The sequence below is a fragment of the Staurois parvus genome, unplaced genomic scaffold, assembly GCF_062004578.1.
Source record: "Staurois parvus isolate SC_StPar_1 unplaced genomic scaffold, SC_StPar_1.0 ptg002041l, whole genome shotgun sequence".
NCBI lineage: Eukaryota > Metazoa > Chordata > Amphibia > Anura > Ranidae > Staurois > Staurois parvus.
In genome coordinates, this window is record NW_028319837.1 from 1 (window position 1) to 105,171 (window position 105,171).

Genomic DNA, 105,171 nt, shown 5'->3' on the forward strand with positions numbered 1-105,171 from the left:
AAAAGTCTAATTGTTCTACCCTTTCACAGGATGTCAGACAGGTAGGGTTCCCCTTTAATTGGGGAGGTAGGTGGTTCTCCATGGTGTGAGTGAACGGTTTGCAGCAATCAGATGTCAGGGTTCCTCCTGCAATGACTGGCACTGTAAGTGTACCGTCGGCCCTCGTGTTGTACAATGCGGCACAAACTGTTGGCACGATATAAATCCTGACTGATAAGAATGTCTCGGTGACGGTGACAGCCGGTTACATCATTCGGTTGGTCGGATTAGCATGACAGGACAATCTACACTGACAGGATGGCACAATCTACACTGACAGGACGGCACAATCTACACTGACAGGACGGCACAATCTACACTGACAGGATGGCACAATCTACACTGACAGGTGCAGAGAAACCCGAATCAGGTTATAGGAGGACGTATAGAGCAGACAAGTCCCAAACATCTACCAGAGATCCAGCACCGTCACTTACCTGCACCGAGAGCGACTCAGGACACCTACAGCAGAGCTCCAGTGGTGGGCGGATTGGAGGAAAGCAGCGGGTGGGAGAAGAGCCGTCACCGCAGGACTCACAGGAACTGCCCTGCCCAAGAGGTCAGCATTGTTTTACAGACAACGGGCGGCTGTCACTGGCAGCCATTTCACAGCAGCATTTCCTGCGTCTGTCTGTGTCGGCTCACTTCCCGTCACACACACTGACAGGACAGAGGCTGCACAGAGACGATACACAGTAAACACGCCAACAGGCCAGGCTGGAGGCTGCACAGAGAAGACCAACACAGTAAGCACACCAACAGGCCAAGCTGGGGACGCACAGACAGGACAGACACAGGAAAAGACTGAACCAGAGGCTTCACAAAGAAAAACACAGTAAACACAATGAAAGGGCAGGATGGAGGCTGCACAGAGAAGAAAAATCAACGGACAGGACAGAAGCTGCACAGAGAAGACTGACACAGTAACACACTGATAGACTGGGCTGGAGGCTGCACAGAGAAGACAAACCAAATAAACACATCAACAGACTGGAGCATGGAGGATGCACATAGAAGACACACAGAAAATACACCAACAGGCCAGGACAGAAGCTGTACACAGAAAATACACCAACAGGTCAGGACAGAAGCTGCACAGAGAAGATACACAGAAAATACACCAACAGGCCAGGACAGAAGCTGTACACAGAAAATACACCAACAGTCAGGACAGAAGCTGCACAGAGAAGATACACAGAAAATACACCAACAGGCCAGGACAGAAGCTGCACATAGAAGATACACAGAAAATACACCAACAGGCCAGGACAGAAGCTGCACAGAGAAGATACACAGAAAACACACCAACAGGCCAGGACAGAAGCTGCACAGAGAAGATACACAGAAAACACACCAACAGGCCAGGACAGAAGTTGCACACAGAAAATACACCAACAGGCCAGGACAGAAGCTGCACACAGAAAATACACCAACAGGCCAGGACAGAAGCTGCACATAGAAGATACACAGAAAATACACCAACAGGCCAGGACAGAAGCTGCACACAGGAAATACACCAACAGGCCAGGACAGAAGCTGCACATAGAAGATACACAGAAAATACACCAACAGGCCAGGACAGTAGCTGCACACAGAAAATACACCAACAGGTCAGGACAGAAGCTGCACAGAGAAGATACACAGAAAATACACCAACAGGCCAGGACAGAAGCTGCACACAGAAGATACACAGAAAATACACCAACAGGCCAGGACAGAAGCTGCACACAGAAGATACACAGAAAATACACCAACAAGCCAGGACAGAAGCTGCACAGAGAAGATACACAGAAAATACACCAACAGGCCAGGACAGAAGCTGTACACAGAAGATACACATAAAATACACCAACAGGCCAGGACAGAAGCTGCACACAGAAGATACACAGAAAACACACCAACAGGCCAGGACAGAAGCTGCACAGAGAAGATACACAGAAAATACACCAACAGGCCAGGACAGAAGCTGCACACAGAAGATACACAGAAAACACACCAACAGGCCAGGACAGAAGCTGCACACAGAAGATACACAGAAAACACACTGACAAGCCAGAGGCTGCACAGAACAGACACACAAGGCCGGTCATGCTGATAGCACCTCTGTGGTGCCAGACCAAAGGACAGGCACAGGAAAAGACTTAACCAGAGGCTTCACAAAGAAAAACACAGTAAACACAATGAAAGGGCAGGATGGAGGCTGCACAGAGAAGAAAAATCAACGGACAGGACAGAAGCTGCACAGAGAAGACTGACACAGTAACACACTGATAGACTGGGCTGGAGGCTGCACAGAGAAGACAAACCAAATAAACACATCAACAGACTGGAGCATGGAGGATGCACATAGAAGACACACAGAAAATACACCAACAGGCCAGGACAGAAGCTGTACACAGAAAATACACCAACAGGTCAGGACAGAAGCTGCACAGAGAAGATACACAGAAAATACACCAACAGGCCAGGACAGAAGCTGTACACAGAAAATACACCAACAGGTCAGGACAGAAGCTGCACAGAGAAGATACACAGAAAATACACCAACAGGCCAGGACAGAAGCTGCACAGAGAAGATACACAGAAAATACACCAACAGGCCAGGACAGAAGCTGCACAGAGAAGATACACAGAAAACACACCAACAGGCCAGGACAGAAGCTGCACAGAGAAGATACACAGAAAACACACCAACAGGCCAGGACAGAAGTTGCACACAGAAAATACACCAACAGGCCAGGACAGAAGCTGCACACAGAAAATACACCAACAGGCCAGGACAGAAGCTGCACATAGAAGATACACAGAAAATACACCAACAGGCCAGGACAGAAGCTGCACATAGAAGATACACAGAAAATACACCAACAGGCCAGGACAGTAGCTGCACACAGAAAATACACCAACAGGTCAGGACAGAAGCTGCACAGAGAAGATACACAGAAAATACACCAACAGGCCAGGACAGAAGCTGCACACAGAAGATACACAGAAAATACACCAACAGGCCAGGACAGAAGCTGCACACAGAAGATACACAGAAAATACACCAACAGGCCAGGACAGAAGCTGCACACAGAAGATACACAGAAAATACACCAACAAGCCAGGACAGAAGCTGCACAGAGAAGATACACAGAAAATACACCAACAGGCCAGGACAGAAGCTGTACACAGAAGATACACATAAAATACACCAACAGGCCAGGACAGAAGCTGCACACAGAAGATACACAGAAAACACACCAACAGGCCAGGACAGAAGCTGCACAGAGAAGATACACAGAAAATACACCAACAGGCCAGGACAGAAGCTGCACACAGAAGATACACAGAAAACACACCAACAGGCCAGGACAGAAGCTGCACACAGAAGATACACAGAAAACACACTGACAAGCCAGAGGCTGCACAGAACAGACACACAAGGCCGGTCATGCTGATAGCACCTCTGTGGTGCCAGACCAAAGGCCTGCAATATGTAATAGGTAAATATTGGCAAAGAGAACAAAGAGGACATGCTGCACCCAAAGCTTCAACCAGACAACACTCCAATATCTGCCGATTATATTCCGGAGCTGGGACCAGCGAAGACACAAGGTTGGAGGTTTACAGACATAAAACATGTCAGCCAGGATGACAGATTCAGCCAATCAGCAGGCCGATCTCTGATCCGGGACATATAAACACGATGCCTTCATGTCTGACCAGAGATGACCGCGAGGAATCCAACATGAGGACTTTGTAGATTTAATAACCATCAGCTCCCCCCCCCCCCCCCGGACTGATCGCTTCACAAAGCTCTACAGAGACAAAAATACAAAAAAAAAAACCCCACCGACCCTCAATGTCGATCTTTCTGTGAGGCGAGAGGCCGGGTCACATGGCAGCTCAATATTCCAGATCTGAATACAAAGAAAAGTTTTCTTTTGCTGGTTTGAAGTGAAAGGAAATGAGTCAGTCGGAGTTCGCTAACCTTTTCCTGGCTGAGAAACTTCCCATCGAAGTTAGACCGGACGTTCCTCCATAGAGAAGAGGATCAAACTCCATGTTCTGTACACCAAGCGATCCACAGAGCCGCATGGTGCCCCCATGTCAGTCAGGTGCCCGTCCCCTAATAACGAGGGGGGGCCAGAGCAGACCAGCAACCAATACTGGGGGGGGGGGGTGGTCAGGGCTGACCAGTCACCAATATTGAGGGGGCCAGAGCTGACTGGCCACCAATATCTAATATAGACTGCCTGGGTGTCCAGCCCCCCCATTATATCCAGCATCACAGATTCATTCCTAGCTGCCATGATGTAGGTGTGGACACATCTGTTGTACCCTTCCACAGACGGGGAGCGCAGCGGCCCCATCCACAGACGGGGCGCGCAGGGGCCCCATCCACAGACGGGGCGCGCAGGGGCCCCATCCACAGACGGGGAGCGCAGCGGCCCCATCCACAGACGGGGAGCGCAGCGGCCCCATCCACAGACGGGGAGCGCAGCGGCCCCATCCACAGACGAGGAGCGCAGCGGCCCCATCCACAGACGAGGAGCGCAGCGGCCCCTTCCACAGACGAGGAGCGCAGCGGGCCCTTCCACAGACGAGGAGCGCAGCGGGCCCATTTCCACAGACGAGGAGCGCAGCGGCCCCTTCCACAGGCGGAGGAGCGCAGCGGCCCCTTCCACAGGCGGAGGAGCGCAGCGGCCCCATCCACAGGAGGAGGAGCGCAGCGGCCCCATCCACAGGAGCGCAGCGGCCCCATCCACAGGAGCGCAGCGGCCCCATCCACAGGAGGAGGAGCGCAGCGGCCCCATCCACAGGAGGAGGAGCGCAGCGGCCCCATCCACAGGAGGAGGAGCGCAGCGGCCCCATCCACAGGAGGAGGAGCGCAGCGGCCCCATCCACAGGAGGAGGAGCGCAGCGGCCCCATCCACAGGAGGAGGAGCGCAGCGGCCCCATCCACAGGAGGAGGAGCGCAGCGGCCCCATCCACAGGAGGAGGAGCGCAGCGGCCCCATCCACAGGAGGAGGAGCGCAGCGGCCCCATCCACAGGAGGAGGAGCGCAGCGGCCCCTTCCACAGGAAGAGGAGCGCAGCGGCCCCATCCACAGGAAGAGGAGCGCAGCGGCCCCATCCACAGGAGGAGGAGGAGCGCAGCGGCCCCATCCACAGGAGGAGGAGGAGCGCAGCGGCCCCATCCACAGGAGGAGGAGGAGCGCAGCGGCCCCATCCACAGGAGGAGGAGGAGCGCAGCGGCCCCATCCACAGGAGGAGGAGGAGCGCAGCGGCCCCATCCACAGGAGGAGGAGGAGCGCAGCGGCCCCATCCACAGGAGGAGGAGGAGCGCAGCGGCCCCATCCACAGGAAGAGGAGGAGCGCAGCGGCCCCATCCACAGGAGGAGGAGGAGCGCAGCGGCCCCATCCACAGGAGGAGGAGGAGCGCAGCGGCCCCATCCACAGGAGGAGGAGGAGCGCAGCGGCCCCATCCACAGGAGGAGGAGGAGCGCAGCGGCCCCATCCACAGGAGGAGGAGGAGCGCAGCGGCCCCATCCACAGGAGGAGGAGGAGCGCAGCGGCCCCATCCACAGGAGGAGGAGGAGCGCAGCGGCCCCATCCACAGGAGCGCAGCGGCCCCATCCACAGGAGCGCAGCGGCCCCATCCACAGGAGCGCAGCGGCCCCATCCACAGGAGCGCAGCGGCCCCATCCACAGGAGGAGGAGGAGCGCAGCGGCCCCATCCACAGGAGGAGGAGGAGCGCAGCGGCCCCATCCACAGGAGGAGGAGGAGCGCAGCGGCCCCATCCACAGGAGGAGGAGGAGCGCAGCGGCCCCATCCACAGGAGGAGGAGGAGCGCAGCGGCCCCATCCACAGGAGGAGGAGGAGCGCAGCGGCCCCATCCACAGGAGGAGGAGGAGCGCAGCGGCCCCATCCACAGGAGGAGGAGGAGCGCAGCGGCCCCATCCACAGGAGGAGGAGGAGCGCAGCGGCCCCATCCACAGGAGGAGGAGGAGCGCAGCGGCCCCATCCACAGGAGGAGGAGGAGCGCAGCGGCCCCATCCACAGGAGGAGGAGGAGCGCAGCGGCCCCATCCACAGGAGGAGGAGGAGCGCAGCGGTCTCTCAGAATTTCTGGAGGTGGACTTTAACCTAATATTTTATTGCACAACCTGTAGAGGAGATCACTGCAAACGAGAGATTTGTGAGGCTCTCCATGAACAGGTAGTTTGGCTGACTCTCCTGCAGCAAACTCCTCCAGAACACACGCTTCAGCTCCTCCCGTGGAGGTTCCATAGGATTCCGATTGTGCGGTGGAGTCAGTTCAGCATTCACTGCGACGGGATGAGTGAGTCACCTCCTCACAGACATGAACAGAACTGACAATATTTTGTAAGATAACCAAGTAACACATCGCTCTCCTATATCTCTGCAGCTGAAGTTCCGCTGTAATGTAACCCCGGCTGTCACAGTCACAAACTGCCGTTCCGGCTCCACCCGAAACCACACAGATCCATAGTATACCTGACACTGTACCCGGAGGGGATCTACAAAGGGGGATCTGAGATCTACAGGACCTGCAGCACACATTGCTGGACAACATTCACATCCTAGGTCTGGACTACAACAGCACGCCCGATGATGATGGATGATGATGATGATGATTGATGATGATGGATGATGATGATCATCATCAGTACACGGGGTCAAATACAGCCAAGACCGGACAAGACACAAACCCAGCAATGCAATACTCCCCCCATCCCTGCACCGCCCCCCCAACCACCACTCCCCCATCCCCGCACTGCTCCCACTGCCCCTCCAACCACCACTCCCCAATCCCTGCACTGCCCCCCCCCCAACCACCACTCCCCAATCCTTGCACTGCCCCCCCCTCAACCACCACTCCCCAATCCCTGCACTGCCCCCCCCCAACCACCACTCCCCCATTCTGGCACTGCCCCCCCCAACCACCACTCCCCCATCCCTGCACTGCTCCCCACTGCCCCCCCAACCATCACTCCCCAATCCCCGCACTGCCCCCCCAAACACCACTCCCCAATCCCCGCACTGCCCCCCCAACCACCACTCCCCAATCCCTACACTGCTCCCCACTGCCCTCCCCCAACCACTGTTCTCTCCCTGAAACCATTACTTACTCCCCCAATCACTGCTCTCACCCCCCCCCCCCCTGCAACCACTACTCCCCCATCTCTGCACTTCCTTCTCCGCCACAATCATAATTCTTCCCCCATCACTGCTCCCCCCACCTCCGCCCCCGCCCCATCACTGCTCTCCCGTCCCCCTGCAAGCACTACTCCCATCTCTACATTGCTTCATGCAGGATTCACAAATCTCCTCCATCCCCACACTGTCCCCCACCTCAGCACTCACTATCCCCCCCCCCCCTTCCGTCCCCACACTGTCCCCCATATCACGCCCCCATCCCTGCACTGCTCCCCCCCTGCCCCATATCACGCCCCCATCCCTGCACTGGTCCCCCCTGCCCCATATCGCTCCCCCATCCCTGCAGTGCTCCCCCCCTGCCCCATATCGCTCCCCCATCCCTGCAGTGCTCCCCCCCTGCCCCATATCGCTCCCCCATCCCTGCACTGCTCCTCCCCTGCCCCATATCGCTCCCCCATCCCTGCAGTGCTCCCCCCCTGCCCCATATCGCTCCCCCATCCCTGCAGTGCTCCCCCCCTGCCCCATATCGCTCCCCCATCCCTGCATTGCTCCCCCCCTGCCCCATATCGCTCCCCCATCCCTGCCCTGCTCCCCCCTGCCCCATATCATATCACGCCCCATCCCTGCACTGGTCCCCCCATCGCTCTCCCATCCCAGGATGCTGCCCCCCCCCCATCCCTCCATCATGCTTCCTGCCAGTTACACTCTCCCACAACTTCCTTGTATCTGTGTGGGTGATGTCAGCGGCATGCTGGGAGCTCCTCTGTGTAGGCTGCAGAATGAGGAACGGCATTCACACACTCGTCTGCAGTAACCCCCCCCCCCCCCGAGGTCCCATGTAATCCGGCAAAGCGTTTGTTCCTATGCAGAGCACAGAACATGCGATTGTCTGGTTGCTATGGGCAACACCATCCATTCTACTTCAGAGAAGACGACACTCCATGTATGAATCGTCCCGGAAATAAAAACCAGCAAAGCAGAGAAGCTGCGAAAATAGAAATCCCTGGACTGTGGGGTCAATTCACGAAGAGATCGATTGAGACCGCCGGTGCGCCCCCCTATAGGAAGTGATGGCAGGGGACCCCAGAAGAGGATCTTTGGGGCCAATCTGTGCAACTCCATCACACAGCGATCCGCTGAGAGCCTGAGCCTGAGCCAGCTGCTTCCACTCCTTTCCCATCCCAAAATGCTGAAGCCTGAAAAATGCTACTAAAACATTGCGCACACAAGGCAGGACACACAGGGCAGGACACACAGGGCAGGACACACAGGGCACGACACACAGGGCACGACACACAGGGCACGACACACAGGGCACGACACACAGGGCACGACACACAGGGCACGACACACAGGGCACGACACACAGGGCACGACACACAGGGCACGACACACAGGGCACGACACACAGGGCACGACACACAGGGCACGACACACAGGGCACGACACACAGGGCACAGGGCAGGACACACAGGGCAGGACACACAGGGCAGGACACACAGGGCACAGGGCAGGACACACAGGGCACTATACGGCTTCTAAAAACAGAAAAAAATGCTGAAAACAGCTTCTAGGAGCTTAAAAAAATGCTAGTGTGCATGGAGCCTCACTGACAGAAGGATCTCCCTCCAGTACAATGTAACTATTTATTTTACACGGGCTCAGCACAGAACACCCCCACACCGATACATTGTATACTGTCACCTGACCAGTGCAGAGTCCCCCCCCCCCCCATTGTTACATTCCTAACATACTGACTGCGAGATCCGCGAGATCAATAACCAACCAATGTGTCTTCCTTTCAGGGATCTGATTTTAAGTATTGATCTCATTTTTGAGCCGTATTTATCTCACACATTCACTGAATCTGCTGTATTGATTGATCTCAGACGTGATATCGGTCAGAGCGCCAAACCCATCGCAGCTACTGAGCCGGATCCTGCAGGAACATCACTCACTGACCCCAGAGAACCGAACAAAACGGAAATCCTACAGAGAGATAGGACCCCTCCTGCGATGTCTCCTCTAGGGACTCCGATAAGACCCCCCTGGAGTGACCAATCCAGGGACTCCGATAACCCCCCCCCCCCCCAGAGTGACTAATCCAGGGACTCTGATAAACCCCCCCCCCTCTCCGGAGTGACTAATCCAGGGACTCCGATAAACCCCCCCCCCAGAGTGTCTAATCCAGGGACTCCGATAACCCCCCCCCCCCAGAGTGACTAATCCAGGGACTCTGATAAACCCCCCCCCTCCCCGGAGTGACTAATCCAGGGACTCCGATAAACCCCCCCCCGGAGTGTCTAATCCAGGGACTCCGATAAGAGCCCCCCCCCAGAGTGTCTAATCCAGGGACTCCCATAAGAGCCCCCCCAGAGTGTCTAATCCAGGGACTCCCATAAGAGCCCCCCCAGAGTGTCTAATCCAGGGACTCCCATAAGAGCCCCCCCAGAGTGTCTAATCCAGGGACTCCCATAAGAGCCCCCCCAGAGTGTCTAATCCAGGGACTCCCATAAGAGCCCCCCCAGAGTGTCTAATCCAGGGACTCCCATAAGAGCCCCCCCTCCCCCCAGAGTGTCTAACCCAGGGACTCTGATAAGACCCCCCCCCCCGAAGTGTCTCCTCCAGGGACTCAGATAAGACCCCTCCCGGAATGTCTAATCCTGGGACTCCGATAAAACTCCCCCCCAACCCCCCCCCCGGAGTGTCTCCTCCAGGGACTCAGATATGACCCCCCGCCCCCGGGAGTGTCTCCTCCAGGGACTCCGATAAGACCCCCCCCCGGGAGTGTCTCCTCCAGGGACTCCGATAAGACCCCCCCCCCTCTGGAGTGTCTCCTCCAGGGACTCCGATAAGACCCCCCCCCGAACTGTCTCCTCCAGGGACTCCGATAAGACCCCCCCCCCCCGGACTGTCTCCTCCGGGGACTCCGATAAGACCTCTCCTGGAGTGTCTCCGATCATTTCCCAGCATCCTTCACTTCAGACACCATCAGCGAGCAAAGAACAGATATCAATGCTCACAGCACACAGACTGCAGGAACCGGCTCCGGGGATCACATGCAGGTCACACTTCACAAATCCCTTTACAAGTTGAAGCTGTGACTAATAAAAGTGAATGTGCAAATGCCTGGAGGTCTGGAAAACCTGACCTGTCATCCTTCCTGCACACAGCCCTCCTGCAATTATTTTACGTAAAACCGTATGCCAGAAACCACAGAACACCCCACACCATTGGGGCCCCACTGCAGACGTAGCTTTTCTGCGATTCCTGGAGCCCCTTAACTGTAGGGATGAGGATTGAGGTGCAAATCCCTACTGCTTGCTCTGCCGCTCTCCTCCACTCTGCCTTGTGGGCAGTCCTGCTCCTCGCTGTCCTCGTAGGACCACAATACTTGGTGACATCGCTGTGCAACCTCAGGGGATCAGGAGGACCGCCACAGCACAGCGCCCGAGGGGCCCGCCACAGCACGCCGCCCGAGGGGCCCGCCACAGCACAGCGCCCGAGGGGCCCGCCACAGCACAGCGCCCGAGGGGCCCGCCACAGCACTGAAGGGGCCCGCCACAGCACACCGCCCAAGGGGCCCGCCACAGCACACCGCCCAAGGGGCCCGCCACAGCACACCGCCCAAGGGGCCCGCCACAGCACACCGCCCAAGGGGCCCGCCACAGCACACCGCCCAAGGGGCCCGCCACAGCACACCGCCCGACACAGCACAGCGCCCGAGGGGCCCGCCACAGCACTGAAGGGGCCCGCCACAGCACACCGCCCAAGGGGCCCGCCACAGCACACCGCCCAAGGGGCCCGCCACAGCACACCGCCCAAGGGGCCCGCCACAGCACACCGCCCAAGGGGCCCGCCACAGCACACCGCCCAAGGGGCCCGCCACAGCACACCGCCCAAGGGGCCCGCCACAGCACAGCACTGAGGGGAGTAGTCCAAGAACCGGAGACACAATATCTGATCGGCATCTCTTTCATCTGTGAAGGATCGAGCAGAAAGTATATCCTATGAAAACAAGCTGATCGAGGCTGGTGTTTCACGGGTCGCATGTGGCCCTCTTGCTCCCTCAGAAAATAATGCGTCGCCATTGGTTCTCCAGAAGATAGTTGACACTTTCTGATATCATCTTGCAGCTATACTTCCCGGAAATGTTCTCTGGCCGTTCTCTCTGGGATCGAGGACCAATAGCAGCACGCGCCCATTCACTCCCGACACCCCCGGGGTTATTTAACCCTTTCCCGTCAGGCCCATGTAGATAAACGGCCGGCCAGGAGTGCTGCCGAAGCGGGTGGACGTTTCTAAACGTCCCCCCACATCCACTGACTGAGCACACGGCACTGTGATCGGTGCCCACTGTGTGCGGAGGACACAGCAGAACACCAATCGTTGTACAGGACCTCTATGCTCACAGTGTGCAGGGACATCAGAGGAAGCAGATTCAGTCCAGGGGAGGAGCCGGTCCACCCGCGCCAGGCGGGAGGGGAGGAGCCGGTCCACCCGCGCCAGGCGGGAGGGGAGGAGCCGGTCCACCCGCGCCAGGCGGGAGGGGAGGAGCCGGTCCACCCGCGCCAGGCGGGAGGGGAGGAGCCGGTCCACCCGCGCCAGGCGGGAGGGGAGGAGCCGGTCCACCCGCGCCAGGCGGGAGGGGAGGAGCCGGTCCACCCGCGCCAGGCGGGAGGGGAGGAGCCGGTCCACCCGCGCCAGGCGGGAGGGGAGGAGCCGGTCCACCCGCGCCAGGCGGGAGGGGAGGAGCCGGTCCACCCGCGCCAGGCGGGAGGGGAGGAGCCGGTCCACCCGCGCCAGGCGGGAGGGGAGGAGCCGGTCCACCCGCGCCAGGCGGGAGGGGAGGAGCCGGTCCACCCGCGCCAGGCGGGAGGGGAGGAGCCGGTCCACCCGCGCCAGGCGGGAGGGGAGGAGCCGGTCCACCCGCGCCAGGCGGGAGGGGAGGAGCCGGTCCACCCGCGCCAGGCGGGAGGGGAGGAGCCGGTCCACCCGCGCCAGGCGGGAGGGGAGGAGCCGGTCCACCCGCGCCAGGCGGGAGGGGAGGAGCCGGTCCACCCGCGCCAGGCGGGAGGGGAGGAGCCGGTCCACCCGCGCCAGGCGGGAGGGGAGGAGCCGGTCCACCCGCGCCAGGCGGGAGGGGAGGAGCCGGTCCACCTGTGCAGGACGGAGGCCGGAGGGATGATTGAAGTTGCAGACTGCAGCATGAGGAGTGAGAATTCAGGTACAATCTCAAAGCAAAGTGAAATTCCAGCAGCAGGGAACTCCAATGAGCACCTCTTCTCTGATGCCGGGAGGCCGTCTCCCCCCCCCCTCCCACCGCCTCGAGGCCCCCTCCCCCCTCCCACCGCCTCGAGGCCCCCTCCCCCCTCCCACCGCCTCGAGGCCCCCTCCCACCGCCTCGAGGCCCCCTCCCCCCTCCCACCGCCTGCTGGCCGTCTCCCCCTCCCACCGCCTGCTGGCCGTCTCCCCCTCCCACCGCCTGCTGGCCGTCTCCCCCTCCCACCGCCTGCTGGCCGTCTCCCCCCTCCCACCGCCTGCTGGCCGTCTCCCCCTCCCACCGCCTGCTGGCCGTCTCCCCCTCCCACCGCCTGCTGGCCGTCTCCCCCTCCCACCGCCTGCAGACCATCTCCCCTCCCACCGCCTGCAGACCATCTCCCCTCCCACCGCCTGCAGACCATCGCCTGGAGTACAGCAGGCTTCACCTATACCCATTCCTGCAGACTCTGGCCCTTTATGATGCACATGCTGCAATAAAGATGGCTCGGTCTTCCTGGTAAACGGAGTTCGGAGTCTTCCTTGTTACCTCTTTAGGATTTCTCCATTCTCACACCTCCTCTGAGGAGGAGAACAAACCTTCCGGCTCTGCAGGTCGTCAATAAAAACAGAAACTACCTCCAGCGCTGCACTTCATCCGGGACAGGCGAGCCGTGAAACACTTCCTCATACCTTACAGGAAACCGGTCACTGCTGACTGATCCGCCCGAAAATGCCAGTTGCCTGGCTGTTGTGCTGATCTTATGCCTTCAGTTCTCTGAGTCATTAACCCTGGAACAAGGATGCACTTCGCTCTGAGCTCTCCACCCCCTCCGATCCTCAGATAGCACCTCGCCGCCATTACAGTGTGATACTTCATATATATATTAAAGTGCTTGTCAATCATTCTATGCATGAAGGTTAAAAAAAACACAAACACAACAAAAAACAGAAAAAAAAAAACACAACAAAAAAAAAAACAAAACAAAAACACAAAAAAAACAAAACACAACAAAAACACAACAAAAAAAAACAAAACAGAAATAAAACACAACAAAAAAACAACTACAAGAAAAAAAAAAAAACACAAAAAAAAAAAAAAAAAATGTGTGAAGCAGCCCCCCCCCCCCCCCAAATAACTACCTGAGCCCCATCGTGACCCAGTGATTTACACAAGATTCTTCCTCCTCATTGGGCGAGATGGCACTGGGAGCCACTGTCTCCAGCTACTGTCAATAACAGCCAGTGAGCCAATGGGGAAAGGCGGCGGGGCGGTGTGTGACTGGACAGGGAGTGAGCCTGCTTGGGTGCCCCCATAGCAAGCTGCTTGCTGTGGGGGCACTTGGCAAGGGGGGGGGGGGAGCCAGGAGTGCTGGCAGGGGACCCGAGAAGAGAAGGATCAGGATTGCTCTGTGCAAAACCATCACACAGAGCAGGTAATTATGTTTTCTTAAATATTGCCTTTCATATCACATGAACAGAGGACCGCCGCTGACATACAACCCATAATACCACCACAACCTGCAGGATACACAGTACAGGCGCACAAACTGCAGGAATCACAACCAGCACCATGATGTGATGGCGTCTCGGTTTCCAAAAGACAAACAGAATCCTCGCTCTTCCCGATACAAGTCCAGTGTAGACCGACGACAACCTCATCAGCTGTGAGAGCCATCCGGCTATACGGTGCCTGACACTGCCCAAAAACATGTGGGGGGGGGGGGGGTTCACCAAGACTGGATGGTGCAATATCCGGTACAGCCAAAAAAAAAAGCTGGAAGCGGATTGGTTACAAGGCAGAGCCAAACCAGATTTTACACTCTCCTGTTTTGGTAAATCAACCCCCGATGAGTGCAGATCAGTACAAACGGATATCACAGCCCACTGCCTACTGTACTGCCTGCGACGGATGTCATTCATTTACAGAACACAGACATATTCCCCAGTGTTGTACAGGGAACCAGAGGAGCTTACACTCTAATAGTGTGCGACTGTGGGGGACATTAGAGTGTAAGCTCCTCTGGTGCAGAGACTGATGTGACTGTGGGGGGAGGGGACATTAGAGTGTAAGCTCCTCTGTACAGAGACTGATGTGACTGTGGGGGAGGGGACATTAGAGTGTAAGCTCCTCTGGTACAGAGACTGATGTGACTGTGGGGGAGGGGACATTAGAGTGTAAGCTCCTCCGGCGCAGAGACTGATGTGACCGTGGGGGAGGGGACATTAGAGTGTAAGCTCCTCTGGTACAAAGACTGATGTGACTGTGGGGGAGGGGACATTAGAGTGTAAGCTCCTCTGGTACAGAGACTGATGGGACTGTGGGGGAGGGGACATTAGAGTGTAAGCTCCTCTGGTACAGAGACTGATGTGACTGTGGGGGAGGGGACATTAGAGTGTAAGCTCCTCTGTACAGAGACTGATGTGACTGGCTCAGTGATCTCTGTACAGCACTGTGGTATGTCAGAGCTATAGAAATGTATAATGCCCCCCCCCCATCACAGTCACACGCTATTATTATTATACATTTCTATAGCTCTGACATATACCGCAGTGCTGTACAGAGATTATTGAGCCGGTCACACAGGTCTCTGTACAGAGGAGCTTACACTCTAATGTCCCCTCCCCCACAGTCACATCAGTCTCTGTACAGAGGAGCGACAGGGCACGCGCATCCCGGCGGCCGGGAACACCCAATGTCATGTATGTAGATTTACAATGAAGCGTCATACAAGCAGCGGTGCATTATGGGGGATACATACGGGGCTGCCACTACTGTTGCCTCTTCTGACCCTTCAGCTTGAATACTTCCAACCTGAAGCCAGGAGGTCAGTACGGCAGCCAGGTAAGTAGCATTCTATAAGGCAGCCCCTGACAAGTTCCTATAAGGTAAGGGTCCCCAGTGGATGGGGGGGCTGCTGGTGGTCTGAGACCTGGGGGGTGGGGGGGATCCCAGAGATCTCTCTTCTAACCGATATCTCGGTGATCTCGAGCGGCCTGGGACAGGAAGTGAGGGGAAGTCTCAGCGGGGACACAGGAAGAGATCTGACGGATTTTCTGAACCCTGCGGGAGAAGTGGAGGGTTATCTGGGGCCAGGAAATGATGGAAGAGCCGCCTGAGCATCTTCAGGGACTAGTGGACGTGGAGGAACCCCAAGAAGCGGCATTGTGTGTCACAGCTAGACAGAGGACACATCGACATGGAGTTCTACAGACCCCCTATATACAGGCGAAGATCCCTACTCCTTCTATAAAGTATATAGGTGACAATCTAGGATCCCGCCAATACACCGTCTGTGATCGGTCCCATACAGTATCCATAGGTGACAACAGACTATGACCCGCCTCCTCCTATCTAGATAAGGATGGCAGCATTTCACCCACCTCTTATATAGTCTATGACCCCTCCCCCTGTGATATACAATATATAGGTGACAAATCATGACCCCTCCCCCTCTGATACCTAATCTATAGGAGACATATAATGACCCAACTCCCTGTCTGATATACAATCTATAGGAGACATATTATGACCCCCCCCTCTGATATACAATCTATAGGAGACATATTATGACCCCCCTCTGATATACAATCTATAGGTGACAAATCATGACTCCTCCCCCTCTGATATACAATCTATTGGTGACAAATTAGGACCCCCTCTGATATACAATCTATAGGTGACCAATTAGGACCCCCTCTGATATACAATCTATAGGAGACAAATTATGACCCCTCCCCCTCTGATATACTTTCCTTTGACTATAGGAGAGTCTATGATCCTCATCCTCCTGTTTAGTCTATAGGTAACTGCATATGATCCCTCCCATAGACAGTCTATGGTTGAAAGTCTGCCCCCCCCCCCCCCCCCTATACACAAGTGAAAGTCTATGATCCTTCTCCTATATACAGTCTATGTGTGACAGGCCATGATTCTCATATATACCACCCATAGGTGACCATCTATGATCCTCCTCCTATATACAGTCAATAGGTGACAGCCCATGACCCCCTCTTATACAGTCTGTAGGCGAGTCTATGATCTCCCCTCTCCCTCCTATATACAGTCGATGTGTCTACAGTGTATCAGCGAAAAGCTATGATCCCTGCCCCTATGTAGTCTGTAAGTGACAGGCCATGATCCCTCCCCTTCAATATGTAGGTGACAGTCTATGTCCATCCACCTCTTCCTAATATACAGTCTATGCCCCTTTTCGCTCCCCCTATATCCAGCCTATAGGTGACAGTGTATGATTTCCCCACTCTATGTACAGCCTATAGGTGACAGTCTATGACCCCTCCTCCTATATACACAGCCTATAGGTGACAGTCTATGACCCCTCCTCCTATATACACAGCCTACAGGTGACAGTCTATGACCCCTCCTCCTATATACACAGCCTATAGGTGACAGTCTATGACCCCTCCTCCTATATACACAGCCTACAGGTGACAGTCTATGACCCCTCCCTCTATATACACAGCCTATAGGTGACAGTCTATGACCCCTCCTCCTATATACACAGCCTACAGGTGACAGTCTATGACCCCTCCTCCTATATACACAGCCTACAGGTGACAGTCTATGACCCCTCCCTCTATATACACAGCCTATAGGTGACAGTCTATGACCCCTCCCTCTATATACACAGCCTATAGGTGACAGTCTATGACCCCTCCCTCTATATACACAGCCTATAGGTGACAGTCTATGACCTCTCCTCCTATATACACAGCCTATAGGTGACAGTCTATGACCCCTCCCTCTATATACACAGCCTATAGGTGACAGTCTATGACCCCTCCCTCTATATACACAGCCTATAGGTGACAGTCTATGACCCCTCCCTCTATATACACAGCCTATAGGTGACAGTCTATGACCCCTCCTCCTATATACACAGCCTACAGGTGACAGTCTATGACCTCTCCTCCTATATACACAGCCTACAGGTGACAGTCTATGACCCCTCCCTCTATATACACAGCCTATAGGTGACAGTCTATGACCTCTCCTCCTATATACACAGCCTACAGGTGACAGTCTATGACCTCTCCTCCTATATACACAGCCTATAGGTGACAGTCTATGGCCCCTCCTCCTATATACACAGCCTACAGGTGACAGTCTATGACCCCTCCCTCTATATACACAGCCTACAGGTGACAGTCTATGGCCCCTCCCTCTATATACAGGCTATACAAGTATGACCTCTCCCCTCTATAGATAATCTATAGGCTACAGTCCTTACCCCTCCCCCTATATATGCAATCTATAGGTATCATTCTACAACCCCCTTGCCCTATATGTACAGGATATACAAGGTGACAGTCTATGACCTTCTACCTATATAAATAAATTACAGGTGACAGTCTATGATCTCCTATATACAACCTATAAGTGACAGTCTATGCCCCCTCCCCCATATGTGGGTGACAGTCTATGATCTCCTATATACAACCTATAAGTGACAGTCTATGCCCCCTCCCCCATATGTGGGTGACAGTCTATGATCTCCTATATACAACCTATAAGTGACAGTCTATGCCCCCTCCCCCATATGTGGGTGACAGTCTATGATCTCCTCGATATAGAAATTATAGGTGACCGTCTATGAACATTGTGTACATGATGTATAGGTGACAGTCTAAGACCCCCCTCCCCCATCTATAGGTGACAGTTATGTCCTTTCCCCTTCTAAAGGAAATCTATAGCCCCCCCCCCCCCCCATGTACAAGGTGAGAGGCCTATGATCCCTCCCACTCTGTATTGGTGACAGTCTATGACCCCTTCCCTATACACAATTTATAGGTGACAGACTGTCACCTATAGATGAGGAAGGGATCATATACTATGATCCCCCCATGTATAGGTGACAGTCTATGATCCCCCCCCCCCCATGTATAGGTAACAGTCTAGGATCCCCTCCCACTCTATGCACAATCTATAAGCGACGGTCCATGACATCCACCCTCGAATCTATAGGTGACAGTCCAACAGCCTCCCCTTCATGTGTAAGTGACAGTCTATGATCCCTCCCACTCTATACACAATCTATGGGTGACAGTCAATGATCCCTTCTCCCCCCCCCCCCATTTATAGGTGACAGTCTATGACCCCTCCCCCCCATATCCATGACCTCCCACCCATCTATGGGTGACAGTCAATGATTCCCCCCCCCCCCATCTATGGGTGACAATCCATGATCCTCCCCCCCCCCCATCTATGGGTGACAGGCCATGATCCCTCCCCCCCATCTATGGGTGACAGGCCATGATCCCTCCCCCCCCATCTATGGGTGACAGGCCATGATCCCTCCCCCCCCATCTATGGGTGACAGGCCATGATCCCTCCCCCCCATCTATGGGTGACAGGCCATGATCCCTCCCCCCCCATCTATGGGTGACAGGCCATGATCCCTCCCCCCCCCCCCATCTATGGGTGACAGGCCATGATCCCCCCCCATCTATGGGTGACAGGCCATGATCCCTCCCCCCCATCTATGGGTGACAGGCCATGATCCCTCCCCCCCATCTATGGGTGACAGGCCATGATCCCTCCCCCCCATCTATGGGTGACAGGCCATGATCCCTCCCCCCCATCTATGGGTGACAGGCCATGATCCCTCCCCCCCATCTTTGGGTGACAGGCCATGATCCCTCCCCCCCATCTATGGGTGACAGGCCATGATCCCTCCCCCCCATCTATGGGTGACAGGCCATGATCCCTCCCCCCCATCTATGGGTGACAGGCCATGATCCCTCCCCCCCATCTATGGGTGACAGGCCATGATCCCTCCCCCCCATCTATGGGTGACAGGCCATGATCCCTCCCCCCCATCTATGGGTGACAGGCCATGATCCCTCCCCCCCATCTATGGGTGACAGGCCATGATCCCTCCCCCCCATCTATGGGTGACAGGCCATGATCCCTCCCCCCCCCCCATCTATGGGTGACAGGCCATGATCCCTCCCCCCCCCCATCTATGGGTGACAGGCCATGATCCCTCCCCCCCCCCATCTATGGGTGACAGGCCATGATCCCTCCCCCCCCCCATCTATGGGTGACAGGCCATGATCCCTCCCCCCCCCCCATCTATGGGTGACAGGCCATGATCCCTCCCCCCCCATCTATGGGTGACAGGCCATGATCCCTCCCCCCCCCCCATCTATGGGTGACAGGCCATGATCCCTCCCCCCCCCCATCTATGGGTGACAGGCCATGATCCCTCCCCCCCCCATCTATGGGTGACAGGCCATGATCCCTCCCCCCCCCCATCTATGGGTGACAGGCCATGATCCCTCCCCCCCCCCCATCTATGGGTGACAGGCCATGATCCCTCCCCCCCCCCCATCTATTGGTGACAGGCCATGATCCCTCCCCCCCCCCCATCTATTGGTGACAGGCCATGATCCCTCCCCCCCCCCCCATCTATTGGTGACAGGCCATGATCCCTCCTCCCCCCCCCCCCCCATCTATGGGTGACAGGCCATGATCCCTCCCCCCCCCCCATCTATGGGTGACAGGCCATGATCCCTCCCCCCCCCATCTATGGGTGACAGGCCATGATCCCTCCCCCCCCCCATCTATGGGTGACAGGCCATGATCCCTCCCCCCCCCCCATCTATGGGTGACAGGCCATGATCCCTCCCCCCCCCATCTATGGGTGACAGGCCATGATCCCTCCCCCCCATCTATGGGTGACAGGCCATGATCCCTCCCCCCCCCATCTATGGGTGACAGGCCATGATCCCTCCCCCCCCCCCCCCCATCTATGGGTGACAGGCCATGATCCCTCCCCCCCCCCCATCTATGGGTGACAGGCCATGATCCCTCCCCCCCCCCATCTATGGGTGACAGGCCATGATCCCTCCCCCCCCCATCTATGGGTGACAGGCCATGATCCCCTCCCTTCATGTATAAGTTACTGTCTATGATCCCTCCCCCCCATCTATAGGTGACAGTCCATGATCCCCCCCCCACATATGTATAGGTGACAGGCTATGACCCCTCCCCCTTCTACAGGTGATAGGCTACGCCCCCCACAAATGTATAGGTGACAATCACGATCCCCTCCATACACAAGCTATGGGTGACAGTCTATGAACCGTGTGTACATAATGTATAGGTGACAGTCTAAGGACCCCTCCCCCATCTATAGGTGACAGTCCATCACCCCTCCCCCACAGACACACAGGGAGTGGGAGGGGGGTCCAGGCCGCACCGTACCCCTCCCTCTCCTCTCACTCATACACCCCGGGCCCGAGGCCCTCCCGTTGCCCCCCCTCCTCCCTCTCACCTCGGTGCCCGGGCTCGGCGGTCTCGGTGTCTCCGGTCGGCCTCTCTTCCTCTCAGCACAACTCCGGCTACAGCTCCCACAGAGAACCGCCCGGCTCAGGCGCGCTCGCGTATCGTACGTGCGCGCTCGCGCTGCAGAGTGCGGGGTCGCGCGCCGCCGCAATTTGGATGAATGGGGCCTGGGCGTGATGGCGTCACCGCGCGCGAGCACGGGGGAATGTCACCAGGAAAGACCAGACGCGCATGCGCCGTAGGGCGCCGCGCTTGGGCGGGGTCGGAACGAGTTGGCGCTAGGCTGGCTGGGTCACGAGTCCGCGGACTGTACCAATTGGCTGTCTATGGTGGGGGGAGAGCCAGCTAGACTAGACGAGCATTCTTCGTCCCGCTCATGACTCCACTAAATCGTCCCCCCTTCCCTTATATAGGTATTTAGTTATGGAGAGAGGAGCAATGGGTGGGCGGGGTTGAGGGGTAAGTGACCAATAATCTGAGGCTAGGGCGGGGTTATGCAGAATACAGGGCTGAGCGGGGTATAAATAGTACTGATGCTATTTGTGCTCCTCATATTGATCGAGAGAGGAGGGATGTGTGTGATTGTTATTGTGTGTCATCACTGAACAACTACTACAGTGTGCCAGCAGAGGGCCCAGCATAACAAACACTGATACTGGGGGGGGGGGGGGGACACTGATCGCACTGACATTGGGGGGATGGGGGACCCTGATCACAATGACACTGGGGGAGGGGGGGACACTGATCACAATGACACTGGGGGGATGGGGGACACTGATCACACTGACACTGGGGGGATGGGGGACACTGATCACAATGACACTGGGGGAGGGGGGGGACACTGATCGCACTGACATGGGGGGGTGGGGGACACTGATCACACTGGGGGAGGGTGGGAACCTGATCACACTGGGGGAGGGGGGGACACCGATCACACTGGGGGAGGGGGGGAACCTGATCACACTGGGGGAGGGGGGGACACCGATCACACTGACACGGGGGAGGGGGGACACTGATCGCAATGACACGGGGGGGGAGGGGGGGCACTGATTACACTGACACTGGGGGGATGGGGGACACTGATCACAATGACACTGGGGGAGGGGGGGGACACTGATTGCACTGACACTGGGGGGATGGGGACACTGATCACAATGACACTGGGGGGAGGGGTGATGCTGATCACATTGATGCTAAGAGGGGAAACTGATGATGCTGGGGGGGAGGGGGACACTGATAACACTGACACTGCAGAGGGGGGACACTGAAAACATTCACCCCCTCTGCTGTGAAAATCCTAAGTAGGTTTTGGCAAGTCCCCCTTCCCCCATGTATGAAGCCATGTCTGTAGCTGAATGGAGGTCACTAGAGGGAAATTAAAGTGCCCCCCCCCCCCCCCCTGATCTCACAATAAAGACTCCAGCGTTTCATACACATCTAGACAATACACATCGTGACTTGCGGGATTTATCAGAACATTGAAGTTTGACGATCCATCTGAGCTCCGCCCATTATTAAAGAAGAACTAAAGGCAAAGATTTTTGGGTAGAGTAATGGAGGGTTATAACCCCTGTCGGTTTTATTGCCATCTGTGTCCCATTAGAGGGATTTCCCGTCACTTCCTGTCCCATAGCCAAAACAGAAAGTGAGAGGAAATCCCTCCACAATGGGAGAATCCCCGGTTGTCACCCTAACTAGTGTCCCCATTGGAAGATTTCCCCTCTGGTGACAACCTATTCTGCTGACAACCCACAATTTGGGATTTTCTTTCACTTTCGGAGATAACGGTGAACAGGACAACTAGAGAGGGTGAATCTCCCTAATGGGGCACAGAACAAAATCTGACGGGTTCTAATCCTTCGTCATTCTATATTCTGCCTTTAGTTACACTTTAAGCTCTTCACGCCGGCCGAACGCAAATGTGCGGCCACCCATTTGCGTTCTATTAAAAAAGAACATGTGCTAAGAATGCGCCCTGCGTGCTCCCAGCACACATGTCCGGTACCTATGGAAAGGTCCTTTGCCGATCATGTGACAATGTGTCACGGCGGTCACATGATCCTAAGCCCCGCCTCCCGGCTTCACCCTTAAAGGGCCGGGAGGCGCCGGCGTGAAGGGGTTAAAGAAAGACTAGAACACAACTGTGACTCCACCCAGAAGGCCATCCAACATAGCTCAGAGATGGGTGGGTAGGGTGCCAATGAACCAACTAGGAGGCCGATGGTGGACCTAATAGAGCTATAGAGACCGCGAAAGGAGACCAGAGGAACCATCCATGAAGCACCTAAAACTCAGACTCTGCAGAGAGCCGGGAATTATGGGAGATGGAGGAGAAGGAAGCAATTGGTATAAAACGCCCAAATTCCAGAGGAAAGATGGAGAAGGGTTCTCTAATCTGAAGATGACATTTTTAGCCTTGGTGCAGACTGTGTGGAAGCGACAACGCCGATCATCACTTTGAGAACACCATCCCAACTGTGAAGCATGACAGTGGCAGACTTATAGTGTGGGGATGGTTTTTATTGTCAGGATTGAGGTTGAAGAAAGATCAAGCCATATACAGGGATGGTTCAGAATGTGGTGAAGAGACAGTGCTGCTCATCACTTTGAGAACACCATCCCAACTGTGACACTTGGTGGTGGGAGATTCATGGTGTGGGGATAGTTTTCATTGTTAGGATTGAGGGAAAGAAGGGTGGAGGTATATACAAATATGAAAAAAGAGGCGAAACAGTGCAACGCACAGGGATGCCATGCAAAGGAAGTATTCTAATGTTTCGGTCACTATCTCACCAAAACATAGGGTGCGGATCACAGTGCCCAAAATGCACAAAAAATGGGGCTCTCCTCCATATACAGGGCTGGTTCAGTCTTCCATCACCTTCCAGCAGACCAGAGACCCTGAACATAGCCAGAGTACCCTGGAGAACTGGAAAACTAAGAGCCAGAAGGTTTTTGGTGCAGAATTTGGTGGAGAAACGGTGCTTTTCATCAATTTGAGAACACTATCCCTACTGTGAAGCCTGGTGGTGGAAGACTCAGAGTGGGGATGAATTTCACTGTCAAGATTGAGGGGAAGAAAGATGAAGATACAGGCCTGATTCAGTCATTGAGTCACCTTCCATCAGGTCAGAGACCCTGAACACAGCCAGAAATGCCATGGAAGGCTATAAAACCCAAAACTGGCAGTTTTTTTTATTGGAGTGAAGGGATCAAGTCTCTCCAAGGTTGATATTGGTTCCTGTATCCTGGTGAGGAGAATTCCTCAGTTTCAGTCCCCATGATGGGTGTCACCAAGACAGGATGCCCCAAGAAGAGTCAGAGAGGGTGATAAAGGCCTCCAAGGGGTTTTATAGTGACCTCTTCATGGAGGATATCCCGGAATGGACCATCCTGTTTATGGAGGATATCCCACCATCGACTGTTCTGTTTATGGTGGATATTCCTTCGTGGACTGTCCTGTTTATGATGAATAGCAACCCAGGGCTGTCCTGTTTATGATAGCCCCCCATGGGCCGTCCTGTTTATGATAGATAGCCCCCCATGGGCCGTCCTGTTTATGATGGGTATCTCGCCTTGGATCGTCCTGTTTAGGGTGGATAACCCACCATGAACCATCCTGTTTAGGGAGGAGATCTTGCCATGGGCCATATTGTTTATGGTAGATATCTGGCCATGGGTCGTCCTGATTATGTGGATATCCCTCCATAGACTGTCCTTTTTATGATGGATATCCCACCGTGGGCCGTCCTGTTTAGGGTGGATATCCCAGCGTTGACTGTCCTGTTTATGTTGGACATCCCGCCATGGGCCGTCCTGTTTAGGATGGATATCCAGCCGTGGGCCGTCCCGTTTAGGGTGGATATCCCGCCATGGGCCGTCCCGTTTACGGTGGATATCCAGCCGCAAACCGTCCCCTTTATGGTGGATATCCTTCTGTGGGCCGTCCCATTTAGGGTGGATATCCCACCACGGGCTGTCCTGTTTATGATGGGTATCCCACCGCAGGCCGTCTCGTTTATGGTGGATATCCCACCGCAGGCCGTCTCGTTTATGGTGGATATCCCGACGCGGGCCGTCTCGTTTAGGGTGGATATCCCGCCGCGGGCCGTCCCGTTTAGGGTGGATATCCCGCCGCGGGCCGTCCCGTTTAGGGTGGATATCCCGCCGCGGGCCGTCCCGTTTATGGTGGATATCCTTCTGTGGGCCGTCCCATTTAGGGTGGATATCCCGCCGCGGGCCATCCCATTTAGGGTGGATATCCTTCTGTGGGCCATCCTGTTTGGGGTGGATATCCCGCCGCGGGCCGTCCCGTTTATGGTGGATATCCTTCTGTGGGCCGTCCCATTTGGGGTGGATATCCCGCCGCGGGCTGTCCCGTTTAGGGTGGATATCCTTCTGTGGGCCATCCCATTTGGGGTGGATATCCCGCAGCGGGCCGTCCCGTTTAGGGTGGATATCCTTCTGTGGGTCAACCTGTTTAGGGTGGATATCCCACTGCGGGCCGTCCCGTTTAGGGTGGATATCCCACTGCGGGCCGTCCCGTTTAGGGTGGGTAAGTTAGTATTGTGTAGGGTTTGCCATGATGGTAAATGTACGGTGCAGAGCTCAGGGCAGGTAGGAACAGGGGGAGGAGAGAACACCATGATTGGTTTATTGTACTCAGATTCAGGGCAGAAGCCTGAGGATCACCATGACAGCCAAACACACATCATTTTCAACAGTAATACCCCCCTACAGTCAGTCATTCTATAGTGATGGTGGGACCCCCACCTCGTCTATCAACCCCTCACAGAGCTGGACTGACAGGTTCTCCTCACACAGGTCTTGGCCCAGAGGTCTCTACTCCTGGTGAGCAACCCCAGCAGCCAATCAGCTTCACCCTGTCATCCCTTTAGACATGGGAGCTGGACAATGTTTGGTTGCTATGGGAACCAGGTAACAAGCACTGGGCGTTCCCAACTGTATTTCGGCCCCACCCAGCGGGCTCTGTTAGTGGGCGGACTGGAGTAAGAGCCTATGACTAACAGGCGAGGGGCGGGGCTGCTTGGTGCAAGCAAAATACAGGGGAGCGATAGGCTGATAGGCGAGGCTCAGCGTGATGACTGACAAGCATGGAGGGCGGGGCTTTTCGGTGACTGACAGGAAGGATTTGGCAGAGCGAGAGGACTATGGGCGGGTCTCAGCGGTGCGGGGGGCAGGGCTGTGGGCGGGTCTCGCCGTAAGATGGCGGGGTGAGGGGAGAAGATGGCGGTGTGGGGGTCGGAGTTGCTCTCTGAGCTCTGGGCTCAGGTCCTGTCTCTGGGTTCGGAGTTCGGTGACGAATGGGACAGGAATGACCTGAGAGCCGCCATCTTCCGCCTGCTGCTGGCCTGGCTGATCCTCAGTGTCACCGCCATCCACCTGGCCTGGAGAGGCTACGGACCCACCGTGACCGCCTTCTACTACCGGCAGGGTGAGCGGAGACCCCGGGAGATAATGAGAGAGGGTTTCCTGAGATCACATGACACGGGGCGGGGCTTGGTAAAAAGGGGCGTCACCGTCCAGGGGTGCCTTGGCAGTGTGGTGTGTAGATGAGGCCCTGTGTACCCCAAATATATACTCCCTGTACCCCCAAATACTTCCAGGTGTAACTTCCTGTACCCCCAAATGCTTCCAGGTGTAACTTCCTGTACCCCCAAATGCTTCCAGGTGTAACTCCCTGTACCCCCAAATGCTTCCAGGTGTAACTCCCTGTACCCCCAAATGCTTCCAGGTGTAACTCCCTGTACCCCCAAATGCTTCCAGCTGTACACTCCCTGTACCCCCAAATACTTGGGTGTGTCTATACTCTCTGTACCCCCAAATACTATTTTTTTTATATACTCCTTGTACCCCAAATACCCCCTGTACACACAATACTTCCATATATACTCCCTGTACCCCCAAATACTTCTATTTATACTCAAATACTTGCATATATACTCCCTGTACCCCTATATATACACCCATATGTACCCCCAAATAATCCTATATATATACCCCCCCGTGACCCAAAATACCGCCATATAGCCCCCTTTACCCAAAGATATACCCCTGTACTCTGATACCACCATATATATATATATATACCCCAATTCCATATATATCTCCCTGTACCATATATATATCTCCCTGTACTCTCACCCCCATATATACCCCGTGTACCCCTAAATAATTTTATTTATATATATACACACACACCTGTGACCCAAAATACCACCATATAGCCCCTTGTACCCCTAAATATACCTGTACCCCCCAATTTCCATATATTCCCCCATATATACACCCCCCTGTACCCCAAATACTTTGCTATGCCTCAGTATATTGTCCCTTTACCACTGATATACCGTGTACCCCAAAATATCCTGATATACCCCAGTGTACTGTCCTTGTACTCCTGATAAACCCTTATGTATACCCCCCGCACCTCGATATACTTCCAAATACTCCGACCCCAATATACTGTCCCCGTACCACGTATATACATCACTCTATCCCAGTATACCACCCCTGCCCCCCGACATACCCTCTGGTCTCCAATATACCATGATATATACCAATATACCATCCCTGCACCCCTGAGAACCCCCCCCAATACCCTGATATATACCATCCCTGCACCCCTGAGAACCCCCCCCAATACCCTGATATATACCATCCCTGCACCCCTGAGAACCCCCCCAATACCCTGATATATACCATCCCTGCACCCCTGAGAACCCCCCCAATACCCTGATATATACCATCCCTGCACCCCTGAGAACCCCCCCCCCCAATACCCTGATATATTCCAATATACCTTCATTCCAACACTGCACCCTGATACCCTGGGAGATCTCCCCAAACCCCTGAATGTAATAATGCTCCCCAGTAGGCCAGGAGACTCCCAGCCCCCCATGCTGCACTGCACCCTGATAGTCTGGGAGACCCCACCCCCAATTCAACAGTGCACTCTGATAGGTTGGGATACCCCCTCTTCCTCAATCTACCAGTGCACCCCATCAGTCACAGAGACCCCCCCCATCATAACTATCACTTTTTCTCTGGTTTCAGGTCCAGGGGGACAGAATGGCGGTACTCCGGAATACCCCTCCCACGTCAATATCTGGTGAGTAGCTATGCATGATGGGAAAGCTCCAGATACAAGTTTCCACCCACAGCTCTTCTCATCCATTGGGGTGGGGTCATGGGAGGGGCTGCAGTGAGGGTGGGGCCCTGAACACCTTAGGGTCTGTAGGATAGGCAGTGTGGTGCATCTGGAGGGGGGCAGGCCCTGGCAGAAAGACCCCTCCCACTCTTCCATGGCAGTCTGTTCCCATTGGGGCCATACCGGGTGTACAGCGCTCTAGTGGCGCCACCAGAAGTCTCAGTGTGGTGAGGAGGTTCCTCAGGGGACGCCATGAGTGCCAGAGTCGGGGGGATGGGATTACCAGAATAAAGCCCCGCCCTTCCCTTACAGGTCAGCCATGAGAGAAGACTCGGGAGGGTATGACCCCCAGACCTACTCCACCCCAGACTAGTCCATTATGGGTGGAGCCAATAGTGGGAACACTGGGTCTTGCTTGGCACCATGTGAGGTTCCTCAAGGGTGTGCCTTCATGGCAATGTGTGCAGAAGAGGGGAAGGGACTTGCTAGATAAAACCGTTTTTTCAGCTTATCCTGCACAGGCAGACTAAGGACAACTGACAAAGGTGTGGCCCATTCAGTGGGTGTCTCTGGGGCCCCTTATTTGGCATTAGGAGGGGGGAATAGATATTCACAGCACTGTCCCTAGAAACTATAGCGAGTTCTCAGTCCTTTCTGCTTTGCCCCACCCCTTAAGCAGAATTGAAAGTCATATGGGGGCGGGGCTAATCCTGTGTTGCGCACAGTCCCGGCGCTCACCTGCATTTGTGGCACGTCATCGCGCTGACAAACATCGGTGTTTTGTTTCCAGTACTGGCCAATCACAAAATGACTGCGAGGTGTTTCTTCCGCAGGGAAAGCTCCAGCACGGAATCCCTGAAGAGCCACCAGGAGTGACATGAGGTCGAGTGTTGGGCACCCCCTCCGCTGGGTGTGACCCTCAGCAACGGATATGGCTGACGCTGAGCCGCGTCCTTTTCCCGGTTTTCTTCCATCCTAATTGCTGCACGGGAAGACGGGACTGAACACGGCGCCATAATGGCTTCCTGGCTGCGTCTTGTGAGATATATCGCCTTAGCTATAGATGCGTATGGAGCTCCATGTTGACATTGCTTTATGGACAGTCATCTTCATCCTGCAGAATGTATACAGAGATGGGTGCTCCTGAGTGGGGGCGTGACCGCGTGTATTTTCCTTGGCGTGATGGATTAGTCTTTGATCTGCAGGTTGGCTCATTATACCGTGGTTGGTGTGTGCGCTCCAAGGGAGCGATGTGACTAGGGAACCACCATGGCTCCCGCCTTTGAGAGTGGCCACCATGGCTCTTGCCTTTCGGAGGTGGGGCGCCATGGCTCTTGCCTTTCGGAGGTGGGGCGCCATGGCTCTTGCCTTTCGGAGGTGGGGCGCCATGGCTCTTGCCTTTCGGAGGTGGGGCGCCATGGCTCTTGCCTTCAAGGGAAGGAGGGGCCAACATGACTTCCGTCCTCAAGGGGGACTACCATGACTCTCGCCTTCATGTTGAGGAGGGGGCCACCATGACTTCTGGCCTCAAGGGGGACTACTATGACTCTCGCCTTCACGTTGAGGAGGGGGCTACCATGACTTCTGCCTTCAAGGGGGACCACTATGACTCCTCCCTGGTGCTGCGCGGGAGGAGGAGCTCGGCCTCGATTATCTCACGATGGACTCTGCTACAGCGGAATGATTGCTAGACAGACATGGAATGTATATCACCGACTGACCGCATATGATGACCCCGTCATCTCCTCTCTGCCTTATCGCCTGGCTCCTCCAGGAACATCATGGATTGTATGAGATTGGTGACCACTTAGAGTTCTGCAGACTGGCCAGGTCTATTCTGTCACTTCTAGCAACCCTGAGAAGGAAGGAATTCTGGGTACGGGAGGTGCAATCTGTGCCCCCAGCCTAGCAGAGTAAAGATATGGGAGCTGCTTGTTCTTGGTGCGTACTTCAGGGTTGTCATCTTCATCCTTCACTGATGGGTGGGTGGACAACTGATGGGTCCATATGGATCCCGGGTCAATAAATTACTAACTAGCAAAGCAGAATCGTACAGCTAACCCCTTGTGCTAGAACACGGGTGTCAAACTGGCGGCCCTCCAGCTGTTGCCAAACTACAAGTCCCATGAGGCATTGCAAGATGGACAGTTCCAAGCATGACTCCCAAAGGCAGAGGCATGATGGGACTTGTAGTTTCCACCAGTTTGACACCCCTGTGCTAGGGGAACATTGGTCTCCCATCGGACAGATAGCAGCCAATGCTGTGCACAACCACTATATATCAGTCTGGGTCCATCAGTAAGGCTCAGGAGCCAATCGGAACTGTTCTCAATCATGTGATCACTACGTCCTGCGTGAAATGCTGGTCACACTCAGGCTGAAGCTTCAGTCTTTAACCCCTCACCCTCCAGAGGATTCCCCCCCCCCCCCTCCTTCCTGACCAGGCCATTTGTTGCAATACGGCGCCGCGTTACTTTTACTGACAATTGCACGGTCATGCAACGCTGTACATAAATGAATGTCCCTTTCCCCCCCCCCCCCCCCCCCTCAAAAAAATAGAGCTTTCTTTTGGTGGTATTTGATCACCTGTGCAAATTTTTTTTTTTTTTTTTTTTGCTATAAACAAAGACCGACAACTTTGAAAATAAAAAATTTTTTTTTTGACTATTTGCTATAAAACCTATTCAGTAAAAAATCTAATTTCTTCATCCGCTTTGGCCAAAATGTATTCTGCGACACGTCTCTGCTAATAAAATCCCAATACGTGTAAATTCAATTATTTTGTATGAAAATTATAGCGTTTACAAATGGCGGTATAGATACTGGAATTTTTAATTTAATTTTTTTTTTTTATTAATATTGTTGTTATTTTTTAATTTATTTTTCTTTTTAGTAATGGTGGCGATCAGTGACTTGCGGCGGGCATTCTGACACTGGGTGGGAACTTACTAACTGCCACTGACACCCCAGTGACACCAATACAGTAATCATTAAACATGTCCAGTGAAAAAAATCAAACTTCATCAGAAAGTTCGGCCACAATGTATTCTGCTCCGTGTCTTTGCTAAAAAAAATAAAAAAAAAAAATCCCAATACGTGTAAATTAATCGGTTTACGTGAAAATTATAGCGTCTACTAATGGTGGTATAGATACTGGAATTTTTAATTAAAAATTTTTTTTTTTTTTTAAGTAATGGCGGTGATCAGCTACTTACAGCGGCAGTGCAGCGGGCATTCTGACACTGGGTGGGAACTTACTAACTGCCACTGACACCCCAGTGACACCAATACAGTGATCATTAAACCTGTCCAGTAAAAAATTTTTTTCAAAAATCACATTTCATCATAAATTTAGGCCAAAATGTGTTCTGCTCCGTGTCTTCGCTTCTAAGAAAAGAAAAAAAAAAATCCCAGTACGTGTAAATTGATTTACATGAAAGTTATAGTGTCTACAAATGGCGGGATTTTTATTTTTTTCTAGTAATGGCGGCGATCAGCGATTTTTAGCGGGACTGCGGCGGACATTCTGACACTGGGCGGGAACTGACTAACTGCCACTGACATCCCCAGTGACACCAATACAGTGATCATTAAACAAGTCCAGTAAACAAAAGACCGACAATTTAAAAAAATATATATATTTTTGACTTTTTGCTATAAAACATATTCAATAAAAAAAATGTAAAAAATAAAATTTCTTCAATTTTGGCCAAAATGTATTCTGCTCGGTGTCTCCTCTAATAAATAAAATCCCAATACGTGTAAATTAATTGTTTTATGCGAAAGTTATAGCGTCTACAAATGGCGGTATAGATACTGGAATTTTATTTATTTATTTTTTTTCTTTTGTAGTGGCGGCGATCGGTGACTTACTGTGGCGGGCATTCTGACACTGTGTGGGAACTGACTGACACCCCAGTGACACCAATACAGTGATCATTAAACAAGTCCAGTAAACAAAAGACCGACAATTTTAAAAAAAATATATATTTTTGACTTTTTGCTATAAAACATATTCAATAAAAAAAAAATGTAAAAAATAAAATTTCTTCAATTTTGGCCAAAATGTATTCTGCTCGGTGTCTCCTCTAATAAATAAAATCCCAATACGTGTAAATTAATTGTTTTATGCGAAAGTTATAGCGTCTACAAATGGCGGTATAGATACTGGAATTTTATTTTTTTATTTTTTTTTTTCTTTTGTAGTGGCGGCGATCGGTGACTTACTGTGGCGGGCATTCTGACACTGTGTGGGAACTGACTGACACCCCAGTGACACCAATACATTGATCATTTAAACATGTCCAGTAAAAAAAATCAAATTTCATCATAAATTTTGGTCAAAATGTATTCTGCTCCGTGTCTTTGCTAAAAAAAAAAAAAAAAATCCTAATACGTGTAAATTAATCGGTTTACGTAAAAATTATAGCATCTACAAATGGCGGTATAGATACTGGGATTTTTTTTTTTTCTTCTAGTAATGGCGGCGATCAGTGACTTTCAGCGGGACTGCGGCGGACATTCTGACACTGGGAGGGGACTGACTGTCACTGTCATCCCCAGTGACACCAATAAAGTGATCAATAAACATGTCCAGTAAACAAAAAGACTTGACAATTTTGAAAAAAAAAAAATATATTTTTGACTTTTTGCTATAAAACATATTCGGTAAAAAAAATGTAAAAAATAAAATTTCTTGATCAGTTTAGCCCAAAATGTATTCTGCTCCGTGTCTCTGCTAATCAATAAAATCCCAATATGTGTAAATTAATTGTTTTATGCGAAAGTTATGGCGGTATAGATACAAAAATTTTTAATGTAAATTTTTTTTTTTTTTTTTAGTAATGGCGGCGATCAGCGACTTACAGCAGCGGACATTCTGACACTGGGTGGGAACTGACTAACTGCCACTGACACCCCAGTGACACCAATACAGTGATCATTAAACATGTCCAGTAAAAAAAAATTATTAAATTTCATCATAAATTTAGGGCAAAATGTGGTGTTCTCCGCGTCGTTGCTAAAAAAAAAAAAAAAATTCCCAATACATGTAAATTAATCGGTTTACGTGAAAATTATAGCGTCTACAAATGGCGGTATAGATACTGGAATTTTTTTTTTTTTCTTCTAGTAATGGCGGCGATCAGCGGCTTACAGCGGGACCGCGGCGGACATTCTGACACTGGGAGGAACTAATTTGGTGTCACTGACATCCCCAGTACTTTTAGCGGGACTGCGGCGGACATTCTGACACTGGACGGGAACTGACTTGGTGTCACTGACTTCCCCAGTACTTAGGGGGACTGCGGCGGACATTCTGACACCAATGCAGCAATCATTGCTGATAAAAAGCACTGACACTGTACTAATGGCACTGGGCAGGAAGGGGTTAACATGAAAACCGATTAAAGGGTTAACTACAGGAAGTATTTTACTAGGGGGCGGGGTCTGTGTGCTTCACTGTAAGCACACTGATCAGGATGGCTGTGCTGTGCAGCGTGTCCCAGCTGACAGGGAGGAAGGCGGTTCTCCTCCCCCTCGGAGATTCACTAGGCGGGGCCCAGCGATTGATGGCCACACAGGGCGGCGTGGGTTGGGTATGCGCGGCTCGTGCGCCCCCTACCCAGGAAACGCAGAGTTGCGTATATATACAAGTGATTTTGCGCACCCGTGCCACCTTGTAGCAGTATTTCTGCTATAGGTCGGTTAACGGGTAATTGCGCGGTCATGCAACGCCGCACCCAAATTAAATTTGTATACTTTTTTCACACAAATAGAGATTTTTTTTGGGGGGGGGGTGTATTAGATCAGTGGAGATCCATCTAATGGGGGGGGGGGATGGGATGAGTTCTCAGCAGATTATTTAGAATTGCGCCATTGGTCCTGGGAATGGCTGTGCTGCGGTCAGACGAGGTCAGACAAGTCAGCTCCCTTATTTCTATTCTGATGGGTTCACTTCTAGAAAAATGACGTTATAAATAAAAGGACAACATCAACCGATTTGCCATTTTCCTGGTTCCAAATATTTGATTTTTTTTTTTTTTCTGTAAATGTCAGATTTCTGGTCATGGGGTGCGATTGACTCGCTGCGCTCTTCTCTGCAGCCTGCGCAGAGCTTGAGATCACGTTCCAAGCAGCCTGTCACATGGCTTGTGGCATCCCCTGCAGTGTGCTTAGGTGGACTGTACTGGTGCTTCGAGGGCTGAATGACACCGGGCTGTATAACTCTTTGTGCGCAGTGACCCCCTTCAGTAAAGCTGAGGGAGGGGATACCCAGCTGAGGGAGGGGACACCCAGCTGAGGGAGGGGTTTAGAGTTCAGATGTCTGAGAGAAAAAGAAAACAAACTAATTTTGCACTTCTGCCAAGGTGGATTATTTCTCATTACAAGGCTGGCACTGATCCATGCGATTGTAATAAAGGCGGGGCTTCCAAACGGCCACTCCCACTGATCGCTTTCAACAGGTTCATTGAGTGTCTACAGAGCTGAAGCAGGTGATAAATTATTACTTTGGTATTATATATATATCCAGCATCATGGGTGTTGTCAGACCTAAAGTAAGTAATAGGTCTGTAAACATCCTTCTGATATGTAGAAGGTGGGCAGGGGATCTACAGAACAGAAGCAGGTAATAAAGTTTGTATCAACCTCCCTGTTCATACAAGATGTCCAGGGTATCTACAGGCCTGAAGCTGGTGAGAACTGTAGCATCTGTCCTATATACTGTATAGGGGGTATCTACAGGCCTGAAGCTGGTGAGAACTGTAGCATCTGTCCTATATACTGTATAGGGGGTATCTACAGGCCTGAAGCTGGTGAGAACTGTAGCATCTGTCCTATATACTGTATAGGGGGTATCTACAGGCCTGAAGCAGGTGAGAACTGTAACATCTGACCTATATACTGTATAGGGGGTATCTACAGGCCTGAAGCAGGTGAGAACTGTAGCATCTGTCCTATATACTGTATAGGGGGAATCTACAGGCCTGAAGCAGGTGAGAACTGTAACATCTGACCTATATAGTGTATAGGGGGAATCTACAGGCCTGAAGCAGGTAATAACTGTGACATCTGACCTGTATAGGGGGAATCTACAGGCCTGAAGCAGGTAATAACTGTGACATCTGACCTGTATAGGGGGAATCTACAGGCCTGAAGCAGGTAATAACTGTGACATCCTTACTATATCTAGAAGGTGTGCAGGGGATCTACAGAACAGAAGCAGGTAATAAAGTGTGTAACAACCTCCCTGTTCATACAAGATGTCCAGGGTATCTACAGGCCTGAAGCAGGTAATATCTGTCCTATATCATATAAACAAACTATCACCTGCTTCAGGCCTGGAGATACATTGTATACACTATACAGGAAAGATATCATAGTTAGCACCTGCTTCAGGCCTGTAGATACCCTGGACATCTTGTATGAACACGGAGGTTGTTACACACTTTATTACCTGCTTCTGTTCTGTAGATACCTTCTATACACTATATAGGATGGATGTCACTGTTCTCTCCTGCTTCAGACTTGTAGATAACTATGAAATCTATCCTATATAGTATAAACAAGCTGTCATAGTTATCTACAAGTCTAAAGCAGGTGAGAACGTTGACATCTTTCCTATACGAGGTATCTCCAGGCCTGAAGCGGGTGAGAACTGTGCCCTCTTCCCTATACGAGGTATCTCCAGGCCTGAAGCGGGTGAGAACTGTGCCCTCTTCCCTATACGAGGTTTCGCCAGGCCTGAAGCGGGTGAGAACTGTGCCCTCTTCCCTATACGAGGTATCGCCAGGCCTGAAGCGGGTGAGAACTGTGCCCTTTTCCCTATACGAGGTATCCCCAGGCCTGAAGCGGGTGAGAACTGTGCCCTCTTCCCGATACGAGGTATCGCCAGGCCTGAAGCGGGTGAGAACTGTGCCCTCTTCCCGATACGAGGTATCGCCAGGCCTGAAGCGGGTGAGAACTGTGCCCTCTTCCCGATACGAGGTATCGCCAGGCCTGAAGCGGGTGAGAACTGTGCCCTCTTCCCGATACGAGGTATCGCCAGGCCTGAAGCGGGTGAGAACTGTGCCCTCTTCCCGATACGTGGTATCGCCAGGCCTGGAGCGGGTGAGAACTGTGCCCTCTTCCCTATACGAGGTATCGCCAGGCCTGAAGCGGGTGAGAACTGTGCCCTCTTCCCGATACGAGGTATCGCCAGGCCTGAAGCGGGTGAGAACTGTGCCCTCTTCCCTATACGAGGTATCGCCAGGCCTGAAGCGGGTGAGAACTGTGCCCTCTTCCCTATACGAGGTATCGCCAGGCCTGAAGCGGGTGAGAACTGTGCCCTCTTCCCTATACGAGGTATCGCCAGGCCTGAAGCGGGTGAGAACTGTGCCCTCTTCCCTATACGAGGTATCGCCAGGCCTGAAGCGGGTGAGAACTGTGCCCTCTTCCCTATACGAGGTATCCCCAGGCCTGAAGCGGGTGAGAACTGTGCCCTCTTCCCTATACGAGGTATCTCCAGGCCTGAAGCGGGTGAGAACTGTGCCCTCTTCCCTATACGAGGTTTCGCCAGGCCTGAAGCGGGTGAGAACTGTGCCCTCTTCCCTATACGAGGTATCGCCAGGCCTGAAGCGGGTGAGAACTGTGCCCTTTTCCCTATACGAGGTATCCCCAGGCCTGAAGCGGGTGAGAACTGTGCCCTCTTCCCGATACGAGGTATCGCCAGGCCTGAAGCGGGTGAGAACTGTGCCCTCTTCCCGATACGAGGTATCGCCAGGCCTGAAGCGGGTGAGAACTGTGCCCTCTTCCCGATACGAGGTATCGCCAGGCCTGAAGCGGGTGAGAACTGTGCCCTCTTCCCGATACGAGGTATCGCCAGGCCTGAAGCGGGTGAGAACTGTGCCCTCTTCCCGATACGAGGTATCGCCAGGCCTGAAGCGGGTGAGAACTGTGCCCTCTTCCCGATACGAGGTATCGCCAGGCCTGAAGCGGGTGAGAACTGTGCCCTCTTCCCGATACGAGGTATCGCCAGGCCTGAAGCGGGTGAGAACTGTGCCCTCTTCCCTATACGAGGTATCGCCAGGCCTGAAGCGGGTGAGAACTGTGCCCTCTTCCCTATACGAGGTATCGCCAGGCCTGAAGCGGGTGAGAACTGTGCCCTCTTCCCGATACGAGGTATTGCCAGGCCTGAAGCGGGTGACAAGTCTGCACCGTCCTCCCTAGACATAGCCCCGCCCTGGAGGGGATTGTAGATTCTGCTGCCATGATGTGATTACTGCTGAGAAATAAAGGAATGTACAGGATGGAGTTTGTTTCATTTTTGAATAATCACATCAGCACTGTATTGGGGTAATCATGGAGGATGACATCGATGGCACTCTGGGGAAATGCCAGTCGCCTGGCTCCATGTATAGAATATGAACTGTCAGGTTTGTTAGTTTTGGGTCAGCGATTGAAGCCTGAGGATCAGCTTGAGAGCCGGGAATTTCCTGATTCAGCCGCCGGGTGGGAGATTCCCTAATAGTAAACAAAGGGGCGGGGACGCTGGTGACATCATTGTCCAAATATGGTCATTATACAGAAGGATGACAGGCACAATCCCTGCAGCTGTCCATCACAAGGAAGGCGGGCCCTGTGATTGACAGGAGGCTGGCAACCAATGAAGTAAACGCATTCATAAAAATAACCCCTCCCTGCCTGCCACGCCCCATTTACTTAAGGCTGACAGGATGGATTTCTTGATCACATGACCACTGTGGTTGTCGCATTGTTTTTTTGTGGGGGCGGGGCTAGGGTAGAGCTTGTCTCGGTCATGTCGCTGACAGCTTGGTCACTACGCTTCTAAGGGTGTGTTGGCGTTAAAATGTACTTTTCATCGCCAGACTGCGTGACAACCAATCAGCTTCTGTCTTTCATCTTTAAAGCTTAGTTGAACTAGTGAAAGCTAAAAGCTGATTGGTTGCCACGCGGAGCTGCTCAGTTTTGCCAATGGCTTTTGTGAATTTGGCGCAGGATATTTTGGAGGAACCATATCGCCAGAAAGAGGTCACAAATCCTTGACTGAAAATTCAACGGTTATCCAACCCAGCACTTTGCTGAGTCCACCTATGCAGATTGTTCTACAGGGTCTCAGATTAGTCCAAAGAAATCAAAAAAGTTTGACCAAAAAAAAATGTATATTTTTCTTTGACCAAAAAATATTTATATATTTTTTATTTGACCAAAAAATATATATATATTTTTTATTTGACCAAAAAATATATTTTTTTTATTGACCAAAAAATATATATATATTTTTTTATTGACCAAAAAATATATATATTTTTTTTTATTGACCAAAAAATATATATATATTTTTTATTTGACCAAAAAATATATATATATTTTTTTTATTTGACCAAAAAATATATATATATATTTTTTATTTGACCAAAAAATATATATTTTTTTTTTTATTTGACCAAAAAATATATATATTTTTTTTTATTTGACCAAAAAAATATATATATTTTTTATTTGACCAAAAAAATATATATATTTTTTATTTGACCAAAAAAAAAAATATATTTTTTATTTGACCAAAAAAAAAAATATATTTTTTATTTGACCAAAAAAAAAAATATATTTTTTATTTGACCAAAAAAAAAATATATTTTTTATTTGACCAAAAAAAAAAATATATTTTTTATTTGACCAAAAAAATATATATATTTTTTATTTGACCAAAAAAATATATATATTTTTTATTTGACCAAAAAAATATATTTTTTTTTTTATTTGACCAAAAAATATATTTATATTTTTTTTTTATTTGACCAAAAAATATATTTTTTTTTTATTTGACCAAAAAATATATTTTTTTTTTATTTGACCAAAAAATATTTTTTTTTTTTTATTTGACCAAAAAATATATATATTTTTTATTTGACCAAAAAATATATATATTTTTTATTTGACCAAAAAATATATATATTTTTTATTTGTCCAAAAAATATACATATGTTTTTTTCTTGACCAAAAAAAAATTTAATGCTGAAAATCGCAAACGTGAACACAAAAACGCTAAACAAAAAAACAAAACACGTTTTTAACGTGACTTTACAAAGCTAACATTACCACCATTATTAACCCCCCCCCCCCCAGTGTCCATGGAGCCTTACAACATGAAGTCTCCCTCCCAAGGATACAGGCAATGAATGAACCAATCAGATCATCCAATCCTTTCCATCAGGATTGGTAGTAAACCCCTGTAGCTCCTCATCCTGTGTGGTTGGGATATAAACATCAAGGAGATCAGACGACATTCTCATCTTTATTCGGCTACAAAATAACATCTACAATTAGAAAAGAGCAGCAATTAGTCTGTAATCAGTAAGAGATTCCCAGATCCCAGGACAGAGAACGCAGGAAGTGAGGACACCCTGTGTGACCAGGAAATCCTTCCCTCCAGATCTGGTCCCCCAGGGGATGCTGGTGATGCCGTGCCCATAGTGTGAGGTAGTTGTGACCAATCATCTGGCGGCGGGTTCATTGGGGTAGGTTATTAAAGGGCGGTAAACAGAAACACCATCCGCATCATAAAATGGTCATTTTGCCTCCAATGGCAGCTCAGACTACAGAGCTCCACCATTGTTGGACATCCTATTTTCTGGGTAGTTGCGGATGGAAATCCATCACCTAATGTCAGGTTTGTTTCACATTTTAGGTGGTTCAAAAGCCTTAAAGAGTCACTAAACCCCCAACCAGGGGCAGACTGACAACTCATGGGGCCCCTGGGCAATAGGGGATCATTGGGCCCCTGTGTCCTTGCCCAAGCTCAAAAAAGCCTATGAAAAAGGTACCAGTGGCATCCCATGGGGCCCCCCTACTGACCCCGGGCCGTCAGGCAGTGCCCAAGTTTCCAAATGGTCAGTCCGCCCCTGCCCCCAACAGTACAATCAGTCTGTAGATGCAGTAAAGCTTGCTTGTTCTACTCACTGTGGGACCTAAGGGGTTAATCCCCTGCATTGTGTAAAAATGCGGTTTGATCCTGACTTCTCTGATCCTCCCCTTCTTCCCCTGTCCCCAACTTATCTCCTGATAAGACATATTGTGTGGAGTCCCTCTGCACATGCGCAGTTTGGTGTGTGTTGCTAGAGTGTTTTTTTTTTCTTGGGAGAGTACATGTGATCAGCACAGGGCCAATCAGCGCTGTTCAGACAGCGGGCAGGGGTCCTGCATCCTCCTAGAGCACGGGTGTCAAACTGGCGGCCCTCCAGCTGTTGCCAAACTAAAAGTCCCATGAGGCATTGCAAGCTTGACAGACACAAGCATGACTCCCAAAGGCAGAGGCGTGATGGGACTTGTAGTTTCGCAGCAGGTGGAGGGCCACCAGTTTGACACCCCTGTCCTAGAGCAAAATGAAAACTCCTACATGCTGTAACCAGTGCTCTGCTGGACACTGATAGAAGTCACAAGACTGCTATATACTGCTGATGAGAAAAGGGATTTAGCAGTTTATATTTACTAAAATAATTGCATTTCCATGGGTAGGAGTAACCATTTCTAGGTATGGGAGGTACAGTTGGGTAGAAGTAACCATGGCTAGGTATGGGAGGCACAGTTGGGTAGGAGTAACCATTTCTAGGTATGGGAGGCACAGTTGGGTAGGAGTAACCATGGCTAGGTAAGGGAGGCACAGTTGGGTAGGAGTAACCATGGCTGGGTATGGGGGGCACAGTTGGGTAGGAGTAACCATGGCTGGGTATGGGAGGCACAGTTGGGTAGGAGTAACCATGGCTAGGTATGGGGGGCACAGTTGGGTAGAAGTAACCATGGCTGGGTATGGGAGGCACAGTTGGGTAGGAGTAACCATGGCTAGGTATGGGAGGCACAGTTGGGTAGGAGTAACCATGGCTAGGTATGGGAGGCACAGTTCGGTAGAAGTAACCATGGCTAGGTATGGGAGGCACAGTTGGGTAGGAGTAACCATGGCTGGGTATGGGAGGCACAGCTGGGTAGGAGTAACCATGGCTAGGTATGGGAGGCACAGTTGGGTAGGAGTAACCATGGCTGGGTATGGGAGGCACAGTTGGGTAGGAGTAACCATGGCTAGGTATGGGAGGCACAGTTGGGTAGGAGTAACCATGGCTAGGTATGGGAGGCACAGTTCGGTAGAAGTAACCATGGCTAGGTATGGGAGGCACAGTTGGGTAGGAGTAACCATGGCTGGGTATGGGAGGCACAGTTGGGTAGGAGTAACCATGGCTAGGTATGGGAGGCACAGTTGGGTAGGAGTAACCATGGCTGGGTATGGGAGGCACAGTTGGGTAGGAGTAACCATGGCTGGGTATGGGAGGCACAGTTGGGTAGGAGTAACCATGGCTGGGTATGGGAGGCACAGTTGGGTAGGAGTAACCATGGCTAGGTATGGGAGGCACAGTTGGGTAGAAGTAACCATGGATAGGGAGCTATTGGCTCTTGCTGCTGTCAATCAACTGCTGTGCAGAGCGAGCAGGGGGCGGGGCCGTGCCGCCTGCTCTGTGTCAGGGCGGTTCTGGAGCGAGCATGCACGGTTGTCCCTATAGAAAGCGGCTAAAGAGGAGGAGCCTGGACGCCAGCAGGGAACCCAAGAAGAGGATCTAGGCTGCTCTGTGCAAAACCGCCACACAGAGCAGGTAAGTATACACAGCCGCGTCATTCATTCAGAGTTCTGTGAATGAATGAACTACAACTCCCAACAGCCTTTGCGGCTGTTGGCTTGCATTTCTCAATAAACGACCACGGTGCTGTTGATATTGTGGTTGTTCATTGAGTCTTCCGGTCAGATTGGATCTGCCTGCCTGTATGGGATGTACACGGACAGGTCTGCAGGAGTCCTGCATGGCACTAGTGATATGCTGATAGCTGCTGCAATGCTTTCCAGGCTCAAAAAAAAAAAAAAAAGTAAATGCAAATTTTTTTTTTACCTGCCAAAAATTTTTTTTTTCTTTTTTTTTTTAAAGTGAACTTATGCTTCAAGCTGGCTATACATTATACAATTTTCTTATTCAATTTCCTTTAGATCTGCCTTCAACTGTGTAGTGCAAGGGCCCGCCTGTCTGCATACAAATTGAAATTGTTTAGGTTTACCAAATACCATATAATACGAGGTCAAACCTAATGAAAAATTGTACGAGAAAAGAAATGTATGGCCGGCCCTACTGGCCCTTTAACCCCTAATCTTCCACGCGGCTCTGTGCTGAGGCTGGGAGTCCAGTAGTGTCACCACTGTTAATATACAATATATCTACCGCAGTATAAAAATACAGAAAACATGACATTTATTAGTAACAAAATGCTATGTTAGGGAGAGTTCGATGTTTGGGGCAGTTTAGGGATTGGGGGGGTGAGAAGTTTTTGGCACATGGACAATACTTCCTGAGAAGTGGCAATCCCTGAGCTGGGGACACTAGAAAATGTATTGCTTTCAGGATTGTGTGTTTCAGTAGGATAGAGGAGGACAAGGCACAGTTGGGTATGGGGGGGCATGGCTGGGTACTGAAAGCATGGCTGGTTATGGGAGGCAAGGCTGAGCATGGGAGTCGTGGCTGGGTACAGAAGGCAAAGCTGGGCATGGGGGGGCATTGCTGGGTACTGAAAGCATAGCTGATTATGGGAGGCGTGGCTGGGTACAGAAGGCAAAGCTGGGCATGGGGGGGCATTGCTGGGTACTGAAAGCATAGCTGATTATGGGAGGCAAGGCTGAGGACAGAAGCCACAGCTGGGTATGGGGGGGCATGGCCAGGTACTGAAAGCATAGCTGGGTACAGAGGCTGCAGCTGGGTAGGGGGGGCATGGCTGGTTACTGAGAGCATAGATTATGGGAGGCAAGACTGGGTTTGGCATAAACGACTAGGGAAGGGAACAAGGCTTGCACAACCACGTTCAGAAAGCATGGCCGAGTATGGGAGGCGCAACTGGGTACAGCAAGCACAGCCAGTAATGGGAAGCATAGTTGGGTATAGGAGACATGGCTGGGTGCAGAAGCTATGGCTGGGTATGGGAGGCACAACTAGGTAGAGGAACCATGGCGCGGTATGGGAGACACAGCTGAGTAGAGAAACCATGGCTGGGTATTGGTGGTACAGCTGGGTAGAGGAACCATGGCTAGGTATGAGAGGCACAACTGAGAACAGAATTATTGAATGGGTAAGATAACTATGACTGGGTATGGGAGGCACAGCTGTGTAGAGGAACCATAGCGGGGTATTTGGAGGCACAGTTGGGTAGAGGAACCATGGCTGGGTGGGAGAAACCATGGCTAGGTATGGGAGTCACAGCTGGGTAACAGAACCATGGCTGGGTATTGGAGGTACAGCTGAGAACAAAATTATTGAATGGGTAGGGTAACCATGGCTAGGTATGGGAGGCACAGTTGGGTAGGAGTAACCATGGCTGGGTATGGGAGGCACAGCTGGGTAGGGTAACCATGGCTGGGTATTGGAGGCACAGTTGGGTAGGAGTAACCATGGCTAGGTATGGGAGGCACAGTTGGGTAGGAGTAACCATGGCTAGGTATGGGAGGCACAGTCGAGTACAGAAGGAATGACTGGGCACAGAAACCATGGCTGGGTATGGGAGGTACAGTTGGGTAGGAGTAACCATGGATAGGTATGGGAGGTACAGTTGGGTAGGAGTAACCATGGCTAGGTATAGGGGGCACAGTTGGGTAGGAGTAACCATGGCTAGGTATGGGAGGCACAGTTGGGTAGGAGTAACCATGGCTAGGTATGGGAGGCACAGTTGGGTAGGAGTAACCATGGCTAGGTATGGGGGGCACAGTTGGGTAGGAGTAACCATGGCTAGGTATGGGAGGCACAGTTGGGTAGAAGTAACCATGGCTAGGTATGGGGGGCACAGTTGGGTAGAAGTAACCATGGCTAGGTATGGGGGGCACAGTTGGGTAGGAGTAACCATGGCTAGGTATGGGAGGTACAGTTGGGTAGGAGTAACCATGGCTAGGTATGGGAGGCACAGTTGGGTAGGATTAACCATGGCTAGGTATGGGAGGCACAGTTGGGTAGGAGTAACCATGGCTGGGTATGGGAGGCACCGTTGGGTAGGAGTAACCATGGCTGGGTATGGGAGGCACAGTTGGGTAGGAATAACCATGGCTGGGTATGGGAGGCACAGTTGGGTAGGAGTAACCATGGCTGGGTATGGGAGGCACAGTTGGGTAGGAGTAACCATGGCTGGGTATGGGAGGCACAGTTGGGTAGGAGTAACCATGGCTTGGTATGGGAGGCACAGTTGGGTAGGAGTAACCATGGCTGGGTATGGGAGGCACAGCCGAGTACAGAGACCATGGCTAGGTGCAGAAGATGGGTAGTGACACAAAGGCTTAGCTAGAGCAGCGTCTTTTCATTTTCCACCAATGTACAGCAGAAAGATCAGTGAAAGATGAGTTTTGATTGGCTGCTCTTTGACTTGACATAAGCCCAACAATCCGGCAGCACCGACATTTTGTGGGTTGGTTGACTTTCACTTCACATTGTAGTATTTGGTTGGCACGAAGGGCATTTTGCTGGTCACACCATCAACAAGCTTCTTCCGGACTTCTAACCGCAGCGCCGTGCCTGCCTTGGCATATTCTGGCTCCACGTAACCCATCGCCACATTCAGCTTCAAGGAGGGGGAAGGGCAACCACTGGTCACTTCTCCTGTGGAAAGGAGAGGATTGTGACAAGTCAGCACTCTAGTGGCTGATGGAAAGTCTTTATGTTTTAATGGCAAATTCACTTTTAACTTTTCGATTTCACACCACCACACCTGACATCCTGGAAAGCCCCACACCTTAAAGAGGACCTGTCACTTTAAATACCTAATACAAAGAGAAGGTTTGTTGAATGGAGAAGGGCACTTCGCTGGGACAGGTGATGTCCTACTATGGACACCAAACATTAGAATCTCAGCTGCTGGTTGGGACAAATGTATCTATTGATATCACCGGATCCAGAAAAAAAGCTCTTCATTGCATGATCACATAGAAAGTCAACGCTTCAGTACCATACAGGACCCTTTATGGTGACTGATGAAGGGTCTCTGAGGAACCCCGAAACGTGATCATTCAATAAAGAAGAACTTTGAAGCAAACTTATTGGAGTGCTGGTGACATCTCATCCATAATGTAAACTGCAGGCCCACGACAAGGGGTGTGTAAGGGGGGGGCAGGTTGTGGTACCAGTGCTCCTCCCCCCGATCCAGCATCAGATCCGGAGGAGGAGTTCCTTCAATCAGGAGTCAGATGAACAGAATATACCACTGCTGGAAGCTAAGGGCATCATTGGTGAGGTCTCCTGGTTGCAACACCCCCTTGCAGTAATTCCACCCCCCTCCTAGTCACAGGACTCCCTGCTACGTTAAATCCCCCCCATACCACCTCCCCTTCACTCCTCCAGGCACAGTAGCCCCCCCATCCACCTCCCTCTCTGCCCACTACCTTACCTTCCAGATCACCCCCTGCCAACTCAAACCCCTCCCCCTCATTTCACGTCCATAACTCCCTTCTAGCCACTGTTTACCCCCCTCCAGAACTCCTACCCAACACCCCCATCCGATTCACTTACACTGCCTACAATGCACCCCCCCCAGGTCCCAGTATCTGACTTGCACCTCAAACACCCCCCTTTCTTGAAAATCTACACCCCCCCCCCCCCCATCCCTCCCCCAAATTTTGGCTTTTTTTTTACCCTGGGCACTGGATGACCTTGTCCTGGTATTGTCAGTCTGGAGACATCCTTACCTTATGGTTAATTCCAGCATGGTGAGTAAATGAATATACTCCGGATAGAGAAAACATTGTATTAAAGTGGATGTAAACCTTAGACATGAAATATGAACAAAGTATATCCCTCTGTAGTGTGCATTTGTCTCAATCCAGAGCACTAAGTGTCATTTCTGTCTGCTGCCTCCTTCCTCTGCTATCTGAGTCAGTTTTGACACGTTTTCCTGACACCAATGGAAGAATGGTGACAGGGGAGGGTCCTCCAGCATATTGACAGCCACAGTTCCTGTGTGAAAGGGGGGAGGGGGTGTCTCTGTCCCCCAATCAGCTTTCACTGAACTGCAGAGTGTAACTTCGGCTCTCTGAACCCCCCCCCCCTCCGCTTTCTGGAAGCTCAAACAAGCTGTGTAAATTCTGTACAGATGGTAGCAGATAAACAGGTGCAACGTATGTAGGATTTGTTTAATCTCTGAGGCACAAAGCATATCCCTCTATAGTGTGCATGTTTCTCAATCCAGAGCACTAATTGTCATTTCTGTCTGCTGCCTCCTTCCTATGCTATCTGAGTCAGTTCTAACACGTTTTCCTGACACCAATAGAAGAATGGTGACAGGAGAGGGTCCTCCAGCATATTGACAGCCTCAGCTCTGTTCCTGTGTGAAGGGAGGGTGTCTCTGTCCCCCAATCAGCTTTCACTGAACGCTGCAGAGTGTAACTTCAGCTCTCTGACACCCCACCTCTGCTTTCTGGAAGCTCAGACAAGCTGTATACATTCTGCACAGATGGTTGCAGATAAACAGGTGCAACTTATGTAGGATTCGTTTCTTCTCTGAGGCCGGTCACTTCACTGGGTATATGGAAAGGTCTATAAGCTGTATGTAAATCAACGAGGTCTATTTCAGAAGGGACGGTACCCCTGGCACATATGAACAGATGGCACCCACCGATGACACGCCCCTCCGTGTTCAGTATTGGCGTGTGTTGGCGGACGGGGGGCCCCGTGGAGGTCAGGCCCACGCGCTTCCGGTTCACCTTCCCCTTAATCTGAGGTACGATGACGGAGGCTCCAGGGAAATCCATGGCGGCTCTGCGACGCTTACCTGTGAAATCAGAAAGAAGTTAATCGGTGTGCAGGCCGGTTCCCGGCTCTCCTCTGCCACCTATAGAATTATCTGTACATAGGCACCTCTGTAGTAACAAAGTAACACAAATGCTCACAGATGTGGAGGACTAAGGATGGAAAAAGATACTTCAAAATAGAAACAGAAATACCAAATCGGAGTAGGACTAAAGGAACCCCCCCTTTTTTCCCCCCCATTTCGATAGAATAAGGGAGGATTATAACCCCCATCAGGTTTTCTTCCACCATCTGTGTACCCGCTCAGGAGATTTCCCGTCACTTCCTGTCCCATAACCAAAACAGGAAGTGAGAGGAAATCTCTTTAACCCCTCGCCTACTGGGCACTTATACCCCCTTCCTGACTAGGCCAGTTTTCAGCGCTGTCACACTTTGAATGACAATTGCGCGGTCATGCAACACTGTACCCATATGACATTTTTATCTTTTTTTTTTTGTGACAGAGCTTTATTTTGGTGGTATTTAATCACCTCCGAGTTTTTTTATTTTTTGCTAAACAAACCAAAAACAACTGAAAATTGTGAAAAAAAAACATTTTTTCTTAGTTTTTGTTATAAAATTTTGTAAATAAGTGAATTTTCTCCTTCACGGATGTGCGCTAATGAGGCTGCAGTGATGGGCACTGATAGGCGGCACTCATAGGCGGCACTGACTGGCACTGTTAGGCGGCACTGACAAGCAGCTCAGATGGGCACTGTTAGGCGGCACTGACAAGCAGCTCAGATGGGCACTAATATGTGGCATTGATGTGCACTGGTAGGCACTAATATGTGGCATTGATGTGCACTGGTAGGCACTGATATGTGGCATTGATGTGCACTGGTAGGCACTGATATGTGGCATTGATGTGCACTGGTAGGCACTGATATGTGGCATTGATGTGCACTGGTAGGCACTGATATGTGGCATTGATGTGCACTGGTAGGCACTGATATGTGGCATTGATGTGCACTGGTAGGCACTAATATGTGGCATTGATGTGCACTGGTAGGCACTGATATGTGGCATTGATGTGCACTGGTAGGCAGTGATATGTTGCTTTGATGGGCAATGACAGTTGGCACTGCTGAGCTACACTGATCATCAGGGCACACTGATCACCAGTGCCCTGATGATCAGTGTACATGTTCCCTCCGAGGAATGCCGATTACCGGCTCTGCTCTCCTCTCCTGTCAGCGTGACAGCTCGTGAGAAGAGAAATACCGATAACCGGCATTTCCCTATTTACATGTGATCAGCTGTGATTGGACACAGCTGATCACATGACAGAGCCGACATCTTCGGCTCTTTCCGTTAATCGGTGGTCCGCTGTGTCCGAGGAACACAGCGCACCACCGATCGCCGCGCTGCGTGCTCCTGGATCCGCGCATGCGTGGTTAGATTAGGAGGACATCATATGGCGTCCTCACAGAACTAGAGAGCCGCCTTGTGCCCGTCATTACCTTATATGGTGGGGGCGGGAGGCGGTTAAAGTGAGGGAACCCCCAGGGTGTCACCAGAACTAGTGTCCCCAATCGAAGGTTTCAGTTCTGGTGACAACCTAAAATTGGGTTCAGGGACACCACAAAATGAAACATGCTGTAAGGGCTAAGATACACAACCCCTCCCCCACCTAGTGTCCACACCAGACTGGCCTCCACAGGGGTGGTAGTGTCGTCAATGTCATTCCCGTATAGACAGAGGCCGGCCTCCAGACGCAGACTGTCCCGGGCCGCCAGACCGGCCAGCTTCACCTCCGGGCTCTGCAGCAGCTTCTCCGCCAGCTCCACGGCTCTGCCACCGGGCACCGAGATCTGGGGGGACACAGGGACAGGACAGCTGAAATTGGGGGTCAGCAGAGGCCAATCAGAAAAGGATAAGAGAAATCTCCACCCAGATATAAAAAGATCATTTATTCGTCTTATGAGTGTTGTTCTGTTTGTAGTGTCGCTCCATGCAATGACATGCCTCCTTGGACTCGGGGAGGGGGGGGGGGGGTCAGGCTCACTTCTGCATACAGACCAATCAGCTTCCAGGTTTTATTGCCAAAGCTTAACGGAACAAGCTGAAGTTAGAAGCAGGTTGGTTTCTATGGAGAAGTGACCCGGATCTGGCACTCTGCAGCTTTAGTAACTAAACCCCCTTCTGTCTGGACAGTTTAGTCACCTGCTGACTTGGCACCATCAACAGGCAGCTTAACTCTTTACCCCGCATTCACTATATCCGCTCTCCCCGGACCCCGCATTCACTATATCCACTCTCCCCGGACCCCGCATTCACTATATCCGCTCTCCCCGGACCCCGCATTCACTATATCCGCTCTCCCCGGACCCCGCATTCACTATATCCGCTCTCCCCGGCCCCCGCATTCACTATATTCGGTCTCCCTCGAACCCCGCATTCACTATATCCACTCTCCCCGGACCCCGCATTCACTATATCCTCTCTCCCCGGACCCCACATTCACTATATCCTCTCTCCCCGGACCCCACATTCACTATATCCGCTCTCCCCGGACCCCGCATTCACTATATCCGCTCTCCCCGGCCCCCGCATTCACTATATCCGGTCTCCCCCCGCACCCCGCATTCACTATATCCGCTCTCCCCGGACCCCGCATTCACTATATCCGCTCTCCCCGGACCCCGCATTCACTATATCCGCTCTCCCCGGACCCCGCATTCACTATATCCGCTCTCCCCGGACCCCGCATTCACTATATCCGCTCTCCCCGGCCCCCGCATTCACTATATCCGCTCTCCCCGGCCCCCGCATTCACTATATCCGCTCTCCCCGGCCCCCGCATTCACTATATCCGCTCTCCCCGGCCCCCGCATTCACTATATCCGCTCTCCCCGGACCCCGCATTCACTATATCCGCTCTCCCCGGACCCCGCATTCACTATATCCGCTCTCCCCGGACCCCGCATTCACTATATCCGCTCTCCCCGGACCCCGCATTCACTATATCCGTTCTCCCCGGACCCCGCATTCACTATATCCGGTCTCCCCGGACCCCGCATTCACTATATCCGTTCTCCCCGGACCCTGCATTCATTATATCTGGTCTCCCTGGATCCTGCATTCACTATATCTGCTCTCCCCGGACCCCGCATTCACTATATCCGTTCTCCCCGGACCCTGCATTCACTATATCTGGTCTCCCCGGACCCTGCATTCACTATATCCGGTCTCCCCGGACCCCGCATTCACTATATCCGGTCTCCCCAGACCCAGCATTCACTATATCTACTCTCCCTGGACCCTGCATTCACTATATCTGGTCTCCCCGGACCCTGCATTCACTATATCTGGTCTCCCCGGACCCCGCATTCACTATATCCGGTCTCCCCGGACCCCGCATTCACTATATCCGCTCTCCCCGGACCCCGCATTCACTATATCAGCTCTCCCCGGACCCCGCATTCACTATATCTGGTCTCCCCGGACCCTGCATTCACTATATCTGGTCTCCCCGGACCCCGCATTCACTATATCCGGTCTCCCCGGACCCCGCATTCACTATATCCGCTCTCCCCGGACCCCGCATTCACTATATCTGCTCTCCCCGGACCCCGCATTCACTATATCTGGTCTCCCACAGTAAGCAGAACATGGAAACGCAATAATTTTAGTAAATATAAACTGCTGAAATCCCTTTTCCCATCAGCAGTATATAGCAGTCTTGTGACTTCTATCAGTGCCCAGCAGAGCACTGGTTAAAGCTTGTAGGAGGAGTTTTCTTTCTGCTCTAGGAGGATGCAAGCCCCTGACCTCTGACTGGACAGCGTTGATTGGCCTTGTGCTGGACCTGTCCCCAGCCTGTGATTGGACAGTTAAAAAGGAGAAGCGACAGAGAGAGGAGTTCATCCCGTCAATCTGCTCTCTCCTCCTATCAGCATGCTATTTGCAGTGCAGCAGACCCGATTTGGCTCTTTGTGGTGCTTCTCCCTCCCACAGTCCCGAGCTCTGCTGTCCATGCAAGAGGCGGACACCAACTCACATTCGGAGGATTACGCTGCTTGCATAAAATCTACAATGATATATTAATGATGACAGAGCTGCAACCACTTGTGTCTTTCATATCAGATTCAGGTGAAGCGTTGGAGCGGTGTTCTTCTTTAACCCTTTCCAGACACACACACACACCGTCGCTATACTCCGCCCCTCCCTACCTCCACGCCGTCCTCTCCGGTGTAGCCGCACCGCGTCACTCTACAGCCGGGGATGCCGAACACGCTGGTAGTCACCCCCATCATGAACGTCAGCTTGGAGAGATCGTCGGCGAGTCCGGCCTGGAGAACCTGAGCCGTGGACGGACCTGCAGTGTCACATGGGAGATCAATCAGTGGCGGCCCCCCTACAACCTGTCCGAGAGATTTCTAGAAATTAAATCGGGAGTACCCCGGGGCCACCATTAGAAATCATAGGGCCCCATACAGCCCCCTAAGCGATCAAACACAGAGGGGACCCCGGGATTCCTACAATACTGCCTACCGTGATACCCCCCATCTTGCCTTCCTCTGGGATCTGCATATCCTGAGAGCCCCCCAATGTTACGCCCCCCTAAGGCAGTGACCTCCCTGGCCGGATTGCTCCTGGAACTGGTGACACAGCACCCTGCAGTGGTGGTCTCATATGTGGCGCACACAGGAATGCTGGGAGCTCCGCTACACTCCAATCACAGCAGCATTAGCTGGGCACCGGGGGAATTGAGTCTGTTCAGGCAGAACCCCACAGAGTGCCACCTCCTGACTGTCCCGATTTACAGGGACTGTTCAAGTACAGTGGTCCCTTTGCTTGCCTTTACCTGGTCCTTGGGGCACCATTCCTCCCACTGACACCGACAACGGGGCAATATTCCCATCATTATCACCAACGAAGGCACTATTCCTCCCACTGACACCAACGATGGGGCACTAATCCTCCCACTGACACCAACGATGGGGCACTATTCCTCCCACTGACACCAACGATGGGGCACTATTCCTCCCCCTGATACCAATGATGGGGCACTATTCCTCCCACTGACACCAACGATGGGGCACTAATCCTCCCACTGACACCAACGATGGGGCACTATTCCTCCCACTGACACCGACAACGGGGCAATATTCCCATCATTATCACCAACGATGGGGCACTATTCCTCCCACTGACTCCAACGATGGGGCACTATTCCTCCCACTGACACCAACGATGGGGCACTATTCCTCCCACTGACACCAACGATGGGGCACTATTCCTTCCACTGACACCAACGATGGGGCACTATTCCTTCCACTGACACCAACGAAGGGGCACTATTCCTCCCACTGACACCAACGACGGGGCACTATTCCTCCCACTGACACCAACGACGGGGCACTATTCCTCCCACTGACACCAACGACGGGGCACTATTCCTCCCACTGACACCAGTGACGGGGCACTATTCCTCCCACTGACACCAGTGACGGGGCACTATTCCTCCCACTGACACCAGTGACGGGGCACTATTCCTCCCACTGACACCAGTGACGGGGCACTATTCCTCCCACTGACACCAGTGACGGGGCACTATTCCTCCCACTGACACCAGTGACGGGGCACTATTCCTCCCACTGACACCAGTGACGGGGCACTATTCCTCCCACTGACACCAGTGACGGGGCACTATTCCTCCCACTGACACCAGTGACGGGGCACTATTCCTCCCACTGACACCAGTGACGGGGCACTATTCCTCCCACTGACACCAGTGACGGGGCACTATTCCTCCCACTGACACCAGTGACGGGGCACTATTCCTCCCAGTGACGGGGCACTATTCCTCCCAGTGACACCAGTGACGGGGCACTATTGCTCCCACTGACACCAATGACGGGGCACTATTCCTCCCACTGGCACCAATGACGGGGCACTATTCCTCCCACTGGCACCAATGATGGGGCACTATTCCTCCCACTGACACCAATGATGGGGCACTATTCCTCCCACTGATACCAATGACGGGGCACTATTCCTCCCACTGACACCAATGATGGGGCACTATTCCTCCCACTGACACCAATGATGGGGCACTATTCCTCCCACTGATACCAATGATGGGACACTATTCCTTCCACTGACACCAGTGACGGGGCACTATTCCTCCCACTGACACCAGTGACGGGGCACTATTCCTCCCACTGACACCAGTGACGGGGCACTATTCCTCCCACTGACACCAGTGACGGGGCACTATTCCTCCCAGTGACGGGGCACTATTCCTCCCAGTGACGGGGCACTATTCCTCCCAGTGACGGGGCACTATTCCTCCCAGTGACGGGGCACTATTCCTCCCAGTGACGGGGCACTATTCCTCCCAGTGACGGGGCACTATTCCTCCCAGTGACACCAGTGATGGGGCACTATTCCTCCCACTGACACCAATGATGGGGCACTATTCCTCCCACTGACACCAATGATGGGGCACTATTCCTCCCACTGATACCAATGATGGGGCACTATTCCTTCCACTGATACCAATGACGGAGCACTATTCCTCCGACTGACACCAGTGACGGGGCACTATTCCTCCCACTGATACCAATGATGGGGCACTATTCCTCCCACTGATACCAATGATGGGGCACTATTCCTTCCACTGATACCAATGACGGAGCACTATTCCTCCGACTGACACCAGTGACGGGGCACTATTCCTCCCACTGACACCAATGAAGGGGCGCCGTTACAGTAGTACTGCCTGCACTCCCTATGGGAGGCCCTGGGAGTACCCAGAAGGACGGCAGCAGAGATCCTTTAAATGGCATCAACAACCACTGAACGCTGTAGATCCTGTAACACAGATCTATCCAAGTCTCACTCCTGTTGCTGCACTGCAAAAAAGACCTGCGAGTCGCCCAGCAGCAGACTTGTGAGAACACCGGCAGGTCAGCAGCTGATAGACAATGATTTGTTACGTGGTGTGGACGCTGCGTCACAGAGGCTGTAAATGAAGACACAACTGGAGGAAATCACCTCCCTGGTTATCTGATGACTGACAATTCTGCCTGACCGCACATTTCATAACATGGTGGAGTTCTGCCGCAATAGCCATAGATGGGGTCACCCACGGGGCTTCACATTCTTCCCTGCAGTGACGTCACCTTGCACAGCCAGCAGAGCCAAGTCCACATTTTCCAGATCCACGTCCCGGCCGGCCGCTCTGAACTCCAGCAGGCGGTTCTGGGGGAAGGGGGACAGATGGGGGTCAGTCACTGTATAATCAAGTGGTCACAAATAAAAGGGGGGGGCGGGGAGATACCTTCAGGTGGGTGGAGTCTTTCTCTGCACAGCCAGCATTGGACACCACGTAGAGATGACCCTCGGAGGTGTTGTTGACAATGAGGTCATCGATGATCCCTCCGCTCTCATTGGTGAAGAGAGTTAGCGTACCCTGTACAGAGAGCACATTGGTCAGCTATGTGATGGGGGGGGGCACAGTCATGGGGGGAGAGGAAAGTACAGGAAGGATAACTACATCATGGCGGTGCAAAAAATTACATCACCTCCCATGCAGGGCAAAGTGACAGCATCTCTGTAAAGGGGCCCCCCTGACCCCCCCTCACATCTACGCAACATTTTGCTCCTCTGCAGACGGAGGAATCAGTTGTGTCAGTGGCCCAGGGAAGCAGTCAACCCCCCCCAGGCACATGTCCAACGATTGGCTGCTGGACCCAAGCAATGTCAAAGGGGAGGAGCTCACATGCTCCCGAATTACTCCAAAGCACCGGGTATTGCTGCTGCAACAGAGGAAGGTGCAGTAGGGGGATCTCTAGTAAGGCGAGCATAAAGGGGGCAGTGGGGGGCCTTCTGCAGAGACACTGTGCCTATTTCTTGCATGGGCAAGTTGACATGTGGTGTTTAAATGTGTTAGTTCACCTTTTCACTGGTAGGCACTGATGAGGTGGCGCGGATAGGCAGCACTGATGGGCACTGATAGGCTGCACTGATGAGGTGGCACTGGTGGGCACTGATGAGGAGTCACTGATGATGCTGCACTGGTAGGCAGCACTGATAGGCACTATTAGACTACACTGATGAGATGGCACTGGTGGGCATTGATGATGCTGCACTGATACGCAGCACGGATGGGCACTGATAAGATGGCACTGGTGGGCATTGATGAGGAGGCACTGATAATGCCACACTGATAGGCAGCACTGATGAGATGGCACTGGTGGGCATTGATGGAGGCACTGATGATGCCACACCGATATGCAGCAATAATGGGAACTGATGAGATGGCACTGGCGGGCATTGATGAGGAGGCACTGATGATGCCGCACTGATATGCAGCAATGATGGGCACTGATAGGCAGCACTGATGGGCACTGATGAGATGGCACTGGCGGGCACTGATAAGGCACTGATATGCAGCAATGCTGGGCACTGATAAGCGACACTGATGGATGGCACTGCTCATCAGCACCCCGATTATCAGCGCAGATCTGCCCTGTGACATTTGCCGGTCATCGGCAGTACTTTCCTCACGTTGTGACAGAGAAAGGAACGTGCCGCCGATAACCTCCAACTGTATATACTTTGTGATCTGCTGTGTCATTGGACACAGCTGATCACGTGGAGAAAGGCTGCAGTGATCGGCCTTTTCCCTCGACATGTGATCAGCTGTGTCTGTAGGACACCGTAATCACTGACAGCGCCAGGTGCGCGCCGCTGGGGACTCGCGTTCCGGGAGGACGTCATATGACGCTTTCCCAGAACTGGACATCCATGCTGTAGCCATCATTCGGCTTTAGCGCGGTTGTGAAGTGGTTAATCAGTACAGTATTCGTCCAAAAATACAACACAAATACATGACTTCACTTGCAAAATGTTTTCCTTTTGTACAAAAGTTTAGCACCATTTCATTTTCAATATGGAGACTAGCGTGCAAAAAAAAAAAAAAAACCCCCCGGCTGATCATTCGTCCGACATTCTTACCACGTGTATGGGGCATTATGCAGGCCAAAGATGGGTCGAAAATCAAAATAAAATCGGCCAATTTTCGGATCGTTAGTGGGCTATTTGGTCGGCCGTTTTTCGGTATTTTGGCAGATTTTTTTTTTTGGTAAAGTTGGAAAAAAATCGGCCAATTTTCGCGGCAATGATGGGCAAATCGGGAAGAAGAAAAAGGAAGAAAGAAGGAAGAAAGAAGGAAGGAAGAAGAAGAGGAAGAAGAAAGAGGACGAGGATGAGGATGAGGATGAAGAAGAAGATGAGGATGAAGAAGAAGAAGAGGATGAAGAAGAAGAAGAGGATGAAGATGAAGAAGAAGAAGAGGATGAAGAAGAAGAAGAGGATGAGGATGAAGAAGAAGAAGAAGAAGAGGATGAGGATGAAGAAGAAGAAGAGGATGAGGATGAGGATGAAGAAGAGGATGAGGATGAAGAAGAAGAAGAGGATGAGGATGAAGAAGAAGAAGAGGATGAGGATGAAGAAGAAGAAGAGGATGAGGATGAAGAAGAAGAAGAGGATGAAGAAGAAGAAGAAGAAGAGTATGAGGATGAAGAAGTAGGATGACAAATAAGAGGAATTCCAGTCCAGCAAAAAGTGTCCCTGCAGAGAGCTCCGCTATTTCTTTGACATTTACAGCGGTTGCAACATTGTATCTATTTGTTTCTGAATAAAAACATCTGTATCCTAAATGGAAACAAATAGATACATTGTTGCAACCTCTGTAAATGTCAAGGAACTGTCAAAGAAATAGCGGAGCTCTCTGCAGGGACACTTTATGCCGGCTGTAGACGGGATGAAAATCGGCCGATTTTTTTTACCATTGATGGTAACGTCGACCGCTTGAACGACCGATTTTTCGTTTTTTAAAAGAAAAATCTGCCGTTTTTCTCCTCGTCTATGGCCTGCATTAGATTGACAGTCCCACAAAATAAAAACAAAATGTAACTTTCTGCTACTTCATTAGGGAAATTGTTACAATGTATCTTCTTCTGACCAATCACCGGCTTCTATGAATAATACTGGAAAGATACATTTAGTTGGTATTTGGTGAAGTTTTCCAATCCTCGACCAGAGCTGATTGGACCCAGAGGTGATGTTTGGTCGGCCAATCAGAATAGGAGGATCGCAGAGATCCATAATGTCACTAATCAAATGTCCATATGAATCTGCCGAGTGGGCAATATCACAGGGGGGTGTACAGGGGGTGTTGTTCCTCACCTGGTTCTCCTTTAATTCTGCAATGTCCCCCACCACCAGGCTCTCCATGAAGGGGATCCGCTCCTTCCCGTGTACCCGGGTCTTAAAGAAAGCAAATCAATAAGTAAATCAATAAAAAAGGAATGTATTCATCGATCTGCACAGCATTTCTTTGGGATTCATTCCAGCCAACAGTTGGTGGTATTCTCCCTATTGACCCTACAAATGGAAAAGTGTGTTCCCATGATCCAGCCCCACCCTCTCTATGAAAGCCAAACCCACACAGACTGATGGAGAGGGAGGAGCAAAGAATCATAAGACCAGAGGCTCCAGTGGCGCTTCTTTTTTGGTCTGCAATTCGAAGTTGCCCCGCTAGAGCTGTGTTGGGCTTATCCTCTACATCTGCCATCAATACAATTACAGTTTGGCCATAATAATAGGCCCTCCCCCCCTGCCCGGCCACACTGCACATTACCTGCAGCATATGGGACACGTCGAACAGGGAGCAGTGCTGGCGGGTGTGCAGGTGCGAGGCGATGTGACTGTCCTTATACTGCACCGGCAGGCTCCATCCCGCGAACTCCACCATCTTACCGCCATGATGGCGGTGGAAGTCGTAGAGCGCGGTCTGGCGAGGGGCATCCACCTGAGGAAGAGAGATGAGAATACGGTTACTGAGAATTTGTGAGAGGAGAACGCCGAGCTCCTGGAATGTCGGAGCAGCGGGGAGGGTGAAGTGGAAGAATTATGGTTGGAGCTCCGCAGAGATACAAAGTACACGGAGTTCACCGCGCTGACTCAGCAGAGCGAACGCCGATAATTGCATTAATTACACTTCACAGGCGGGAACAGGATCCGACCGGATTGTATCCGAGAGAACCCTCGATCCGCACTAAAACTGTCTGCCAATGTGAAAAGGAATCAGTCCAGGACCACTGATACCCCGTTCTAATAGTCCCTGCCATCTCCCCCCTCCGGGGTGCCAGTCCCTGCCCTCTCCCCCCTCCAGGGTGCCAGTCCCTGCCCTCTCCCCCCTCCAGGGTGCCAGTCCCTGCCCTCTCCCCCCTCCAGGGTGCCAGTCTTTGCCCTCTTCCTCTCATGTACCAACCTCTGCCCTTTTCCCCCTTCTGGGATGCCAATCTTTGCCCTCTCCCCACTCCGGGGTACCAGTCTCTGCCCTCTCCTCCCTCCGGGTTCCAGTCCCTGCCCTCTCCCCACTCCGGGGTGCCAGTCCCTGCCCTCTCCCCACTCCGGGGTGCCAGTCCCTGCCCTTTCCCCACTCCGGGGTGCCAGTCTTTGCCCTCTTCTTCAAGTACCAACCTCTGCCCTTTTCCCCTTCTAGGGTGCCAATCTTTGCCCTCTCCCCACTCCGACGTACCAGTCCCTGCCCTCTCCTCCCTCCGGGGTGCCAGTCTTTGCCTTCTCAAGTACCAATCTCTTTCCCCTTCTGGGGTGCCAATCTCTGCCCTATACTCATTCCAGGGTGCTAGTCTCTGTCTTCTCCCCCTCCAGGGTGCAAAGCTATTCCCCCTCCTCCCTCTGTGGTCCCCGTCTCTGCCCTTTCCTTCCTCCCAGCTACCAATCTCTGCCCTTTCCCCCTTCTGGGGTGCCAGTTACTAACTTCTCCCTCCCTGGTGCCAGTCTCTGACCTCTCCTCCCTCCTGGGTACCAATTTCTGACCTCTCCTGGTTCCAGGGTGCCAGTCTCTGCCTATTTCCTCACTCTGGGATACCAGTTTCTGCCCTCTTTTCCCTCTGGAATACCATTCTTTGTCATCCCAGGTGCCAGTCTCTGCCCTCTCCTCCTTCTGGGGTTTCAAACTCTGCCCTCTTTCCCCTCTCAGGTGCAAGTCTCTGCTTTCTCCCCCCTCTGGGGTGCTCTGCCCTAACCTCACTTCCAGGTGCCAGTCTCTGCCCTCTCTTCCTTCTGGGGTTTCAAACTTTGCCCCCTTCCCCTCTTGGGTCCCCTCTCTGGGGTGCCATTTTCTGCCCTCTTCTCCCTCTGGAATACCATTCTTTGTCCTCCCGGGTGACAGTCTCTGTCCTCTCCTCCCTCTGGGGTGCCAGTCTCTGCCACCTCTCCCCTCCAGGTTTCCAGTCACTGACCTCTCCTCCATCCTGGGTGCCAATCTCTGCCCTCCCCTCCCTCTGGGGTGCCAATCTCTGCCCTCCCCTCCCTCTGGGGTGCCAATCTATGCCCCCTACAAGGTAACAGTCTTTTCCCTTGCCTCATTCCAGGGTGCCAGTCTCTGCCCTTTCCTCCCTCTGGAATGCCATTCTTTGTCCTCGCCTCTGTTCAGGGTATCAGTTTCTGCCTTCCTTATCCCTTGGGGTGCCATGCTCTGCCCTCTCCCCCCTCCGGGGCGCCAGCCTCTGCCCTCTCCTCCCTCCGGGGCGCCAGCCTCTGCCCTCTCCTCCCTCCGGGGCGCCAGCCTCTGCCCTCTCCTCCCTCCAGGGCGCCAGCCTCTGCCCTCTCCTCCCTCCGGGGCGCCAGCCTCTGCCCTCTCCTCCCTCCGGGGCGCCAGCCTCTGCCCTCTCCTCCCTCCGGGGCGCCAGCCTCTGCCCTCTCCTCCCTCCAGGGCGCCAGCCTCTGCCCTCTCCTCCCTCCAGGGCGCCAGCCTCTGCCCTCCTTAGCCCCCTGTATGGGAACATGGCAGTCAGTAATGTGCATGGTGCTCTACCAGTTGGATGCACCCAGTGTGGTAGAGGTCGGCATCTCCCAGCAAACTGACTACATTTCAGAAGAAACAGATTAGAGACCTTTGGCTGTGGGACGAGCACCTGTCATTCACATGGGGGCAGAGTCCATGTCCCCCCTCCCCCTGAACACACACCACATACCACCAGCCAGCCCACAGGCTCCACACTCCAAATCAGAAATCTGGGAATGGTGGCCCCTCTGTGTATGGAGTCCTGATTGATACTAAAGGGGTCCTCCGCTGCGTACGTCTTTAGTTAGGCTAAAGGCACGATAATTACGTGGCTCTGATGACAGCAGGAGGACTCTGATGACCAAAACTGACCGATAACTGACAGCAATGGACTGAAAAGTGATGTCATAGCACAGCCAATAATAAGCCCCCCCCCAGCGAACGAAACAATACAGAATGAAACGAGTAGCAACCAACGCTTTATTTATGGTCAATAAAACAGCAACACTACGGCACAGGGCAGCGATATGAAGTCACATCACATGATATATAATTCCAACATATCTAGTCCTGCAGAAAGCAGGGATAAAGTTATAGTAAATGAGAGAAAACACAGCGACACTACTGCCGAGGTCAGCGCTACGCTCAACCAGGAAATAGAACGAAAACTGCAATACAAATAAAAGTGGAAAACAAATATAATGATGATAGTATGGCTGCGTTCACACTGGCGCGTTTTTGCTGCATTTTTATTACTGAGACAGAAACGTAAAAAAAAAACGCAATCCCTTTAAATCTCATGGGACTCTTCACACCACTGCGCTGCAGAACATTTTGAAAAGTGCCGTTTTCAAAATGAATATAAAACGCATCAAAAACACACCTGCGTTATGTTTTTGGTGTGGTTTTTCAGTCACATATCCAAATTTTATTGGACGCCTGTGTTTACGGGATGGATGTGTTTACGGGATGGATGCGTTTACGGGATGGATGCGTTTACGGGATGCATGTGAATATGGGATGCCTGCGAGTACGGGATGCCTGCGTTTACGGGATGCCTGTTAATATGGGACACCTGTGTTTACGAGATGCATGCGAATACGGGACGCCTGCGAATACGGGACGCCTGCGAATACGGGATGCCTGTTAATATGAGATGCATGTGTTTACGGGACGCCTGCGTTTACGGGACGCCTGCGTTTACGGGACGCCTGCGTTTACGGGATGCCTGTGTTTTTTTTCAACTGAGCAGTGTGAAAGCAGTCTAATAGTTAAAATAATAATGATAAAACTCCAACACAATCATAACTATGAAAATAAAAAAATCTAACAATAATGATAACAATCATAAAGATAAAAAAAAACTATTAATAAAAACAATATCAATAAATATAATGATGTTAATAATTTAAAAAAAAATTTGAAACATAAATAACAATGATAACAATATATTGATAATAATAACAGTAATAATAATAAAATCTAATAAAGATGATAAGAAAAATATACTGATGATAATAATAAAAGTAATAATAATAAAAATATAACGACGATGATAATAAATGTAATGATAATAATAAACGGAATAATAATATACATTATATTGCCAAAAGTATTGGCCGACCCTCCAAATCATTGGATTCAGGTGTTCCAATCCCCTCCCAATCATGTGATTCAGGTGTTCCAATCCCCCCCCAATCATGTGATTCAGGTGTTCCAATCCCCCCCCCCAATCATGTGATTCAGGTGTTCCAATCTCCCCCCCCCCCCATCATTGGATTCAGGCGTTCCAATCCCCTCCCCAATCATTGGATTCAGGCGTTCCAATCCCCTCCCCAATCATTGGATTCCGGCGTTCCAACCCCTCCCCAATCATTGGATTCCGGCGTTCCAACCCCTCCCCAATCATTGGATTCAGGCGTTCCAACCCCCCCCAATCATTGGATTCAGGCGTTCCAACCCCCCCAATCATTGGATTCAGGCGTTCCAACCCCCCCAATCATTGGATTCAGGCGTTCCAATCCCCCCCCAAATCATTGGATGCAGGTGTTCCAATCCCCCCCCAAATCATTGGATGCAGGTGTTCCAATCCCCCCCCCAAATCATTGGATTCAGGTGTTCCAATCCCCCCCCAAATCATTGGATTCAGGTGTTCCAATTCCCCCCCCCCCCAAATCATTGGATTCAGGTGTTCCAATTCCCCCCCCCCCCAAATCATTGGATTCAGGTGTTCCAATTCCCCCCCCCCCAAATCATTGGATTCAGGTGTTCCAATCCCCCCCCCCCCAAATCATTGGATTCAGGTGTTCCAATCCCCCCCCCCAAATCATTGGATTCAGGCGTTCCAATCCCCCCCAATCACTGGATTCAGGTGTTCCAATCATGTGATTCAGGTGTTCCAATCTCCCCCCCAATCATGTGATTCAGGTGTTCCAATCCCCTCCCAATCATTGGATTCAGGTGTTCCAATCCCCCCCCCCCCCCCCCAATCATTGGATTCAGGTGTTCCAATCCCCCCCCCACTCCATCATTGGATTCAGGTGTTCCAATCCCCCCCCCACTCCATCATTGGATTCAGGTGTTCCAATCCCCCCCCCCCCCATCATTGGATTCAGGTGTTCCAATCCCCCCCCCCCCCATCATTGGATTCAGGTGTTCCAATCCCCCCCCCCCCCCATCATTGGATTCAGGTGTTCCAATCCCCCCCCCCCATCATTGGATTCAGGTGTTCCAATCCCCCCCCCCCATCATTGGATTCAGGTGTTCCAATTCCCCCCCCCCCCCCAAATCATTGGATTCAGGTGTTCCCCCCCCATCATTGGATTCAGGTGTTCCAATCCCCCCCCCCAAATCATTGGATTCAGGCGTTCCAATCCCCCCCAATCACTGGATTCAGGCGTTCCAATCTCCCCCCCAATCATTGGATTCAGGCGTTCCAATCCCCCCCCCCCCCCAATCATTGGATTCAGGTGTTCCAATCCCCCCCCCAAATCATTGGATTCAGGTGTTCCAACCCCCCCCCCCCAAATCATTGGATTCAGGCGTTCCAATCCCCCCCCCAATCATTGGATTCAGGCGTTCCAATCCCCCCCCCAATCATTGGATTCAGGTGTTCCAATCCCCCCCATCATTGGATTCAGGTGTTCCAATCCCCCCCCCCCCCCCATCATTGGATTCAGGTGTTCCAATCCCCCCCCCCCCCCCAATCATTGGATTCAGGTGTTCCAATTCTCCCCCCCCCCCAAATCATTGGATTCAGGTGTTCCAATTCTCCCCCCCCAAATCATTGGATTCAGGTGTTCCAATTCCCCCCCCCCCAAATCATTGGATTCAGGTGTTCCAATCCCCCCCCCCCCCATCATTGGATTCAGGTGTTCCAATCCCCCCCCCCCCCCATCATTGGATTCAGGCGTTCCAATCCCCCCCAATCACTGGATTCAGGTGTTCCAACCCAACCCCCCCCCCCCAATCACTGGATTCAGGTGTTCCAATCCCCCCCAATCACTGGATTCAGGTGTTCCAATTCTCCCCCCCCCCCCCAAATCATTGGATTCAGGCGTTCCAATCCCCCCCAATCACTGGATTCAGGTGTTCCAATCCCCCCCAATCACTGGATTCAGGTGCTCCAATCCCCCCCCCCCCCCCATCACTGGATTCAGGTGCTCCAATCCCCCCCAATCACTGGATTCAGGTGCTCCAATCCCCCCCCCAATCATTGGATTCAGGTGCTCCAATCCCCCCCAATCATTGGATTCAGGTGTTCCAATCCCCCAATCATTGGATTCAGGTGTTCCAATCCCCTCCCAATCATGTGATTCAGGTGTTTCAATCCCCTCCATATCATGTGATTCAGGTGTTCCAATCCCCTCCATGGACACAGGTGTATACAATCAAGCCCCTAGGCATGCAGACGGCTTCTACAAACATTGGTGAAAGAATGGGTCGCTCTCAGTTTATGGAGGAGCTCAGGTGGCGATAATAATCCGCTCATGATGAGACCACGCTCCTGCACATGTCGGCGCTATAGTAGTCGTCCATACAACACAATGATAATGAAGCAGAGTGGGGGATGAGGATGAAGGTGGTCGGTCATTACCTGCTGCCCCCCGCTGTAGCCCCTCCTCTGCACCCGGATCACCCCCCGGACGCCCGCACACACCGTTCGCAGCATCTCCGCCACCTGACTGCACTGCACATGCGTGAGACACACACCTACCACAGAGGGCGCGCATGCGTGAGACACACACACACACCTACCACAGAGGGCGCGCATGCGCCGTGGTTCCCCCAGGTTCAGCTGTAATTCATCCTTCGTGGAGGGCTCAGTGTAGATAAGTGACCCCAATTGTAGGCAGTGCAAAGAGGGGGAGAATGCATTTATATACAGACACATATATATTTATATATCTAAAGAGAGAGATTTATATAGATATCTATATCTATCTATATATGTTATTTGAACTTGTTTCTAAGTTTTGGGTGGAGTTGGGTTGGGATACCCCATGATGGGCAGGGACGCCCCAAGGAGGATGGAGATACCCCCTGGTGGGCAGGGACACCCCAAGGAAGATGGGGATAGCAGATGGTGGGCAGGGACACTACAAGAAGGATGGGAATACCTCATGATGGCCAGGGACACCCCAAGGAGGGTGGGGATACCCCCTGGTGACCAGGGAAACTCAGAGGAGGATGCTGATGTCTCAGGCTTGGCAAGGACACCCCAAAGAGGGAGGGAATACCCCATTGGGGGTACCCTAAACTCCCAGGTATGCAGGAGCAGAGTCAGGAATTATGTCAGGGAGCTTTTTAGCTATAGGAGGAGCCTAGTGTGTGGAGTCAGCCCTTGGCTTCTTATATATTTTGGATCCAACAGTGGATCAACCCTTGAAGACACCATTGTAGGTTCAACTTACCCAGCTGTTAGTCTCTGTTGGGCATCTACACTGGAAACCTGCCTATGGGTACCCCCATAAGTAGCAGCTCTAGGGGTATCTGTATGAGGAAAGGCGACACTCTGCCCCCCACTTCAAACCTTGTAAGGAGTTCATGACCTGTCTCCACCCTGACATGAATCTATGTCCATCTGTCAGTAATGAGGATCCATGTCAGGGTGGAGACAGGTCATTTACTCCTTTATTGTAGGAAAGCCATGAAGGCAGGGCCAGATTGCTCAATAGGCATGTGCCTACAGGTGCCCTTCCTAGAGGGAAATCCGTCTCTATGAGGTTTTTTTTTTTGGACAGCTGTCCCAAGGAGTCCTGGAAATGAAGGTCTGTCACGGACGGCTGAGCTGCAGAACTTAGTGCAGATGGCACCAAAACAGATGCCGCTGGGCGGGGCGAGTAGCAGACATAACTTGCGGCACACAGGTCCCTCCCCCTACCTCCTTTGGCTCCTGGGCCCCAGCAGCTGATCAGACAGGTCTATTGGCAAATCGAGGCTTGTAGTGATTGGGTGGGACTCTGGAGGGGGAGTGGTCACCTTGGAGGTGATCATGCCGGCCTGCCGTCTGGTGCAGGTGTGACATGCTCAGTTGGGCTGTAGAAACTGTGAATGGAGCTCCAGTAGGTACGAGGGGGGTGAGCAGAGGAACCCAGGCCAGGGACAGTCAGGATCTCTTTAGGCGGAGTAGAGAGGGCACAGACAATGAGGTGGAAGGCTCACTGCGAGTCAGTGTCCTATACTCAGTGTGGCACAGCTCTGATGAATGCATTACAGAGTGAGAGACCATATCACAACTCTAATGAAGGTACTAAAGAGGGCGGAGCCATGTCACAGCTCTGATGAAGGTACTATAGAGGGCGGAGCCAGGTCACAGCTCTGATGAAGGTACTATAGAGGGCGGAGCCAGGTCACAGCTCTGATGAAGGTACTATAGAGGGCGGAGCCAGGTCACAGCTCTGATGAAGGTACTACAGAGGGCGAGCCATGTCACAGCTCTGATGAAGGTACTACAGAGGATGGAGCCAGGTCACAGCTCTGATGAAGGTACTACAGAGGGCGGAGCCAGGTCACAGCTCTGATGAAGGTACTATAGAGGGCGGAGCCAGGTCACAGCTCTGATGAAGGTACTATAGAGGGCGGAGCCAGGTCACAGCTCTGATGAAGGTACTATAGAGGGCGGAGCCAGGTCACAGCTCTGATGAAGGTACTACAGAGGGCGAGCCATGTCACAGCTCTGATGAAGGTACTACACAGGATGGAGCCAGGTCACAGCTCTGATGAAGGTACTACAGAGGGCGGAGCCAGGTCACAGCTCTGATGAAGGTACTGCAGAGGATGGAGCCAGGTCACAGCTCTGATGAAGGTACTACAGAGGGCGGAGCCAAGTCACAGCTCTGATGAAGGTACTACAGAGGGCGGAGCCAAGTCACAGCTCTGATGAAGGTACTAAAGAGGGCGGAGCCATGTCACAGCTCTGATGAAGGTACTACAGAGGATGGAGCCAGGTCACAGCTCTGATGAAGGTACTACAGAGGATGGAGCCAGGTCACAGCTCTGATGAAGGTACTACAGAGGGCAGAGCCATGTCACAGCTCTGATGAAGGTACTACAGAGGATGGAGCCAGGTCACAGCTCTGATGAAGGTACTACAGAGGATGGAGCCAGGTCACAGCTCTGATGAAGGTACTACAGAGGATGGAGCCAGGTCACAGCTCTGATGAAGGTACTACAGAGGATGGAGCCAGGTCACAGCTCTGATGAAGGTACTAAAGAGAGCTGAGCCATGTCACAGCTCTGATGAAGGTACTATAGAGGGCAGAACCATGTTAAAGCTCTGATAAAGATACCAGAGAGGGCAGAGCCATGTCACTGCTGTGATGAAGGAACTACAGAGGGCGGAGCCAAGTCACAGCTCTGATGAAGATACTATAGAGGGCGGAGCCATGTCATAGCTCTGATGATACTATAGAGGGCAGAGCCATGTCACAACTATGATGAAGGTACTACAGAGGGCGGAGCCAAGTCACAGCTCTGATGAAGATACCATAGAGGGAAGAGCTAAGTCACAGCTCTGATAAAGATACTATAGAGAGCGGAGTCACATCACGGCTCTGATGAAGGTACTAGAGAGGGCGGAGCCATGTTAAAGCTCTGATGAAGGTACTAGAGAGGGCGGAGATGTTTCACACACAGTTTGATCTGGGCACAACCAATCGTCTCCGTCTCATGAGGAATGTGATGACTCTCGGCCGATATGACGGCTTATAACAAGAAATGACAGGCAGGTGACATCACTAAGGTATAAGGTCCCTTTATTAATGATAAATGATCTCACAATATTGTCCTCCCGGGACCCACTGGGGACACCACAGGGGAACTGATCTGTCTATCCAATCCCAATCCGACATCCAAATTCCCACACCGAGGCTCCTCCCATTCCTGACACATTGCAGCGCTCATGTGTACGATAGAAGATTGATGTCATAACAGCCGTCCACCTGGAGAGAGAGAACAATACAAGGAATAAGAGTCATATCACTGTAGAGAGTCATGACACCTCCCCCTTCCCCACCAATGATGACCATGTTACATGGGTCCTGGAGAGCCCCAACATGACCATGATTGCCATGCCACATGACCATGCCGATGATCCTGACTGCCACTGGATCTTGGAGAGCCCCCACATGACCATGCCGATGATCCTGACTGGCACTGGATCCTGGAGAGCCCCCACATGACCATGATTATTATGCCGATGATCCTGACTGCCACTGGATCCTGGAGAGCTCCCACATGACCATGATTGCCATGCCACATGACCATGCCGATGATCCTGACTGGCACTGGATCCTGGAGAGCCCCCACATGACCATGATTGCCATGCCGATGATCCTGACTGGCACTGGATCCTGGAGAGCACCCACATGACCATGATTGCCATGCCACATGACCATGCCGATGATCCTGACTGCCACTGGATCCTGGAGAGCCTCCATATGACCATGATTGCTATGCCACATTACCATGCCGATAATCTTGACTGTTACTGGATCCTGGAGAGCACCCACATGACCATGATTGCCATGCCACATGACCATGCCAATAATCCTGACTGCCACTGGATCCTGGAGAGCCCCCACAACACCCCTTTGGAGCACAGCAATTTTTAAATTTCTACTATGGGCCCGTTTATTCAACTGTAACTTCACCACAGTATATCCTTCACAAAGTATACCCTATTAACTCATTTTAAACATTTTTTTTTAAATTTATTAGATCACTTCCTGGTTTCTGGCCTAGGCCAAAATGATTTTATACATCCCAGGAGTCTTTAGGAGGGGCTTTCTCAGCTAAGCACACCCTCCTGCCTGCATGCCTAAGCTAAGGGTAGATGGGATCCAAGAAGTAAATGCTGCATGAATCATCTGCCCTTACTCAAGATGGCCACAGCTATAAATGCTAGGTGGGCGTTTTCTAAAAGTGATTTCTAAACAAAATAAAGCATGGAAACATGGATGGATGGGGGAGTTTGCTTTGAATATTAAAAATGAATTAAATTGCTTTTCAGTTTGTGATGCTCAGATACAGTATAGTTCTGCTTTACGATGAGGGGCGTGTCTGTGATGATGGGTGTGGCCATTACTCAGCTCTGCCAGAACAGAGCACTGGAGAGAGAAGGATAGGGAGCAGCATTTTCCCTGTGATAAAAAAGTTAATATTCCAGACAGTCACATGCCAACCTGCCAACACTTGCTGCGCTGCACTCTGATTGATGAGGGGCGGGTCTGTGATGAGGGGAGTGTCTGTGATGAGTGTGACTATTACTCAGCTCTGCTAGAGCACTAGAGGGAGAAGGGCAGGGAGCAGCATTTTTCCTGTAATAAAAAGTTAATATTTCAGACAGTCACATAGAACCTGCCAACACTCACTGCGCTGCAATCTGATTGATGAGGGGCATGTCTGTAATAATGGGTGTGGCCATTACTCAGCTCTGCTAGCAGAGAGCACTAGAGAGAGAAGGACAAGGAGCAGCATTTTCCCTGTGATAAAAAAAATTAATATTCCAGACAGTCACATAGAACCTACCAACACTCGCTGTGCTGCACTCTGATTGATGAGGGGCATGTCTGTGGTGATGGGTGTGGCCATTACTCAGCTCTGCTAGCAGAGAGCTCTAGAGGGAGAAGGGCAGGGAGCAGCATTTTCCCTGTGATAAAAAGGTATTATTCCGTACACTCACATCGAACCTGCCGACACTCGCTGCGCTCTGATTGGACCGCATCACTTCTGTCAACACCCACATCTGCTGCAGCTCACTGGACACACGGTTGGGATCCGGAAGGCCCTGGTACATGAATGACACAGAGGTCAGATATATGGGACATCCATTAATGGGTGGAGGGACTACCAGCATCACAATATACAAGCAAAAATGACTTTATCGCTCCACCCACAACTGTTATTCCAGAGATTGATATCTGTGGGAAAATTAAACCATTAAAATCTATCTCAAGTACTTTTTCCTCAGTTTTGGATGGAGTTTGGAAGGGTTAGACCCCCTGTCAGTTTTACATCGCTGGCTGTGTCCCTGCTGGGGAGATTCATCATCTTCAGCTTCACTTTGCTCCAATTTAAGGTGGTTCAAAACCCAAATCTGCTTCCTTGTGCCAAGCTGTCCCAGCCTGCACATCAGATCAGACAAAGTACACCAGCGTCCAGAGAAATCCCCACCATCAGTGATCTTTCCGCATAGAAAGGGAGCTTTGCTACGTAGATAACATCTTCCCAACACTGAGCGGGGTATCAGCAGCTGGCTGCACAACCACCCCACACCTTCCAACAAGGTGGGCAAAGCAGCCTCTTAGTTGGCTGTCATGTGAAGGAGGAGAGAGAAATTTATGGTTGTCACCAGGACAGGAAGTGAAGGGAAATCTCCCCAATGGGACACTGATGGAAAAAAAAAAATCACAACAGGGATTCTTACAAATTGTCCACCCCATCCAAAACTAACATCTGCTGTTGTCACCAGGACAGGAAGTGAAGAGAAATCTCCCCAATGGGACACTGATGGCAAAAAAAAATTCACAACAGTAATTCTTACAATTGTCCACCCCATCCAAAACTAACATGTGCTGTGCTCAATATCAAGAGCTCCCACCATGCCTAAACAGGAGCAATAAAAAAAAAAACAAAACAGGAGTTGGGTGGAGAAAGCTCATGGAGGCTGGTGACACAGCCAGAAACTATTGAGGGCAGTACTGGAGACCATATATGAAGCCAGAAAGTGGCACCCACCCCTGCTTCTTCTCTAACTAGAATCCCATTTTTGCCTATACTGACTCTTGGGGGGTGTATTTATAAAACAGATTTCACAGCTAATCATCCTGTTCTGTGCAAATGGGAGTAAAATCAAATGTTACTATGCTGTTTGTTCTCCGGGTCGAATGTTATTCTTTATATAGAGTAGATCGGGAAAATACCACATTATGGCCACTAGATGGAGCAGATGATCATAAGCAATACATAGTTATTTACTATGAATGTCAGCTCCATCTAGTGACCATCATGCTGTATGTTCCTGATTCACTCTATTCTGTATAAAGAATACCAGTTGACCTGGAGAGTAAATAGACTAACGACATTCGTTTTTGCCGCCATTCACAGGATGAATAACTCTGCAATTTTTATTTTTTAATAAATACACCCCTGGATCTTTACCCACCATTGAGGCACTGAGCGGGCGGCTCACCTTGTTCAGGCTTCGGAGTTGCTCCTTCGGGGGAAGGTGATTTAGCCACCAGGAAAACCCCTTCTGGGGACTCTAAAGGACAATAAAAAAAAATGGAAACAGATCAGACATGTTATCATCTCATGGCCTTCTGTCAAAGAAACAAAGATTTGTACTGAATATATGAGCTACACGTGACAAACGCGGCTAAAAAAAAAAAGCACCTTTTTGAGTTATGCGCACCTTGTGTGAATTAAAGTGTTGCTAAAACCCCCAGCAGTACAGTCAGTCTGTAGATGCAGGAAAACATGCTTGTTATACTCAGTGTGGAACCTAAGGGGTTAATCCTCCACATTGTGTAAAAGGGCTGTTTTATGCTGTCTTCTCTGATCCTCCCCTTCTTCTACTGTCCCCAATCCATCTGCTGATAGTACAGAGCTCTAGGAGAGTCGCTCTGCACATGCTCAGTTTAATGTGTGTGGCTTGAGAGGTTCTTTTGTTTTTTTTTTCTTTGGGAGGGTGCATGTACTCAGCACAGGGCCAATCAGCACTGTCCGGACAGAGGGTCAGTGGTTATGCAGCCTCATAGGACAATGAGGAGAGAATGAAAACTCCTCCTACAAGCTTTAACCAGTGCTCGGCTGGACACAGATAGAAGTCACAAAACTGCTATATACTGCTGATGAGAAAGTTATTTAGCAGTTTATATTTACTAATATAATTGTATTTCCATGTTCTGTGTACTGTGGGAGACCAGATATAGTGAACGCGGGGTCCGGGAAGAGCGGATATAGTGAATGCCAGGTCTGGGGAGAGCCGGATATATTGAATGCGGGGTCCAGAGAGAGCGGATATAGTGAATGCGGGGTCCGGGGAGAGCGGATATAGTGAATGCGGGGTCCGGGGAGAGCGGATATAGTGAATGCCAGGTCTGGGGAGAGCCGGATATATTGAATGCAGGGTCCGGGGAGAGCGGATATAGTGAATGCGGGGTCCGGGGAGAGCAGATATAGTGAATGCGGGGTCCGGGGAGAGCGGATATAGTGAATGCAGGGTCCGGGGAGAGCGGATATAGTGAATGCGGGGTCCGGGGAGAGCGGATATAGTGAATGCGGGGTCCGGGGAGAGCGGATATAGTGAATGCGGGGTCCGGGGAGAGCGGATATAGGGAATGCGGGGTCCGGGGAGAGCGAATATAGCAAATGCGGGGTCCGGGGAGAGCGGATATAGCGAATGCGGGGTCCGGGGAGAGCGGATATAGCGAATGCGGGGTCCGGGGAGAGCGGATATAGTGAATGCAGGGTCCGGGGAGAGCGGATATAGTGAATGCGGGGTCCGGGGAGAGCGGATATAGTGAATGCAGGGTCCGGGGAGAGTGGATATAGTGAATGCAGGGTCCGGGGAGAGGGGATATAGTGAATGCAGGGTCCGGGGAGAGCGGGTATAGTGAATGCAGGGTCCGGGGAGACCAGATATAGTGGATGCAGGGTCCGGGGAGACCGGATATAGTGAATGCAGGGTCCGGGGAGACCAGATATAGTGAATGCAGGGTCTGGGGAGAGTGGATATAGTGAATGCAGGGTCCGGGGAGAGTGGATATAGTGAATGCAGGGTCCGGGGAGAGGGGATATAGTGAATGCAGGGTCCGGGGAGAGCGGGTATAGTGAATGCAGGGTCCGGGGAGACCAGATATAGTGAATGCAGGGTCCGGGGAGAGCGGATATAGTGAATGCAGGGTCCGGGGAGACCAGATATAGTGAATGCAGGGTCCGGGGAGAGCGGATATAGTGAATGCGGGATCCGGGGAGAGGGGATATAGTGAATATGGGGTCCGGGGAGACCAGATATAGTGAATGCGGGGTCCGGGAGACCAGATATAGTGAATGCGGGGTCCGGGAGAGCGGATATAGTGAATGCAGGGTCCTGGTTTTAGTAACACTTTAATGGCAATAATGTCACCTCGAGTAGGACATGCGTGTGATTTTGCGCACATTTACAGGCTGCAGGCTAACAGTGAATATATGATGGGGCGCACAGACATTGGTAACACAATGTAATCATTCTTTGTTTAGTACACAGAAGCCACTTCTTCTTTTTATATTTTAGCATCCCTAGCCAGGCAGTGCGTGGAAATATGTACAAAGGTCAAAAATTGCAAAAATAAAAGCCAAACAGGGCATACAGAAATTTGGCTATTTGCTAAAAGCAAAAAAAAAGAGAAATAAACATCATTCAGCATTTTTCCCCTTTGCTGGGAGCACACAAAGGAAGTTCTGTAGCCATCATGTTCAGAATACTCTCCGGGATGAGATACAATGTATCTTTTTTTATGATGTTCAGTCTATAGAGGTATGGATGAGGGCTGGACCCTAACTTTTGCCAAATAACCTCTGGGGTGGTAGTGGGGGAGGGGGGGGCCATACCGGGTGGGCAGATTCTGGCCTTTTGAAGTGGACAAGGGTCTTACGGATCAGCTGGTTCTGACAGCTGGGTCAGACTTAGGCTAGCTTCACACCTATGCAGGTTGCGTTTGACCCGTTTCTGCATTGAATTTTGCCACATTTTGTGTTTTTCTTTTTAATTCATCTTGTTGCTAGGCAGATTTAAAACGCAAAATGCATCAAAAATGTGACAAAAATGCACTTACATGCTTTTCTGCAGCATTTCCATAGAAGTCTATAGAACGGAAAACGCAACTTTTTGCGTTCAAAAAAGTTCCCGACCATTTTCAAAAAACGCCCTGGGTGAAAATGTGAACGTATCCCGTAGGAAATTATGTTAAATGGACTGTACTGCGTTCACAAAAACGCAGCGGAAAACGCTTAGGTGTGAATCTAGACCAGGGGTGGGCAACCTGCGGCTCTCTAGCTGTTGTGGAACTACATTTCCCATGAGGCATTGCAAAGATTACAAAACTGACAGTTACAGCTATGACTTGCAGAGGCATGATGGAACTTGTGGTCCTGCGGCTCTCAGGTTGCCTACCCCTGATCTAGGGTAAGGATCTGAGCAAACTTACAGTGAAATTGAATGGTTTTTTTTTTTAAAAAACAAAAACAAATGTGTCACACTTACCTGCTCTGTGTAATGGTTTTGCACAGAGCAGCCCCGATCCACTTCTTCTTGCATCCCCCTACCAGGGCTCCTGGCTCCTCCCCCTTGACCACGTGCTATGGGGGCACTGGTGCGTGCTCACCCTCAAGCCGGGCTCTATGCATCCATAAGACACATAGAGCCGCAGCTCGGCCCCACCCATCGCTCTCCCCTCATTGGCTCACTGGCTGTAACTACCATTTTGGATTTTATTGGAGATGAAACATAACCCCTCTGATATTACATAATGACAACATTGTTAGGACAATGTGGAGGATGAAGATGACAGCCGAACACCCGACCTCAAGTCAGGGAATGCCCAATAAAACTGAACAGTCCCAGGACAACCGCAGTGACACCAAAGATGTGAAATGCATCCACTGCAGACATGGCGGGTGGGGGTAGAAGGTGGAGCCACATTAGCAGAACATTCGCAGACCTGAAACGTACCTGTCGGCCAGGTGGATTGATCTGCAGATCTTCAAGGGTGAATGTCGTCCAGACCGGGGACGGCTGCCGCAAAATGAGACGGATGGAGCTGACGTGGTCTGTAGCGCAGAGCATCTGTTGGGAGAGAACAGCCTCAGTGGGCACATTCATTTATAAATGGAGGGCAGAGATGGCCCCAAGGCTGCAGATAACAAGGTCACCCAGCTCCATGGTGTCATAGATGGTCCGAAGGCTGCAAATATCAATGTCACCTGGCTTAACTGATACCTTCATTTATAAATGGAGGACAGAGATGACCACAACACTGCAGACAACAATGTTAGCCAGCTCCTTGGTGTCAGAGTAGTCCCCATGGCTATAACCAACCATATCACTCAGTTTCTGGGTGTCAGAGATGGCTCCAAGGCCGCAGGCAATAATGCCACCCGTCTTACCTGATACTTTGGTTTAGATGTGAAGGACAGAGATGTACCCAAGGATGCAGACAACAATGTCACCCAACCCACCTGATACAATCATTTATAGGTGGAGGACAGAGATCGCCCCAAGTCTGCAGCCAACAATGTCACGCAGATCCCTGGTGTCAGAGATGGCTCCAGGCAATAATGTCAACAAGCTCCCTGGTGTTAGAGACAACTCCTAGGCTGCAGACACCAATGTCACCCAAGTGACCTGATACATTCATTTATGGGTGGAGGAAAGAGATGGCCCCAGGTCAGCAGACGACAATGTCACCCACCCCACTGGCGTCAGAGATGGCAATGAGGTTGCTGGCAATAATACCACCCGTTTTACCAGATCGCTTTAATTAAATGTGGAGGACAGAGACAAACCCAAGGCCGCAGACCAAAATGTCACCCAACTCAACTGATACATTAATTTATAGGTGGAGGACAGAGACGGCCCCAAGTCTACAGCCAACAATGTCACCCAACTCCCTGGTGTCAAGAGATGGCTCCAAGGCTGCAGTCATCAATGTCACCCAACTGACCTGATACATTAATTTATGGGTGGAGGACAAAGATGGCCCCAAGTCTACAGCCAACAATGTCACCCAACTCCCTGGTGTCAGAGATGGCTCCAAGGCTGCAGACATCAATGTCACCCAACTGACCTGATACATTCATTTATGAGTGGAGGACAGAGATGGCCCCAGGTCAGCAGACAACAATGTCACCCACCTCCCTGGTGTCAGAGATGGCTCCAAGGCTGCAGACACCAATGTCACCCAACTCACATTTATTTATGAGCAGAGGACAGAGATGGCCCCAGGTCAGCAGACAACAATGTTACCCACCCCACTGGCGTCAGAGATGGCAATAAGGTTGCCGGCAATAATACCACCCGTTTTACCAGATAGCTTTATTTAAATGTGGAGGACAGAGACAAACCCAAGGCTGCAGACCAAAATGTCACCCAACTCAACTGATACATTAATTTATAGGTGGAGGACAGAGACGGCCCCAAGTCTGCAGTCAATAATGTCACCCAGCCCCCCTGGAGTTGGAGATGGCTCCAAGGCTGCAGTCAATAATGCCACCTGGCTTACCTGATACTTTCATTTAAATGTGGAGGACAGAGTTGTACCCAAGGCTGCAGGCCACAATGTCACCCGAATCCATTTTGTCAGAGATGGCTCAAAGGCTGAAGACGGTAAGGTCACCCAGCTCACCTGATACCATCACTTAAAAGTGGAGGACAAAGACATACCCAACACAACGATGTTCCCTAACTCACCTGATACATTCACTTTGAGTGGCGGACAGAGACGACCCCAAGGATGCAGACAACAATGCCACCTAACTCACCTGATACATTCATTTATGAGTGGAGGACAGAGACAGCCCCAAGGCTGCAGGCCACAATGTCACCCAACTCTGTGGTGGCAGAGATGACTCCAAGGCCGAAGAGAATAACACCACCCAGCTTAATAAATTCATTTAGATGTGGAGGACAGAGACGGCGCCAAGGCTGCAGGCCACAATGTCACCCAACTCACCTGATACATTCACTTATGAGTGGAGGACAGAGACGGCCCCAAGGCTGCAGACAACAATGTCACCGGTCATCATGTATTCTCTTCTTCTTCGGAGGTTGTCACCCTGCCAACACCCAAACTATGACAAAAGCTTTACCTGGAGTCCCACTTTAGTGCACATGGAGGGTCTCCGCTCTACACTCCACCCACAATGAAAGGCTCCTCCCCCAGACGTGTGCCATGTCGGGATCTCTGCCCTCACCTGGTGAGCGTGGAGGGAGACATAGTCCTGGGAGCCGTCCTCGGTGTGGGGGTTGGCCATCAGCCGCAGGTCCCTGACGCACGTCCGCCATCTTCTATTCTTGGGGTCGGACTTCTTCCTCTGCTGGATCCTCACCGTCAGGAAGGCCGTGTAGAAATTCTTAAAGGAGATCTCCTGCAGAGGAGATGGGGGAGGGGTGAGGGGGGCACGGACACAGAACTGGAAGGTCAGTTTTGGGTGGAGATTAGCAGAATTCACAGGGTGAGACTTACGTGGACGGTCTGAGGTTTCTGGAGGGTGACATCGATGACGTAGACGCCGGGGCGGCCCAGCTCCGACTTCCCATTCCCCACCTGGAGTGGGACCGGCGCTTTCACCGAACACGGAGCCGAATCCTGAGCCATGACACCTGGAAGGGGGCAACAATTAAAGGGGCACTCCACCTACAAATGATATTTTGGTTGGTAGGGCTTCTTGTATGTGAGATGTCAGACTGTGTGGGTCCTCCAGCCAGCTGTAAAAGGGAAGAGGAAGGCTGCTGAGTTCATGGAGAATGATCACTTCTGCCTGGAGCTGTCCTCTTATAGTGAATATGGCGATATGTGGGGCTCATCCCCCGACTCACCTCATTCATTCCTCATTTGCCCTTATCCAACATGGCGGCGGGTCCCTTCACTCCTTGTCTCAGTACTACGGCTTCCCACATCCAATATGGCCGTCAGGAGATCACCTGATCCGGCGTCTATTCGTTTCTGTGGAGATGGGAGAGCAGCTGACAGACGTGCTGGTCACATGACCGAGCATTGAGCCCCGCCTACAGGCAGGTGTTCTGACGGAACTGGGCGCTCGGGGAGGGGGCGGGGTCAGATACAGCGTCTGTCATGGCGGCGGCCCAGGTGAGAGGTCGGAGGAGGGGGGACTACAACTCCCAGCATGGCCCGGGAAGGGGGGGGTGGGATATGGGGAGACCTCTCCCCGCCTCCATCTAGCTCCTTGTTATTATCTGTAGCCTTGTGGTTGATGGCCCTCCGACCCCCAAAGAGAGCCCCTGGTGGGGGGAGGGGATTTCCACACCCAACCCCCAATGACAAGGGGGAGCATGAGACCCCAAATCCTGCAGAATGTGTGACCTGCGCTACAGTATAGGGAGCGATACTCCGCCCAGAAACCCCGCCTCCTCCCTGTCTACTTCCCCTCCCCCCCCCCCAAAGTACTCTCCTCCCTCCTGTCCACCCCCCCCCCCCCAAAGTACTCTTCTCCCTCCTGTCCACCCCCCCCCAAAGTACTCTTCTCCCTCCTGTCCACCCCCCCAAAGTACTCTTCTCCCTCCTGTCCACCCCCCCCCCCCCAAAGTACTCTCCTCCCTCCTGTCCACCCCCCCCCCAAAGTACTCTCCTCCCTCCTGTCCATCCTCCCCCACATTCCCCCCCAAAGTACTCTTCTCCCTCCTGTCCACCCCCCCCAAAGTACTCTCCTCCCTCCTGTCCATCCCCCCCCACATTCCCCCCCAAAGTACTCTCCTCCCTCCTGTCCACCCCCCCCCCCAAAGTACTCTCCTCCCTCCTGTCCACACACCCCCACCATTCCCCCCCCCCCCAAAGTACTCTCCTCCTTCCTGTCCATCCCCCGCACACTCTCCCACTCCTAACCCCCCACAGTACTCTCCTCCCTCTAGTCCATCCCCCCCACACTCTCCCACTCCCCCCCCCAAAGTACTCTCCTGCCTCCTGTCCATCCCCCCCACATTCTCCTCCCCCCCCCCCTTTACATTCTCCAATCTCCTCTTTCCCATGTACACTCCTGCCCCCCTCCCCTGGGTATAATATTTCTTCTCTCTTCCTCCTCGTACTCGTCCTTCCCTCTCTATACACCCCCCCCAATCTCTCCCTCCCTGTGTACACTCACCTGTCTCCAAGTACCATCCCCCTCCACCCTGTACTCCCTCTTCCCCAATTTACCCCCCCATCCCCACATACTGTTTTTACCCTCTCTGCCCCTTTTACATTTTCTCCCTCCCCCTACACATACTTTCTCTTCCCCATGGTGCCTGTACAGACCCCCTAGCACCCTTTTGCTCCCTCTGTAGGGATTTTGGAGAATGGCCATCCATTGGTCATTATGTCCCGGAGGTGTCCAGTTTACATACGATAGAGACACGCCACACTAACTCCGCCCTCTGCTGATCGGATAGAGTAATGCTAGCAGAGTGAGACCCTGCACCGCGATAGCCGCCCCCCCCCCCGTACAGGCGGAGGTTCTGGGATTATACACATTGCCGGAGCTCCTCCACATCAGAGGGGGTTTTCTGTTTGTGGGTATTGTGTGTGACGGGTCAGTTCTGGGTGGAGGACTCATCTTCTCTGTTTTGTTTCAGCTCATCAATAACCCCAAAGAAATCTCCACCCTCTACCGTGACCTCAGCCAGTTCCCATCGCTGAACGCCGTCTCTATAGGGCCCGAGGTCACCACCCAGTATGGGGGCAAATACAGCAACATCTACACAGGTGAGACCACGGGTATATACACTAAATTGGCAAAAGTATTGCATCCCAGTCCGTCCGTAGGGTTCAATATGGAGTTGGCCCTGCCCTTTCCACACACATGACCTTTAATGGTCCCCCAGTCTTAGTCCGTAGGGTTCAATATGGAGTTGGCCCCGCCCTTTCCACACATATGACCTTTAATGGTCCCCCCAGTCTTAGTCCGTAGGGTTCAATATGGAGTTGGCCCCGCCCTTTCCACACACATGACCTTTAATGGTCCCCCCAGTCTTAGTCCGTAGGGTTCAATATGGAGTTGGCCCCACCCTTTCCACACATATGACCTTTAATGGTCCCCCCAGTTTTAGTCCGTAGGGTTCAATATGGAGTTGGCCCCACCCTTTCCACACACATGACCTTTAATGACCCCCCAGTCTTAGTCCGTAGGGTTCAATATGGAGTTGGCCCCACCCTTTCCACACATATGACCTTTAATGGTCCCCCCAGTCTTAGTCCGTAGATTTCAATATGGAGTTGGCCCCACCCTTTCCACACATATGACCTTTAATGGTCCCCCCAGTTTTAGTCCGTAGGGTTCAGTATGGAGTTGGCCCCGCCCTTTCCACACATTTGACCTTTAATGGTCCCCCCAGTCTTAGTCCGTAGGGTTCAATATGGAGTTGGCCCCACCCTTTCCACACACATGACCTTTAATGGCCCCCCAGTCTTAGTCCGTAGGGTTCAATATTGAGTTGGCCCCGCCCTTTGCAGCTATAACAGCTTCGACTCTTCTGGGAAGGCCGTCCACAAGGTTTAGGAGGGTGTCTATGGGAAGGTTGGACCATTCTTCCAGAAGCACATTTGTCGGGTCAGGCACTGATGTCGGGGGAGGAGGCCTGGCTCGCAGTCTCCGCTCTAATTCATCCCAAAGGTGTTCTATGGGGTTGAGGTCAGGACTCTGTGCAGGCCAGTCAAGCTCCTCCACCCCAAACTGGCTCCTCCATGTCTTTATGGACCTTGCTTTGTGCATGTTGGAACAGGAAGGGGCCATCCCCAAACCCTTCCCACAAACTTGGGAGCATGAAATTGTCCAAAATGTCGCCTTAAGAGGTCCCTTCACTGGAATTAGGGGGCCAAGTCCAACCCCTGAAAAACAACCCCCACATCATAATCCCCCCTCCACCAAACTTTACACTTGGCACAATGCAGTCAGGCAAGTACTGTTCTCCTGGCCACAGCCAAACCCAGACACGTCCATCGGTTTGTCAGACACAGAAGCGTGATTGGTCACTCCAGAGAACATGTCTCCACTGCTCTAGAGTCCAGTGGCGGCGTGCTTTACACCACGGCATCCGTCGCTTTGCATTGCACTTGGTGATGTAAGGCTTGGATGCAGCTGCTCGGCCATGGAAACCCATTCCATGAAGCTCTCTACGCACTGTTGTTGGGCTCATCTGAAGGCCACACCATGTTTGGAGGTCTTTAGCTATTGACTCTGCAGACAGTTGGCGACTTCTGCGCACTGTGCGCTTCAGCATGCGCTGACCCCGCCCTGTCATGTGACGTGGCCTACCTGAGTGGCTGTTGTTCCCAGTTGCTTCCACTTTGTTATAATCCCACTAACAGTTGAGCGTGGAATATTTAGTAGCCAGGAAATGTCACAGATGGACTTATTGCACAGGTGACCACCTATCACGGGACCACGCTTGGAGTCACTGAGCTCCTGAGAGCGACCCATTCTTTCACCAATGTTTGTAGAAGCAGTCTGCATGCCTAGGGGCTTGATTGTATACACCTGTGTCCATGGAGGGGATTGGAACACCTGAATCACATGATATGGAGGGGATTGGAACACCTGAATCACATGATCTGGAGGGCGGGGCCCAATACTTTTGGCAATATAGTGTATATCTTCATCTAAGGCGGGATATAAATCTGTACGTGGAAGGGAGGAGGTATAAATCTGTAGAGAGGAGGAGGGCGGTATATAGCTGGGGCAGGGGATATATACTGTATCTATGCCTAGAAGGGAGGGTGACTATATATCTGTGTCTGGAGGGGAGGGGGGATATATATCTGTGTTTGGAGGGGAGGGTGGGTACATATCTGTGTCTGGGAGAGGGGGGTATATACATAAATCTGTGCCTGGAGGGGAGCAGGGGGTTATACATGTGTACGTGTTGAGGAAAGAGGGGCCTCGGCCTGGTGGTGGGGGAGGGGTTGATGAAGGTGAAGGTTCGGTCCCTCCTGCTCCACCCGCCAGGCCAGATTCCACCATCACAGTCATTCTGACATCACAGCTCGCGGTGCATCTATTTATAGCATACATTGGTGCGTCTATTTATAGCATACATTGGTGCGTCTATTTATAGCATACATTGTCATTTTATGAGATATTTATCTGTTCTCTGATGCTCCCATTCTGAAGGTCGGAGGTCAGCTTTAAATACACTTTGAGGAACATGGTGGGGATTGGTAGTGACACCTTATACTGAAATCTGCATGTTTCCACTTCTAGTTTCCTGGAAGCTCCTCCTCCTGCGTTCCACATTGACTGCAATTTATTCTCAATATTTGATCACTGTCCAGGCTTCGAGGATCTGGTTGATCAAGTGTCAGGATTCATAGGAGGGGGTAGGCAGAACGATTAAGAGGCTAAAAACAAACCAGCCAATCAGAAAGCAGCTCTGGTTAATGTGATCTGCACACATTGTCTTGAACTTGTTTCTGATTGGTTGATATGGGAGGTGGGTTTGTATTGTACAATCAGATCACTTTTTTTGGGCCATGTGATTTGAGACACAAGAATTGCTCTGCGGCCTCTCCTGGTGATATGTCCGTGTATACTGGACGATCTCTCTTTCTCTCCCTCAGAATGGGCGCAGAGGGATCTGGATCGCATCGAGCAGGTGAAGTTTTGCCGCCAATATATCATCTTCCACGATAACAATGCGGTGGTGTATGCTGGGGCATGCGGCAACGGCAGTGAGATTAGAGGAGAGTAAGTATAGAGAAGACTGTAAAATTTCTGCTGCTTAATATGGGGCACAGTCTAACCATTTCCTACCTCCACAGACTGCTCAGTAGTGAGTCCCCATCTGGAGCTCTGAAAGCCGTTCTACGAGAGACGAAGAATAAGAAAGGGGAGGACACCCAGTTCCTGGAGGTAGGACACCTTGGTTCCTGGGGGGGCGGGATGGGGAGAGTGCACCTGGTTCCTGATGTGTGAAGAGGGAGGAAACCTGATTTGTGAAGGGGGGGAGGACACCGGGTTCCTGGAGGGTAAGAAGGGAGAGGGTTCCGGGAAGTAGGAGGGGGGGAAAGGGGTGGATGCCTGGCTGCCAGGGGGTGGGAATGGGGTAGACCACCCGGCTCCCGGAGGGTGGGGAGGACGCCCGGCTCCCGGAGGGTGGGGAGGACGCCCGGCTCCCGGAGGGTGGGGAGGACGCCCGGCTCCCGGAGGGTGGGGAGGACGCCCGGCTCCCGGAGGGTGGGGAGGACGCCCGGCTCCCGGAGGGTGGGGAGGACGCCCGGCTCCCGGAGGGTGGGGAGGACGCCCGGCTCCCGGAGGGTGGGAAGGGGGGGGAGGACGCCCGGCTCCCGGAGGGTGGGAAGGGGGGGGTGGACGCCCGGCTCCCGGAGGCTGGGAAGGGGGGGGTGGACGCCCGGCTCCCGGAGGGTGGCAAGGGGGAGGATACACAGTTCCTTAAAGGTGAGAAGGGATAACATGCCCAGTTCCTAGAGGAGGGAGGGGGAAGATGTCTGGCTCCTGGAGGGTGAGGGCGGGGGATCATGCCTGGTTCTTTGAGGGTAGGTAAGGGAATCCTGGTTCCTTGAGAGTGGGACGGGGGGGGATGTCTGGTTCCTGGAGTGTGGGAAGGGCCAGAACGTCCAAATCCTGGAGAAAGGGAAGAGGAAAGGGGATGCCCAGTAGGGTTTATGGGGTAGAAGGACACCCGGTATCTGGAAGCCACGAAGGACTCCTGGCTGAGCAGTAACAGGATGGTTGCCTACCTCCTGGAGGGTGGGTAGAGGGACAGATGCCAAACTTCTGGAGGCTGGGAAAGGGGAGGATCCCTGTAGTGTGTAGAGAGTGTATTTTGTCCAATTAATACCAATACGAATGTCCTCCACTACCCAGGTCTGGGACAAGAACCGTAAGGTGAAGAGCATCAACCTAACAGCACTGGACAAGCATGGGAAGGTGTACGAAGATGGTGAGGGATACTATTATTAGGTGTTCCTGCATGGCGACCACTTCCTGTTATCTCACATATATATTCTTATTATAGCCAAATTTACCCCCCTAACTCCTCCCACAGTTTTTACACTACATAGACAGTAATATACCGACACGTGCGGATTGTTCCCGATTGGTGTGCTATCACTTTGTGGAACGTTTCGCCAAACGGTTCACAAAATATCGGCGTTTTTGTGGTAAAATTGGTCCCATTGGAATGAATGGCGGAATGTTCAAAACTAGAGTGGGAGCTGACAGAAGCTCGAGTGGGAGCTGAAAAATCAGGACATGATCTCTAAACTTCCATCACTCCCTCATTTTCAAGCCCACCTACACAAATCTTATATCAAAACGTTCAGCTATCCCTGCTGCCACTAAAAATGTCCACGGCTAAGTCATAGTCCTGCTAGTTTTCACAATATGACTATTTGTTTGCAACTCACTCCACCCATTGACATTCATTGAAACTCCACTCTAGCCACCTCAAATTTGAAGGGCAATTTCTAAACTGCGACTGTGCCTTCATTTTTAATATTTCAGAGACATACTATGCATCAAAATGTAGGTCTGGGTCTTGTGATTCTCACAATATAAAGCTCTTCGCTGTAGGATTTATAGTTTTTAAAATTACGACCATTTGAAGACCCCAGTGAGGTGAGCAAGTTGGAGCAGTTTGTTTCTAACCGCTCTTCTCTGCCCTATTTGAAATCTAATTTTGAATTGGTAACGGTTTGGCCGGCTTCTGTTTAAAGGTTTGGAAATAAGTTTTCTACAGTAGAGAGTTTGTGAGGTGATAATGCTGCTAATGTGTTTATAAATGTGTGTTTTCATGTCACTGTGAAGCACTTTGGGCAACAACATTGCAATTAAATGTGTGATATAAATAATTAAAGGTTGAAATGCATTTCTCACTCTATCAAGCTTGCCATGGGCACTTTTTACATTTCATCAATCAATTGGTTAGTGTAATGTTTACTATCTTTACTCCGCCCACTCCACACAGTTACTCCACCCACTCCATAAAGTGACTCTGCCCAGTCCAACCTTTTCACAGTTACTCCAGCCACTCCAACCACACAACAGTTACTCCGCCCACTCCAACCACACAACAGTTACTCCGCCCACTCCAACCACACAACAGTTACTCCGCCCACTCCAACCACACAACAGTTACTCCGCCCACTCCAACCACACAACAGTTACTCCGCCCACTCCAACCACACAACAGTTACTCCGCCCACTCCAACCACACAACAGTTACTCCGCCCACTCCAACCACACAACAGTTACTCCGCCCACTCCAACCACACAACAGTTACTCCGCCCACTCCAACCACACAGCAGTTACTCCGCACACTCCAACCACACAACAGTTACTCCGCCCACTCCAACCACGCAACAGTTACTCCGCCCACTCCAACCACGCAACAGTTACTCCGCCCACTCCAACCACGCAACAGTTACTCCGCCCACTCCAACCACGCAACAGTTACTCCAGCCACTCCAACCACGCAACAGTTACTCCAGTCACTCCAACCACGCAACAGTTACTCCAACCACACAACAGTTACTCCTGCCACTCCACCCAGTTACTCCTCCCACTCCAACCACACAACAGTTACTCCTCCCACTCCAACCACACAACAGTTACTCCAGCCACTCCAAGCACGCAACAGTTACTCCAGCCACTCCAAGCACGCAACAGTTACTCCAGCCACTCCAAGCACACAACAGTTACTCCAGCCACTCCAAGCACACAACAGTTACTCCAGCCACTCCAAGCACACAACAGTTACTCCAGCCACTCCAAGCACACAACAGTTACTCCAGCCACTCCAAGCACACAACAGTTACTCCAGCCACTCCAAGCACACAACAGTTACTCCAGCCACTCCAAGCACACAACAGTTACTCCAGCCACACAACAGTTACTCCAGCCACTCCAAGCACGCAACAGTTACTCCAGCCACTCCACCCAGTTACTCCGCCCACTCCAAGCACACAACAGTTACTCCGCCCACTCCAAGCACACAACAGTTACTCCGCCCACTCCAAGCACACAACAGTTACTCCGCCCACTCCAAGCACACAACAGTTACTCCGCCCACTCCAACCACACAACAGTTACTCCAGCCACTCCAACCACACAGTTACTTAAGCCACTCCACCCAGTTACTCTGCTCACTCCAGTTGTAGACTACTGGTGGAGGCAAGAACACTTCACACAGTTTCCCCAGAAATTGTAGCTTTTCTAGATAATATTATAATGCCAGAACTGTTCATGTGCAGAGACTCTACAGGGCCTGAGTGTGGAAACAAGATGGCGTATGCTGTGTATCACTTTGGGAGAAGGTGGTATCCGAGTCCCATGTCCGCCCTTTCACCATCTGTCCCTTCTCTCCCCGCAGAGCAGTTTGGCTGTCTGTCCTGGTCACACTCCGAGTCTCATTTGCTGTACATCGCCGAGAAGAAGAGACCCAAGACCAAGTCATTCTTCGAATCCTCAGCCGGAGACCTTCCCGCCTCTACAGATGAAGATGATGACGGCGCTGGTAAAGTGGTTAAGGTGAGGAGCAATACCAGAATGATTATTTTATTCACCTCGCTTCTCCAGAGAGTCAAATTAATTTTAAAAAAATTATGGAAACAAAGCTTTTAAAAATGTGTGTATGTATATATGTGTGTGTGTGTGTGTGTGTGTATATATGTGTGTGTGTATGTATATATATGTGTGTGTGTGTGTGTGTATATGTGTGCGTGTGTGTGTGTGTGTGTGTGTGTGTGTGTGTGTGGACTGTTTTGTTGCCAGCGGTTTAGACATGGCAGTGTGTTGAGGTACTTTGAGGGGGCAGCAAATTTACATGTTATACAAGCTGTACACTGACTACGTCACATTGTAGCAAAGTGTTATTTCTTCAGTGTTGTCACATGAAAAGAGAGAATCAAATATTTACACAAATGTGAGGGGGGGGGGACTCGCTTCTGGGAGATACTGTGTGTGTGTTTGTATATATATATGTATGTGTGTGTGTATATATACACAGTGGGGATCAAAAGTTTGGGCACCCCAGCTAAAAATTTATATTAATGTGCATAAAGAAGCCAAGGAAAGATGGAAAAATCTCCAAAAGGCATCAATTTACAGATTAGACATTCTTATAATATGTCAACAAAAGTTAGATTTTATTTCCATCATTTACACTTTCAAAATAACAGAAAACAAAAAAATGGCATCTGCAAAAGTTTGGGCCCCCTGCAGAGTTAATATCTTGTACTGCCCCCTTTGGCAAGTATCACAGCTTGTAAACGCTTTTTGTAGCCAGCCAAGAGTCTTTCAATTCTTGTTTGAGGTATCTTTGCCCATTCTTCCTTACAAAAGTCTTCCAGTTCTTTGAGATTTCTGGGCTGTCTGTCACGCACTGCTCTTTTAAGGTCTATCCATAGATTTTCAATGATGTTGAGGTCAGGAGATTGTGAAGGCCATGGCAAAACCTTCAGTTTACGCCTCTTGATGTAATCCCCCGTGGATTTCGAGGTGTGTTTAGGATCATTATCCCTTTGTAGAAGCCATCCTCTCTTTAACTTCAACTTTTTCACAGATGGCATCAAGTTACCATCCAAAATTTGCTGAAATTTTATTGAATCCATTTTTCCTTCTACTCGTGAAATGTTCCCTGTGCCACTGGCTGCAACACAACCCCAAAGCATGATTGATCCAACCCCATGCTTAACAGTTGGACAGAGGTTCTTTTCATTAAATTCTGTGCCCCTTCTTCTCCAAACGTACCTTTGCTCATTCCGGCCAAAAAGTTCAATTTTAACCTCATCGGTCCACAGAACTTGTTTCCAAAATGCATCAGGCTTGTCTATATGTTCATTTGCAAAGTTCAAACGATGATTTTTGTGGTGAGGACGTAGAAGAGGTTTTCTTCTGATGACTCTTCCATGAAGACCATATTTGTACAAGTATCTCTTTATAGTGGAATAGTGTACCACAACTCCAGTGTCTGCCAGATCTTTCTGGAGGGATCGTGCAGTCAAACGTGGGTTTTGAATTCGTTTTTCTCACAATCCTGCGAGCTGTTCTGTCTGATATTTTTCTTGGTCTTCCAGATCTTGCTTTAACTTCCACTGTTCCTGATGACTGCCATTTCTTAATTACATTCCGAACAGAGGATATTGACATCTGAAAACGCTTTGCTATCTTCTTATAGCCTTCTTCAGCTTTGTGAGCGTCAACTATTTTCAGTTTCAGTTTTCTAGACAACTACTTAGAAGAACCCATGGTGCTGATTGTTGGGGCAAGGTCAGATGAGTCTGGGCATTTAAAACCTTTGAGATTGACATCACCTGGTCTTCCCAGACGATGATTGAGAACAATCCATGACACTGGCAGGTCTCAGCTTGGCAAAGGGGGCAGTGCATGCTATAAATTCTGCAGGGTGCCCAAACTTTTGCAGACGCCATTTTTTTGTTTTCTGTTATTTTGAAAGTGTAAATGATGGAAATAAAATCTAACTTTTGTTGACATATTATAAGAATGTCTAATCTGTAATTTGATGCTTTTTGGAGATTTTTCCATCTTTCCTTGGCTTCTTTATGCACATTAATACAAATTTTTAGCTGGGGTGCCCAAACTTTCGATCCCCACTGTATATATGTGTATATATGTGTGTGTATATTTATATGTGTGTGATTCTGCACAGCTGGCCCGCACTGTAGCAGTAAAGCCGCAGTGCACAGTCGGGAACTGGTTAATTAAAATAGTTAAATGCAGTTCCGAAACGGTCTTGCCTACCAAAGGTTTTGTAATTTTGCGTAGTCATTCTTCTCTCAGGATTGCTATCCCCTTCTTCAAGGTGACTGTCATTGGGTGTCCGTCTGTCTTGCAGGGTGATCAGTTTGTGCTGCATGAAGATTGGGGCGAGTGCTTAGTGAACAAGAGTACCCCGGTGCTGTGTGTGCTGGACATAGAGAGCTGCAATATCTCCGTCTTGGAGGGGATCCCAGAGCACGTGTCGCCGGGACAGGTGAGAGAACCCCATTCACTCCACCCAACCCCCCCATATTGGCATCCTTGTCCCCCACCCCACCCACCCACTTCCTTTAATGACATCCTTGTCCTCATGACCACCTCTCCCTATAGGCCTTCTGGTCCCCAGATGACACTGGTGTTGTGTTTGTCGGGTGGTGGCACAGTCCCTTCAGATTGGGCCTGAAATACTGTGCCAACAGGAGGTAAGAGTCTCATGTGTAGGGTGGTATTCGGGGTGTTAGTTCAGGTTGTCTCACTCTTATCTCTCTCTTATCTCTTCCCCCCCCCCCCCCCCCCAGATCAGCTCTGTTCTTTGTGGACCTGACTGGTGGAAAATGTGGTGAGTTGAAGATCCAGTTATCCCTATCCTGTACAGGATGCAAAACATCCTTCTTACTGCTTGCACTGTTCTCTGTACAGCACTGCGGTATATGTCAGAGCTATATAAATGTATAATAATAGTGTGTGACTGTGGGGGGGGCATTAGAGTGTCAGCTCCTCTGGTACAGAGACTGATGTGACTGTGGGGGAGGGGCAATGGAGTGTAAGCTCCTCTGGTACAGAGACTAATGTGACTGGGGGGGAGGGGGGACATTAGAGTGTATGCTCCTCTGGTACAGAGACTGATGTGACTGTGGGGGAGGGGGCATTAGAATGTAAGCTCCTCTGGTACAGAGACTGATGTGACCGGCTCAGTGTTCTCTGTACAGCGCTGCGGTATATGTCAGAGCTATATAAATGTATAATAATAATAGTGTGTGACTGTGTTGGAGGGGACATTAGAGTGTCAGCTCCTCTGGTACAGAGGCTGGTGTGACTGTGGGGGAGGGGACATTAGAGTGTAAGCTCCTCTGTACAGAGACTGATGTGACTGGTTCAGTGTTCTCTGTACAACTTTGATAACAATGTACAATGACAGGACTCCATAGCGCCCCCTTTGGTGTTATTGGATGACTGTGAATGTCTTTTGTCTCTCTCCTCCAGAGACTCTCTCTGTGGATTCCTCGGCTGTCTTCTCCCCACGGCTCAGCCCAGACAAGTGTCGTATTGTGTATCTGAAGTGTGACATGTTCGGCCCTCATCTCCAATGCTGCCAGCTGCTCATGGTACCTGATTTCCTCTGTTCATGTGTGCGATCTGTCAAATCTGTCGTCATACAATCCTGATAGACCTTATATAGCGCCCGATAGGCATTGAAATCCTAGAGAGCGAATTGCTGGGCACTGTGAGGTCATGACTGGAGCTTCATACTGAAATAGGGGAAGGCAGATGATGGCAAATGGTAAACCTCAACTCCAGACCAAACGGGTGTTTTATGTCGGCTTTTAATGAATGTCTCCACTGGGAGAATTTACAACACTTCTTATTCCCGGGACAATACCTTTTCCCCCCCTTCCAGTCCGGACACTTTCCCCCCCTTCCAGTCCGGACACTTTCCCCCCCTTCCAGTCCGGACACTTTCCCCCCCTTCCAGTCCGGACACTTTCCCCCCCTTCCAGTCCGGACACTTTCCCCCCCTTCCAGTCCGGACACTTTCCCCCCCTTCCAGTCCGGACACTTTCCCCCCCTTCCAGTCCGGACACTTTCCCCCCCCTTCCAGTCCGGACACTTTCCCCCCCTTCCAGTCCGGACACTTTCACCCCCTTCCAGTCCGGACACTTTCACCCCCTTCCAGTCCGGACACTTTCACCCCCTTCCAGTCCGGACACTTTCCCCCCCTTCCTGTCCAGGCCAATTTCCAGCTTTCAGCGCTATCACACTTTGAATGGCAATTGCGCGGTCATGCAACACTGTACCCGTATGAACTTTTTAGCATTTTTTTGAGACAGATAAAACTTTATTTATGTGGTATTTACTCACCACTGGGATTTTTATTTTTTTGCCATATAAATGAAAAAGTCCAAACATTTTGAAAAAAAGTGTTTTTCTTATAAAATTTAGCAAATTAATAATCTTTCTTCTTAAATCTTGGCCAAAGTGTAATCATCTATCTTTTTAGTTAAAAAAAAATAACCCAATATAGTTTATAACGAAAAATTATAATTTTTCAAAAAAAGTTGACATTTTCATTTTATTTTTTTATATTATGATTTGTATGGGTTTTTTTTTTTTTTTGAGCACTGTCACCCTAGCAGTACAGGGTCACCATAGTGACACTGTCCTCCTTGTGGGGGATGATGAGGATTTTTTTTTTTTACACTGATTGCTTTTACACCCATAAAGGCTGTAAAAGCAATCATTTCTCCTTCTCTCTGGCTGCATTCCTGCAGCCATTGAGAACTACTGTGAGAGCTGTGATTGGTCACAGCTTGTCACATGGTACAAGGCTGTTGTGAATGACCCTGTACCATGTGATCTCTGTGATCATTCACAGATTTCACACGTAGTAAGCAATGATGTCAGTTAGTGGCATCTTGCTTACTACTATTCATGTGATCACTGATTGGCCAATCGGTGATCACATGATCGGGACCTCGCACAGAGGTCCCATACAGCGATCGGTGTTCTATATACATGGGCCGGACGGGAAGTGGTTAAAGGAATGGGGATTGCAAAGACAAGAGGGTCTCCAGGACACAAAAATAAGGAGCAATAAGAAAAAAAGTTCCAATTCTTCTATAGGAAAAATAAGTTTGTTTAATGCTGTATGTCTCCTACGAGTTTTGTCTATATCACCCCCCCATTCCCCATCAACGGGACAAGAAGTGGGAGGAGATATCCCGTGGGAACACTGACAGAGGGTCTAACAAGTGTCCCCATTAGAGATTTCCCCTCACTTGACGTTATGGTCACCATTAAAGGAAATGAGTGTGAATCTCCAGCGCAGCGACCCAGACAGCAGTACAAACCAAACAGAGGTTCGGAAATCCACTGTAATCACTGGACTGGGATAGCGCCACCATGTCTGACCACCAGTGAGCCCTGTGGCTGAATTATGGTTGGAGTCGCCTGTAGAAGGCCTGTGGCTGGTTTACACTTCCCGTCTGTGTCCCCTGTGGAAGGCCTGTGGCTGGTTTACACTTCCACTCTGAGTCTTCTGTAGAACGCCCATGGCTGATTTACACTTCCTGTCTGAAAGCCCTGTGGAAGGCCCGTGGCAGGTTTACACTTCCTTTCCGAGTCCCCTGTGGAAGGCCTGTGGCAGGTTTACACTTCCTTTCCGAGTCCCCTGTGGAAGGTCCATGGCAGGTTTACACTTCCTGTCCGAGTCCCCTGTGGAAGGCCCGCGGCAGGTTAACACTTCCTGTCTGAAACCCCTGTGGAAGGCCCATGGCAGGTTTACACCTCCTGTCTATGTCCCCTGTGGAAGGCCGTGGCAGGTTTACATTTCCTGTCTGAAACCCCTGTGGATGACTTACACTCTGTGTCTGACCACCATGAAAGGCCTGTGGCTGGTTTCTAGCTGGAACTCTTCCTGACCACAGTGAGATATTGTTGGCTTCATTCTAGTTTCCTCTCTTGTTTCTTCCAGTATGATTGGTACACAAAAGTGACATCTGTGGTGGTGGACATTGTTCCCAGATCCAGTGATGGTGAGTGGGGTGCTCGCTTGGATTGCCCTCCATCCTGACATTCCCAGTCTGGACTAATCCCATTTTCTCTCCGCAGGAATGTTCGAGGGACTTTACACCTGGCTGCTGGCTCCGTTCTGCTGGGCAGCTGACAGTCGGAGGGTCATTGTGGACACAATGCTGCACAGTCAGCAGGTAAGGGGACTGGTCCAGTGTGTGATCAGCCATTTTCTGTCTGTGTACATGTATAGCATCCTGTGTGTGTCAGTCGTGGACCAGTCGTTAAAAATCACCTTTCAATCTTTTCTTTACGCAGAATCTGTATGTAGTGGATACGATGACCAGACACGTGACTCTTCTCCAGTCTAAAGGTATGAATGTAGCACAGCAGTCTCCTGTCAGAGGACTCCGGGGAGCATGATTGTGTTGTCCATAGCAAAAACCTGACACACAGTAACCTGTACCTGAGGAAAAACCGTGGCTTAGAGCAAAGTTTGGGTGGTTGCACACAGGCAATGTGACGTAGCTTACTCAGGGATACTTGATGAGCGTTGGTGTGAGTGGCTCCTGGTGGCGAGTCCTGGGGTTCCTGGTGGCGAGTCCGGGCGCTCCTGGTGGCGGCGAGTCCGGGCGCTCCTGGTGGCGGCGAGTCCGGGCGCTCCTGGTGGCGGCGAGTCCGGGCGCTCCTGGTGGCGGCGAGTCCGGGCGCTCCTGGTGGCGGCGAGTCCGGGCGCTCCTGGTGGCGGCGAGTCCGGGCGCTCCTGGTGGCGGCGAGTCCGGGCGCTCCTGGTGGCGGCGAGTCCAGGCACTCCTGGTGGCGAGTCCAGGGGCCCTTCGTGGCGAGTCCAGGCGCTCACTGTAGTCAGTACATTTTCGCCACATGGTAAGTACAGGGGGCACTGTAGCAAGTTTGGAAACATCTACACTGTATGTATTTTGTTGCACTTTAATCCCAATGTGAATGGAGTCAGCAGTCACCAGTGGCAGGAAACCTTCATCTTGTTGAATCCCATTTCTTGTCACATGTTGTACTTTTAGCTTCATTATTGTTTGTGTCTGCCTTATCCCACCAGACTCCACACCAGGCAGCTGGAAGCTGATGGCAATTGACCGCGATTTATTGGTTGTCAGGTTCTCCTCTCCGAGCTGTCCACCAACTGTGGTGAGTCCAATAACTCTGATATGTGGTTATCCCTGTCCTCCACTTCCTTCCATCGTCCTACAGACACACTTTTCTTCTCTCTGTACAGAAAGTAGGATTTCTTCCCCCGGCCGGAAAGGAGGAGGAGATTATCTGGGTGTCCCTGGAGGAGGAGAATCTCATAGCCGATATACACTGGAGCTACAAGAGCCACAAACCACCTCCAGAGCAGGAGAACCCCCAATACCGTAAGTTCCTGATGGGGTCACTGATAGAGGGGTGCAAGTGGGGACCCAGTCTAAGCAGATTGACATCAGCCATCAGCAGTCTGAAGTCACTCTTGTCTTCCAGCCTTTGTTTAGAGTCCAATCAGACCCAAACCCAGGTAGCTTTGTGTTCTGAGGGGTCCTGTTGTATCATCAGTGCTGCTACAGCCTCCCTCCTCTTTTTGAGAGCCCCACTGGACCATGAGCAAATATAAGGGACACTTTGCCCTCTAAACCACTAGGGACTTTTTAGAGGGAGAGTACAGGGTCCCCCGACATAGAGGCCATAGGGAGCCCCATGATTTCTGATGGTGGCCCTAGTTCCTGATATCCTAACGGGAGCCATAATGAGCGATTGGGTGCAGGAACATTTAGAGGGTCTTCTGGGTGCCTCTGTTTAACCCCTTCCAGTCCGGACACTTTCCCCCCCTTCCTGTCCAGACACTTTCAACCTCTTCCAGTCCGGACACTTTCCCCCCCTTCCAGTGCGGACACTTTTCCCCCCTTCCAGTGCGGACACTTTCCCCCCCTTCCTGTCCGGACACTTTCCCCCCCTTCCTGTCCGGACACTTTCCCCCCCTTCCTGTCCGGACACTTTCCCCCCCTTCCTGTCCGGTCACTTTCCCCCCCTTCCTGTCCGGTCACTTTCCCCCCCTTCCTGTCCGGTCACTTTCCCCCCCTTCCTGTCCGGTCACTTTCCCCCCCTTCCTGTCCGGTCACTTTCCCCCCCTTCCTGTCCGGTCACTTTCCCCCCCTTCCTGTCCGGACACTTTCACCCTCTTCCAGTCTGGACACTTTCACCCTCTTCCAGTCTGGACACTTTCACCCTCTTCCAGTCTGGACACTTTCACCCTCTTCCAGTCTGGACACTTTCACCTCCTTCCAGTCTGGACACTTTCACCTCCTTCCAGTCTGGACACTTTCCCCCCCTTCCTGTCCAGGCCAATTTTCAGCTTTCAGCGCTGTCACGCTTTGAATGACAATTGCGCGGTCATGCAACACTGTACCCATATGAATGTTTTAGCATTTTTTTGAGACAGATAAAGCTTTATTTTGGTGGTATTTATTCACCACTGGGATTTTTATTTTATTTTGCTATATAAATGGAAAAAGTCCAAAAAGTTTGAAGTGTTTTTCTTATAGAATTTTGCAAATAATTAATATTTCATCATAAATCTATTCCGTTATCTTTTTAGTAAAAAAAAAACAAAAAACCCAAATTCATTTATAACCAAAAATTATAATTTAAAAAAAAAAGTTTTTACATTTGTATTTTTTTTTTAATATTTTATTTTTGTTTTGTTTTTTTTACATACTGTCACCCTAGCAGTACAGTGTCACCATGGTGACTCTGTACTACTTGTGGGGGTTGATGATTTTTTTATTTTATTTTTTTTTTACACTGATTGATTTTACACCCATAAAGGCTGTAAAAGCAATCATTTCTCCTTCTCTCTGGCTGCATTCTTGCAGCCATTGAGAACTACTGTGTGAGCTGTGATTGGTCACAGCTTGTCACATGGTACAAGGCTGTTGTGAATAGCCCTGTACCATGTGATCTCTGTGATCATTCACAGATTTCACACGTAGTAAGCAATGATGTCAGAAGTGACATCTTGCTTACTACTCTGCATGTGATCACTGATTGGCCAATCAGTGATTACATGATCGGGACCTCACACAGAGGTCCCGTACGACGATCGGTGTTCCACTGTGTCTGGAGGACACAGCGGGCTCCTGATCGCGGTACTGCGCGCTCCCAGCTTGAAAATGCGGGTGCCGTTTATGAACGGCAACCCGCCTCTGGACTGCCACCGTCCGGCCATTTATAAACAGCGGCTGGACGGCAAGTGATTAACAATGAACCGGTCGTGTGTTTTTCATTTTGCATGTTTATTATTCTTTTCCTTTGGAATTTTATCTGTGATTTCTTTGCTGAATACTAACAGGTTTTTGTTGTGCCTCTCGCAGCCGGTCTGGAATACGAGTCGATCTTCATGAGGCCTCAGAATGTTCCTGCAGAGAGTCGGATCCCCCTGGTGGTTTATCCTCACGGTTTGTTGCCGGCGGTACCTTCTGTGTGTGTCGTCCGTTCCTCTGTCTGCACCATGTGTCACTCTGTCCTTTCTCCGCAGGCGGACCGCACTCTGTTTTTGTCAGTGAGTGGATGCTGTTCCCAGCTGTGCTGTGTAAGATGGGCTTTGCTGTTCAGTTAGGTGAGACTCTGCTGTGTACGGATATTTGGCCACACAACTCTGTACCTCAAATTCATGTCTCTTCTCTTCAATGGCAGTGAATTATCGGGGATCACTGGGCTTCGGGCAGGACAGCGTGATGTCTCTGCTGGGGAGGATCGGTGATCAGGATGTGAAGGATGTTCAGGTGAGCGCACATGTCCATCATGTCTGTATTGACCATATTACTAGAAGTGTCTGCACTTCTGTGTCTGCTTTGTGCCCCAGAGGTCCTCCCCATCACATCATTGCCACCCTTCACATCAGAGGTCTCCCCAACACATCATTGTCGCCCTTCACATCAGAGATCCTCCCCCATCGCATTATAGCCACCCTTCACATCAGAGGTCCTCCCCCATCACATCATTGCCGCTCTTCACATCAGAGGTCCTCCCCCATCACATCATTGCCACCCTTCACAACAGAGGTCCTCCCCCATCACATCATTGCCACTCTTCACATCAGAGGTCTCCCATCACATCATTGCCACCCTTCACATCAGAGGCCCTCCCCCATCACATCATTGCCACTCTTCACATCAGAGGTCTCCCATCACATCATTGCCGCCCTTCACATCAGAGGTCCCCCCCAACACATCATTGCCACCCTTCACATTATAGTCCTCCCCCATCACATCATTGCCACCCTTCACATCACAGGTCCCCCATCACATCATTGCCACCCTTCACATCACAGGTCCCCCATCACATCATTGCCACTCTTCACATCACAGGTCCCCCATCACATCATTGCCACCCTTCACATCAGAGCTCTCCCGTCAATCATTGCTGTCCTTCACATCAGAGGTGCCCCCCTTCACATCATTCCCGCCCTTCACATCATTCCCGCCCTTCAAATTATAGGTCCTCCCCCATCACATCATTGCTGCTCTTCACATCAGAGGTCCTCCCCCATCACATCATTGCCGCCCTTCACCTCAGTGGTCCCCCCAACACATCATTGCCACCCTTCGCATCAGAGGTCTCCCATCACATAATTGCTACTCTTCATTCACATCAGAGGTCCCCCATCACATCATTGCCACTCTTCATTCACATCACAGGTCTCCCATCACATCATTGCCGCCCTTCACATTAGAGGTCCTTCCCATCACATCATTGCCACCCTTCACCTCAGTGGTCCCCCCAACACATCATTGCCACCCTTCGCATCAGAGGTCTCCCATCACATAATTGCCACTCTTCATTCACATCAGAGGTCCCCCATCACATCATTGCCACTCTTCATTCACATCACAGGTCTCCCATCACATCATTGCCGCCCTTCACATTAGAGGTCCTTCCCATCACATCATTGCCACCCTTCACATCAGAGGTCGCCTATCACCTCAGAGGTCTCCCCATCACATCACACATCAGAGTGTCAGAGACTTCTGTCATATCAGGTTCCCCCCCCATACATGAGAACCCCCCCCCCCTTCACATCAGAGGTGCCCCCCTTCACATCATTCCCGCCCTTCACATCATTCCCGCCCTTCAAATTATAGGTCCTCCCCCATCACATCATTGCTGCTCTTCACATCAGAGGTCCTCCCCCATCACATCATTGCCGCCCTTCACCTCAGTGGTCCCCCCAACACATCATTGCCACCCTTCGCATCAGAGGTCTCCCATCACATAATTGCCACTCTTCACATCAGAGGTCCCCCATCACATCATTGCCGCTCTTCATTCACATCAGAGGTCCCCCATCACATCATTGCCACTCTTCATTCACATCACAGGTCTCCCATCACATCATTGCCGCCCTTCACATTAGAGGTCCTTCCCATCACATCATTGCCACCCTTCACATCAGAGGTCGCCTATCACCTCAGAGGTCTCCCCATCACATCACACATCAGAGTGTCAGAGACTTCTGTCATATCAGGTTCCCCCCCCATACATGAGAACCCCCCCCCCGCCCCCATCACGTCAGAGTGACCCAATGACAGAATCTCCCCACTACATTAGATTCCTCCATCAACAAAGAGTCCTCCCATCCATCTCTGATCCAGGGTAAACTGGGACTGGTGCTTGTACCAACCCCAGGGGAACCCTGTCAAACCCTGGTTGAGACAATGTGACAAAGACACAGATTCCTTGATCAACCATTAGATGGTGCAGCTAGTCATCACCCCATCTATCCACATTAGACACACCCCAATTCTCTGATCCACCAATAAATGGCGCAGTCACTTACCACCCTATATATACACACCAATAGATGGCCTTCCACGTAGAGATGTCCCTCTATAGACAGCAGTAGTTGTGTCTATTTTATCCAGTAGCTGGTGCAGTTACTAATATTCCCATCTTCCCCCATACAGACAGCCGTGCTGCAGGTTCTTCAGGAGGAGCCGGTAGATCCACAGAAGGTTTCATTATGTGGCGGATCGCACGGAGGTTTAATCTCCTGCCACCTGATTGGACAGTACCCTGATTTCTACAAATCCTGTACTGTCCGCAATCCTGTGACCAACATCACAACAATGGCCGGATCAACAGACATCCCGGACTGGTGAGATCAGCTGCAACTTTTTTATTTCTTTTTTATTGAACCGGTAGGAGTTGCACTCATGTAAGAACATACATGAATCATTGTGTCATTGTGCTGGTATTCTGAATTTGGTGTTTTATTGTATGTTGTAGATCTATACATTGATATTATTTTTCTCTCTATAGGTGTTATGAGGAATCCGGCTATACATACTCCTACCAAACCCTCCCCAATGGGGCCCATCTGGAGGAAATGTTAAAGAAATCCCCCATCATATATATATCTAAGGTACAGTGTGTAGCAGGCTATGTATCATACATCGGTAGAAAAATCTTCCAGCAAAGCACCCCAACTGAAGCATGCCCTGATTTTGGGCTTGGGAGCAGTGAAATTTTGTTCTTGTTTTATGTCTCTGTGCTCACAGAGATCTGCTGTAGTATTGGGGGTCACACTGTGATCACAAGAGATTCAAATGGTATAAATGGGGTCATACTGAGCTCATTTGAAGTTCAGACAGTAAGTATCCAATTAGAAGCTCCAATCGTCCATGTCTCGTTGTCCCTGGCAGGTCATTACCCTGGTATTGTAATATTAGGGTCACACTAGGCTCAGTTGGGTGTTCAGGGGGTGAAAATCCAATTACAAGAGGTGGGGTGCTGTAATATTGAGGTAAGACTAAGCTCATTTGGCGTATTAGATGGTATTATTGGGGTCATACTGAGCTCATTTTGGGGTTGAGGTGGTGAGTACCCAAACAGTGGATGAGATCACCAGTCTGCTGTCCCGGCAGGTGAGGACCCAGTGCTGTAATATTGGGGTCATACTGGGCTCAGTTGGAGTTCAGGTGGTAATATTGGGGTCACACAGGGCTCAGTTGGACTTCAGGTGATAATATTGGGGTCATACTGGGCTCAGTTGAGGTTCAGGCAGTGAATTTCCAAACAGCAGTTATGATTACCAGTATGATGTCCTGGCAGGTGAGGACCCTGGTGCTGTAATATTGGAGTCATACTGAGCTCAGTTGAAGCACAGTTGGAGTTCAGGTGGCAATATTGGGGTCACACTGAGCTCATTTGGAGTTCAGGTGGTAATATCGGGGTCACACTGGGCTTAGTTGGAGTTCAGGTGATATTGGGGTCACACTGGGCTTAGTTGGAGTTCAGGTGATATTGGGGTCATACTGGGCTCAGTTGGAGTTCAGGTGGCAATATTGGGGTCACACTGAGCTCATTTGGGGTTCAGGTGGTAATATCTGGGTCACACTGAGCTCATTTGGAGTTCAGGTGGTAATATCGGGGTCACACTGGGCTTAGTTGGAGTTCAGGTGGTAATATCGGGGTCACACTGGGCTTAGTTGGAGTTCAGGTGATATTGGGGTCATGCTGGGCTCAGTTGGAGTTAAGGTGGTAATATTGGGGTCACGCAGCACTCAGTTGGAGTTCAGGTGGTAAAATTGGGGTCATACTGGGCTTAGTTGGGGTTCTGGGGGTAATATTGGGATCATGCTGTGCTCATTTGGGGTTCAGGTGGTAATATTGGGGTCATGCTGGGCTCAGTTGGAGATCAGTGGTAATACTGGGGTCTTACTGGGCTCAGTTGGGGTTCAGGCAGTGAATTTCCAAACAATTTACGATCACCAGTATGATGTCCTGGCAGGTGAGGACCCTGGTGCTGTAATATTGGGGTCATACTTAGCTCAGTTGGAGCACAGTTGGGTTGGAGTTCAGGTGGTAATATTGGGGTCACACTGGGCTCACTTGTAGTTCAGGTGGTAATATTTGGGTCACACTGAGCTCATTTGGAGTTCAGGTGATATTGGGGTCATGTTGGGCTCAGTTGGAGTTCAGGCAGTAAGTATCTAATCGCCAGTCTGTGTTGATAGCACAAATGTGGACCCTGGCACTGTAATATTGGGGTCACATTGGGCTCAGTTGGAGTTCAGATGGTAATATTGGGGTCACATTGGGCTCAGTTGGAGTTCAGGTGGTAATATTGGGGTCACACAGGGCTCCTTTGGAGTTCAGGTGGTAATATTGGGTCACTCTGGGTTCAGTTGAAGTTCAGGTGGTAATATTAGGATCACATGGCTCAGTTGGGGTTCAGGTGGTAATATTGGGGTCATACTGGGCTCAGTTGGAGTTCAGGAGGTAATATTGGGGTCACGCTGGGTTTAGTTGGAGTTCAGGTGGCAATATTAGGGTCACATGGCTCAGTTGGGGTTCAGGTGGTAATATTGGGGTCATACTGGGCTTAGTTGGGGTTCAGGCAGTAAGCATCTTATCTCCAGTCTGTGTTGTCCCTGGTTCAAATGGGGACCCTGTTACTGTAATATTGGGGTGATACTGGGCTCAGTTGGAGTTCAGGTGGTAATATTGGGGTCACACTGGGCTCAGTTGGCTCTCAGGCAATGAGTATCCAGTGTGAGGCTCTGATCACTAGTGTCTCTATTGTCTCCGGCAGGTGAAGACCCCGGTGCTGCTGATGTTGGGGGAGGAGGACCGGCGTGTCCCGAACACTCAGGGCCTGGAGTATTACAAAGCACTGAGAGCTCACGGTGTCACCGCACGGTCCGTTGCATTTTAGTTATTGTCGACAATTTTTACATTTTTGTCTATACCGGAATATCTCACTTGTCTTTTCCTTCCAGGTTACTTTGGTATCCCGGCAACAACCACGCCTTGGCCAAAGTGGACGCCGAATCTGATGGTTTTATGAACATTGCACTGTGGCTCCTCAAATACCTGGACCAATAGGACCCTGGCTTAAAGTACAGCTCCACAGAAAACTGATATTTCAATGCTCCATATATTGATTCCCCACTCTATATAATAAACTGTGAGAGTGACGCCTTCAAATTATCTCTGCCCCTCCTGTAAGGCCAGAAACTTACAGGAAAATCTCCCCATTGTGGGAGGGGCAGAGGCACAAATTACTACAGGAAATGTCCCCATTGTGGGAGGGGCAGAGGCACAAATTACTGCAGGAAATCTCAATATTGTGGGGGGGCAGAGACACAAAGTACTTTCGGGAATCTCCCCATTGTGGGAGGGGCAGACACTACTGCAGGAAATCTCACCAATGTGGGAGTAACAGAGACACAAATTACTACAGGAAACTTCCCCTTTGTGGGAGGGGCAGAGACACAAATTACTGCGGGAAATCTTACAATTGTGGGAGGGTCAAAGACAAATTACTGCAGGAAACGTCCCCATTGTGGGAGGGGCATAGACACAAAATACTTCGGAATTCTCACAATTGTGGGAGGGGCAGAGACACAAATGACCAGGGGGTGGGGAGAGACAACCGGGACTAACCTAGAGCTGAAATATCAGTTTTGAATGGAGCTGGCCTTTGAACAAACCATTCTACAAAGGGCTGTGAGCTCCCGCACTCAGGAGGCTGGGATCTGGCGGGTGAGGGTTTGTTTTATACTGGGGGGGCATTCCTAAGGATTTTCGGTTTCCCCGATTTGTATATTTGGGTGCCGGTTCGGCTAGTTTCCTGCTGCTTATTATAAGTTTTAATGCACTTCTGAGAATGTAAAGTACAGAACTTGTTTTGGGGTTCTTCTGGATCGATCATTTGTCACGCCGAGTTGTGGGGAAAAATATGAATCCGAATTTACTCTGTACTGAGGCCGGATCTAAACTTTTAATAGGGAAAACCTTTTATAATGATCACTCCGCCCTCTGGATCCTCTGATGCACGGGTGTCAAACTAGCGGCCCTCCAGCTGTTGCCAAACTACAAGTCCCATGAGGCAGTGCAAGATTGGCAGTTAAAAGCAGGACTCTGAAAGGCAGAGACATGATGGGACTTGTAGTTTCGCAACAGCTGGAGGGCCACCACTTTGACACCCCTGCGTGACGTATCCATTACTCACCTTCGACTTTCTCTGGGCTGGAATTGGCTCCTTGTTTGCACTGCCGTTCTTTTTAGGGAATGACATCCCCCAATCCTCCCCCCTAGTGGTACTGACCCATCGGAGGGTATTTTAGAGGTTACATTTTGGGGTCTTTTATAGGAATTACTAAAATTTGCATTTCTGTACTTTTTTTTTGTTTCTAAAGCAATAAAATATTTGACATTTATCCTGAGGCTTCACTTATGTTTTTTTTAGATTTAAAGCTGAAATTTAAAAATGATTGCAAAGGCAATAAAAAAAAAATCTCATGGTTTTACACAGAGCAGCCCTTATCTTGTCGGGTTCATATGTGAACAAGGCAGAGCTCTATCCTGTCCAAGTGGCTGTGCTGGATTTTGTTTCCCTGCAAAGCAGGGAATAAGAACCAGCACATCCCTCAGTGAAAGCCTCACCTAGTATACACAAAAACACTTGTTTTGTGTATCTCTAGCCTGGACATGTTTGCCGACCGCATAACCTAGTTATACGGCGGCAAAGTGGCTCCCCTGCTCCGGATCATGTATCTAGTACATTATTCAGCACTTACGGGTGGGGGGCGTACATGCACCGCCGTCGACCCGGCTCTGCTGTGATCAGACACAGCAGAAGCCGATCAGCAGGTGCCAGCCAATGGCTGACCGCTGATTGGCGAGAAGAAAGACAGAACAGAGCTCTGCATGTTTGAACGAGGCAGAGCTCTAGCCTGTCCAAGGGCCTGTGCTGGATTTTCTTTCCTTGCAAAGCAGGGAATAAGAACCAGCACATCCCTCTGTGAAAGCATCAGAATAAGAACCAGTACATCCCTCAGTGAAAGCATCACCTAGTATACACAAAAACACTTGTTTTGTGTATCTCTAGCCTGGACATGTTTGCCAACCGCATAACCTAGTTATACGGCGGAGAAAGTGGCTCCCCTGCTCGGATAACGTACCTAGTGCATGATCCAGCACTTCCAGGTAAGGGGCGTGTACATACTGCCGACCCAGCTGTGCTGTGATTAGACACAGCAGGTGCCGGCCAATGGATGACCGCTGATTGGCAAGAAGTACATGATCCAGCACTTCCAGGTAGGGGGCATGCACTTACTGCCGAACCAGCTGTGCTGTGATTAGACACAGCAGGTGCCGGCCAATGGACGACCGCTGATCGGTGAGGAGTACATGATCAAGCACTTCCAGGTAAGGGGCGTGTACGTACTGCCAACCCAGCTGTGCTGTGATTAGATACAGCAGGTGCCGGCCAATGGATGACCGCTGATCGGTGAGGAGTACATGATCAAGCACTTCCAGGTAGGGGGCACGCACGCACCGCCGCCGACCCGGCTATGCTGTGATTAGACACAGCAGGTGCCGGCTAATGGATGACCGCTGATCGGCGAGGAGGAAGACAGAACAAAGCTCTGCATATGTGAACAAGTCAGAGCTCTATCCTGTCCAAGGGGCTGTGCTGGATTTTGTTTCCCTGCAAGGCAGGGAATAAGAACCAGCACATCCCTCAGTGAAAGCATCACCTAGTATACACAAAAACACTTGTTAGGCACACAGTTAACCCTTTGATCACCCTAGCCAGTGTAATTCATACAGTGACTGCATATTTATAGCGCAGAGGAAAAAAAATACAGTGGTGATTGAATACCACCAAAAGATGGCTCTGTTTGTGGGGGCTTTTGTACAGTGTTGCATGACTGCGCAATTGTCAGTTAAAGAAACGCAGTGCCAAAAAGCAAAAAAATGGCCTGGTCATGAAGGAGGGTAAATCTTCCGGAGGTCAAGTTGGTTATAGAGGACAGAGGCTCTGGCTGACTTGCTGCAGTTTCTAATGCACATTGTGAGAAGCTCCCAGTGTGCAGTGAAATCAGAGTAATGTAGCCATGCATGGAGCGAATTCCTAATTAATTTTCTTTAGAAAATTGGAAATTTTGTGCGTTTTGTAATCCGATGGCGCCATTGATTTAGAAATTCAACCGACCAAGCCTTCAATTTCACCTCCTGTTGCTGCAGAAAATAATTTTTGTAGCCAAGAATTTTCTTTTCTTTCCAGGTCTCAGCTCATGCTCATTTATTTTTTTTTGTCGTTTATATTTCTCACACGATTCTCCCATCGTTGATTCAAAATTCGTTCAGTTTTCAAACGAAAACCACTAATGGTGCGAAATTCGAGCGAAACGTCTTATAAAGGATTTCCAAAAGGAAATTTTTTTGGAATTCGACTCGTGTACGACTGGCTTAAGCCATTTCAGTCCAGGAGAGGAGCCGGTACACCTGTGCGAGACTGGAGGGGAGGAGCCGGTACACCTGTGCGAGACTGGAGGGGAGGAGCCGGTACACCTGTACGAGACTGGAGGGGAGGAGCCGGTACACCTGTGCGAGACTGGAGGGGAGGAGCCGGTACACCTGTACAAGACTGGAGGGGAGGAGCCGGTACACCTGTGCAAGACTGAGGGGGAGGAGCAGGTACACCTGTGTGAGACTGAAGGGGGAGGAGCCGGTACACCTGTTTGAGACTGAAGGGGAGGAGCTGGTACACCTGTGCAAGACTGAGGGGGAGGAGGCGGTACACCCGTGCGAGACTGAAGGGGAGAAACCGGTACACTTGTGCGAGACTGGGGGGAGGAACCGGTACACCTGTGCGAGACTGGGGGGAGGAACCGGTACACTTGTGCGAGAATGAAGAGGAGAAACCGTGCACCTGTGCGAGACTGAAGGGGAGGAGCCGGTACACCTGTGCAAGACTGAGGGGGAGGAGCCGGTACACCCGTGCAAGACTGAAGGGGAGGAGCCGGTACACCCGTGCGAGACTGAAGGGGAGAAACCGGTACACTTGTGCGAGAATGAAGAGGAGAAACCGTGCACCTGTGCAAGACTGAGGGGGAGGAGGCGGTACACTTGTGTGAGACTGAGGGGGAGGAGTCGGTACACCTGTGCAAGACTGAGGGGGAGGAGTCGGTACACCTGTGAAGACTGAGGGGGAGGAGCCGGTACACCTGTGCGAGACTGAGGGGGAAGAGCCGGTACACTTGTGCGAGACTGGGGGGAGGAGTCGGTACACACGTACGAGACTGAAGGGGAGGAGCCAGTACACCCATACGAGACTGAAGAGGAGGAGCTGGTACACCTGTGTAAGACTGAAGAGGGAAGGCCAGGGGAAGGATTTAAGGGAAAAAAAATTAGGGCCCTTTGATTCTTCTTGTACAGAATTGTATTGTAAATGTAATGTCTGCCTTCATTTTGTACAGCGCTGCGCACACTGTTGGCGCTATAGAAATCCTGTATAATAATAATGGGACAGACGTGTTAGGTTCATTAGGAGTTAAGTGCAGGGGGCCCATTATGTCTGCCAAGAGCCACAGCTGTGTAGTATCATAAAACCTCACAACAGCTGAGTCATTAAAATTCTAGGAATAGCTGGAACTTCCAATGAAAAGAGGCCACAATCATTTCTAAAACCTTAATGTGCAGAATATGTGAAGTTTATCCCCTGCCAGCCATGGGGGGGGGGGGGGGGTCTGTTCTGTAAAGCTGCCACAACGGAGTGAAGTGGCCCCGGACCCCAGTACCAAGTGGCACATGTAGGCAGTCAATGAGAAATGTATCATTGGTCTTTTGCTTTTGGATTTATTGCAATTTTAGGAATTGGCAGGGAAAAAAAAAAAACCATTTTAACAGTGCAGCTTGCCAATTCTTAGATACGGTGGCTGCATTCGTTTTCTCCTTTAGGCTACCTTTCCTTTTATTTCATCTGGTAATCCAGCCTGCAAGTCAGTTGTTTTTCAAAATCTCA

General features: G+C 51.0%; 5 protein-coding genes across 5 annotated transcripts; 3 read left to right on the forward strand and 2 right to left on the reverse strand.

Annotated features, from left to right (window-relative positions):
• Positions 1-25,992: 25,992 nt before the first annotated feature.
• TCTA (T cell leukemia translocation altered) lies at positions 25,993-33,949 on the forward strand. The gene is made up of 3 exons (XM_089664780.1): positions 25,993-26,233; positions 27,856-27,910; positions 28,783-33,949. The coding sequence occupies exons 1-3, from the start codon at positions 26,026-26,028 to the stop codon at positions 28,823-28,825; spliced, it is 306 nt and encodes a 101-aa protein (XP_089520906.1). The 5' UTR covers positions 25,993-26,025; the 3' UTR covers positions 28,826-33,949.
• LOC149432943 (uncharacterized) lies at positions 29,401-37,236 on the forward strand. Its single transcript, XM_089664785.1, has 4 exons — positions 29,401-29,568; positions 35,509-35,731; positions 35,783-36,445; positions 37,109-37,236. The coding sequence occupies exons 1-4, from the start codon at positions 29,401-29,403 to the stop codon at positions 37,183-37,185; spliced, it is 1,131 nt and encodes a 376-aa protein (XP_089520911.1). The 3' UTR covers positions 37,186-37,236.
• Positions 37,237-39,226: 1,990 nt separating this feature from the next.
• Positions 39,227-63,838, reverse strand: AMT (aminomethyltransferase). Its single transcript, XM_089664782.1, has 9 exons — positions 63,723-63,838; positions 57,452-57,622; positions 56,998-57,078; positions 54,086-54,217; positions 53,928-54,006; positions 50,970-51,115; positions 48,428-48,608; positions 46,622-46,777; positions 39,227-44,613 (listed from the first exon to the last, which is right to left on the reverse strand). Exons 1-9 carry the CDS (start codon positions 63,795-63,797, stop codon positions 44,435-44,437), a joined length of 1,200 nt encoding a protein of 399 aa, XP_089520908.1. The 5' UTR covers positions 63,798-63,838; the 3' UTR covers positions 39,227-44,434.
• A 3,027-nt stretch (positions 63,839-66,865) lies between these two features.
• On the reverse strand, positions 66,866-77,206 carry NICN1 (nicolin 1, tubulin polyglutamylase complex subunit). The gene is made up of 7 exons (XM_089664784.1): positions 76,707-77,206; positions 76,354-76,595; positions 76,082-76,255; positions 73,842-73,955; positions 70,320-70,391; positions 68,811-68,915; positions 66,866-67,068 (listed from the first exon to the last, which is right to left on the reverse strand). Exons 2-7 carry the CDS (start codon positions 76,483-76,485, stop codon positions 67,027-67,029), a joined length of 639 nt encoding a protein of 212 aa, XP_089520910.1. The 5' UTR covers positions 76,486-76,595; positions 76,707-77,206; the 3' UTR covers positions 66,866-67,026.
• APEH (acylaminoacyl-peptide hydrolase) lies at positions 76,851-101,578 on the forward strand. The gene is made up of 22 exons (XM_089664783.1): positions 76,851-76,977; positions 78,456-78,585; positions 81,436-81,562; positions 81,637-81,727; positions 82,703-82,778; positions 85,210-85,367; positions 87,694-87,831; positions 87,948-88,039; positions 88,136-88,176; positions 88,821-88,942; positions 91,309-91,369; positions 91,446-91,543; positions 91,665-91,719; positions 92,422-92,510; positions 92,599-92,737; positions 94,727-94,810; positions 94,891-94,971; positions 95,049-95,137; positions 97,319-97,509; positions 97,674-97,776; positions 99,949-100,055; positions 100,136-101,578. Exons 1-22 carry the CDS (start codon positions 76,963-76,965, stop codon positions 100,239-100,241), a joined length of 2,193 nt encoding a protein of 730 aa, XP_089520909.1. The 5' UTR covers positions 76,851-76,962; the 3' UTR covers positions 100,242-101,578.
• The last annotated feature ends 3,593 nt before the right edge of the window (positions 101,579-105,171 follow it).

Coding starts and splice junctions, on each gene's coding strand:
- TCTA (XM_089664780.1), top strand. CDS start 26,026: ATGGCGGTGTGGGGGTCGGAGTTGCTCTCTGAGCTCTGGGCTCAGGTC. Junction 26,234..27,855: donor CGCCTTCTACTACCGGCAGG/GTGAGCGGAGAC, acceptor CTCTGGTTTCAG/GTCCAGGGGGACAGAATGGC. Junction 27,911..28,782: donor CCCTCCCACGTCAATATCTG/GTGAGTAGCTAT, acceptor TTTCTTCCGCAG/GGAAAGCTCCAGCACGGAAT.
- LOC149432943 (XM_089664785.1), top strand. CDS start 29,401: ATGACTTCCGTCCTCAAGGGGGACTACCATGACTCTCGCCTTCATGTT. Junction 35,732..35,782: donor TGCCCTCTTCCCTATACGAG/GTATCGCCAGGC, acceptor TCCCTATACGAG/GTATCCCCAGGCCTGAAGCG. Junction 36,446..37,108: donor TGCCCTCTTCCCTATACGAG/GTATCTCCAGGC, acceptor TCCCGATACGAG/GTATTGCCAGGCCTGAAGCG.
- AMT (XM_089664782.1), bottom strand. CDS start 63,797: ATGCTGCGAACGGTGTGTGCGGGCGTCCGGGGGGTGATCCGGGTGCAG. Junction 57,079..57,451: donor ACGTGTCCCATATGCTGCAG/GTAATGTGCAGT, acceptor GCTTTCTTTAAG/ACCCGGGTACACGGGAAGGA. Junction 46,778..48,427: donor CAGTCTGGTGTGGACACTAG/GTGGGGGAGGGG, acceptor CTGATTTCACAG/GTAAGCGTCGCAGAGCCGCC.
- NICN1 (XM_089664784.1), bottom strand. CDS start 76,485: ATGGCTCAGGATTCGGCTCCGTGTTCGGTGAAAGCGCCGGTCCCACTC. Junction 70,392..73,841: donor TCAATCCACCTGGCCGACAG/GTACGTTTCAGG, acceptor ATTGTCCTTTAG/AGTCCCCAGAAGGGGTTTTC. Junction 68,916..70,319: donor AACTCCGAAGCCTGAACAAG/GTGAGCCGCCCG, acceptor TTCATGTACCAG/GGCCTTCCGGATCCCAACCG.
- APEH (XM_089664783.1), top strand. Junction 91,544..91,664: donor CAATGCTGCACAGTCAGCAG/GTAAGGGGACTG, acceptor TTCTTTACGCAG/AATCTGTATGTAGTGGATAC. Junction 95,138..97,318: donor AGGATGTGAAGGATGTTCAG/GTGAGCGCACAT, acceptor TCCCCCATACAG/ACAGCCGTGCTGCAGGTTCT.